This window comes from Gigantopelta aegis, chromosome 6 (assembly GCF_016097555.1).
Source record: "Gigantopelta aegis isolate Gae_Host chromosome 6, Gae_host_genome, whole genome shotgun sequence".
Taxonomy (NCBI): Eukaryota; Metazoa; Mollusca; class Gastropoda; order Neomphalida; family Peltospiridae; genus Gigantopelta; species Gigantopelta aegis.
In genome coordinates this window covers 43,193,420-43,307,303 of record NC_054704.1, presented here as the reverse complement: position 1 = coordinate 43,307,303, position 113,884 = coordinate 43,193,420, and the positions used below count along the sequence as shown (strand labels likewise).

Genomic DNA, 113,884 nt, shown 5'->3' with positions numbered 1-113,884 from the left:
AAATATAATTAAGAAAAAAGATTTTTTTTCAAAATGGTGGTTTTTGTTTTGATTTTTTCAATTGAAAATACCTTGAAATTTTGAGTTCAAAAAGTGGTTTTCGGCAAGTATTTTCGCTTGACAACAATGGCGGCACGTCGCGGTAATTTTCAGGGATCGATAGCTGATTGTAACAGCTAATTTGATAATAAATTTGATCGTTTTACCAACAACGAAAATTACCAAATATTGCAATATGAATCGTAGTTCGGGTTTTAAAAAAAATTCTGGTCAGAAAACCACTGTTATCGGGAATAATGGACATAAATACTGGACAGCTGGCCACAAATGCCCGTAAGTAAACGCAACTTTTTCGATTTTTTGCCTAATTTTAATCACCATTAGCCGATCTAAAATAATAAAAATTACAAAAAAAGACACGAAAATAATACTTACCGATTCATATATGAACTTTATTTCATGTATTTATGAAACATTTAAGTGAATATATGTGAGTAAAAATTATAAACTTGTACCCACTCAACGTGGTTTTTGTTAAAAATTAATCCAGTAGTCTAAAGGTTAATACGTGTCAGAGGAATTTTAAATTTACCCTCTGCTTTAACAGTTTGATACAGTTTACTAGGACCTGCATAACTCCCAGGATGTTTTACATCGTAGTAAATAGACTCTAGGTACCTTTCCCACCGAGACATGGTTCTCAACTGACATACATGTCGCAAAGTCATGCTATTTATAAATAACCGAAGGATACAATTTTTTTTTTTATTACTAAACAACAAAAATGTAGTACATAAAATATATGACAAAACATACAGTTATGACAAAAAACATTCAAGTGTCTCACGCGTGTTTGAAACAGTTAATGTCTGAACACGTTATTCACATAGGGACATCTTGGAGAGAGTCTGTAATGTTCCATCACTGGGTCGTCCATTCTCTGCCATCGGTAGGCGCGTAGTCCACAACAGTAACAGACGACGGCATCGTGATCCCCTGTGTAGTAGAAACCGGCCTTGGCGAGTTCCCTCGGTTTCTGGCGTAACTGTATGGGCCACCACCCAAATGTCTGCATCTGGGCATAGAAATGTCTCATTTCAGGACGATGACAGAACAAGTAACGTCTCGAATAGCAGTCTTCCTCATCCCAGACAGGGTCTGTGTCACAGGCAGCATCCGTCTGATCTGTGGGTTCATCCACGAGTTCGCCATCTTCAGTTCTATCCCCAATTTTGCGTGTAGCATCCGCTTGATCCACACAATGAGTACTCTTCTTCTCATCTTGTTTGCTAGTCACACATTTGATTGTATGTCTTTCTGAACATTTGCAGACCAAGACGTCGTCCTCGTCGCTACTGTTGCTGCTACTACTAAGACTGCTCGAATATCCCGATGCCATCTTCTTCGTTCAAGATAGAGTGCAACAAGCCACAAGAATGTCAGAATCATAAAACACGTCTGTTCTCTAGCACAGTCGCGAAGCAAATGAAGTGTAAACCATAAATCCATTCTTTTATACCTTTGAGTTCATCCAAAACAAAACTCGTTCACCACTGGTGACACTCGTTAGGGTTGCAGAAGTTACACTGAAGAAATCCCATCTGGTTTTGATGGTCGTCTTGCATGGTGCAGGGCACAATCGAGTTCAGCTCTGGTACAAAGTCACACATGACTGTGAAACAGCCTTTCAGTTTCTCCCATTGTTGTAGAGAAAGGAATATTCCCTTCTTCGAAGGTTTCATGGATTTAGTTTCATCACACCACCACCACTGACGCAGGTGCACCCCAGCAAAGTTCTTGTCGATGCTGACTTGGACGTTGGCACCAAGGTGTCTGAACAATTTTTCGTCTTTCCCCTGGTTTAATGCTGAAATTGTTTCGTCAATTTGGCTTTTACATCCACACAGCTCGATCCACTGTTTAAGACTAAGGACAATACCTCACTTGGTGGGGAACGTTTTCCCCTTCTCACTGTCAAATTTCCTTATGTGAATAGCAGTGTCCCCTTTCCATAACTTGGCCACCACGTAGACGTTAGTTCCAAGTTCTAGACGACATCTCGCTTCATCACTTGTGGAACAAGCCATCTCTGGATTGAACGTAGATCTGATAGTTTTCGGCGAGCGAATGACAATTAAACCGAATCTAGCCTTTTTATACTCTTCGTGCCAGTCTAAGTAGGTCAGGGGCCGTTCTAAGTAGGTCAGGGGCCGGGTCAGTAGGTCAGGGCCGGGTCAGTAGGACGTTGCACACGGCACCGTAGGCCAGTCTAAGTAGGTCACGGTCAGTCTAAGTAGGTCAGGGCCGGGTCAGTAGGACGAGGTCACGCGACGTCATCACGGTCACGGTCACGGAAAGTAGGTCATGGTCAGTAGGACGAGGTCACGGCACAAGGCCGTGACGTCATCAAGGTCACGGAACGTAGGTCATCAGGCGCAACAGGCCCTGATACTACTATTAGTTATGTTACATTTCATTTACTTATTCTTAAAAATATGGTTAAAGTTTCAATTTTATCTGTAATTAATATGCATTTTCGTAAAGATGCTAATTATTTTATGCACTATATCAACAACCCTTCAAAATCCAAATATTTCATATGCTACAAGGGTAAAACAATATTTCAGGTAGATAGATAATGTGCTAGTAAATAATTGTATCATTTATGATTCATGCTTGGATTATGTTGATAGTTATATGGTTACTTTAACTTTGGAGTTTGCATTTACGATTATATGGAAATAATACTGAAATGTACGTTATATTTTATAACACTTCATCATTTTGAATTTCTTGTTTGCTAAAATGTTGCAGGTTTGTGGTTTCAATGTTTATGGTTTCTGCAAATAAGAACGTTGTCAATAATATTTTTGTAATGCATGTGGCGTTTCCATAAAAACTTTTCTGGATTTTGCAAGATGTACCGGTTTATGCATGAGGTGTTTTTCATATAAAGTTACTTTTTCCTTTAATTTTTATCTCATAGGAACAACAATATGCAAGACCTTAAAAGGATGTTGAAGAGTTTTTATTGAAAGTTATATTCTTATGTATATTAAAAGATATATACACCTTATATTACCCAATGACTTTTCCATCATTTAGAGTGTGAATAAACATACTGCTGAGGTAACGTACATTTCTTGTTGTTATTTTCTCATAAAATGTTACTCCAGATTCAATAGAATTTCTAAAAAAAACTATCAGAATGATGATGAAACAAATTTGGAATTGTATACTGCAAATAATTTGCTTTTAAAAAACAACAAACTCATTGAATTCAGAACACTTTTATTTTTCAAATATTTTTTTCTGCAATTGCACCCCATTATTGAGTTTGAGTGTAAAGCACGAGAATTTAACATTAAAGGGAGGAGGTAAGAAAACAAGGACTTACCCATTCAACCAGTAGTGTTCGTCTCAAGTAATGATACAGTGAAAAAGCAACCCACATCATACGAGGTATAAAATGTCAAAGTGACTTTTAAATTGAAGAACTACAACCCCAATTAAAAGAAAACCAAGTTAACAAGGTGAGGAAACCCGCACACCAAGTAATGGTGAAAGACATTCGACTGCCCCAGATAGTCAACCATCCACGCCCCACTCTCCAAACAGGAGGTGGAGAACTATCTCCCAGAAAGACTGCCGCTAGCGACTGGACGAAATAAAGGTCGCCCCCCTACTCGTGGTCCTGCGCACCGAAACGACTTGCTGCCCTGCAATGACTGATTCAATCCGCTGAGTTCCGTCCGGACCAACAGCCATATCACGGAAATAAAACCGGTCAAACGTGTGTCGACCTTTCCAAAACCCAGCACTCATGACCTTGAAAATGTCCAAAGAATCATGGAAATTAAGGGAAGCAGAAATCGCCCGAATCTCATGAGGTTGAACGGAGAAATTCCGCAGAACATGATCACCCGCCTTCTCATATGCCAGTTTGATGGTTGCAGCAATCCATCTCGACAAAGCATTCTTCCTAATGTCTCCCGGTTGGCACGTGAAAGAGATAAACAGTCTCTTAGTGTTTTGCCGGAGATTTCTAGTACGCTCCAAATAGAATTTCAAAGCCCGCACCGGACAAAGAAGTCTATCAGAATTATCCGCAGAAAGCGTACGAGATAAACACTGAATGATGGCCGGAGGAAACTCTTTCCCTGGCACCTGGTTCTTAGCCACGAAAACAGGATCAGTACGTAACGTAACTGACCCGTCCGTATTGTAATCCACTAAATCATGCAAAAAAGCATGAATCTCACTAATACGACGGCAAGCCGCTAGTTAGACCAGAAACAAAGTTTTCCACGTCAAATGACGAAGACTGGCGAATTTCAAAGGCTCGTAGGGTTTCCCTTTGAGTGCATGCAGAACCAGAAACACATTCCATTTAGGCAAAATGGAAGGCTTCTCAACCGTGTTTTGCAACGACTTAAGCAAGTCATGCAACACAAGATTCGTTGAGAAATCTTGACGTCCACACTGCCTCAGAGTAGTGAAAATGGACGACCGGTGACTTCTCACTGTTTGAACCTTCAGCTGTCTTTCTTGGACAAGAGCCAGAAAGTACTCGGCTAAGTCATTAACAGTAGGCGACAAGGGATCCACGTCCCTCTCAGTCGCCCAACGAACCCAAGCGCGCCAATGACACTGGTAGACCCTCTCCGTAGACTGGCGCTTCGAAGAGGAGACGAGCTCAGCAACCCGTTTAGAAAAGCCTCGGTTTCGGAGGGAAACCCCGACAACCGCCACGCGTGAAGTCGGAAAACCTCCGGCTTCGGATGCCACTCTGTCCGACGCAGTCTCTGAATGAGCAGATCAGGTATCAACGGCAACCGCACCGGCTCCTGCACTAAAAGTGACAGGAGCGGAGAAAGCCAGGCTTGAGCTGCCCAACTCGGGGCTACGAGCGTGACACGACAAGGTTGCTGTCTGATCTTTGCCAGAACCTTGCCAAGCAGAACCGGAGGGGGAAAGGCGTAAAAATCCAGTCCCGTCCAGTCCATGCTCAACGCATCGTACTCCAGTGCTAGTGGGTCTGGTACCGGCGATACAAACACTGGCAACTGACTGTTCAGGCGAGTGGCAAACATATCGAGTTGAGGACTCCCCCACAGCTGAAGAACTTGATAAGCCACCGTCCGGTGCAACATCCACTCCGTCTGAACCGGGGAACGACGACTCAAAGCGTCCGCCAAGACATTCACGGACGAAGGAATGTGTTTTGGCCGATAACACCACTCCCCAATCGTCGCACCATTCCAGAATCTCCAAAGCCGCAAGACACAATGACAGGGATTTGGTGCCTCCCCACCGATTGAGGTACGCAACAACCGACGTGTTGTCCGACCTCAGGAAAATTTGACGATGTCGAATAACAGTCCTGAAATGGAGACAAGCGCGACGCACCGCTTCCATCTCCAACAGGTTGATGTGACGACTCCTCTCTGAAGGAGTCCACACCCCTGACAAAAGGTGTGCACCGAACCCCTCGAGGGAAGCATCGGTAAACAGGACCAACTCTGGAGAAAGTGGGTGTAAAGGAACGGCCTGGGACATACACTTGTCCACTAGACACTCTTGGATCGGAAGAATGAACCAAGGCCCCAATGGTATCACCAAATCCCAGTTGAAACCATCCCACACTTGGGACAAATGCCATTGAAGCGGTCTCTTAAACCGTCTTAACCGCACATTCAGCGCTGCCAGCGATTCAAGATGGCCTATCAACACATGGAGCATGCGCACTGACGCACTTTGCTCCACCAGAAGACGTTGCGCCAACGTCATGAAATTGTGAAGTCGCGAATCCGTCGGAAGAACGGACGCCTCCACAAGGTTGAAAACCACCCCGAGATAAGTGAAAACCTGCGTTGGCACTAATTCCCGGAGTGCCCAAATCTACCCCCTGGATGGCTTTCTTGTCTAGAAACTCGACAACCATCGGAAGACCCGTGACTGCTTTATTTAATCCAAATAGGAACGTACCTAAATGGTTATTGACTTGAAAAAGAAGTTTAGATAACCTCTCCAAAGTCTCTAAATCCGTGAGTGGCACACTGACATTAGGAGATGGGTGGCAGTCTGCCTTCACCCTAGCGGAAACGACCGCTGGATGTGAAAGGAAGAAAGCTCCCATTGTCTTATACGAAGACGTGGACAAAACCTTCGCCGCAGACAAGTTTCCCGGTAGCTAACGCTGCCGGAAACTCTTCCACCACCGCCCCCAAAATACGATCGCTACCTGCAATCAAAGCATCAATCTCCACAAGAGATTTATGCGCCTCGTGCGCTAACGGCAAGCCGAAATCCTGCCGCGGAGCGTCCGTCGCTAAAGGCCGGTTTCCAAACGAAACACCCTTGTATGACTTAACAGCCTCCTCCGACGGAATTGCATCCGCGCACACCAGTCGGACCTGTTCCTGTACAAAACCAAGAACCGCCTGGTAATCATAATCGCCGTCTGGCGTACCATCGGCAAAAATGGGAATCTCATCGAGCACCGAACCTGGTGCCGACCCTTCCCCCGAACCACACACTGATTCGGGGGGGAAATCCTCTTCCGAAGAAGAAATTTTCTCAAACGACGCGCCATGCGCTGACCGTAACGGAAACAAAACTAGATGGGCAGGATGATGCGGACCAGCCGAATCCGGAAACTGGTCCAACCCCGGTCTCGCTGGAAACTCCGGCGGTGGAGGGACTGGTATAGGCGATTCCCCTAGCCAGGCCATGAAATTCTCAAAAAGAGAAACATAGATGATGACGCTGTACAGGCGCCCCAACAGAAGGGACGCCCACTGGCATCGCACCCGAAACGCCACCCGGCTCCGTGACCGAGACAACGTTGTGAGACTTCGCGATTTCGCCAAGTGGCTCGATCACCGAAGTAGCGCCAAAAGACGCGTTGGCCGAAACAGCGCCCTCGGGACGCCACGACCAACCCTCCACCAGAAGTCTGATGAGACGAACGGCGCCGCGAAGCGGACTTCATTCTAGAGCTAATCGACCCCTCCACAGAAGGATCGATAACTCTGCCCCCATCAGCAAGATGGGAGTCGGAACTGAGAGACAGTCCTTCCTGCCACGATTGCACTCCATCCGACTGACGCCCCCGTTACAACCGTAACAAGCGCCGCCTCCACCGACGGAGGCAAAAGCAAATCCCCAGGTGGAACGGAGCCCGACCTGGAAGAAACCACAACAGCGCCCCCTCCGCGCCAAGCGGCGCTTCGGGTTTTCTGGTATCACCATGAAGATGGCGAACAGACGAGGAGACGCCCTTGCGCCTACCACTTGTCCGCGAGCTCTTTGAACTGGACACCGACTTGCCGACCGACGGCAAATCGGAATGGAGCACGATCCCGGAGGTTGCCACCGCCCGTCCCGTTCACGTCTAATCATCCTCTTACGCTCGGCGTCTTTTGATAGCTTCTTAGCCTTCCCCACGTGGCGGGGGACCAATTTACACAGATATGACACTGGCGTTCAAAACAACAAGAATGACATAACAAATGCTGATCAAACTGGGGCAGTCGTTTAAGACAACCCCCCTCGGCACACACAACCAACCGGTTGGAGCCCAAGGCAGCCGTGTCAGACATTAACCCCATGTAAATCACCCAAAAGACCTCGTATGACAGAGTAAAACAAAATTACAAATTAATAAACAAATTGCCAATTTGACCACAAATTTTATTACAGAACTCGAACACGACTGCAATGGAGGACTCCAGAATCAAAAAACGAGGATATACGGTCTACCCATGCGCGGGTGTAGGTTACACATCCGGCAAGGGGAGATAATTCTGCAGTGGAGGTTATAACTCATGGTCGTATAGCATTGTTGTGCTAGTAGGGCAAGTTAATAAGACTAATCTAATACCACCAATACAGCACACCGATCTATTAATAATCTGCCCTTGGATGTCAAAACATTTGGTAATTCTATCTGCTACATTTTTCCATTAGTAGCAAGATATATTTTATTTGCACCATCCCACAGACATGGTAGCACATACTGGGAACGAGATATATATTGAATGGGCCCACACACTGGTATCGATCCTAGACTGACCACACATCAGGTGAATTCTTTACCACTGGGCTACATCCCACCTCGTTTATATACCAGTTATCTGGACTAGTGTAATGATGAAATTACGATGTCACCTAATTGATTCGAGTGTGAATGGCTGAAAACACACTTGATTATTAGACTAGTATTCACACAATGCATTTTGAAAGGACTATGGGGGGTGGGAAATCAGTTTCAAATCACTTCAGTGTGAATAGGACATACTACTTTAGTCTTCTTGCAGCAGTAATAACGATTAACAAAAAGTGTTTCTGGACTTGTGTTTATTTGAGCAGATAATTATATACAATTGCTAAACATTGTACCGCAGACTATGACAAATATTTATAGACAATATATATATATATATATATATATATATATATATATATATATTTATAGATATAATACACAATTTCTAGGTAAAAATCTATACCTTTCTATTATAGAAAGAAATTACTGTATGGTAATCCATACAAGAACAAATATAATGCATGAATTCCACTTAAAAATCTGAGAGTTTTTTGTCTTTCATTAAGGTAAAGAGAAAATGCCATTTTGATGAGAGTATATATTGAGTGGCAGTTTGTACAGTGCCAGTTTTTGTAAATCTAGATGTGACTTGCGATTTGACTACATTCTATTCATGGAGGTAATTTTTCAGCTTTTTATCAGATTTCATAATTTTGGGTATTTTTTGTGTGTGTAAAATATACATATGTAAAAACATTTACACACGCTCACACACACACACACACACACCCCCCCCCCCCCCCGAAATCTGATAAAAAGCTGTACATGTAGTAGACTGGATTTGATCTGAAAACTAAGAAATGACCTTTATTTAGGTGTAGTATGGAGGTTTCAGGTCTTTTTAAGATCATTTCAGCTTTTACTTTTAAATGGGCATCACATCCCTGTATATTAACATTATCATAAATTAGAAGAAGTATTAAAGCCGCACACCCCTAGTTCCATCCAGCGAAAATAAATTATAATTTGGTTAATCTACAAACCTGTAACACACTTTGATCACGTTTTTATCAAATGGGGTGAAAAAGCAGGTTTTATATCGATAAATACCATGGGAATCCCCATGTCCCAATTGTTTGAAATAATTTTGAAAGTTAGTATTCTGATGTCACCGGTAGATGTCGATCGAAGCACAACAATGCCTACGTCACGACAAATTTCACAGACTTGGGGTGCGTTCGTTTCACCTCTCCTGGACATGTTCCAACTGTTCTGTCCTGGTTGTATCCCCTCTCCAGATATCGTAAGACTTAGTAAAATTATTGGTTTTAAGGGTTTTTAACGTTTTGTATTGAGACACTTACTTGTCTGAACTTTATTGTTACTGAAAATGTTCACGAACTGTGAAGAAAAATCTCACAAATGAACAACAAATCGGATGTTGATTGCGCGAACCGTGAAAACAAACAGAACCAAAATGATAACGGTCACGTGATATACCAACGTCTGTAACACTGAAATGGAAATATCCCCTCTAAAAATAGAGTGAATTTTTTTTTTAAATGCATTTCGTGGTTTTACAAACATCAGGATTACCAAAAAGCACTTCAGGTGAATGGAAATGTGTATTCTAAATAATAAAATGTAAGTAAAGTGCAATTTTATTTGTGAAAAATGGGGTTTAATAGTGAAAAATGGGGTTTAATAGCGAAAAACAACGCCGTAAGGGTTAACAAATAGCCGTAACTAGGGTGTGTCCCTTTAAAGGTACTTCACCTTTAAAAGGTGGGTTTGGGGTTTTTTTCCCCCTGAGAAAACTGACATCATTACTACTTGCCAGTAATATACCAAAATAAAATAAAATATTACAAATGTGTAATAGGAGTCACATATGTTGAAAACCTTTCCAGTTTCCGTAAACAAATGAATGTGCACAGAAACGTGCAAAAAATAGTTCAGTTAAGGAAATTAAAGTATTTTACAGAAATATCGCTGAAATTATTTTTCGAGAGAAGTACCATTAAGTTAATGAATACACTTTCTTTAGGTTTCCTGTCTATCACATAAAATACATGTATACATCAAGTGATAATAAATTGGTGAATTAAGTCAAGACTCTTTGCCATTTATTTTGAACTGCTATGACTTAGTTAAAATTTACACAATAAAGAATTCCCTGAAACTTTACATATTGGCACATTTGAACAATGGCATAAATCGACCACTGTTGAAACAAACATCAACCCTGTTTAAAACACAGAATGACTCAAGTTTACCGTATAATCATGGTTTAATTCACATTTGTCAGTGCTAAGAGGAATTATAAGTCTTTTTAAAAATGATGTACATGATATAAAATTATTTCTTGCATCTTACACAAACAAAAGAACATAGTTTTTCCATTACATTACCCAATTTCTGTTCTTTAGACATTGGGCTCATTACTATAAATAAAAATTTACTTGCCATTTTATAACTATAGAATACTGTATATTGGCATTAACAATAAAATAGGGGAAACATGCAAGTGCTCTACAGGTTAAAACTATCTTGGTACATATCAAACTGATATATCCCAGTAACACCAAGTAGTAACACTTCGACGTCATCGATTGGCACATGACAACCTTACTGGAACGTCAAATAAAAGGATTGATATAAATTAAGATCGATTATGGGTAATAAATAGGATATTAAACTCGCTACCATTTGAAGTTGTTTATGTCCCTCGTGAAATAATTTTCATTGTCACTCGCTCAAGCTTGTGACAATTAAAAATTATTTCACTTGGGACATAAACATGATACGAAATGGAAGCCCGTTTAATATCCTATAAATATCTTGTGGTTAAATGCACACCAAGTCAGTTTTTTAATAGCCGACCAAAATGAGACCTGACCTATCATTCGTGATTTATTTCGAGGGCTTTGTGATAGTTGTAAGCATATAGATTACATTATAATCATTCATAATAAAGTCCTATTCTTAAAATTCATAAGAAGACTGGCAAAACATCACACTAAACGATTCAGCCATAATTAATATAGCGTTTTCACAGGACGGCTTGGTGGACTAGGAAGAATCAAATCTGCAGAAAGATGCCATGATGACAGTACTTTTCTTCTTTTTTTTAAAAGGGACAGTCTTGAGTTTGCTTTCATTGTAACATGTTTTCAACTAACCGAGCATTTTAATTAAACTAAAATGACATATCAAATACATTTTCTTGTTTAAATTGTCATTGTCTGTACATATACTGTGTGTCTTGTTATGCTAATGTTTGTATTAGCCCAAACTGTAATTTACCTCCAAATAATAATTTTAAAAAATTACATTATATTAGGAAGTAAAATAAAATTTGAGCTACTAGAAACAGAAGGACAACTAAAACACATTGGATATACAGACACTGGTATTCTAAACAATAAACAGTATGCAAGAATAAAATTTTAGTTGTTGAAAAGGATTTATCATTTGAAACTGTTACACTGGTTGCAAACTCAGGATATTCCCTTTAAAATAAAAATTGCTACGAGAATACAGAAGGGGGTGAGGGGCGAGAGAAAATATTTTTTTTAATTTCTATATAACTGGCCATGTAAATGAGGTATGTGGTTTTGGCTACATTCAATGTATGTGTGCGTGCATGTGTGAATATGGGTATCTATATTAGACACTGAATATAAAAGGTACAAATGTCGATCCAACAAAAAAGTTCACGTCTCACTCTATAAATGCCCAAGTGCTATGAATTTATAGAGAAGTTAAGTGTGGAAAAACTTTGTCAATTTGTCAAAAGGAAAAAAATAAAAAAGATTTAATTATCTAAAAAAATACAGGATAACGGACAATCTGTGTTTAGAGTAAGCTTACTCCTGCAGAAATTCATTTAACATTAGTATGAAATTTGTTGGGGGTTTTTCATGTTAAATGTTTTGAGGGTTTGTATTTTTTTTTTTTTTTTTTTTTTTTTTTTAAAACACAATTTAAAAATGACTTACCGGTCCCTCCTGTTTTATTTCTGACTATAAAAAGAGTTTAATATGATTTAAGAGCAGATGAGAAGCCGGGGAATTCCTAAGATAAACCAGCTACAAGTTTTGTGATTATAGTGTCATGCTGCATTCATTTGGTGCTCCTGAATATCGTGAATTCACAAGTTAAAAATTGTTAACACGACTTTACCAAGTGGAGAGCATTCAGGCAATTTACAGACAACCTGAACTGTCACTCCAATCTCACCCCTCCCCACCCAACTCATAATTGTGAACACGACTTTACTAAGTGGAGAGCGTTCAGGCGATTTACAGACAACCTGCACTGTCACTCCAATCTCACACACAACTCATAGTTGCACGAATGATTTGTGTCTGTTCTGCCATTTTTTCCACGAGTTGTAAAGATCGAGACAGAAATTCCTACCCCAGTTCACAAGTTGTGATCACAGATTATTTCTCCAACGAACGCTCTTCACAACTTGTAAATTGGGAAATACAATATTCACTTCTAACGAACGCAGCATTAATCATCTTCTGAAACTGCATTCTTTGATCATCATTAAGCAACAAACTAAAGATCCATAGTCCTCTATAAACATCGAATAGTACTTGTTGAACTTTAGTTTTCAGCTTAAAATATTCATTTCTATATATCCAGTTTTCTTGGTTGTCCACTTATCTATCCAAGTTTAACGATGGCTTGATGCAAATTTGCAGGGATAGCTGTAGATGACCAGAAACTTTTGCCAAATTATTTATTCATCTTTAAAAAAAAAAAAAAACTATTTCTCGTTCCATCCAGTGCACCATGACTGGTATATCAAAGGCCGTGGTATGTGCTCTCCTGTCTGTGGGATGGTGCATATAAAAGATCCCTTGCTACTAATGGAAAAATGTAGTGGGTTTCCTAAGACTATATGTAAAAATTACCAAATGTTTGACGTCAAATAGCCGATGATTAATTAATCCCAATGTGCTCTAGTGGTGTTATTAAACAAAACAAACTCCTTTAAAAAAAGAAGCAAAAACACAATTATTTTACAAAATATCAATCACTGCATGAAATTATTTCGTCAAATTAAAATGTACAATTTGGTTTTAAGTTTGCAAATGGCAAATTTTGTGAGTGCCAGAGCTAGCCTTGGTTAGATATACGACAGAATTTTTTCAAGTGGAAACACATTTAATTGAATCCCCACTGTGATAATTTAGAAGTCTTCAACTTATCACTGTTATAAGCATTTGCTCATCTCCAGACAAAGATTTGAAATTTTGGGGTTCTGATGTAATTATATACAAGGTTCATACACAATTCATGTATTTTCAAACCCAAGTTTTGCTTTTTTAAGGACCTCTAACTAGACATTATTACAATGGGCATTAAAAAATTGGTTGAATATGAAAATCAGACATACCTACATACACTCCTCTTGTACATATATTGCCTCAAACCTGTAAGTTGCAACTAAACTTTTGTGTTACATTATTTCAGCGACACTTTTCCATATTTCCAAGACTTTTGAAATATTCTAGCACATCTTGGACAACTTGATTTTCAAGGATATTCAAAGGCCCTTGCAAGTGTTCCAAAATTTAAGGGGTTTCAATATTCTCAAGGAGTATGTGACCCTGTGTACATTTGAAAATAAATTCCATGGTACAAGATGTAAATAAATTACTATTTTAAGCAAGGAATCCAGTTTTAGACAAATACCATATAATGTTGTGATAGGACCAATTACCATTTACTCGTATTATGAAAACAAAACTGCAGTGGTTTGTTACCATTAACTGGCAAAAACACCAACCAAAATGTGTAATGGTATTTTTTATTAAAACATTTACTAGAATGTTTGTTTAGACTACGAACTGTATGTTAAAAAGAATCACCTGTAATGATTGTGTACATACAAAATAATGTGAAATGGTTCAATATACTGAGAATATAACAGAAATGGTTTGATGCAGGCACTTTTAGAACAAAATGTGCATTTTTACTTTTTTAAAGATTTTTTCTTTCTTTTTTGGATACATATCTGAAATTTTAAACACAAATGACCTATTTCTTTAAGGTACTCATGTTATATTTATTTTGATGTAAACTAAAACAAGGCTGGGTAAGCCTAAATTCTGGTATTATTTAATTCTTCCAATTATATGCAAGTACCAACTGTTTTACATATAAATGGGGGTTTTTTTTTACAAGTTTTAAAACTTTAAAAGGCATAGGTCGTTTATTTCACATAACCATAAACAATATGGTAAATAAGGTGGTATTTTAATTACCATAACTGACTAAACTAGTCTGAATGCAAACAAAATCTGTTTTAAAAGTGACTGCAGCTAAACCATGTGTCATGATTTGAAGTGAGAGGCTCTTAACCAACCGTCACGCAAGTGTAACTTAGTCGTATTACGTAAAGAATGTACGCTGTCCAAAGAGTTTTCGTCTGTATCTACACAGTGACTCCTCGTTACTATCCGGGGAGTGCTCTCCCTTGACCGGTGAGACGCGGTGGACCCGTCGGTCTCGGAGGAGAGGGGCGACTGAGATCGGTAACCGCGGCTGTCCGTGACAAGTTCGACATTTTTGAATTCATCGTCGCAGAACTTTGACGACATTTCGTCCAGTCCCGCCTCGGTGAATATGTTCTTCTTGACATCGATGTCGAACACAGCTTCGATCCTGCGCCTCACGCTCCTTGTCTCCGGCGACCCGATGCCTTCTTCCAAGATGATGGCTTTCAAGTCTTTCAGCATGTCTCCCGCTGTCTGCCTGCCCGACTGCGGTGTTCTCTGACCACTGGCAGTCTTTTGGGGTGTACTGAAGCCGTTGTTTTCTTTTGATAAACACTGCTCACCAAACAACTTGTTCTGTTCAAACGCACTCTTTCCTATACCGGACGGGATCTCGTTGAGAATGCGTCCAGACTGATCACCAGACGGGCTCGATCGTACCGGTGAACCATTTTTCTGACTACGTAGCTGGAAGAAACTGTCTATCTTCCTCAGTGACCCGTCGTGCAGGCCATTTAGAAAACGGGACTTTCTGGACTTCAACAGTTTATTCTGTACTCTCTGTTTTATTGCATTTTCCACAATGTACATGGAACTCAAGCTGTTCGACTGGACAGACCGACTCCGCTCAATTTTCACTTTCCCCTCACTTTTAGACGGCAAGGCCTGCCGACTCGACCGACGTTCCTTGCTGGCCTGTTTGTCAGGAGAAGCAGAGTTTGGTGTTCCAGGGTTTGCTATCGTCTTGTCTTTTTGCACGTTGCTAATACTGTGCCTTGGACTACGAACCACAGGTGTAATACTGGGAACAGATCTTGACTCCATTGGGTGGTTTTCATTTCTGTTTTTATCCTTATGGGATCTGCGTAAATTTCTATGCTCTCGGTGAACTAGTTCTTTATGTTTCCGCCTTTTCCTATGCTTTCCTCGGTCCGATTTTTTTAATGGAGAACTAGTTTCTTTTGGAGAACTAGTTTCTATAGGAGAACTAGTTTCTATAGAACTTGCACATTTAGAAGTATCGATCATTTCTTTAGGAGTATCACTTACTTCCTCACAAGGAATACCATCTGCTCCCTTAGGAGTACCACTCATTCCCTTAGAAGGAGTATCACTCATTCCCTTACAAGGAGTACCACTCATTCCCTTAGGAGTACCACTCGTTGCTTTATATGGATTATCACTCGTTCCTTTAGAAGGTGTACCAAATATTTCTTCAGCAGGAGCACTTTCACTAGCACTTTCAGGTTCGCTTTTCACCACAGCACTTTCGGGTTGATATTTCACAATTACTTCCTTTTCAAAGCTCAGAGTTGATTTCTGAATCGCGGATTTTGTCGAGACTTTATTATGTTTCACACCACTGTCACTACCTTCAGACTTCACTACCACATCCGTCCTTTCCGGTGTCGGTATCTTACTGTCGGATGTCCGACTCTGATCGGACACCTCACACTCGGACGATTCGCTACTCTTATCTCCGATTCTCCGCCTTCTCCTCCTGGGCCTCCCCATCTCGACTCGATTATCCATCTCGGGAACCTCGTCACCACTAGGTCCCAGACCCGTGACATCGACGTCCTCCGTCTGAAAGTCGGTTTTCAACGGAACCTCCGGCTCGAGAACGGGAATTTCGTCTTTGGCAGATCTCGACCCACAGCTACTCTTGGACATGGAACGGATGCACCGGCCAGGAACATACGCCGTGTCGCTGTGCTGGCTTTCCGAGTCAGATGTGTACTGGGATTTGCACCGACTCAAGTTCCGTTTGATGTCGGACAGCTTGAGCGGCCGCATGGGCTTCAGAACGGGTGGATCCTGCTGGCCGTAGCCCTCATACAAGCTGTTCGTGTTGTAGCGGTCGGCAATCTTCTCACATTCTCTGGCCGTCAACTTGAGACTGTCGTTTGTCAGTACGTGCACCGCTGCCTTGAAGGCATGCTCCCGGGACTTGTAGTACTGACGCTTCAGTTTTTCACGACGACTGATCATATAGCACAGGTTCCGAACCTACCACGAAAAATAAAAAAAGACAATGTAGTAAGATACAAAATGTTGATCTTTAAAAATATTTCCACTTTGCTTTATCTGTCATCATATTCTGTCAATAGAAACGGTTGTTGCAGGATAAATAACTGTAAATCTGAAAAATTGGCAGCAGTAGTGGCAGTAATAGAAACCAAACATTGCTGCTTGCTGTTAACTAATGAACATACAGATGGCCTGCCTAAAGATTTCCAAAGCTGTTTAAGCTCCACGATATCGTAAAACCATTGTACTTTTTATCAAGTTATGGTCAATGTCGTAGAGGCGAAAAACACTTGTAATAAAGCAGTCCTCATACTGACCCGCTCAAGATCCTGGCGAAGGTGGACGAACATCTTCATCCGGGCCAACAAGCTGTCCTCTTGCTGCCTTTCCAACAAGTCTGCTTCCTCGGTCTTTGGCATCAGCAGCGGCTTGTCGAAGTTAGCCTAAAGATCAATCAAACATAGCTGTTTACACCAAGACACAATTAAAAAAGCCACAAATGAAAAGTAAAGCACTAAAATTTTGTAATCAGGATGAGGATGCCAAAACACTGAATGAATGAAATGTGTTAAAATATCTAAGCTGTCCTCCCACTGCCTTTTACAGCAAGTCTTTTTCAGTCTTTGGAATTAGTAGAGGCTGGTTGAAGTTCACCTAAACATCAATCAAACATATTTGGGTTGTTTTTTTACTTTAAGTGATTTGTCAAAAGTGTTTGTGGCCTATTTTGACAGTGACCATATTACCAATGATGTAATGATTTTAAATTCTAAGAATTCAAAGATCAAGTGGATTTTGCATTTTTATGGCACATGATATCTATTTATGCCAGATTTATTCACTACCGTGATGCCTGAATTATTACTGACATTTGTAGACTGCAAAAATACCAATATGTGCTAAAAAAGCATCGATTCTTTGAAGGTGGATAACAGAAAATCATTTACTACAGATAGTCCAAGTTACAGGAAACAGATAGAGATGTAACTATATTGAGTGGAGCTACCTACTATTCATAAATTATCACACTATATTTTGACATTTTGTACAATATACCCCACCACCCCGCACCCTAAGGCGTTTGTTTATATTTGATTCCTTCGACACTTTTCTCAACGACTCTAAAAAGCTGTAATTGTAAAGCTGACATAACTAAAATTAAAACGCAATTTTTAATAACTCTCACAGATAGGATGTAAAACTTGATTGTAGGCAAATTCAATAAACTTTTGTCCTATTTGCATAAGTTATATCTGTCTGCACATTGGTAACCACAACATACCAATGTTGGGCACAGTAAATATAAAATTTTGTATGTTATACCCCAATTACATGTTAATCTTACGGGAAGAGAACCCAGTTAAAATGGACCTTCGGGTAAATTAATGTAGATCACCCAAATGTAAGTACATGCATGGAAGCTGCTACAGCAAGGCATTCAAGAAGAAATCTGTCTACACTGTCCAATCCACAGAAATTGAAAACTTTTAAGAATCTGATGATACACCATTATTTATAGACAAATTAATGATAACATTTGGTAACATTTTGTTCAATATAGCACTGCGATTTGCTATGCAAGTTTCAGAGATTGCTACACAATTTTACAATATTAAACAGTAGTTGATAATCAATTTTCAATTGACTAGAAATATTGCTAATCAAAATTTTGAAAACAAAATGTTCACTGAAAATGAAAAATGATGATAACACACACACACACACACACCGACAAACCATTAATTTGAGCCAGAAAGGAATTTGCATGTTTAATGAAATCTTTTGGTGTCAAGACACAATTCACTGTCATTGTAGGTTTAGTGTTTACTGTTAGAAAAAACCCCTGTGTAACAGGTTACTTCATTAAATTATCAGTAACCACTTTCATGTAAGTACCTTCCCACTCATAAGAAATGACATACCATGGTCATACAGAGTTATTAGCAACAAAGAAAAAGAAAAAACAAGGCAGAAAAAAAGAAGACAGCACACTGACAGATAATTTATTTTGTTATTACAAACTTAAAAAAATTTTGTTATGTACAATGAGGGATGAAATAAATTAATGATTGGTAATGATAGGAATTATGTGTTTTCTCTTGTGTTTTAGTTTGTCTTATGCCTCAAGTATGATTTCTGTTCCCCATTTATTGGACAGAAGTAGGTCATGCTTCAACACAATATATACATAGATCAGTCCACACAGCTGATAGTGAAGGATAGGTCTGAAAAAATATTAATAAAACATTTTTCACTTTAATCACGAACGTTTTACTAACAGGTTGATTGCTGCTTAGGAGAATACTCATAGTTCCGATTATTACATATTTAAGAACATATTAACAAAGATATTAAACTGTTGGAATGTCGGCAAAATCTATGTAATGGTCATGATGAAATTAGAATTGATTTAGTTAGGATTATTACTATGGTCATCATCTGTTTGCATAATGAGCTTTGCCACAATAAGTATTAATGTGCACAAGTTTAAAGATTAATAAAAGTAGCAATGAAGATAACATGGGATGGTAATTTTGATAAGCAGTCATCAGAGGAAACCCACTACATTTTTCCTAATGCAGCAAGGGATCTTTTATATGCACTTTCCCACAGACATAGCCCACTGGTAAAGCACTCGCTTGATGTGCGGTCGATCCCAGTTGGTGGGCCCATTGGAATATTTTTCGTTCCAGCCAGTGCACCATGACTGGTATATCAAAGGATGTGGTATGTGCTACCCTGTCTGTGGGATGGTGCATATAAAAGATGCTTGCTACTAATTGAATTTTTTTTACTACATATCAAAATTACTAAACGTTTGACATCCAATAGCCGATGATTAATAAATCAATGTGCTCTAGTGGTGTCATTAAACATTCCCACAGACAGGAAAGCACATACCACGGTCTTTGACCAATTGTGGTGCACTGTTTGGAACGAGAAAAAACCCAATCATTGGAATGGATCCAATGCAGTACCTCAAGTGAGCACTCAACCAACTGAGCCAAATCCTGCCACCTATCTGAGACTGATGCCATGGTATTAATTTGTTCACCTAACTTTTCCACCTCACTTTTTGTATTTTGTTTTGCATGCATATTCTTGATAGGAATATTTATTTTAAAATGTACAGCCATGTTCTTTCTCGTTATCAGTTGTAAGGTAATGAAGTGCCTGAAACAAACCTTCCGTTTCAGCTTCCAGTAGAAGAGAACAAGTTCCACCACCTCTTCTTCAACACCCAGCGCCTCAGACACCTTCGCAACATCCACTATTGTATAGAATTCAGCCTCCAGTTCTTTTATCCTGAAGTAAACAGGGATTTTTATTATTATTATTATTATTCTGTCAGACAGTACAGTATGTTTTAGTATATTCAAGTAAAGTCCAATGCCAAAACTAGCATCAATTTTATCCTCGTACATAGCTCAAAATATATATGAAGAAATATTTTTTTATACAACTGTATGTAAGGAATGACCTGATGTACATCAATACTGTTTTCAACATATGTTGTAGATCACTTATGAGCTTTGTGATTGGCTGTTCCAAGGTCATGACCCAAGTAACCATAAACAGATGACATAATTTTAGTGTGTCATTTATGTCTATGACGTCATTAACTTATACACCTTGTACACAACTGGTACTTGTGGATTATTCTCCATTTCTTACAAAATAAAATACTACAGATCTACCTTGGAGAAAAAGACTGTAAGAGATAGGTAATTTTTCATAAACTATTAGCTATCCAACTAATGCTAAAGTTAAAATCAAAACACAACAATGAAATATGTCGCTTTTGAAAAAGTGACATGGCTTTTTAAATTGTAACAGAAATAACTTGCTTTTTCGCTCGTAGATTGGCTAACTCTTCTTTAGTCATATCTTTGCGTGGTGTTCCCAGACCTTCCTTTCTGGGTGAATCGCTGTCCGAATCGGACTGTGAATTGTCCTGTTTCCTAGTATGCTTGGGGCAGAATGCCTGCAAGTAGAAGCCACATTTGTGCACCTTATGTACCCCAAGTTATATAAATGCGTGCAAACTTTACAGCTTACACTTAATAGCATAATATGCACTTTTAATCAACCATAATAATGTGTAATAACTAACAGATTAAACCAAATGTAGTGTTTGATCCTTTCATCCGTAAACTTCTGACTACTGCAGGCGAGATATCTCGCCCGACGTCATGCCAGTTGACAGTGTACACTGTATACAGTGAATTTTCCAATTTATATTTCCCACTGTTTTGCAGACTGCACTCGCCGGAAACCAAAATGTAATACAGAAAACAGATCATTTGACAAGATGGTGTCTTTTTCAATGTAAAATACTTTGGAATTACGAGTTCAAAAAGTGGTTTTTCGCTCGACAAAAATGGCGGCACATTGCGGTAATTTTCAGGGATTGATAGCTGGTTTTGACAGCTAATTTGATAATAAATTTGATCGTTTTACCAACAAGTAAAATCACCAAATATTGGGATATGAATCGTAGTTCATTTTTGTTTTTAAATTTGGTCAGAAAACCATTGTTATCGGGAATAATGGACATAAATACTGGACAGCTGGCCACAACTGTCCATTTTGTTCAGTTGAGAGCACTCTCTAATATTAATAGTCATATGAATCGGTCAATAGTGTTGTATATTTTACAGAATATATACATAGACATTGTATTGAACTGCATGGAGTAATTAATAGTGGTGTGTTACTGTATCATAATTAGTAAAAAAAACGAGAGAAACAAAAACAACATTTTAAAGACTGTAATGGCAGTCTGTATTCAGTGGCCACATGTCTTTAAGCGGTAGCTTTTGACTACTCCCATATGTGACTGCTTAAAACAAGTTTTGAATGTATTTCATAAAAACGCATTTTTATTTAATTTTTCTCAAAATGTTTAACTAACTTTTAGCTTAACCCCATCGGGCTCCTCCGAGTCATCGAGTATGGTCTTCATGCTGAGGTTGTTCTGGAAGCCGCAGGTCACGTGAAATGACGTCTTGCAGGTCTTCACAGAGCACTGAATGCACGCTCCGTATCTCTCCTTGCACAAACAGCAGATCAGTGCCCATCGACTAGCCTGGTGGGGGTGTGGGGAGATAAAAAAAAAATTTGTAAATGAATGACAAAGAAATGATTTTCAAAAAAAAAAAATTGAAATGAAATCACAAAATCCAACTAAAAGAATACTCGGAAAGAAATCCTTACAACAACGTTATAAATGAAAATAATGAAACTGATGTAATTACAAAATGTTTAATGCATCTTAGAGTAACTTGTAAAGTGATTATAAATTAAAGAAGTGCTTGGAAACAATCTGTGTGATATATACAGGGATGTGTTACTAATTGGGGTAATATAAGCACTTTATGAAAATTATTTTATGTTAAAATGTTTTGGGGTTTTTTTTTAAATTAATAAAATCATAGCATTATTTCAGTGTAATATTTACAAAAACAAAGTACAGTACATACAGGAATCATTGATATTTTTGTTATAGGCTCCATTTTCTCTGCACACCCAATGCTCACTTCTGGTATCCAAAGAGCACAACTCACATGGGCCCACTTGGTTCCACTCCTGAAGAGAAAACACAAACATGCAGCCATTAATTCACTTCAGTATACAGTGAAACCCCATTACTGCGACCATCGGCTGGACTTATTAAAAGTGGTCTTAATAGTGGGGTGGTCCCAATACCGAATTACCATTATCATTCAAAATGATGACTGTTAAATACTGATTTTGAATTTTACATCTCGCCCTCCTTTTCAGTTGCTGTCAGTAATGTGTATACTAATAAAATTACTTGTCGACGACGGTGTACTAACATTTACATTGAAATGCAAGAATAATAAAGTGTGAAACCTGCTTTGGTTATTTGTGAGCTTGGATCCATTCATTTTCTTAATTAATTGCACAATACAGATTAACAACTGTCTAGACAAATGACAACCTCCCAACGTTTTAGGATGTCCACTGCCCCAAAGGTAATACAAACGTGAATTCTATCTCACTTGACCGATTTCAGCTAATCGTCGAATTTCTTAATACCAGGGTAGTTTTACTATAAAATAATATGGAAATATTCCTGTCTTAAAAATATTGGTCTTTATAGTGGGGTGGTCGTAGTACCGGGGTGGTCATTAGTTGGGGTTTTACTGTATAACAACAAGGCTTATTTATACTAGAGACAGTCAGGGCTAGCTTTGGGTGATCAGAACATTTCAGCAAAACATCACTTTAAACAAAAAGGTATTTTCTAATAAAATGACAATTATAACCTGAAATTTATTCAGGAATTAAAATAAACTTTGCCAATTGTTTTTAAAATCTGTGACTGGCAAAATTGGTTAGCACGAGCCCTGTACATTCAAATTTCTGTATCCAGACAAATAGTACTTCAGTATTGTTCAGTAGATCTGTGGTACTTCAAAACACTTAGTTCAGCACTGCTTTAGTTTCATTATCTCATCATGATAGAATGTTTCATTTTGGGACCTCAAAATACTTTTATCAGTAAGCTACATGTTTGAAGTCATTAAAAAAAAATTCCCGTAAAAATCTGCTTTCAATTTTTGAAATGGATTTAAGTTTCAAAGTTAAAGGTAAAGTGAACAAGCGACTTAAAAGCCACATTCAGCTTCTACAAAAATTCAAGTGTATTTCAGTTATTGAACTATTCCATTTAGCAACTGCTAGAAAATATTTATTTAATATTCCCAATTTTATATAACAATGCTTGTTTAATGACATCACTACAGCACATTGATTTATTCATCATCGTCTACTGGATATATATAAACAATGCATTCATGCAATAAAACCTTGTAACTGTACTCGTATATAATCCGTACGATTTTGAAATGGGTCTTAAACATGAAACTACAAGTTAAGGAAATGGTAAAGTAACCCAACAAGTGTTTGTCATCAAGTTTAAAAAACAAGCTACTAACTTTGTGCTTTTCATGGCACCTCCACTTTTTGGACAGAGAATACAGCGAGGTTTGAAACCCAGAGCACATGTCCGACACAACCAGTTGCCTTCTGGAATACTCTGAATCCCATAACAAGCCTACAAGGTAACAAATCAAACATTTATTTTAGAAATTCAGTAATAAGCTTTCAAACAGACATCCAGAGGGTACTGATAAAGAAATACATGTCTCCTAGTAGGCTCAACTAATTTTTGTATACCCTAAGTTCAAGGGCCATAACTGTTAAACTGGGTAAATCATCATGAAAGTCAACCGTGATCTGTATTAATACATTGTAAAGCCATACACAAAATTTCAGCTCAGTATCTTGACGCATGGGCGGAATAAAGTCTGGAAAACAAATTTCTGCATCTTCTAAGTTCAAGAGCCATAACTCTGTGAAAAATGGGTAAATCATCATGAATGTTATCTGTAATAGCATATGATAAAGGTATACACAAAATTTGAATATTTCAAGGCATTGTGGAAAAATACATCCAAAAAAATATAGTGGGACAGATGAACGGGCAGACAGAAAGGACGTAGATGAAACCTATAGTCCCCTTCGGTTGGACCAGTAGGGGATTAATAAATAAATCAACCTAATATGTTTATACAGTCAATAACATTTGTGAAATGCTGAAGAATATAATCAAATCTTTACAGTGTTCTTACCTGATGTACGCAAATATCACAGCCATCACAGAACACCATTTCATTTGAGTCTTCACTGTCAGGCTAAAATTACAGAAAAATAATAATTAAAAAATCAGCCAAACCGACATATCACAAGCAGCAATGTTATGGAGAGTGTTGTGGTCTTTTCAATTCCATTCCTATACTTTGATGTGGAACATCTTCAAATGCAATTATTATATATTTATTATACTTCAAAAACAGAAAAAAAGTAAGAAAAAAAAAAAAAAGCATCACAAGAGGTTTAATAATAATAAAAAAGGTAAAATAATAAAATAGTACATTTTCAAACAAAAGCTATCTCATGGACATGATCAATTATTTCTAACAGTTATCTGTGTCCAAATTAAGTGTAATAAAAACAAAAATAGCAAACAAACAAAAGATGCACAACATATTTGTCTATTGAATTCAAGTATTCTATAGACAAGTTTTTAAAATGATACTTAAATACTTACTGATTTGCATACTTCACACACAATATTCTCATCGTATTCAATACCAAGACCTTCCTCTGTTTTTATCATGTTGTGCATACTTTCATGACACTAAAACATCAAAGGTAAACAAATATTAAAATCAACAATTGAGTTGTAAAAAGCCAAAATATAACAAAGACCATTAAAATCAAGCACCAGAAACTTAGAAAATATGATTCACAATAACATATTTCTATTATTATGATTTTGAATATGATTTGTTTATCTTATCAAAAAACACATTTTACAAAAGCAGATTAAACCTATTAACACTTCAACTAACTTTCAACAAAATAATTAAGCATGAAATATATGAAAATGTTGATCTTTACTTCAGCTTAAAATTTAAGATTACTATCTTTACTATAAATCACATGTTCTGTCATTATAAAGTGTGGCTTACCTGATTCTCAAAAGCCTCAATGATCCTCTCCAAGATCCACTCATGAATCAGGGTCTGACCTGAAAAATACATTTGTTGAATTTAACTTTAATTTATAGTTGACATACAATAACTGAGACCCAATTTGGACACAGATATACATACAGTCAGTGTTCAAGCTAGCAATATTCCATAAGCAGTAGGTTTGGGGTTTTTTGTTTTTTTGGGGGGGGGGGGGGGGGGGGGCGCGAGAGATTTTGTAACCAGAATAATACCACCCATGTTTCTAAATTGATAATCAACATCACATTCCCAGACATAAATACATCCATAATGCCTTTCCTTTTGCCTCAATTTTATGTACAAATTCCCAACTTTTTTTCTCTTTTTTTTTTGCTTTGAGACAAAGAATTTATATCTCATGTTATGTTTTGAAGTTCATAATTTTATGTGAAATGAATCTAATCTGCAATTACCTATCTCCTCGCGATCCTCATTTGCCCGCTGTAACCAGCAAACATCCAAATCATCTAGATCGTATCGAACAACTTGTTCCGCCAGCTGGTGCATTCCCGTCAACTCGTGAATACCCTGGCGATATACTTCATCTTGAAAAGCATGGAGCATCTTTTTGGGGCTGAAATAAGTGAGAAGAAAAATAAAAATCTTATTCAAATGACAAAGATTTTTTCTGCATAAATAGTGAATAGAAATTTGGATTAATTTTACAAAATTAAAAAATATATCCATATATGGGTGAATAAAACAAAGTCACATCCTTTTTCTACATGTCACTTCAATGACAACAAAGAATGTTTGGTGTTTGAGTGTACAACATACGTCAATATAATTTTATTCCCCAAATGACCAACAATAAACATTTAAATATTTTATATTTTCCTATGCTATGTTTATGACATAACACTTTTAATACTGTCATGGCACAATAATAAACACTTAAATATTTTATTTTCCTATGCTATGTTTATGGCACGGGACATAACAATTGAATGCTGTCATGGCACACTTTTGTCATCATTTCAAGCTTATGTAAGTTGTCGTTTGTGAAAATGGCATCATTTCATTGATTTCTTTTTATAAATGGGAACTCTTTATTTTATGTGAAATGTAGGGTCTTTGTAACGGACCTTATTGAATGTCATCAACATCAATGTATAGCGAATACCATCATACTAAATGTTTAATATAAATTAGTTTGTGGATAATAAATTATCACATTTAAATCCTGCATTAATTTTTTTTTTAAACTCGTGCAATAATCTATCATCACAGGGTGCAAAGCAGCACTTTATATTTACTCGTCAACTGGCTAGTGAATGAAAAAAAATACTAGCCAACTAGAGATTGTTACTCGCCAGGCAACATATGAAATACATGTATTAGTATGGATAATTATAATAACATAATTAAAGAACTTTAAACACCAACCTCATCCTATTTTGTTTTACTTTCCTTTGTAAACCGTTTTTTAATTGGGTTACGCGATTCCGACAAGTATACCGACGGCTACAGTTACCGAAACTAGGACGTATTCTATTTATTTATTTATTTTTGTTCACGATATGCTATCGTTACCAACAACTTTCTCGAACGTTTTTTAAAAATTTATTTAGCATATTCCCGCCATGTAACATTTAGCTTAACTTTAGGTGCAAACAAATTGGCTGCGAAGCAATTGGAAAACCCCGATGTGTCACGAGGCTTTCCGAACACCTCGATCGTCAAGTCGGCCGGAGAGCTCCGAGTGTGATATCCGCAAACAGGGCAAAATGCGGTAGTGTATGTATACAGTTTCGATTATTAGTATATGTGTCGTCTGACTGATTAGTGAAATAAATGTTCCAGTGACAGCTTCATTCTGAAAAAATAATCTACTCGCCAAAAGGCTAGTGTTTTGCAAACTTAAATCGCCATAACAGAATTTCACTCGCAGTATTGCGCCCTGCATCATATTATTTTTAAAAGTGTATATACATATGCAAATAATAGTACATATACTTACTTTTTGAGCTTGAAATCACCATAAGTAGGCTTATCAAGTTGTTTTCTGAAAAATATTATCAAGCACATATATTTAGAATTCACCTTGAAAATTAACCGTGTGGCAATAATGAAACTCAATTTAAGAGACACTTGTTTCTATTATCTAGAATGTTTTTGCTTTATTTTTAATGAATTCACAAGTAAAATAAAATATTAAATGAATGCGTAAGTAAAATAAAATGTCAACTTTGCCACCTAACTCTATAGGCTTTAACAGTTCTGCCCATACACATAGCTTGTATTTTAAAGATTTACTAAAGTTAAGTTTGTTTTGTTTTGTTTAACAACCCCACTAGAGCACACTGATTTATTAATCATGGGCTATTGAATGTCAAACATTTGGCACTTTTTTTACTTATCGTCTTAAGAGAGGAAACCCACTACATTTTCCCCATTAGCAGCAAGGAATATTTTGTATGCACCATCCCACAGTCAGGATAGCACATACCATAGCCATTGATGCACCAGTCAAGCACTAGCTGGAACACAAAATAGACCGATGGGGCCCACCGACACAGATCGGTCCTAGACAGACTGTGCATCCCTTAAAGATTTCAGGCCATATGATTTCAAATTTCATGGGAAACACCTTTTTTGGTTCCATGCCTTGTGATCATGGGAACAGATTGGAAACTGTTTTTAGGTGCTGTTGAATAGTAGTACTCACTGTAATAATCATGGGAAACAAAATTTCAGTTCTGTGATTTTACCAACACGGTACCGGAAAAAATTGTTTCTGAGAAATCCGAAGGCCTGGATTTACTAAGGCTTTTTTGTGTGTCTGAACTATCGTAAACAAGATCCCAGTAATACAGGAAGAACCACTCACTTGATGACAACATTGGGTATTTCCGACTGATTCACAGGGACTTGTACTCCCTTCTCCCACTCTTGTTTCCACGGGTCCGAGATGAGGATGTAACTGTCCTGCGGCAGCGTTTCAGAGTCAGCCAGCTTCATGGCACTTATCAGATCCTTGCGAAATAGCTGGATAAGGAAGGAAACATTCTTTAATTCCAATCAAAACATCAAACAATTTGTAATGGAGAACATGTCAATTTGATAACAGTATCACATCAACTGTGATATTTTAAAGTCTGAACCACAAAGTTAACAACTATGATTTATTACTCTCCTACCTTTAATTACTGTTAGATTTCCCCCACATTTTGTCCAGATACAAATGGTGAAAAAAAAACATTACAATGAAACAAATTTCACAAACTAGATTACATCCATGTCAACTACATTTACTTCAATGCGACTTTCTAGGACAAAAAGCATACAACTCTTTTTCCGGCTGCCATTTTGCTTTTTATGGAATACTCTTTAAGAAGGGTGGAAAGATGTGCATGATCTAATAACGTCAGGAAAGTTGCCTAGGCAAATCATCATGACGTCAAATTAATTATGTCACATACTTTGGAGGCTTCTTGAAAAGCATTCCATAATATTTTTAAAATGGCAGATGACAACAAATTGTGTTTTTTATTGTAGGAAATCTCAACGAAGTCATTACAGTTGACATAGTTACAATATAGTGTGTGGAATCTGTCAATGTAATGGGGGGTTTTCACCATATGTGCCTGGACAAAATCTAATGGTAATAATTAAAGTTAGGAGAGCAATTTATCATAGTTTTTAACAATGTAGTTCCGACCTTTTATCGTTTCACATTTACCAATAACAGACTTTAATTTGTTTTAATTTGTACAAGTGTGCCCTAAATTGAGTTGTAATACGTTATTTTGTTTTGTATTATCAGAGTAATGGTTCATACATTTTCTATCACAAATTGTGGCACTGTAGTGCAATATTATTAACAGTCTCATTACCATTACAAAATCAGTGGCCAAGAATTTTTCCATTTATGTCCATGTCAAAAATACATATAATAATTAATAGCTAGTATTGAAAGCCCAAAGCATGTGATAACTGCTAATATACAGTGATACATTGTACATGTATTTATTCTTACTTCTGCAGGTTTGTTGTGACTCTGGATCGAGCCAGGACTGCGTAGACCATTGAATCCCAACTTACTGGTACATGCAGGTGTGATGACTTTAAAAAAAAAAAAAGACAAAGAAAAACACTTTTTAACACAAAACTACTACTTAAGAGAATCCACATTAAACAAAAATAATAAATAAATAAAACATCATTGATATATAATTTGCCATGGATCGGGAGCATCACTAATGGCACTTTTGTGTCAACGGATAAAAATTATTGCTGTGGGTAAAACTCCTCAACAACCACAAAATGAACATATCTGAGCCCGTGCTTATAACACAGAATCAATCTCAAATGATGTTACATGCATGCAATTTGTATGGTGTTGCCATGATGTTACTGTCTCAGACTCTTATTAGTCTCGAATCTAAGACTACTAGTTTTATAAGCAAGGGGTTTGATGCACGTTATCAGCCAGTATTTAACATTTGAACATTTAAAATAGGTCTTCATACAGCAAAATAACCTTTCACTCATGTTTATTTGCTGCAAAAGTCATAGTCCATAGGCAGATTTATAAAATTGCCGTCGGTTGGTTCTTTCACCAACTGCAATTTTGTTTTTTTAATTTCGATGGGTGACAAATTGTTATTTTAGAGCCTGAATTCAATATAATGTTAACGGAGAACTCATCGATTGCTGCAAACTGATCATTAATCTAACATTATTTCCCATAATTCCCAGCAGTACCAACAATACCTTTTTTGGATGGCCCAACATCATCGTCATCATCATCAGTACTGACTCGCCGTTTCTTGGATCTACTTGGCATTGGTGTATCTACAACAGCAGCATACAGAGTAAATTAATAATTTCATAAGCTAGATATCAAATACTGTATAACCGGAAATTTTCGAGGATTTTTATCTTCGTGGGTTTCGAGGTAAGTAGTCAGCATCGAAAATATAAATCCTTGACAATATTTGAAAAAATCAACAAATTCTAACTAAAATATTTATTGTGAAAACCATAACACACTGACAATTTGCCGGAACATTTTATTTCCTGTCATGCGCAGTCCACCGGATACGACAAGAGAATAGTATAGTCAAAACAACAAGTTAGAATTTTTTTTAAGTTATTGCATGAATCTCACTGTTTGTAGAATATAATGAAATATTTTTACATTTCGTATATTGTTTTTTGTCAATGTCCGCCCGAACTGCATCAGAGATTCTGGGGTGGATGAATGCAGATTTCAACATTTCCTGGCGTATTTTTAATTCTGCCATAACTTTCATAATCCACCTTGCATGAATTGGTTTTATCGCCGAAGTACGCATTTTGATCTTCATGTCCGTTACAACTTCGCAGTGTTTCATAGCCAGGGTTCACACATACGTCGTAATTGGCTTTACACAAAATCAAAGACTGTGATCAGTTGTCTGTCGAATAGCATACAGGGTATCACAGTGGCCAATTAGCTACAGGTGACTGTTCTATTGTTTAACTTTACACGTCGGTAGTATCGAACAACTGGCAGCCTAAGTGAAACTTTAATCAACAATAGCAAGTATTCTCGCAACTAGACTTGCTAAAAATAAAATCACTTTCAATTTAGATTTGGCAAACAACGAAAATAAGAAACCTTGAAATGTTTTTATACCCCAAACCACGAAAGATTAAGACCACGAAAATTTCCGCTTATACAGTAAGATGAAATATTTTTATCTGCAAAACAACCAATCAGACAATAATTAATAAAATTCCAGCCAAGACTAGACTGGTAATCATCTGGTTTACGCCTACAGTGTTAACAAATCTTTGTGTACCAGTGTCAACAAATTGGCTGGATTCGTTGGAGAGAAAAATAAATTATTCTGTTCAACTTTGATTTCAAAAAAAATAAAACCAGTAGATGGGTAGATAAATATTAAGAGATGGCTGATGATATACTGATGACAACTTGGTAAACAAAACCTGTCACATGTATATATATAAGGTACGGTTTTGAGGGCTTTGTTTGTTAGTTTTTTTGACTAGCCTTCGAACATGGTCAAAGTAGCTATTTATTGCATTTGGTGACCGGCTGTTTCGGGCCCAGCCTGTCAATATAATCAAGTAACGAAAGTAGATGAAATTCCTGTTGGATTTTCGATTTGGCAAGCAACAAAGTCTGCCTGCCTGAATCAAAACCTTCAGGACCAAACATGATTGACTAATGTGTGAATATAAAAATAGAATAATCGTCTGTCTGATGCGACGACATAAAAAAAATCTCCCTGCCTGAGGAGTTCTTGACTAGAAAAAAAATATGGAAGGGACGACAATAATTCAATCCCTGTAGATGATTGCAAGAAAAAAAAGTCAATAACTTACCAGCATCAATTCCTGCATGTGGTTCACAGGCACCAGCTGCCCCCTTCTTAGTTTTATTGGGAGACATTATTGGTCAGCAGTGCACTATGGAACCAGACACTTGAACAAGAATCTGTAAGTTAAAATCATAATTAAATTTTACTGATGATGTTGTCCAACATAGATAAAATGATCATAAATAGAGCAAGAAATATATATGCTCTATAGGCCATGAAAGTGTATCCATGTGCATTGAAGAAAAATGACATGAGTACACCAAATATGGTTGTGATGTAACACGAAGGTCCTGTTGAATTCACATATGAGAGTACCATTGCTTTCGTATGATGTGACACAACTGGAACCAAACTGAACTGTATTATCATTGATCACAGACGCACCAAAAAATACATTTCAACAGAAATGGAATTGAAAATGGTAGGATGTGGAATAGATTGAAAGTGCCTCATAACTAAAGTTGGTATAGTAAGAAATAGATATAACTGTACTCAATATGCATCATTTAGCATCAATGCACATTCATGGCTAGCTCAGAGTGAGCAAACTATTTGCAAAATTATCTATTAAGGTCTCACTACACAGATGTCATCTGCCCTTGAAATCCATGTTAAATTGCCCAACTTCAAATGAAAATTGCCAATAGAACGGGTTTTCGTTGGCACTAACAACATACATCATTGCGAACATATATTATATTTTAGTAATTATTTTCACTTCAAAATTGAGAACATTTTCATCTCAGTTTTTTGCTATATGACCGCATCTGGCTGTTGGCTGTAGTACCGGTCAGAACAGGTGGTTCATTAACCGATTCACTCCGGCTGTCTCTTCCACTATACACACGTCCCAAAAGGTCAATGCACAATATTACAAAATAACACCGTGGCAAAATCCAGCCAGAAGGCTTACCATTAAAAATACAAATTGTTTTAATTCTTCCCCAATTACTAGAAGTGAATATGTGAACCACAACATATGTTACAATTATAAACTATAGTGGACCATGATGAATGAACTCTCACCCGGAAGTCAACTGTGTAGTGAGACTTACACTTCCAAAATTGCAGAAACAAAGAGTTATTTTCTAACAAAATATCACTTAAATTACAGGCTTCAACAAATCCAAAGGTCCTGCCTTGGCCAGTGAATTTTTGGTCTGTGCTAGTGGAAATTATCAGCTGTAATACTATAATACATAGGACATTAATAAGTTTTGCCAAGGGCTAGTAACGGTCTTAAACATTTGTCAAACACGATTATTATATGAAATTGTATTGCCAAATAAAAATTTAATTTACCAGTTGCTTGTAATCGGCAAATTTGGTGAGTGCCAGAGTTATTCCTGCACAATGGGCGTTTTAAAGCCATGAGGCATATCAGTTCCATTATTAGGATATAAAGGAAAAAGTCCTTGGCTTTTAAAAAATCATAGCGAGTGAAAAACTACACACATCAAAATCTTAACGCGAGTGAAAACCAAGAATTATTAATTTACAACCCTTGCAACTGCCCGTGTCAATCTCCACAGCATTGCCAATTTCTGTAGCTTTTTTTTTTTGCCATGGACTACACCGAATTTTTTTTCAAGATGTATTTTTTCCTTATTGTTAAAAATAAAATATACTTTGTGAACTGAAAACAGATTAAAAGTGAATATTAAAACAAAAAATAAATAGTCGGCTATGATAAATGATTACTGTTACTATATTATGTGCATATATACTTATATAAATAACAGATGTACATTCATTAACCTCTGGCTGAAATATTTGTAAATATTTAAATGAGCTTTTATTTAATTTATGTTTAAAGAATAAAAAAAAGAAAAATAATAGACTTGAAAGAATTACTTTTTTGTCAACAAGACCTAAGCCTATTCTTATATACATATTATCATTTCTTTTCCTTCTTTTTATTATTCTGTTTACTTTTGAATTGTCTTTGTCTAACAGGGCTGGCCAAAAGTACCTGTCCTCTCGCCCCAGACAAGTAAAAATTTGCTCGGACAAGTGAAATGTACAAATCAGTCGTCCAGAGGGCAACCAAAATTTCCAAACACAAACTGCCTCTTTATCCCTTTTGTACACTTGTGTAGTCTGCAGCAAGCGGTGTCCATTTCAAAGCTCGACCGAGACCACGAGGCCGTTCACGGACTTCAATTGGTTGTACAAGTAAGAAAACTATAACTGACCCCCCCCCTTTCTCTCTCCATCCATTTCCATGTACAGTGCATGTGTGTGTGGACCCTGGATTTCACGGAAACGACAGTTTTCAGTTGCGTGTCAGTAAAACCATGAAACCAAACTTTTGTTTCTCATGATTATTATATCGAATACCATATTTGACCGGAAGTAGGCCCATGTCCTTCAATAAGCTCCCTCCTATTTGAAGGCATTTAACTTTAAGAAATTAGGCCTTTATTCATAAATCATGGCATTCCATGACGGTGTCCGTGAAGTAAATTGCCAAAACCGTTAAAGAATCAAGAAAAAGCTGTTTAGAACGTTACGATCCAGCACCTTACTAAAATAGATAAGTAGACTATTTGTAAAGTTAGGTTTCGCTTTATTTATCAAATTCGAAATTAGGTTGTCCATTTGCACATTTTCGCATGTTTCCCAATTAAATGTACATATTAAATGTACATGCAAATTAACATTTAATTATTTAATTGGCTAAATGTTAAAGAACAATGAGTAGGCAACAATTTGTAACGGGTTCTAAGCAGTCTCCGACTGAGTCTGTGTCGCGACTCATGAGAGTGCCAAACGCCAGGATTTCTGAGGGTATATTCCCCCTGGAAAATTTTAAAATATAATATCTTGAAATGCAATGTCCTGCATTCTACATATTTTAAAAAAATATATATATCTCTTTGGTACACTCGTCAGTTATGATCCCTCCCCCGAAAACCCCCACCAAACAAACAAAATGTAATTAATGTTTTTCACTGTGAAATCATTAACTCAAAGTAGCACATTTTCTATGATCATTCTAAAGTACTTAAAGGGTTAAAATTAAAAAATAAATAAATCATAAACTCTTATCCAAAATTCCAATGTACCTTCAATTTTTTTTTTAATATTCACAAATTAAGGGAAATAAACATATTTAGTAATACAGGGCTTACAAGTGCTTTGTATGATGTGAAATTGTTTGACACATAGTTTAAATTTTGATTTAAACTGCTTATGTTTTGGGACTGGTTATTTTTTTTTTTAAGCAAGTGAAATTTCAGAGTTACTTGCCCGGCGGGCAATTGAAAATTTTATATGGCCAGCCCTGTCTAAATTTTATTTCTTTTTTAAAGAAAGTAGAAAGTTACACGTTTGCCATTTTCGGAACTCGCGTAAGCTTTATAGGCCAACAGTTATGAACTAATCAAGACAATTTTACCAACTTCGCTGATTTCCATTACGAGTTCATTTGACTACAGATGCCACTATTTAATTCAATTCCATTTTTTTTCATAACTTATGTACAGTATTTAAATGAGTCAGCCTTATCAGACATTGTGATTTATTACCTTAAAAAAGTTACCCGTTTCTAATTAATTATAAATTAAATAGGCAAAGGAGTTTTGATCGAGTTGGCAAGTCTTCAAAGATGTCTATTAAACCAGTGTTTTCCAATTTGTATACCAAAGTGTGCATGGACGCTACAGTTCTTGTCACCTTTTTTTTTCCGGTATTATTAAACAGCTTTTTCTATCAGCTACATTTAGATAAATAGTGGCAATCAATATACAAAATTATTTTACGTGCACTGTTTGTTAAGCGTAAGGTGCGTTATTTTTCACTCGCCAGTTTGAAATTATGTGCACTGTACAAGCGCGACTGCACTCGCACACCTTACAAGACACGGTCTGGTACATCTCGTAATGCTTCTTAGTGTTCCACACTCAGTTCAAATTGTAATATTTTATTATCAAATACTGTTACTTCCTGTAATAAAAATTTCAGCAAAACAATTTAATATCCTCTCTAAAAACACAAGTCTCTGAACTTCCAATGAATGTTCTGGTATTAAATATGTTGAAGTTCCAGTTCCGTCAAATCTAATATATTAATATAAGTTGATTTTGAACATAATAAAGTGAAACTGGGGCGAGTTGGCAACATTTTGGGGGCAAGTTGATTAAACTGCTTGAGGCAAGTTGACCTGTAGCCTTAGGTTCTCCTTTTCAACACATGACATAATAAATAATGGACACTTCAACTTGTCACTAAACTGCTAATAATTTTTTTATTTTAGCTAATTTTCAACAAAAAACCCCACACTATTTCGACTGTAATTGATGCTTTTTAATGATTAAAATAATAGGTCTACAGATTTCACATATGACATAAACAATCATTTCTGGTAGTGATAAGCATGTCAGACATGATCCATTCCTGGCCGTGTATAAAGTAATAGATCAGACATCTTACAACGATTGACAGCAGATAAATCATTTCGTCCATTAAGACCCAGCTATTATCAGCACCTCGACTGTGACCTAAGTCCGCTGAGAATAGGAATTAAAATGTGTTGGTTTACTGAAATTTGCAATTTTGCATTGAAGATGTCAGATCCATAAAAACACCTCATTACGTATTCATCAGGGATGTGTAGATAAACCTATTTACCATTTCATATTATCCATTGCTTAATATTAGTCTTCAATGTCATATATAACTTATTCCGTGATACCTTTTGCGATCAAGGGGACATAAAATGAAGAAACACTGAAATATTACGAGGGTCATTTGGCGCCATCATGGCGGTTTTTCACGTTTAGTTTGATCACATGGCCTTTTGCGAGAACAAGCGAGACTTAAAAGAGTTATCTACCTTTTGAAAATGGAATACAACAAAACGCCAAATGTTTTTTAATGTGTATATTATTCCGAATGGATCCGTAATAAATGTTTTAATTTATTAAATAGCCCTCAATTTAAAAATAATAAATTTACGAACGATTTTCACATTAAACAACTTTTTTTTAATGAATGCTTTAGATACTTTTTAACAAAGATTTAAAATATTTGTTAAATTTAATAATATGTAAACTTACCTTAGAAAATTGAACTTAACATCTATCTTTACAATATATTTGTACACTTCCTACTTAAGACTAATTTACACTGATGTATGTCACTAAATTGAAACAGTATTAGATTTCCGCTAACGAAGTTATGTGGTGCGAGTTAACTCTAGCACATTAAATTTATACTTCGGCTGTTTAGATTAAGCAACGTCATTGACGTCACTGTACAATATACGTCATTATCAACATCACGTGGTACTGATAGGTTTACTTGGATGAAATATCGGGGGTGGGGTAATATAACAATTCTGTTGTAGTATTGAAATTATTAGAGGTTTACTCCCATACCAAATTAAAGCCATCTATTTAAAACATGACTGAAGTGAAACTTCAATCAAGCAATACTAGCTGCATTCTAAATTACTCTGACTCTTGATTCTAGCATGAGGTAAAATTCATGGGTTGAGGGTGTGCACCATGTGGTGAACATTTTCACCAAATTAATGTACATGTAATATTAAAGCCATCCACTTCAGGAAGTGTTAAAGACTTTTGAGAAATTGTTTTTAACAAAACTATATTAACTACATTCTAAATTACCCTTTATCCTGTCATGGGTTCAAATTTATGGCCCAGGGTGTGTGCACTATGACTTGCCAGTGGCGGATAAAAAATTTGCAATAGTTATATATATACACCGGTATATATATATATATATATATATATATATTTTTTTTTTTTTTTTTTTTTTTTTTTCATGGTTTATGTTGCAGAATCCAAGGAATCCCTTCGAGAACGTTTGTGACCTTCAGCAACATGTCACTGGGCCACCCTAAATGGATTTTCTGGATATGCCACTGCTTGATGAACATCCACACCAAATATGAAAACCATTCATTAAAAGAATTTAAAGTGAAATGGAATCAGGGAGACTTTAACAAGATTAAATATAAACCAATTTCTAAACATTCCCAACTTTGTCCTTGATGTCACATTTATATGGTTGTAGGTGTTCATTTGAAAGACTATCATGTGATGAGTCATCCTTGAAGGGTGTATACTACCAAATCAAATCCCATAGACGACAATAGTAACATATGTGGCTAAAACTCCTACCTGCAACGTATCAACCGACATAAACGCCATGGATATAAATACTACCTCCCCTTACACTTAAAGTGAATCAGAAAAAAATGGGGGTCAAGCTGCTCATTTCTGAGATAATGGGTAGCGTCTATGACTACCCTAGTTTCGCACAAAATTCGAGTACTTCTTTTTTACAGGTACCCCATACATGTTTCAAGCACAAGGCTACTTGACACATTGGTACTAGACGAAATAAAATTGCACATTTTTTTTACCCGGATGAAACTATTATTTTTTACAACCAACACACTCACATTTATAACCAATCACAGGACTTGTGGTGTTCACTTCTCTATCAAAAGTTGGGTGCACCTCGAACTTTGACCCAGCCGGAAGTTATTTGGTTTAGTACTACCTGAAAAAATTCAAGAGTTTTAGGCAACTGGAAAAAGTTAACAAACTTTAACCAAATATTACCATGCTTAAATTAAATAAAATTCTGCAAATGCATGAAAGAATATTCCCAACACATATAATACTTGAATGATGTGTATGAACAGAGGCCATAAAACAAGTGGAAATGTGGTCTTACATGAACTTCAACCAAACTTTAATCCGACTTTAACCAATGGAGGGGCAGGATTTAACTGAGTCGGTTGAGTGCTCGCTTGAGGTGCTTACACTGCAGGATCGAACCACCTCGGTGGATCCAATCAACTTACTGTTTTTATTGTTGTTTCAACAGTGCACCACAACTGGTCAAAGGCTGTGGTATGTGTTTTTTTGTTTGTGGGAAAGTGCATGTAAAAGATCCCTTGCTGCATGAAGAAAATTGTAGCAGGTTTCCTCTGATAACTCTGAGTCAGAATTACCAAATGTTTGACATCCAATAGCCGTTGATTAATTAATGTGCTCTAGTGGTGTCGTTAAACAAAACAAAAACAAATAAAATTAACCAAATGCTGACTGCTGGTCAATTGAATGGCCACACACTGAGATAGAAATCACGTTCACTCACAGTGTGCATTGATGTCGGCTAATAATTGTATCTTCTTCCTTTTTACAAGCTACACCAGTAGTCTATAGTCTGTAGGATAAAATAAGCTCTTTTCCAGGGGGTTTTTCTGTCGCCATATTGTTCATGCCAGTGCACCAAAACTGGTATGTACTATCCCAGCTATGGACATTTTTTATTTGTTTAATGACACCACTAGAGCACATTGATTGATTAATCATTGGCTGTTGTATATCAAATATTTGGTAGCTTTCTCACAGTCTTAGAGAGGAAACCTGCTAAATTTTTTCATTAGTAGCCAGGTATCTTTTATATGCACCATCCCACAGATAGGATAGCACATACCACAGCCTTTTGGTATACCAGTCGTGGTGCACTGGCTAGAATAAGAAATAGCCAAATGGGCCCAGCTGTGGAATGCTGCATATAAAAGATCCCTTGTGGCTAATTGGAAAGAGAGCTCATTGCATAGCAACAGCAGGTTTCCTCTCTCGTTATCTGTATGATCATATGTCTGGCACTATATAACATATTCCTTTTCTTCTTTTCTTTCTCTGTCATTAGTCCTTCACACAAGGAAGGAAGGAAATGTTTTATTTAACGACTTACTCAACACATTTTATTTACTTATATATGGCGTCAGACGTATGGTTAAGGACCACACAGATATTGAGAGTGCAAACCCAGTGTCGCCACTTCATGGGTTACCCTTTTTGATTAGCAGCAAGGGATCTTTTATATGCACCATCCCACAGACAGGGAAGTACATACCACAACCTTTGACATGCCAGTTGTGGTGCACTGGCTGGAACGACAAATAGCTCAAAAGGTCCACCAACGGGGATAAATTCCCAGACCGACTGCATCGATCGAACGCTTTACCATTGGACTACATCCTGCCCCTCACTTCACACAAATATATGTATATGTAATATTACATGGTCCATATTATGAGATAGCTTTGTAAATCCATTTGGCTGGAGAGTCTTGAGATGGAACATTAGGATTGGAGTAGGCATAATTCTACCAGATGGGGAGGGGAAGGGGGGAATGCAGCTCAACCCCTCCAGTGCTGTAGCAAATCCTCAAATTCAGGCAAAAACTGTCATGTATACAAACTGCCAGTTTAATCTTGTATTTATGATAAACATTTTTAAACTGGATCATATTTATCAGAGTTTTTAAAAGTGAAACACAAGCAGTATACATGAAATACATAATGTAAAGATGGTTTTTGTGAGTAATTTCAGTTTGGTTTGATGTAAGGAAAACAGTAAAAGTGTTTTGGAAATAACAAAAAAAATAAGATTTTTGTGTGCAATTTGTAAAACAATCGGCTTAGAAATAAATAACTTGTAGTAAATTCCATAGTATGAAAAAAAGCGTTCCCTGTGGGAAGGACTGTAGTAATCACTGGCTACTAGTATTTCTCATGCTTAGTTTTCAGAAGAAACCCACTAAATTTTTCCATTACCAGCAAGGGATGTTTTGCCACAGACAGAACAGTACATACCACAGCTTTTGATACACATCATGGGGTACTGTTTGGAACAGGAAAAGTGCAATGGATCCTATGATTTATATAGATCGCACTCACCTAAGCCGTGATAGGTCAAAGATTGATCACTTTTCCTATCTAACAAATGCCTCACAACTGCTACCTCAAAGACAGTGTAGTATGTGCTGTTTGGAACAGGAAAAGTGCAATGGATCCTATGATTTATATAGATCGCACTCACCTAAGCCGTGATAGGTCAAAGATTGATCACTTTTCCTATCTAACAAATGCCTCACAACTGCTACCTCAAAGACAGTGTAGTATGTGCTGTTATATATATATAAAAAAACTTAATATATATATCTAAGATCTAAGGTTTATATTTAATATCTAAGACTTAAGGCTGGTAGGCACTAGGTTTACAGCCCGGTACCGGCTCCCACACAGAGCAAGCTTCAATGGCTCAATGGGTAGGTGTACGGCCACTAAACTGGCGTCTCTCTCATTAACTTACCCATTGGGCTATTTCTCGTTCCAGCCAATGCTCCACAACTGGTGTAACAAAGGCCATGGTATGTACTATCCTGTCTGTGGGATGGTGCATATAAAAGATCCCTTGCTGCTAATCGAAAAGAGTAGCCCATGACGTGGCGACAGCGGGTTTCCTCTCTTAATATCTGTGGTCCTTAACCATATATCATATAAGCGTAAATAAAATGTGTTGAGTGCGCCATTAAATAAAACATTTCCTTTCTTCATTCCTTCCTCTCACCCCTGCACGTGCTGTAACCTCACCGTGGTGCAGGGGTGTAACATTCTCTTTGAGAATGGCCAATACAGCACACATCCCCTTGTTTTTTTCGATACAATTGAAATTTTGAGTAAAAGTCAGTATCTATCTGTGATATTTGTATTTTTGCACAGTTCTTTGCACTGTTTTTATTTAGATTTTGAATTTTTATATTGATGTTGATCATCACTTTATTTGTTTGCATTACCATAGTTTGTCACCCAATAGCCGATGTATTTTTCGTGCTGGGGTGTCGTTAAACATTCATTCATTCATCCTTCCTCTCACTAACCATTGTCAATTAACCACCAACCCTCTGTCCTGGACAAAGAGCTTAGGTTTTTGCAGAGGCCATGACTTGCACCCAGGATAGGCATGCGCTACAACAGCTTGTTCTGAATGTGCACATAAAACCCTATGACCTGACCTGACATGATCTGCCAAAAGTAGTATAAAAAAGTTTTAAAGTTTTGTTTTGTTTAACAACACCACTACAGCACATTGATTTATTAATCATCGGCTATTATAAATCAAACATTTGGTAATTTCGACATTAAGCCTTAGCGAGGAAACCCGCTACATTTTTCCATTAGTAGTAAAGTATCTTTTATATGCACCATTCCACAGACAGGATAACACATACCATGGCCGTTGATATTCCAGTTGTGGTGGAATGGCTGGAATAAGAAATAGCCCAGACCCTGACCAACCGCACAATAAGTGAGAGCTTTACCACTGGGCTACATCCTGTCGAAATGAGTATAAATGAAATTAAATGAAATAATATTTAGGAGTAGCTTGTATGTTGAAATAATTTGACACCAAATAGCCATAACCAAATGTGCTGAGATATTGTTAAGTAAATATTCCATTCCTTTCTTTATAAGAGTATAACTAGGTGCACCCCACACCCCTGAATTTCAAAATGCCCCCAAAATCCAGTGTATAGGAAATGAATTCATGGAATTTATTTGTGTTTAGTGGGGACACGTAATATTTTCATTGACTTGGTGTTTTGGGGAAATATTGCCAAATACAATGCATGTTATTGTTCTTTTGATTATTATACTGTAGGTGCAATTTTAAATGTTGCACCGCTTCACTGGACAAATCTTGCATCTGTCCCTGATAACATTTACAAAGCTTGTAATAATGAAAATACATGTAGTTAGTTTTAATGTCACCACCTGATTTATTTCATTTCAACTTATTTTTGTGCTTATATCCAATCAAGGTTCAAGCACGCTGTCCTGAGGCACACACCCTCAGCTATCTGTCCAGGACAGTGGGTTAGTTGTTAGTGAAAAAAAAAGAAAGAGGGTGTAGTGGTCTTACACCTACCCATTGAATCGTTAAAACTTGCACAGGGTTGGAGCCGGTACTGGGCTACAAACCCTGTATCTACCAGCCTTATTTTCGATGGCTTAACCATGACACCACCAAGGCCGGTACCACTTGATTAGTACTAATGAATCTTTTTATCTGCACCATCTCACAGACAGAATAGCACTGTAATCGTTGTCACTGGCTGGAACGAGAAATAGCCCAATAGCACAGTGATCAATTCTAGAGTGACTGCACATCAATCAAGCTACAACCCGCCTCAGGAATAATGAAATAGTGACCATATACACTATTAAATGCATGATACCATCTAGGCCTATTATGTGCACAAAGTAAATGCATTTAAAAGTAAATAAATAATAAGAAACGAGAAATGTTAACAATAATTTAATGATTATTACTAATTTCAGTAATTTCTGTACAAAAGACAATAGCCAGAGAAGAGAAATCGTAGTATTTTTAACATGCATACAAACTGCCAGAGTTTAAATACAGTATTCGATATAGAAGGTGTATTAACGTAGCATTCATACCAATATACACAATTTTTAGTTGGAAATGTGATAAAAAAACAAACAAAAAAACTATGAACAAAGGTCATGAAAATGTATATATGTTACAGTTAATCTGTATAATCAGGTAATATGTATATTACCTGATTTTTTCAGCTAATATGTATATTACCTGTTTCACTCAGGTAATATGTATATTAGCTGAAAAAATCAGGTAATATACATATTACCTGAAATATACTTCACTAAGTTATACAGATTACCTGAAACGTGCAGAATGGTATTGACAAGTCTTTAGATCAATGTAGACCAAGTTCTCAGTTCAAAACAAGTCTATTGATCAATGTAGTTCACGTTCTCAGTTCAAAACAAGTCTTTTGATCAATGTAGTCCAAGTTCTCCTTGATTGGTCACAATACCGTTGATGTACATGTTCATTGTTAAATCATTTCATAGACAATGTTACAGTTAATCTGTATAATCCACCACTGCTGTTTTAACTAATCCTGTCTTTAAAGCACAATAAAGTGCACTATAAAGTTGTGCCAGCCTGCTAGGACGCAGATGGGATTAGCTGGAAAAACTGCTTGATTTAGGCTGCTGATTTCCTTTGACTGGCTTCATTTGATTGGTAGGTATAAATATCCTGGTGAATGCTGTTCTCTGTCACTAGCAAAATGGATCTAGAGGAGACTTTCAGGCGTTCGCTGTACACGAGCTATGGAGAGAATAAGTGTATCTTGCTACCTAAGGACGAATACATTAAGACTGTTGGCGAGTTGCTGGAAGCCACCCAGGCACCCAAAAAATCACCGCGTAAGTTTTACTTGCTTAAGAAATATGAACTACTGCAGTGTGGGGACGTTCAAAAGCTCATCAGAAAGAAGCTAAACCAGGAACATCCACTGTACTTCGCTACCATCGATAAGACCTTTGACATCATCAAGTGCGCCCACATCGCTTCTGGTCATGGAGGACAAGACAAGATGATCAAGGAGATCAACAAGAATTACGCCAACATCACCCAGGATGCTATTATCTTGTTCAAGTCCATGTGCATCGAGTGCCAGAGAAAACGGAAACAGACAGCTACCAAGGGAATTGTCGTCAAACCAATCCTGTCTAAGGACTTCAGTTCCAGAGCGCAAGTTGACCTCATCGACATGCAGTCTAAGTGCCAAGGTCAACACAAATGGATCATGGTGTACCAAGACCATCTTACCAAGTTCTGCATCCTGCGTCCTCTCAAGCGTGCATCGGAAGTAGCTTATCAGTTGCTGGACATCTACCTTCTGCTGGGATCCCCTTCAATACTACAAAGTGACAACGGGTCCGAATTCACAGCGCAATTTATCACTGAGTTGAAGCAGATGTGGTCTGAGCTCTTCATCGTTCATGGGAAGCCGAGACACCCCCAGAGACATGGTTCAGTGGAAAGAGCCAACTGCGACATAAAAGACATGTTGATTGCATGGATGAGTGACAATGACACACGGGACTGGACTGTTGGACTCAAGTTTGTGCAATTTCAAAAGAACTCAAGCCATCACACTGGAATCAAGTGTTCTCCCTTTGCTGCTCTGTTTGATGCCGATGCGAAGGTAGGATTGACATCATCCAGCCACCCCCAAGATGTCATTGCAAGGTTGCAAACTGAACACGACCTCCTGTCTGCAGTATTCCATCCAAACCCAGTCGAGCAATCCAGCGAGGAAGCAGAACCTGTACCAGTCTCACCCATCTCTGTACGTCAGGAGGAAATTAGGCTGCAGAGAGAGAGAGTGCCAGAGATGCCCAGTTCCAGCAGGCAGAGAGAACGGTCAAACGAAGTCACATTGTGTTTTCTAGTGTGCAAATCGGAAGCAATGTGACAGTGCCCATTCCTTCAGTTGACAGAGGACGTGCAGATCTTAGGAACATCATCGGAGTTGTGACAGAGTGCAGTGACAACGAGTTGTATACAATTGCTGTAAAAGGAGGAATATTGGATTGAAAGTACTCAGAAACCAATTCAATGAGTGTGCTACGATCTTGTATTCACCCAATGATGTCTGTACAGATAAGGACATTTCCCTGCGTCAAGATGCGGTGGACAAGGTTTCACAAGATGTAACTGTGCTGGAAGTAAGAGGTGTCAGACAAATCGATGTAAATGCTTCAAAGCCAGATTAGTGTGCAATTCCCGCTGCCATTCCAGCCTGCCATGCATAAACAAGAACTGTTGTTGATGAGAACTTTGACTACATTGATCAATAGACTTGTTTTGAACTGAGAACTTGGGACTACATTGATCAATAGACTTGTTTTGAACTGAGAACTTGGACTACATTGATCAAAAGATCTTGTTGTTTGTTCTGCAGTAGTGTGTGTGTGTGTGTGTGGTGTATGTTGCAAATGGTATGTGTTTTGAGCCAATAAAGATTGCCAGCATATTATTGTTTATAGTTATTCATTCAGTCAAATACCAACCTTGTCAATACCATTCTGCACATTTCAGGTAATCTGTATAAATTAGTGAAGTATATTTCAGGTAATATGTATATTACCTGATTTTTTCAGCTAATATACATATTACCTGAGTGAAACAGGTAATATACATATTAGCTGAAAAAATCAGGTAATATACATATTACCTGATTATACAGATTAACTGTAACATATATATATATAACATTATTATTGAATCCCTTCAACCTACATCACAATTTGGTAAAAAGTTTGCATCAAGGTAGATGTTTTCTGTTCCATTAGTGCAATGGTGAACCATGAAACAAATTATTTGTACATAAAACACTAAGAATTACACAGTGCTAAATCAACTTAAAGAGTTCCAAGGCCAAAACTTAGATGTTGTTATATTACTGTCTAAGCTTATATTACTGTCTAAGCTTATATTAATAAACTTAGGAAAATAAGCAAGATTTAAGGGTACTGAATTAACAGAGTTCATTTATTAGAAAGTCAATCACTAACACTCTGAATAAGGTTCACAAACACATGACATACATTCAGGCATTTACAATGCCTGTAACATATGCATTCCGTAGTCATTTCATGCATTCCGTAGTCATTTCATTTAGTGCTGTCATATTTTTAAACACTAATTCAAGTTTTTGACAGTAATATGTCAGATATTACTTGCCATGTTTCTGTGTTTCCGATGTACTAATCATTTACTTGATATGAAACATTTACACAGAGATAAGTGTTTTATCTGGGCTTGTGTCATCTTCTATCATACCAATGAGAAGCCAACTCAATACTAGTAAGTTACAAGCATCAGAATTTTGGAAAACATGTTCAGTTGCAATGTGTTGCCTATTAATTTTCTAGGTGGCTATTTCAAAGTAAATAAATGTCAATATATTTTGAATAGATAACACCCAGTTTGACAGATTCTAACAATTCTTTCTCAAGTTTGTAGGGATTTTATCTTTCATTATTAAAAGACTGAGACATATCCATAAGTTTTACTATTACTTTTGTTTGCAAATTTTTTTAAACCACTGTAGTAGTTGGGGGTGGGTGCAATCCCCTACAATCACACCCCTTTTTTCCCACCACCACCTTTTATATTTGTCTTGTCACCCCATAACTCTACTTATAGACAGTGTGAATAGTCACCCTCCCAAAATTAAATCCTGGCTATGCCAATTATATAAACAATGTAATTGCCTTTGTACACTTAAAAATACTCTTTTAGAGTGGTCAAGTATACGGGATACAATATTTTGATTATTCACACTAACTGATTTCTTCATCTGCTGTATAAAAACGTTCTTGGTTAAACTTTGGAATTGCCATTTAAGATAATACAACAAAAATATTAGTAAAAATGAGATAACAGCATGTTAAAACAGAATTATACTTCACTCCAATTTCATCCTAGCTAACTAGCTGTATATTTCTAGAACACCATTTGGCTGAATGGATAGTCCATGGTAACTGAAATAGATCTTTATCATAACAATTTCCAACATCACACAAAGGAGACAATAACACTAACTCACACATACATAAATAGTTACTACATGCTAGTAATTCTGCTCTTTTTTTTGCAAAAGGAAGACAGATGTGGATTTGACTATCAAAATTTGTTTCATCTTTTTAAAACTTTTTAATCAAATTCTAGACAACTGTAATTTATCTAAATCACCCAGTGACCAGTAACGCAAAACCTAAGATCATATCTTCAAAATATTAGAGATATATCATCAATGCCATAGCCACATTTGTTGGAATACTAGGGGCAAATTTAAATTTAAAAGTAACTGGTTATTTGTGCATTTATTTTCTCTGTAATTTTGCTTTTGTATACGGTGGAGCAGTATAACTTACATGTTTTATGGTAAGTGTTGTCTCTGACAATATTGTCTGCTTACTACAGGTATAGTTCCATCTTATATTCCAAAATCCACTCTTTAAATGAGACAAGATTGTTGTTTAGCACTTGTACAACCATTCTGAATCATATATAAACTGTTATATTAAAATATAGTAATTTAATTTTGAAGATTTCCATTCTATGTTAAGTCTTAATTTGATACATTTGACTTTTTCTGTTAATACTAGTTGCATTCCATTGTTGATTATTTTTGGAGAGGTTTTGAAGCACTTGTACAATTCAGAAATATTATTTTAGTGATCATTATTTATCTTTGTTTGGCACCCCAACAGCTGGTGTTTTTTGTGCTGGGATATCATTAAATATTCATTCAGTTCAATGTTAAAAATTTAAATAAATCATGATGCCATGGAATTGCATATCCAAATCAAAATATATAGGTAACAAAAGCATTTATTTGAGAATTTTAAAAAATCTAATTAACAATTACTGTTTGACCACACATCAAAAGATTGTTAAATAACAATATACTCCGATAGGTATATACAGATATGTACATAATATACAAACATATGTAAACATAGTCACTATGTTATGTCTTATATTTACATATACATGTGACACTGGAATGTAAAAGAAACAAATGTTTAAATGTTTCTTAAATATTGTCATACACACGAAACACATAATAGTAACATTTGTCTTTAGAATATAGTGAATGTAGTGAATGTAGTGAAAGTAAAGTTTGTTTTACTTAACGATGCCACTAGAGCACACTGATTTTTTATCTTATCATCGGCTATTGGACGTCAAACATATGGTCATTCTGACACTGGTTTTTTTTAGAGAAAACCTGCTGTTGCCACATAGGCTACTCTTTTACGACAGGCAGCAAGGGATCTTTATTTGCACAGGCAGGACAGCACAAACCATGGCCTTTGTTGAACCAGTTATGTATCAATGGTCGGTGCAAGTGGTTTACGCCTTGCGGAGCACTCGCTCAGGGTTTGGAGTCGGTATCTGATTAAAAATCCCATGCCTCGACTGGGATCCGAACCCAGTACCTACCAGCCTGTAGACCGATGCCTAACCACGATGCCACCGAGGCCAGTCTGAATATAGTGTTAAAAATTTTAACACTGAATATAGCAGTATATTTATTTGTGATAACTGTTTATATTCTTTCAATTAATGTGACATCTTTAGGCAAGCTAAGATATATTTGAATATTATACTACTTCATACCAACAAAATGTGAATTTATTTAGGTGCAACATTACAGCACTGTGGACCACAATTTTATTGTTTTTAAGTCTTATTAGACCGCATAATGTTAACCAATATTCTAAATTAGTCATCACAGTGTCTGTAATGATTTTAAAGAATGTTTAGATTATTTTTTTGTTAAAAACATAAAGGAGGTGTCATTGTTTACTTATTTCTGTAGCTATTCCCAGTGACCATGTGCTATAAATAGCACTGTGGTTTCTGAGAAAACCAAGGATTCTAAGAGTACTGAAAAAGCAATACATGTCCCCTAACGGGCCCACATTTGTTTTCTATCTCCTAAGTTCAAGGCACATAACTCTGTGAAAAATTAGTAAATTGCCATGAAAAGTCAGACGTCATCTATAACAGTACATGATAAAGTTATATCAAACATTTCAGTTCAGTATCTTGAAGCATTGCAAAAAAGTCCACAAAAAAAAATTTGGTAGATAAGTTCAAGACCCATGACTGTCAAAAATTGATAAATCACCATGAAAGTCAAACTTGATCTGCAACAGTACATAATAAAGATATGCATAAAATGTTCAACTCAATATCTTGAGACATTGTGATAAAAAAAAGAGTCATGAAAACATATGTGATACAGACAAACAGCTAAAAGGAGAGAGAAAAAACCTACAGTCCCCTCCAGTTTGACAGTAGGGGACTGATAGCTTTATACTGAGAGTGATGTATAGAATGATGGATTTTATGTTTGTATTTTAGATTGCAATCACAGGGTAGGATTTCATGGGTACGTAATTGAATACCAATCTGGTTCTCATCAATCAATAATCTATTTATATAAAGTATGTTAGGTGTCTGGCCCACATTATGATTAATATATTATAAACATGTATTTTAAATGTATAGTGCACACATGTACCAAAAATATCTAAGTGTTTCTCATACTACTTAATATACACATACTACCTTTAACAAATCAAACATTCACTACAAATAATATAAGCATGAAAATGATCATGCATGACAAAAAACAACCAAGTCCAAGATGTCTAAGGTTAAGTTCTTCAGGATCTTGCTAGCCATTATATTTCCACACATAGTACACTTAATAATTAGTTTATGGTTCCATAATTATTACCGGTAACGTTTCACCATGCAAACCCATTTTTACAAAACATATACATAATTTGGTACATGGAACCCACAGCAAACCATCACTAAAACAGATGGCTATTTGTGACATATGAAATATAAATTACATAAACATTACTTCATTTAAAAATGAGAGTTCAACTATGCTATTCTTTTCTTTACCCGGTAGTTTATTTAAAGTCCAAAGTCCAGGCTACAGATTTTTAAACTGATCTTAGCACTACGAAATCGTAAAACAGTTGCAAGCTATGGTGTCACTATGACACATCATAGCTTATGATGGTTTTACGATATTGTAGCACTAAGACATTGTCGAAAATCTGGGCCTGGACTAAAAATCTGTAAGATGACTACCTTCGTGTGAAGAGTAGCAACAATCATTCACACAATTCTCACAACGATGTTTGTAAATTCAGTCTTTAAGGTTCTATCACCAAACCTATGCATATTCATAGATAAAACATTTCCATGGGTGACAGTCTATTTCCTCTAAGCAAATTTGCAGTCTGCAGTTAAATGTTTAAGATCAGAAATGCCAACAAGTTGGGTTTTTTTTTTTATAGTAATGGCAACATCTATAACAACTTTTTTCTAAAGCTGACCATATATTTCAGGAATAGAAATAAAGAAAAATGTCTCTCTGGCCAGAGGAGCAAGTAGTCAAGAAAAGTCACAAATCCCAAAGAATAATAAATAGTCCCGACATTATTGTTTTACATCAAACTGTCACTGACATATTACATCACTACAACAACAGCTACATAGTAGTGTTCACAGTTTTTAAAATAAAATTAGTATATATTTTTTTCTGAAAACATTTGACACCGACTTGAGTTTGCAGAAGTGCAGCATTCACATCAAGACAAATAATACAAATACTACTAATTCTATATCATAGTCACAAATTATATAACTTACATATCTGATTTAAAAAATGTCACTGAATAGTTAATTATTTACAAACAATAATACCAAATAGCACTGTCTAATTAATTAATCAAATTGTTTGTTATTCCTAAATAGTGGTAGGTGACTCATGACCAAGTGTTGTTATTCTATAACTAATACAATATACTCTGTTTTAACACCATTAATAGAGTATACAATTTCTATAATCATTATCAGGTCATCTAAAATTATAGTATCAAATGTGTATATTGGTGGTGGGCGAAGGAGGCTATGAGTTGTCTCAGAAATAATCATACAGGATGGGTGCCACTAAACATAATTACAATTTTATGGCTAGTTGGTTTATTGAAATTCTCTCTAATGGGGAAAAAGAAAAAACGCTTTGTTGCTGGTCATGATGGATGTTTAAAAGGAAAAGAAAGGAATATTTAACTTTAATTATTTGCCGTCTAACACAGAGTTTTTATTACACTTGGCCTAGAAAGTAAGAGAAGACATCTGGGGTCTAATACATCAAACTCCTGTAACTGTGATCTCACAATCCAATGCAAATAGATATAAAAGGGAAAGTGATGCTGCTAAAGAGAGCTTCGTGAATTGGGATACTGCTACTACCACCCAGTAGGCTACTGCTACTGTAGCAAGGGATCTTTTTATGTATTTTCTTAGACAGGCAGTACACATCATAGCCTTTGATACAACCAATCATGGAACACAGGCTGTGTTGAGGAAACCCCAATGTGCTACATCACACCCCTTTGGTTACTGAGAATGACTGCATCCCATTTGATGTGATTATTTGCAATTCCAAAATGTTTGGGGGGTTTCTCCTTTTTCTGTTTGGTAGGAATGGGGGGGGGGGGTTGCTACAAGTATCACCGAAAATGCTGGACAAGTAGCTATACTATGTAAGGGAGATTGGAGATCGAGGGATCTTAATATGTTCTGTATGACCATATGAATATTGATTATTATGAACGACCTCTAATCTCTCACAATCATAAATAATAGAAGAAAAATATACAAAACTGTTGTCACATCAGCACAATATATCACATAACTGGGGTTTTGTCTGTAGTTTGGTCTGCAAATAATTATTTACACTTTTGATTTTATTAGTCCTCAAAATTATTTATAGAATTATGAGGAAATTAGGACACAATTTATATATATATATATATATATATATCTTACACTACTGCATTTGGTACTGCAATATAGATAATTTTATTTTGCAATCACTCTTTGCATGATAGAATAATATGATGTTTATTTTGAAATCACTCTTTGCATTGATAGAATATGATGTTATTAGCAAAGTATTTATTATTTCATACAAGCCTGATTCAACTTGTTTCCTTTAGACTATAGAATATTAAAATAAAATTGTATATCTTGGTAAACATAACATATCATTTATTTATGAATTAGGAGTTTTAAAAATAATAATAGATATGACTAATTTAACATCTTAAAAACATGGCATGCTGCAAGACTTGCTTGCTTTTTTAAGATTGTAAAAAAAAAAGGGGTTATCAAAGTTAGAAAACAGTACAATTCCCCCACCTCTGTTTGGGACCAACAAACGATATTTCTATTGTCATAGCAACACATATGACTACAGACCTTGGTACCACAACTAAACTACTGAATAAAATTGTTTTAACATAAAAAATGAAGTTATAACTGATACTTAAGCAATTATAAACAAATGTTTAAACATTTTAACAAATACATCAAACCAATGAGTAAACAAGTTGAACATAGTTCAAGATTGTAAAAATAACTGGTATGGCAATTTCCCCACACACCACCATTGCAATTTATTTGTTATCAAATGTTTAAACATTTTAACAAATACATCAAACCAATGAGTAAACAAGTTGAACATAGTTCAAGATTGTAAAAATAACTGGTATGGCAATTTCCCCATACACCACCATTGCAATTTATTTGTTATCAAAGAAATGCATTATTAAGTATAATATGTGCTACATTGTTAATGTTATATGAACTTCTAAAAAGTTGAATAATGGTAAGTGACCACCAGAAAACAGATATAATAATTATTTTCTCTTAATTGTACCAGCAAGATTTGTAGTTAGGACACTAGCAATATCTAGTGTCAGTCCCAGACACTGCCTACTCATTTCATTGGATTGCAGGATAAAAACTATCTCAGGTTAATGAGGTGGGTTATCAGTTTTAGGTTGCATACCACCATTAATTACTCCATGCAGTTATATACAATTTCTATCATACTATGTCACAATACATTCTGTGAAAAATACAACACTATCGAGAGGTCACGTGAATCACAAATTCATGAGATCTCCTTCAGCTTCAATTCCATGCATAGACACATAAAGCTGGGTAAGTATTGGTATAAGTGATGTGAAAAGATGGTAGCTTATTCTTGGTGGCCATAAGATGCTAAAAACTGATGACGACATTTTTTGGTCTAATAAAAAAAATTAATAATAAACTTATAACAGGTCACTCCACTAAAATAATACAATAATAATAATTTGTCAGTTATGAAAATATGCTATTTTTAACTTGATGGACTAAAATCTTTGTAAAGTAGGTACCATATCTAATGATTAATCTCAGAATTTTCGAAGTAATTTTAATGCAACTAGTGTACATCAATAAAAACAACTGAAATTTTAAAAAATAAAATCAAACACACACATTCAAAAGCTAGCATGCACTTTAAATGTTGCATTTTCAAGTCTGAAAAACAAAAATAATCAATGTACCCTAGCTTTGATATAAACATAAAATGTATATAAAATAAATTCATTAAAAAATTAAAATTGTATTTTACTTTCACAAAATGTATAAATATTATCAGTAAACATTCAGTACTAGCATTTTGTCATCCATACACTGTAACAGGGAACATTATTTTCAGTATCGCAGTGCATTTCGCTATGCATCTTTCAGATATCACTCCACAATTCTAAAACATTAAACTCACACACTCTAGTTTCAAGTCGTGAGAATGGACACTAAGCTTGATTAATTTACAAACCTGTAGCACATTTGGATAAAGTTACAATGGAGTGAAACAAAGAGTCTGTAATGCTGAAATGGGGTAATATCCATAAAAAATAGACGACAGCTTGTCTTCATAAACATTACTTCTCAGAGGTACATGCATTTTAAAAAATATGAAAAATGTATTTTGTAGAGCATCAGAAACACCAGGATGACCATCAATACTTTGCAGAGCTAGCTCTGGGTGAGCAAAACATTTCGCCAAATTGTCTATTAAACTTCAAAAATTGCAGAATTCAACAGTTAATGTCAATTATTATATGAATTGTTTTCGCCAAATTAAAATAAAATTCGCCAACTGCTTTCAAAATTCACAGTTGGTGAATTCGGCGAGTGCCAGAGCTAGCCCTGCTTTGAGGTACAGAAATGAATATTATGAATAATAAAATCTAAAGTAATGTCCGATTTCAAGTATTAAAAAGTGCTTTAATAGTGAAAAATATGTCATAGTGTTGCAAATCAAAATGTTTTAAACAAAATGTTCCCTGCTATTTAATATCTATCTAAAACAAAATGTTCCTGTGACACTGGTTGGCATGGTGGTACTGGGGCAGATTCTTTTCAGTCAATGTTGAACATTAGTGCTGAGAAGGCAAATATTATGAAGACAACACCACCCGTCATTGTTACTGAAAATAAAAAAGAACTTACTGAAGAAATGCATTTTTCAAAACACAAGAAATCAGAGTTTATGGTTTCAAATTACAGAAATATAGCTTTTTCTCAACTATTTATAATTATTTCATACCATATGTATATTCTAACTAAAATGGTCAGTGCTGGTTAGTTCCTTATAGCACTTTAAAGTTCTAACCAGTGCTTCTAAATAGGACACTATGTCATCCAAATAAAATCATGAATTTGACACTACACACCTTTGGAATGTTATTTCGATCACTCTAAACATTTCTGGGCAGAACCCTAAACAGGACTCACACTGGATCGAAGTTTGTTAAAGCCAATTATCAAATACATGTACCGTATTTGACCGGAAATAAGCCCAGGGGGCCAAGACAACTCATTGTGAGCTTAGCATGGGGTGGGCTTATTCCCAGACAAGGGGCCAGTTTTGTTGAAAATTTTTTTAATAATAATAATTAAAATAAATAACAATACTTAAATGAACTAGGAAGAAAACAAAAAACGTTCTGTAGCTCATCTATTAATTAGTGTTCCATTTGTTATTAATAAATAATAATTGTTTATTAATTAAATTGTTTGTTTTTTTACTAGTATCTAATTATCAGAAACACACCTTCTATGTTACAATTACTTACCAGTGCTGTTTATTTACATCCAAAATTTAATGCTGAGAAGACTTAAAACAACAGCAATTAACAACAAACTCAATAACGTATACACACGTTTCTGACACAGGCAGCCAGCTTACACTACAAAGAATTATCAATCTACGGTCATTTTGTTTAGCCAATCAGAATAAGGTATTTGCTTAATTAGCATTAACTGCGGACCCAGTGTGGTGGTAAAAATAGACATTGGTTTTTAGTTCATACTTGGGCTTGGATACTTCAGAGAAATACTGCAGGCATGAAATTGAAAACAATGTTACACACTGTTATTGTTAGAGCTAAATCTCACTGGTGGTAAAATATTGTGTTACATTTGTGTTTAATTATCTGCAGGAGGTATGACCTTTTAAATGAACTTTGAGCAAACTTGCAATTTCATGTTATTTATAAGGTGGCAAAGTTGGGGGTGGGCTTATTTACGAATGAGGGCCTAATTTCTTAAATGCTATCAAAACGGAGGGGGGCTTATTCAAAGACATGGGCTTATTTCCGGTCAAATACGGTATATAAAAAGTATTTGATTGAAAATAATTGAAAAGTGGATAGAATTTTGTTATAGGCAATTATTAAATACATGTATATAAAGAGTGTTTGATTGAAAATAATTGAAAAGTGGATAGAATTTTGTTATAGGCAATTATTAGATACCTGTATATGTAGAGATTTCTTTGAAAATAACTGAAAAGTGGTTAATTTAAAGAACATTTTGTTAGCCACAGACTAAATTTAGTAGCCACTCTGTGTAAAAAATAGCAGCAGGGCTTCTAGAATTTTTATAAATCCAGCTATGGGATCAGTGATTTACATCTAGTAATACTAATAAGTGGATATGTCACCTAAAGAGGGATATAGAGCTTAAAAACATTAAGACTGGGGGTGGGGGTGGGAGAAGGATATTCTATTTACAAAATAGACTTAAATGCAGCAGTTAACAACTTGATTTTCACTAGCCATCGGGCATGGCAATAGTAGTTACTTACTAGCCACAGGAGTAGGGCTACCATAATCTAGAAGTCCTGATAGCAATTGGCTAATCTGGCAAATAATATAATGTTTATAATATAGCATAAAGGCTCGGTTTTTATTCAACTTACCTGTTCTGATAGAGATCCTCTGAGCTATCATTCGCCCACCTACAACAGCAAGTCCAGTGCACAGGGCGTGGCCCAGGGAGCCTCCAATAAGTACACCCCATATATCCTGAAAAACACAAACACAATTCCTTTTGATTTAACATTTAAACTAATATAAACACTAGAGCATATTGATCTTCAGTTACTCATGGGTTGGGACCAGGGTCTGTGAGTTTAATGTTTTAGAACTGTGGAGTGATATCTGAAACATGCATAGCAAAATGCACTGCGATACTGATAATAGATAATTCTGATCTATAGTCTTAAAATCTGCTACAGTTGGTCATTAGCAGCAAGGAGTCCTTTATATGCTCCCCCCCCCCAAAAAAAGAAAAAGGATAGCACATACCACAACTTCTGATATATACCAGTTGTGAAGCACTGGTTAGGCAGGGAAAAAATTAAAAACAGAGAATGGCTCCACTGAGGGAGTTCAACACCCTAGACAAAACTCAATCGACTGAGCTAGATTTTCCCCCAAGATTTAAACTAAACCACATTACATGCTATTTTGAAAGGGCACACCACCAGTCAGTTTTTCAAAACTTTTTCGGCAATATTTTAAAAACATTAGTACAATGGATGAAACGGCCCACTGATGACAATTTTGAGTCTGCCTTTGGCAGGGTTTTTTTCAAAATGATTCTTACTGCAAATCAACATGACTGAAAGTTTTTGTTGTTGTATGTAGACATATTTCAATAGCACAAATGTTAAATACTAGCAGATAATACACACTACAGTTTGCAATTGTTGAGGAGCTTTATAGACGGCAGAAATGTTTAACCAGTGGCAGAAAAGTGCCATTGGTGATGCTCTCAACCTACCGCAATTTATATCTCATTGCTGTTCTTAAGTTTGAGCCCTGTTTTGAAAATTGGGTCTGACTATTGTTATTGATATTTTGTTATAGCTAAAAATCAGAATAAAATATCTGCATTCTTATTTAGCTGAGATAAGCTGTATAAATGTTTACAACTATAATGATTTAGCTGAAGAGGAATTTCTGCCCAGTGTATATTTCAAGTCACATAAAATTGCAAAGGCTATTGATGTATAATTTCTTCTGTTGTAGATAGATTATTGGGAAATTCAATTAGCAATGTTTGGTATTCAGAAATTAATTTTTTTTTTTAAATTTCAGGATCTCATTGGATAGAATCGTAAAAATTATGTAATCTAAATATTTTGGGATTCTATTTCATAATCTTATGCTTCCGACCCAAAATCTGGGATTCATGAAAACATAGATATTTGCTAAATTTGCAGCCTCGTATTGCAAGTACATAAGCGTTAACTATAACATTACCAATGTGGTAAATCAAACATATTACTGGTTATCTCAACTACTTACTTCTCTGGCTGCTAGAGCAATAGTAGCTATCTGTGATCTGTCTCCCCATTCTGCTAAAAAGGTCAATGTGAAGGACTGAAGAAAAACTGTTGATAAAATTCCCGATACAAACTGTCGACCTGGTGTTCGAATAATACCAGTTTCTATATCCTGTACCGGGGCATTCCGCTGTGCTATCTAAAACAAGAGGGTTTTTTTTAAAATTGTTAAAAAAATTAACAATAATAATTTGTGATGTCAGTAACATATTAAAAGTGCACAACCAATTTTCGTGACCAAATATTTTCAATAGTGGCTTTAAATCTGTTTATTTCTTGAGAAATTATAAATGAATAAAACATTACAATTTTCAAAGATTTTTCAATTATCAACATAGTGTTTTATACAAATGATCTATCTTCTTCCGTTATATTAAATGAGAAGTTTAAAGTTTGTTTTTGTCCAAAACATGTATTGACACTGTGTTAGGACTGAAAAAACAAGACAAATATAAATCAATACAAATTAAGAATCTGATCTTAATTTTTGGTTTTCACAAACCTCGTCTTCCTTCTTTTTTAAATCGGCTTGTACTTCATTGAATTCCTCCTGAGCCTCTTCAGCTGACATTACCCAAGCTGAAAATGTTAAAATTTTAACATAATGTGGTTCTGAGAATAATAGATAGCATTTTTTTCTTTTTTTTAAACATTAAAATAATATTCAAAAATAGCCTTCTCACATTAACTTGATTAAGGTAGTACTAAACCAAATAACTTCCGGCTGGGTCAAAGTTTGAGGTGTACCAAACTTTTGATAGAGAGATAACACCACAAGTTTTGTGATTGATGATAAATGTGAGTGTGTTGGTTGTAAAAAAAATTAGTTTCATCTGGTCAAAAAAATGTATGCAATTTTATTTCATCTAGTACTACTGTCAAGTAGCCTTGTGCTTGAAACATGTATGGGGTTCCTGTAAAAAAAAGTACTCAAATTTTGTGTGAAATAGGGGTGTTGTCAAAACATCTGGTTATACCAAAAATTAGCAGTTAATACTTTGAGGTAGGGGTTGTAGCACTGATATTTATGGGTCATAGTTTGATCGACATATTGCATAGTGTTTTTAAACACAAACATTAACATGGTTGCCAATGGGATTTTATTTGGTATAAGTACAACCATAAGTATCTTGACAAAAAACCAACTAGTTATTTACAATTTTTAACTGAAAAAGATGAGTAAATTAATAAAAATGCTTTTTAAATATATAAATAGAAACTTAGAAAGGACGTTTGTTTTACCTTCTCGTAACATCTTCAAACCAAATACACCAAACAGAATCGATGAAGCATAAAGAGTGTATTTTCTTGGAATCACAGTAGTTGCGTAACCTAAAAGAGCTGCAATTAAAAACAAACAAGCATGGAGATTAAATGATTTGAAGAGATCACATCCAAATAATTTATGTTTTAAATGTATACTCTTCAAAAGAAGAAACGCAAAACCACATTGTCGTAACATTTGGAGAATTGATTTAATTATTGAATGGTGAGTCCGATAATTACCAAATGTTGCAGGATTGTTCACAATTCACTCTAGTCCATTGTGAGTAAGTGATAGGACACACCACCAAGGTCAAGGTCATCTGGAGTCAATACCGGGTGTGGCCTCCGCGTGTGTTGACAACTGCCTGGCACCGCCTGCCCATTGAAGCAACCAGAGTACGGATGACGTCCCGGGGGATGGTGGCCCACTCGGCCTGCAAGGCTGCTGCCAGCTCGGGCAGGGTCTGGGGCTGTGGTTGTCGCTGTCGGAGGCGTCGGTCCAACTCGTCCCATAGATGCTCAATTGGGTTCAAATCCGGTGATATCGATGGCCAAGGAAGGACATTAATGTTGTTGTTCTGCAGGAAAGCCGTTGTGAGACGTGCTGTGTGAGGTCTGGCGTTGTCATGCTGGAACACTGCGTTGGCGTTGGCCATAACTGGAACGATGTGTGGCCGGAGGATCTGGTCAATGTAGCCCTGTGCATTCAGGTTGCCCTGCACGTGGACCAGGTCAGTTCTGCCAGTGTGTGAGATGGCTGCCCACACCATGACACTACCCCCGCCGAATCTGTCCACTTCCTGCACGCAGTTTGCCGCATAACGTTCACCACGACGCCTATACACGCGACATCTTCCATCATGACGTCGGAGCAGAAATCGGGACTCGTCACTGAACCACACCTGTCTCCATCGCAGTTGAGGCCATTGTCGATGAATCTGGCACCACTGCAGTCGGAGTCGACGGTGTTGTGGTGTTAAGATGACACCTTGAACTGGACGTCTGGCACGAATTCCTACCTCACGTAGGCGGTTCCGTACGGTCTGGTCGGATATCCTGCGCAAACCTGGTATTGCTGCGGCTGTGGAGGTGGCAGTAGTCAATCGTTCCAGAAGGTGGCGTACCCGGATGTAGTGGTCCTGCCCGGGGGTAGTGACCCGTGGTCGACCGGATCTAGGGAAGTCACGTGTTGATCCATGTTGCTGGTAACGGTCCCACAGTCTGGAGATGGTGCTTGGGGACACATGGAATGCCCTGGCAACGGCCGTTCTGGATTCGCCTGCGTCTAGTCGGCCGATGGCATTGTTTCTCTGCGGTTCACTGAGACGTGGCATGTCCTGGATTGTCAACTGTCGGCCAGATACAGAGGCCAGGCAAGCGAACACCCTGCACTTTTATACTGTCGGTGTTCATGTTGCACGTGCAGACAACGCACGTGCAGTGGTGACATGGTTTGCACGTGGCTGCGTTTTTGCGAATATTCACATTTTGGAACTTTATTGTACAGTAGCTGCGTTTTATCGAATGTAACCGTGGGAATGTGTTTGGGACATGCAATGACCTTATATTCACAAAGCATGAACCGGTAGGAAACATAAAATCGGAGTTATAACCCATTTGTACCCTTTTGCGTTTCTTTTTTTGAAGAGTATATAACTGTAATAGCTAGGATTTTAAGCTTATTTGAGTAATAAACATACATGTATGTGAATGCAATTATCTGTTTTCAGTTTAGTATGACCACAGTACAGAAATACCAGGTACTCATGCAAGGTTGTAAAAGATATTTTATACATGTTAGTGACTCAGACTATAAGCAATGGTTGCTGGCTGTTCATAAGATTCTATCAGGACTCTGAAAATTGCGAGTGCGATAGTTTCGATCACGTGTCGCTCGCGTAAGTATAGTTTGCATAACCCATTTTTAATAAACCTATATACAAAATTATATCTCAATATCTTCAGGCATTTAAAACAAGTCTGGAAAACAAATGTCCATAGCTCCTAAGTTCAAGGACCATAACTCTGTTTAAAAAAAGAGGGTAAATTGCCATTGAAGTTAAACTTGATCTGTAATAATCTGTATGATCTGAACAGCAATTGATACATAAACTTTCAGCTTGATATCTTGAAGCTTTGTGGAAAAAAAGGTCCGGAAAACAATGTTAAAGGGTCGTAACTCTGTCAAAAATAGGTAACAGTAAATGAAGCTATACACAAAATTTGATGTCAATATCTCGAGGCATTGTAAAAAAACAACTATATGTGGGACAAGATGGATGGACAGACAGACAGAGATAGACAGATGAAAGCTAACGTTCCCTCCGTTTAGATCTGTAGAGGACTAATAAAGAACCTACATGATAAAACTGTCATGAGAACAAGAGCACCAAGTGCACCAGCAAGAACAGTCAATCTTGAATGTCTCATCGCCATGATGGCAGCAATAAAAAATGTCTTGTCACCCAGTTCCGACACAATGATCACAGACAAAGATGCAACAAACGCATGGATGAAACCAAGGTTTGAACCCCTTTTCTTTAACATGTGGAAAAACCCATGCTCATCAGAGGTCTCTTCTTTACTAGAGTCCTGAAATATACAATGACAAATTTTAAATTTAAATTCAACAAAGTTATTGTTACCAATATTGAGAACTGATATTTAAATTTATACAAAATATACATGTACTATAGACTGTTTCTTTTTTATATGTCTATATATTGTACACAGAAAAAAGGTTTATGTAAAGACAGTTACGGCGATATGAAGGTCTTGTTAAAATTGGTCTTAATAGTTCATTTTTAGCATTATTATTGTTGATTATAAACTTGTATAAACTTGCATTTTATCCTCCTATAAAATAGGCAGGATTGTCACTCATCCAAAAATATTTAGAGTTCATTGACTCATGACTACAAATATTGAGTCTATCATAAATTTTGAGATCCACAATTGAAGAAGTCATGTGAATTGTATATCAATTGACAACACAAAAATAACTGCAGTCATATATAAAACACTCAAGCATAAAGAATACCTTGGCTACTGGGTATGATACAAAGGTAAGTATATGAATGAATAACCTATTAAACAAATGAATGAAAGAAAGAAATTTTTTATTTAACAACGCACTCAACACATTTTATTTATGGTTATATGACGTCAGACATATGGTTAAGGACCACACAGATTTTGAGAGGAAACCCGCTGTCGCCACTACATGGGCTACTCTTTCCGATTAGAAGCAAGGGATCTTTTATTTGCGCTTCCCACAGGCAGGATAGCACAAACCATGGACTCTGTTGAACCAGTTATGGATCACTGGTCGGTGCAAGTGGTTTACCTCACAATTATTTGTGCTAGGATAGAAAAGTGTATACACACACAGAGCTCTACATATAGCCCATGAAAGTACTATGGCATTCAAGAGCTAGATAAATATATGGCAGGCCCCAATCTAGCCAGTAAAATGAGCTCTTTTTTCGCTGAAAGTCAGCTTAAGTTGTCGAGTTATTAGCAGTAGTGAGAAGTCGAAGTCGCCGTAATATTCTGGCCCTAATCCGATTTCAAAAACAGACAACAGATGTCAAGACTCCAACTTCTTTAGTGTCATACTCACTTGGCACCATGCTGACATATGTCAACAGGGCTAGCTCTGGGTGAACACAAAGTTTCACCAAATAATTGATTAAACTTCAAAAATGGCAGAAAATCGGTTGTTTTATAATAAAATGTAGTAAAATTATTTTGCCAACTCAAAATAAAATTCACCAGTTGTTTTCAAAATTCGCAACTGGCGAATTTGGTGACTGTCAAAGCTAGCCCTGATTCGGACAGTGTCTTTTACTTTGGCGCCAGACTGTATCCTCAAATAATCATGAACTGGCCAATCGGGAAATGGTTTCTGCTCATGCACACTGTTATGTACAAGTGATTTGATAAAATAATGTTTTACCTTGTTGAATTTATTGTCAAAATCAACCAATAAATGTTAATACTCAAGCCAGTTTCTGTTGTGAAGAGATTAAATACATAGATTAAATAAATAGATACACACGTAAACCTGGCTATTGTATTTCAAAGTGACACATTGTGTGCTGTGACCAGTCAAGCATTGTTAATCCTTGGCCACATTCATTTTAAAATATATTTATAAATGTTCACTTCGCCCATTTTTATTAAACTTCTCCCCTTTCTTCTGGGACGGGAAAAGCCACTTCTCCTACTTTTTCAATTCTAGATTAGCACCTGATATATGGACTTTATAATCAGTCTCTGCTGTAAGAGATAACTCAACAAAAACACAAGATTTTTGCTAGTACCACCGAGCAGATTCAGTACCTAGGCAAAGATTCCCACTCTAATAATATAGTAATATGTAACAAATAATTTAATCTTATGTTTGATGTTAAATACCTTTAGATTGATAATGTTCAGTTTGCAGAAATAAATATTTCACTATAGAAAGAAACCCGACACACACACTACTTCAATGTTTAATGTTTCGGTTACATATGAAGGTGCTAATGGATTTTTGTCTGTAGTGTGTGTATTAGTGTGAAATATTTATCATAGACAAACTCAAAATTATCACTGTAATATTATTTAACATCAAACATACATTTGTTGGATTGTTATTGTATTAATTAATTAAAAATTTTGCTTAGTTTAACAACACCACTAGAGCACACATTGGCTATTGGCATGTGGATGTTAAACATTTGATAGTTCTGACATTAGTAGCATGGGATCTTTTATATGCATTATTCCACAGACAGAATAACACATACCATGGCCTTTGATATACCAGTTGTGGTGCACTGGCTGGGATGAGAATAGCTCAATGGTCCCACCGGTAACCAGTCAATTCGTACGATAGTCATTTCGTACCCAATTTTACCATTTCATACCCAAGTCATTTCGTACCATAGTTATTTGGTCATTTCATACCATAGTCATTTCGTACCATCAGGCTGCAAAATGACCGGGTTCGCATCGCAAAAAGCGATGCAAAATCTTGCGATCGCAATGCAATATTGTAACAATGACTAGCAGTTTGCGATGCATGTTTTTTGTAACCAAATTGATCTTTGAATTGAGATCGCGGGAGAAGAACGCACTTAGGGGTGTCGATTTTCCGTGATCGCAGCCAAGGTAACTGATTCGCCAATGATAAATATTTTTAAAATTTATCTCAGTGTACAACCTTCTCGCGTGTGTTAGTATTTCAAATAGAAAATACTGTCGGAATACGCGGAGGATGTTTGACGTTTTAACAAGAACAGTGACGTAACGTACTAGTTGCAACGTAATCGTGGTAACCTAATTTGCAAGCAGCTATGACCTTGTACACTGAACTTGTAGCCTACCGTGCACGCAAATATATTATGTTCACGAATTAAATATACCGCGAAAATTGCGAACATGCCGATAGCTCCGCGAATTTAATTACGCGTTAAACTTATTTCCGATTTAGCTTTGAATAATGCCTATAGATACAAAACACATGGCGCATCGAAAGCACTTTATATTTATCGTCAAATTACCTGCCACGTGGTTTTATACTACAAGTGACACTCGGTGCTATGCATGATCTGCGTTCAGCGATAGCCAGTAGTCAAAATGTCTGATAATTATTTTGACCGGTTGTCGAAGTGGTCGTTCGGTTTAACTTGTTACGTAAAAAAAATTCTGGCAAACATTAGCAACAAACGGCTGGCTGAATTCACGTCTGGTATCTTGTGACTATGAGATTTCAGTTTGTTGTTTTTACACTGATTATTCTTATATTCGATACATACTTGTGGCTTTCATTATTTGTAAACCTGAATGCAACCTATGAATATTACTAATAAATAGTATTTGGTCTAGTTTGTGATTTTTCAAGTTTTCTGCATCATGTATTATCAGACATACGTGCAGACAAGACTAACGGCATGCGGACCGCATGGCGAGAATGTCTCGAGTATAATTATATCGTACGTAAAACTGTCATTGAAAGGAGTTCAGTTGATATTGGTCGTTTTTATTTTATTATTGGCAAAAACTATCGTGAAAATGTAAAATGAAAGCTTGATCGCGAATTATTTTAGCCGCGAAAATGTTTGCGTATACATACGGTATTATCGACTAATTAACAGCTTGGCGTTTTTAATTTTGAATTGCCTCGGCAAATAATGTTCCGGTAAAATACGTATATATATTGTTTAAGAATTGTCAATTTTCATAACAAAAATGAACACCGAATACGTTGGAATGATCAGCAAAATGAGGATTTTTTCTCGGGCTTCAATCGCACTTTGGATCAGACATACAAATTAACTCAGGAAAGACTAAAAAATCACTTTGAACAAGTTAGATGACCAAGCTGCTTAGCATAACCATTGACAAATATTATTCAGAAATATGTTGTACTATAAAAATTAAACCCTAACATTTCTATGCTATTTTCTATATAGCAAAAAAAAACCAAAGTGAGATTCTCTGGGTGTGTGTGTGGAGGGGGAGGGGGGAGGCAACTGCCCCCCTTGACCTCCGGAGAATACGGCCTTGTAAACAAGTGACAGTGCTGACCCTTCACAGCCCACAATACAGATACATGTATAAGAAATATGCAATTTTATTTAAAAGAATGTGTTTTATTCGTGTTTACTCATTTTATTAAAGTGCTAATCAAATTCCAATAGTTGCTAATCAATTCTCCATCCAGTAGGAAAAACTGCTAATCAAAATTTTAAAAACAAATTGCACCCTGACCATAGTCATTTCGTACCATGTCTGTTTGGTCATTTCGTACCTCAATCATTTATTGTGCAGCTTAGTTGACTGATACTAGTGATAGATAGTAAAATGTCAAATTACTTATTTAAAAATAAACATTAGGCTAATGCAGCTATATTGAAGCCCCACCCTTAAGAAAGAAACAAACAAATAATAAGAAAAAGATGATATATTACTTTTATTACTTTTATCTTCAAACATTTCCGTTCATCATTATAAGATGGGGGGGGGGTCTTGTATCATATGAAATGATCATCAGTGGCAATATACATATGTTAATTTAAACCGTTGCTCACTTTACAAGGTATATTTACACGTCAACGTTTATTCATCAACAATAAAAATAAGAAGTGGCATACCATGACAAAAATAAGATACCGAGTACAAAACCACTATGGTACGAAATGACCAAACATTATGGTACGAGATGGTAAAAAGTAGGTACGAAATGGCCATGGTACGTAATGACCAAAGCACTATGGTACAAAACGACTATGATACGAAATGACCATAAACTATGGTACGAAATGACTTTGGTACCAAATAACTAGTAACCGTCCCACCGACAGTGATCCATCCCAAACCGACCGTGGTTATTATATTAGATAGGCAATCTTTTGTCTACTCTGTGGTAGGCAAAAATCTTGAGTTTTCATTATAGAGTTATTTCTGACGTCCAAATGTTCATATACCTCTCAAATGGCAAAGAACTTGGGCTAACATAACAAGTACACTCCCCCCCCCCACCCCCACAAAAAAACAACCACCAACACTACACTTCCGACATGCTTACTTTGTGTTTGTGCAAGTCGCTGTCCTTAAGTAAATGTCTACCAAGTCCATCAACACTGTTGACATCAGAATTAGAAGACACCTCATACAAAGATATTACATGAAGAAACAATACAAAAATCAAAATTATTTTTGATATTTTGCAACATCCTGAAGTCGACAAAAACATTTGTAGATTCATATTTTCAGAACAAGGGATACACGGCAATTTTAAGTATAAATAAATATATGTTACCAAACATAAAAACAAACAAAACGTTAATAACAAAATTACTAAACGTTAAATTTCAATTTCGTTTAGATTTTTAAGTTTTTTGAGAAAATTTAATGACGGTAAAACTCCACGTTGTATAATATCAGTTGCTTCCCTTTAGTTTTGTTACATGTTTCCTTCATCCCTGTAAGAGCACCTATCATTTCAGGCTTGTACATGCTCCCCACCCCCGACCCACTCATCTTTATTAAGTTCGGAGTAGCCCTCATCTCAGTATGTCTGCATATATGTTGGTAGATCCCAGCAACTGGACGGGTCACTAATATGCTAAAGTCGATCATTTTCATTTAATTCGTTTGGGATTGCACAATTGTCACATTTGGCAAATGATTTGTTGAGGGAACAGTGCCCGAGTAGCCAGAAGGCAACCCCCTTCCCGCTCCGTATGCTGAATGTTATTATTAATTGTTTTCAAAGTTAATATTATACTTTCGAATTTGTTAATTTTGTTTTTTAAATAACAGTGGCTGGATTTAGCGTACCGTACTCTACTAAATAAAAATTACAGGTATCAAAAATAGCAGCAGTCTAGGCTACTACAAGTTTCAAATAATTGTTATTACATAAATAGTGTTGTACAATAAAACATTATGATGTATTTATTACTGTTTTGAGACAACTTAGTACATACGCATATATTTTGATATTGATAAAATGGTCTTCTCTTGAAATTCGCGAGATAACGTGCATAAGGTTTATAGAAGGCAGAATACACAATATATCGATTATTTTAAGAATTGTTATATAGTGATCAAGAATTACGCCATTCGTCTGACTACAGGCATATTCTAAGATTATATGTAGACAAGTACATCCACCATGTATTAAATTTATTATAATATAATGTCCAAGCACAAATGGCCAGAGCTTGTGGGCAAGGTAAATATAGAATTGTTCACTGCTAAATAATTTTTCGAAATTAATTAGACGAATGTAGCTGAATGAACCATGTGTATGTTGTGGTATACTGAATATTAATACTATCAATAGTATTAATAATAGTTTTGTGCTTACCGTGCGTGAACATAGTAAATTTGGTCTATAACTGATTTAATTTGTTAACACATTATTTCTTTATACATGTGTATTTCATTAGATGCGACATACTGGCTTAAGTTGCATAAATTACAGTATGGTACTGAGGGGCGATCATTACAACTCATTTATTATCTATGGAACTTTTGTACGTGTGTGTGTGTGTGTGTGTGTGTGTGTGTGTGTGTGTGTGCGTGCGTGTGCGCGCGTGTATCTGTGATGGGTTTATATATATATATATATATATATATATATATATATATATATATATATATATATATATATATATATATATATACATACACACACGTTTATAGATATATAATTAAAAAATTTTAAAATGACAACCTCAGAGTATTTCATCATTTGATGTGTAAAACGCGCGTCTGTGTATATATAGCCAATTTTGTAATGGTAGGACAAGCTGATTTCGAAATGATAGAATACTACTGTGTTTGGCAATTTTCATGTATAACGAATCACCAATTATAATATGTCCACTGGCCACTAAAACGACTGTGATTTGCTCTGTACATTGTCAAGTTTTATATTTTATATTTTTATTCTCAGCCATGGAAAGAAGCTGAAGAGGCCCTGAGACGGGACTACCAAAACTTATGTGTAAGCTGGTGACAGTAAATATTTTGATTACTTCAAATACCAACAATATATTAGGAAAGAAATCCGACTTATTTTTTCTTTTTTCCTTTTTTCCCAAATAAAAATTAGAGAGCCTTTTTTTTTCTCTCTTTTTTTTAATATAGAGCTCATTATTTCTTTAAATAGCAATCTTTATGTTAGTTTGAATTACTTCTTCTTCTTTTTTTAATAATTATTCTTTTTTTAATAACCCATCAATTCCCCCAACAATTTCATAATTTGCGCCATGTTGTTGCTGTTAATTTCAGGAAAGCAATCCGACTTAAGCCTAAACATTAGCTTAAACCTGGCTTATGAAAACGGTCACGTGTTTTGGTTAAGACCAGAAAGTGGTCTGTATATTGTGTCGGTCTCACAATGTTGTGTCACATCCCTTGTTATAAAGTATATTAACTAAAGTTTATTAATCTATTCCGTGTACGTTCGAAAACAATATCCATCACACTAACTATTAAAAGGAAAAGGGCATCTGTTTAATGACTCAACAATATGGTGTTAAATCAGTTTACTACGTACTAAACATAGCTATGGGCATGGGTGTATGGGGACTCTTTGATTTAGGGGGGCTGGAGGGGTTGATTTGCCCGAAATTTTACTCAGATAAAAACTGCCCGAATTTTCCCCACTGTTTTGCCCGAATTTGGGGGGGGGGGGCAATCCCCCCCCCCCTGGTCGTACGCCCATGGCTATGGGGTCAAATTAACGAAGCACATTTATTAAACGCACGTATTAATTGTAAATATATGAATCTACATACGTACGTGTAATATAAACGAAAACATTGTAAATCCAGCCCATGGTAAAATTATTATGCAACTCATTAGCATCAGTAAATATTATTACCATACTTTCTGAAATAAGAGTGTAGACAGACGTCTTTAATATTCCCATTTATAATTTTTTTTTTAAATGAAACATGAGGCAACAGGTCTACTGAAACAAACAGTGAATGCTTATTTAGTTTAAATTTGACTAAATCCACACTTATTAGGTGTCAGTGTCAAAATATGAAGAATAATGTTTAAAACTTGTTCTGTTTTTAGGTACAAATTCTACCAGTGGGAAGCATGGTGACTAAAGATTACAACACAGATAGAGTCCGGGTCTTCATACATGCGGATGGTACCGTGGCTATTATTCCAAAAATAGGCTGAAAAGAGAACAATGACATCATTGGTGCTATTAAATGAAGATAATACTAGGGACAGTGTTATTACAAGACACTAATGCCTTTTCAGCATTATTCGTAACCATGCAGATGGTTTTCTTTGTATGCCAGTTGACAGTTGGTTAAAGGCTCATTTGCAGGTTTCAGAAGCCTAGGAATGTAATTTTTCCTGTGTCCAGTTTCATGAAGCAATCCTAGCACTTTAATTGTCATCACTTTAATTGCATAAGGTAGTTATGCACTTAAGGTGATTTTAGTGCTAAAATCGTTTCTGGGAATGGTGCCCTAGTATACCAAATGAAGGCATTTATGTACGATATGTTCCAGGTGTTTGAAAATAAAATTATATTTTCATCAACCCTTATTCAAAGTTTAAAGGTTTCCTTTCATATTCAACAGTATTAACTGATACCATATAAAATATAAATAAACCTTTCTCCGAACTGTATAGCATTATAGCATTGTAAATTGTAAAGATCATTTATAGAACACACAAAAAGAGGAAGGTATTTCTATTTTATACGTGTCCTTGGCCATTTTGTAAGGAATGTTTATTTAACAACACAACGAAACACTGTTTAATCAATGGCTATAAAGTGCACGTTTAAAGAATCATAGATGTAAACTGCTGATTCAACAGGCTAGACCTACTAAGTGCAAAACAGCTATACCATGGCTTTTGATATAGTAGCAGTGGTATATAGGATGAAATGGGAAATACCCCAACAGGTCCATCGACTGCAAAATATCCTGTGACCCATTACACCTCTGCAAAAAGCACAGAGCTGGATCTTAGTGCAATAATTATTAGATGTGAAATGTTAAACAGCAGAAAGACCCATGTGCTGCAGCACTTTGCCGACAAGACATAAAGTGTGCAGCTAACTATACATACCACTCATACATTTATTTGGTAACTGACTTGTACCTAGCCACCAAGTGGCAAATGAGGACTTGTATTCCTTTCTCACTAACAACACATAATATTCTTTGATATAAAAGTGTGATGCACTGGCAGGAATAAAAATACAAATAACAGAATAAAGTAGCATATCATACCTTTTATTGACATAAATACAATCAATTTATTCACAGAGATTAAAGAACAATCTCAAAGGAATGAATTCTTAGTGTACTAATTAAATTGGTAGTTCGTCTTCGAACATGTGCAATTCAGCTTTATTAGTATGGAGAGAATTACTGTTTCCCCATTATCTATTGAATGTCCATGTGGCAAATACCCATATACTAGCCAATTCCAAGACCAAATCACTTATCAAACTTTTATGAAGTTTACGGTATGAAACAGCCATTAGTTGTGCATGGGACATCCTCTCTTTTACACTGATCTTAATTCCAGAAAAACAAGCACCTAAGACACAGTTCATTATACCTTTGATCTCCTTATTACTTCTAATACATATTAATAATCTGCTTGCTCTAAAGGGTCATTCTGTGTCAAATCCCAATGGGTTTAACTCCACCCCCTCTGATTTGGTTGAAATTTGGTTTCTAGAGAGATTTTGGCTAAAAAAAATCTTAATTTTCAAAGATGAGCTCAATAGGACCAGCGGTTTGAGTGCTACGGCCTACCCATTTTGGCAAAAATCACCAAAAATGGGCGGGGGGGGGGCCCTATATTTGACCGTCCATAAATAAATAATAGCATATCTGGAATGGAAATTGATTTATTAAAACACTGGATATTGAATGTCAAGCATTTGGTAATTTTGACGTATATTTTTCCATAGTAGCAAGGGAACTTTTATAATATGCACCATCCCACAGACAGGATAGCACATACAATGGCCTTTGATTACCAGTCATCGTGCACTGGCTGGAAAGAGAAATAGCCCGATGGGCCCGCTGATGGGGATTGATCCTATACTGACCATGCATCATGTGAGCGTTTACCACTGGGATATGTCTCGACCCACTCCCACTTTCTTCTATCACAAAGATGAATGTCCATGAGGAATTGTCAGATGAATGTAACCTCACTTGGTACTTGTGTCATTATGGATGTGGATATCATGGCTTGTCACACGATTGCGTATGCTGAACCATGGGTTATCATGAACAACAATGTTGCTAGTAACAAGAAATATCACACAGTGTCAAGATACAGTCTCAAACTGGTTCCATGCACGACAGTAAAGTGATGTTAAAACCAAAGAGAAAAAGAACTCCTGCAGTCTACAGCCTTTTGTATCTTTTAATTCTGTTGCTGCCACTTGACTTTTGCTTCTTATTCTCAACCTTGGTTTAGCATGGATGACAGAATTTCAAACTAAAAAAATAGAAAAGCAAAACACAAAATTATTAGCTATTTTGAAAATCAGCAGATATATATCAGAAAACTAGGTCTTAATTAATACTTTCTTCTACATGGAAAACAATTTAATTGTTAATACACACCCTATTAATGGTAATATATAATTGCTGTTAACAGATATTATTTTGTGTAATATATATATATATAAATAATGCAATGTAATTAAAGTTTACATTACTGTTAGCAAAACATGAATAACCAATAATAAAGACTTTGTTTGCAGAAAAAAAAACCCACCCCAACTAATCAAGTCTGTACCAAATTGCCTCATTAACCATTCGGATAAGATGGTCATATTTCAGCTTGTCTGAGACAATCAAACAATAAAGGCCAATGTAATGCAAATGTACCTTAATAAATATTCAATGATTTTGGCATTGAATAATTTCATCTAAGAAGATGGTTATATGTTGAAATATTTGTTATAGCAATCTAACTGACCACAATGATCCACATAATAACCAATTACCTCTTTAGCTTTTTCATTCTCTGCCTGAACCAAATGATCAAGTTCCATCTGCAGTCCCTCCTACAAAATAAAACCCCAACACATTGATGAAAAACATTCCAATATTAAACACAAGGTACCTTTTTTTTTTTAAATCAAAGAACTGAACTTTTATTTTATGGTTTTTGTATATGTTAGTCTTGAAATATCTCTGTGAGACTAGGAAAATAAAACTTTACAGGATACTTATATATCTATTTGTACAAACTGGGAAAAAGGAGTACCAACTGAAGTGAAGTTACTTCAGTCGGATTATCCACTGGTATCGCATTTCAACCCTTCATTATTATCCTCATAAAAATTAGTCAATATCACATTAATTGTTAGCAGTTGAATTTGGTCATTTGTCTAAACCAGCACAAAAAGTTGATAGACAATGTAAAACAAGTACAAGTTCTTTATTTGTATAAAACACAATCATTGTCTTTACTTCCACAGTGGTAAAAGTGTACTGTAAGAGTGACCTATTCGAAAGGCCAGCACATACATACTAGATACACCACAGTGACAAACCAGTTAACAGGCAACGTTATTATATCAGTGTTGATGTAATTTATCAAAGGTTCTCTTGCACACACATGCAAAAACACTTCCACAAAGTTGTGTTCTGTTTGGCTGCAACAGCACTATGTGTCACAAGATAGTACAAATTTTATTCCATTCCACACAAGCTATATGTGACTGCACCACAGTAAAGCAACATTTTGTAACATGACTTTGGTCTTGCATAAAATCTTGTTGCTTTGTTGTTGTGTGGCCTGTCCCTTTGACATGCCGCCTATGTGTGCATTGGGCTTAAGCATACAAATACATTTTCAAGTTTTCTGGAACCAGTACTTAAATAACAGCATAAAGATTAGTGAAATTAATTAAGCATTTAAACCATTCCATCTACTAGTTCAACGTATATGTCTATGAACTTACCAGAAGGCTATTATCATCGAGGGTTGCTATTTGCTGTTCATGTTCATCACGCTTAGCCCTGATTTCAACCAACTGATTACTTAGTTCCACAAGTCGGCTTTGTAACTCGGCTATAAAAAATAATAAAATGTCATAAAACTCTAATTCTAGATTTCATGTATGCGCAGGAACCAAGCAATGTTAATTTCACTTTCGGCTGTTTTATTCATAAAATTATTACTTTTTACTACTTCTAATAAACTAATTCATGGTGAACAGTGACTAAAGGTGTCTACATTTTGAACTGACAATTACAGACCCATTTTCTTCTTGCTTTCTAATTTAGTGTTTAGTGCCCTTTAAGAGGTCTATCTCTGGAAAAACGTACATCTTTAACCATCAATCAGTGAAATACAGGAACACATGATTGGCTATTTCCAAGTGAAATACATTCTGGTTTAAAACACATCCATGTTGCTTTACTTGAAAAATGTTTTTAAAATGTTAATACCTATCCATAAATATTAAAGAAACAAATCTACTGCTGCAATACAGGTTAAGCTTTCCAAACTGAAGCTCCTTTATATGCACTTTTCAAAACAGGACAATATATATACTCTGGTTTTTGATACACCAGTCATGGAACAAAATTAACGTACAAAGTTTTGAGTCGCTTACCTGTATCGGTGTCTGCCATCATATCCTGACTTTCACTGGCTGCACGTTCAATGCTATTGGGGTAGACCATCCGAGGTGTTGAAGGGTCACGTGATGCATCTTCATCCCCAGAGTCCATAATGTTGATATCTTTGTCATCCTCATCCTCTGAACTGCTCACCTCACCAAAATAAGAAGCTAAAAAAGAATGTAGATTAAATAATTAATGATCATTAAGTATGTATATTCCATAAAAAGATAATGTAAATACAAGTATAAGAAGACGATGATAACAAAGATATAGTAGCCTGAGTATGTATGAAATGCCATATAAAAATAAATTAAAAAATAACCACCTATTATCATAATCATGAAATAATTTATTAATATTATATGTTAATTATTTCAAAATACAGACCATCTTTTCTTTACTTCTACATCTAAATTTAAATGCTGGAAAAGGCAAATAATAATTGAACCACTTCCTCATAAGCTTTTAAGCACTACAAATTTTATCTACTGAAGTTTCAGTTATTTTAAAGTGTTCAGCGACTAAAACAAAACATTGTTTTATGAGGTTAGCTTAAGATTTTGACATATGTAGCAAGTATTGTGTACAATAATGTTAATTCCCCCATACTCATTACAGTGTTACTGGTTTTCCTGTCACATACTAACCTACATCCATTAGAGAACTGTCGTTCCGAGACATGTGACCTTCTCGCTTGTGAATAGAACCACTGGCTTCAACGACTGAACTTGATTGATTGTTTTGTGAGGTAGTCTTGTCTTCCTCCATTATAACTTCCCACTTCACATCAATTGCTTCCGCATCGTAACGGAACAACCGCTTTACTTCTTTTTCAATGTCTGGCTGGTCCATGTACTGATGAACAAAACAATCAATTGGAAATCATTATATTCCATCAATTTATGTAATTCAATATGTTTACACTGGACATATATTTAATCAGCTTTCAGAGTACGATGGTGTGTGAAATTACACAATGTTCTGTCAAAATACTACCAATAATATGTTCAAGTCTAAAACCAGCTGTATATAACACAAATATTTTCTCTGCTTACACCTCATACACCACATCATACACTTTGCTATCAAACAAATTGCGGAACTTTTAATCACCTTTTAAAAGCATGACACAAAATTTTCGACTGGTAAAAAACACCCTATGCAAATGTACCTTTTTCTTCAAGGTTTTTCTGAATCTCCTTTTTTTCACATTCTTCAGTGGTGGTGTAACTACAAATAGAACAATAATTTTGCATGATGCAACAATGATATTTGAACAATTGTTTCAAATGGGAATCACAACAATAGCATATGATGGGAATTAAAACAATGTTATCTTAATTCTGCAATGCTGTCAAAAATAATTTCACTGCAGTTGCTAAACTATTTTTCTCTTTTAACATATAGCTTCTTGACGCCAAACAGTATATGTTTGCACTATGAAATTTCAATTTTAATGCATGCGTTAAAAACCCCACAATACTAACTCTGAATTACATTATAAATTGTATAAAATAATAATACATTAATTTAATGCTCTATTTAAATACTTTTTGATTTAGTGTCAAACGGCTCAATAAAAAAATTGCTGTAAAACAATTAGCGATACACTCTTATAGTAAGTTACAACTAATGTAATAGATAAATAAAATTCTAACAAGTAAAAGTCCACCTAACTACTTACAGTATGAGCACTTTATGCCAACACCATTACACTTACAAAAAGGATCCATGTGGCTTACCTCCATGATTCCATGAGAACTTCTTATCTTTTTCCTTTTTCTTAGGACTGTCGTTTTCATCTGGACCAAAGTCATCATCAGCAGAACAGACGAGCATCTATGAAAACAAAACAATTCATGACAGAATATTTGTTAAGAAATTTTTAATACTATTTTTAATAATTATAAACCTAAACAATAAAAAAAACCCTCCCACCCCACCCACCCCAAAAAAACATTCCCTTTACTTTTTCGTCTATTAAACTTCAACAATTTCTTCTTGACAGTTTTCAAACATGGCTCCTATGTGAACAATATTAAATTCATAAACAGAATAATCACGAATCGCAGTTTTATCAATGATTTTCTACACTATTGTATTCTTCTCTGAATCGTTACTTTAGTATTCCTCTTCTCTCGCAATTAAATCAATACCATCTTTCCAGTGATAGAAATTAGCAGAAATTTTCACTCGTCTGGTACATCTACAAATCTATTTGTCTGCCAATTTTTCACTTTTATTCAAGTACAAGGACAATGACAATGTTTTTGATTGCTCAAAATGAAACTATGAACATTTTCACTAATCCATGAAACTGAGGTACATTTTGCTTGTCCGAGCACATTTTTACTTGTCAGCCTCAGGATAAAATGGACAAGTACTTATTTCGAACATTGCTTTCAACTTTGGTAACTGGAAGAAGTGTAAACAGTTTACACAGTCTATTTTTCTTGTCACATGTTACATGTCTTTGAATGTCTTTATCGACTTTGGAAATACTCAGCACTTGCTTGCATTAACTTGGATCTAAAAGTGACATCTAAGATTTCATGTAGGTGCGGGAACCAGGTTACGGAACTTTTACTTTCAGCTGTTTTAATCATGAAATTATTACTTGTTACTACTTCTAATAGACTAATTCATGGTGAATAATACATAACACATAAATAACAAATACAATGTTTATGATTTTTCTGTTGACCGATATCAGAATTCATTATCTATTTCTTTTCGGATTTAGATGATTCACAAGATTGACCATAAGCAACACAAAATTAAATAGAAAAAAAAAAAAATAGGGGAAAAAACAAACCGGAAAACCAGGCACAAACTATTTACTTATATCACAGAAGCAAACAACATTAAAGCATAAACAGTTCACACCTGAGAAATGTCAGCTGTTTTGTAGAATGTTTTCTTGTCCACCGTCTTGAGACACTCCACGACACATGGCAGATCAACAAGCTGTCAAATGATAAAACACATGGCAGATCAACAAGTTGTAAAATGATAAAATGCATGGTAGATCAACAAGCTGTAAAATGATAAAACACATTGTAGATCAACAAGCTGTAAAATGATAAATGCATGGTAGATCAACAAGCTGTAAAATGATAAAATACATGGCAGATCAACAAGCTGTAAAATGATAAAACACATTGTAGATCAACAAGCTGTAAAATGATAAAATGCATGGTAGATCAACAAGCTGTAAAATGATAAAACACATGTACATTATTACAACTGTGCTGTATGTATTGAAATTTTTAGATACATTGGCAAAACCTGCAACAAATAGTTTTAATAATACTTAACACATTTTACAAAGGGAAAAACATACATGATGGTGATACATCAAAATGCAGTGGACACATGTAAATGTATTAAGAGGAAAGTGTTCCGCAATTTTAGTAAAAGATATTGAACACAGGTTTAGCTCTGGGTGAGCAAAACAATTTGCCAAATTGTCTATTAAACTTAAAAAATTGCAGAAATTGTCAGTTATTTTCTAAAAAATGTCAATCATTACATGAAATTATTTCAGCAAATTAAAATAAAATTTGCCAACTGCTTTCAAAAATTTGCAATTGCCGAATTTGGCAAGTGCCAGAGCTAGCCCTGATACAATTTTGGTGGATTTAAGTATTTTTAATTGATTGGTGTATATTTAACATAAATTCATACGATGTTATATACATAATATAAAGTTAAACTGTGAGCAAAATGAAGTTTAATTTCTTCAAGTACTAGTCTAATACTGATGTTTACCTGTTTAACCTGGAATACAGCAGGGAATAAGTAGTTAAAAGAACTGAAAATTATGATACTTTATTTACTACATTCACAGATTCACAGAGTTGAAAATTAACATGAAAACAATGGTCGCCAGCAGGACCAGTTAAAGAAACATCTTACTGGCCCTTCTCAAATTCAACTAGCCCTCCAATTATCATATTGAAATTTAACAGCACAGCCAAAATAAAAACTAGAATGTTCTTTGTTGATTATTAAGCATGTACTCACTGTATAGAGTACGTTTGCCTAAAGAGAAAACCGATGAATTGGTATGTAACTTCATAATGAATAAAGTTAAATTTCATATAAAAATTTGTTAAGTTTTAAACCCATACCAACTCACAAAAAAATTTGAAAAAGAAATCCAGTATAAATAAAAAAAATTCTTTTCAAATTACCATTAAATTATACACAGTGATTTTTAATACATGATTGAAGACAAAAAGCTAGAAGTTAGAACAGCCAAGGTATGCAGCTTGATTTGCATTGTCTCTGATGTAAAAGATAATGCAGTACAAAAAGACTAAAGGTAAATTGCGTGCTTTAGTAAAGTAGTCTGAGAGTGGCAGTCCTCTTTGTGGCAATACAAGAGGGATGAAATAAACTTTGGAGTGATGCAATCTCCAGTAAAGGATTTCTCAGAAGTGGCTGTCCTCCTATAGACGAGGCACTAGATGGAACTCACTGGAATCGTCCACTGTTTAGCCAAATGCCCATTCGACTCTTCATTGGAGAGATACGGCCCTGATCATGTATCTATGGTTCTGTCATTCAGATTACTTTGGATGTTCCATCAATTGTCGTTAAACCTAAAGATTTAACCTCTGCATTTTGGTGATAATTTGTAAATTTGTTTTTTAAAACTTATTTACACTGAACCCCCCCCCCCCCCCCACACACACACACACCAAAAAAAGAAAGAAAAGAAAGGTTATTTGAGATGGTATGGGTTTAAAACTTAATAAATTAATTTTTTTATATGAATTTCAGGGCTTCTAGATTATGGTAGCCCCACTCCCACGGCCAGTGATATTCAATGTTGGGCTAGTAAATAACTACTATTGCCATGCCCGATGGCTAGTCAACAAAATTAGTCAAATGCTACAGTTAAGTCTATTTTATAAATATGAATATTCTGCCCCCACCCCCACCCCCACTGTTAGTTTTTTTAAAGCTCCATCTCCCTCTTTAGGTGACATATCCAATTATTACTATTATTTAGGAAAATTGTATTAACTTAAAGCAAAGTAGGGCTAGTGAATTTTAATTGTGGCTAGTAAATATTAAAAATCACTGATCCCATGGCTAGTGGATTTTATAAAAATTCGAGAAGCCCTGTGAATTTTATCTTTATTCATTAAAAATGCCAATTCATTCATTAAAGATGCCAATTCATCAGTTCTCTTTTGAAGCAAACGGACAATAGCCTCAAAATTAATATTTTCTGCCTCAGTAAAATGTAATACCGGTAATGCTTGCGTGCGTGTATATGTGTGTGTTTAAGATGGATATTGTAAATGCTACAGTAGTAGACCACTAATAAAATAAATATCGAAAGAAAAATAAATCTGTGCAAAAAAACAAAAAACAAAAAAAAGTTCACCACAAAATACGATGTATTCTGTTATCATATTACAAATCATAAAAGTGTCGCCCAACGGCCTACCTTTATAAATTGTTTAGTCGCCCTTAGCCAATAAAGGTCACCACGGGCGACTGGGCGACCACTAATTTTCAACCCTGGATTCAGGTCAGTTGTGCTTAACTTTCAGCATTTTACAGATAATACAGCAGTGACACATGCATTTGCCATTTTTGTCCATATGTATATAGGTAAAATATATGTAGCAGTGTCATATAAATGTGTATGTAATTTGCCAAACTAGAAGAAAAAAAACAATAGAGTATTTATTCTTACAGTTCAATACAACAGATCTATAACATATTTTCAAAATACACAGTCTGGAGAATTTTGAGGATATACGGGACCTGGAGTATACGAAATAAGCAGTTTTTCTAACCAGCCTAGATACTGTTTTGCATGCAGTCTATGTAAAATGAATGAATGTTTAACGACACCCGAGCACGAAAAATACATTGGCTATTGGGTGTCAAACTATGGTAATGCAAACAAACAAAGTGATGATCAACATCAATATAAAAATTCAAGATTTAAATAAAAACACAGTGTAAAGAACGGTGCAAAAGTACAAATATCACAGATAGATACTGACTTTTATTCAAAATTTTAATTGTATCCCGAAGAAAACAAGGGGATTTGTGCTGTATTGGCCATTCTCAAAGAGAATGTTACACCCCTGCACCACGGTGAGGTTACAGCATGCGCAGTCTATGTAAGCCGAGCTGTAATTTTTGTCAATATTAACTGGCCTGTGATTGCAAAATATCTGTGTGAATAAAAAAGGTATCTTAACCAGGGCTTCTAGAATTAATTATTTTTTTAATAATTCACTAGCCATGGGATCAGTGATTTTAAAAATGTACCAACCATGATTAAAAATTCACTAGCCCTACTTTAAATATATACAATTTTACTAATAGTAATAATCAGATATGTCACCTAAAGAGGGAGATTGAGCTTAGATTGGGGTGGAAAGAGGGGGCAGGATATTCACATTTATGAAATATGTAAATGCAGCATTTCATAAGGTTTTGTTTCTACTAGCCGTCGGGCTAGTTGTAGTAATTATTTACTATCCCAACACTGAATATCACTAGCCATAGGAGTGGGGCTATGATAATCTAGAAGCTCTGTTAACAAATTACAATCAAACTGTAGAGGTTTGATTTGCTTTTTTTTTTGCTGTTGGGATGATGACAACCGGTGGAACAACCATGGTAAAGCAATTTTAGTCTGTGTACTGCATTATTGATTATTAGTAACAATTCAGGTGAAACGGTCTACCTTGGCTGTTGCAGAATTTTGTTTTCACCCCTGTATTAAAAATTACATTTAATCTATAAACGTTTATGGTAATTTGCTAACAATCTTTTTAACTTAACTACATTTTTGGGGTAAAAAATTTTTTATGAGAATTGGTATAGGTTTAAAACTTAAATAATATGCTTTTATATGAGTTTTAGCATTATTTAGTATACAGTTATAAACCAATTCATCTGTTCCCTTTAATGCAAACAGACTTTAACATGGATTAGCTTTCCCATATTAAATTAATACCCTAGTGAGGTACTGAAATAAACACTGTAGCTGTGTATGGCTGTAATAATGTTCGACTGAATAAAAATAAAAATAATAAATATAAATTATAAAAATAATATTGCAGTAATTAGTTTAATAATAAAATAAATTACAGACCTTGGCGTTCAATACTTCTCCACCCCATCGAACTCGTGCATGTCGCATATCATGCTGAATCTCAATACTCAGTTTATCCCTCAGATTCATAGCACCAGACTGCACATCACGTCTTAAAGCAATAGCAGGACCCTGAAAAAGCCAAATACATATTTAACATAATACCAACACATGAAGGTGAATCAGTCATGGACAGAAGATTTGGCGCAAATCAGAACTTGTGCCCAGGATGGACGTGCCTGAACCTTCAGTGGATATGGGAACATTAATAAGAGTTTTTCCACTTTCCAAGAAGGTGAACTACTGTGTGAAGTGGTCCAAAACAAATACATTCTATATTTCTAAGGTCCATGACAGGCCATTCACGCACCATCTTATTTGCTTCATTGACAATAACGATAACATCTTACCTTAATTGCACTTCATATTCATATTTGATAACTAGAAAAAACTAATTTAATGATATTTTCTTCAAATACAATCCGGTCATTAGCAATGTCGAAACAAAAAATGTCCAATTATAATTTTGCATTGAATGTTTCCCAGCATTTTGAAAAGGGAAATGTCATGCACCAGTTTACTGCTACTGCAGGGAGATTAAAGATGACATTCCATTAGTTTTTGTTTGTTTTTTACGTTAGATTCATACCTACTAAAATAATGGTTAGTTCCACATTCAGCAGAGAACATTATTTTCACATGTGTAAAGAAAATATTAGAAAAAATTGTATCATTCATCAAATATAAGTCATATATACTGTTACCGTAGATATAATTATGTATCAATACTATTACATACATGTATGTATGAAGCCAAAACAATGGTCCAGGACTGTACTATTGTCAACCTTACATCGAATATCATTGAATATCACAAATATTTTCTTTCTTTTTTTTTCTTCTCTTTTCTTCCACATACAATGACAGTCATTGATTCAACCAAACTACCTGCGTGTATATATATATTTTTTTTTTTTTTTTTTTTTTTTTTGGTTAAACTATTTTTCATGGGGGTTGTATAAATTTATGTAGAACTAAAAAACTTAAAAAATTTATATAATTTCATTCTCAGTGAAGCAGATGACATTTTTCACTATGGGTAACTATTGCTGTTTGTTTTACATTTAACATTTTTAGTGGAGACTAGAATGAATGGTGATCAACTCACTCCAAAACAGATTCACGCAATCCAATCAACCGAGATACATGTCACTCCAGTATGTGTAGTCAAATTGCCTCCTAAAAATTACCAAGTTGCCCCAGTAATTGGTCACTTTACTGTTGGTAAACTATAAATGTGCAAATATGTATCAATTACCGTATTTATGAAAAATAAAGATTCAACCGATGCAACACATTTGTGCTTATGGTGTCTATTTTACACACCATTTAATGCACCTCACAATGAAAACAATTGAGGGAAGTGATTAACTGCTCCCCTAACTTAAATAATGGAGAACTATTTAAGATATTACCATTTTACAATTCATGTTTTGATTCAAGCAATACTAGCATTTGAATGTGCTAACATAAAACAATTTGCATGTGGGCAAAAAACTGCTTGCCTTATCATATGCTGATGTCGCCAATTTATTTGACTCAAAATTACTAAGAATTTGACACCGAAAGAATTGCTCTACCAAAACTTGTTACAAGATTGTCAAAAAAAGAGAGAATGCGTCCTATTGTCACTTAATGTACAATTTTATAAGAAAAATAAATGAGTGGAGTATTTAAAATTTTATCCTTTGCACCTTAGTAAAGTAAAAGGAGAATGTCAAACAGACCAAAGTAAAACTATATTGTGGCAACTTGAACAAATACTGCAGCGAACTGGCAAATTCTTGGAGGCGATAGTTGTGTCAGCATAAATAAGTAATAAGGTGTGCTTATGCTTGTTGACCAATCCCTACCACAATGTAAAAGAATGAATATTATTTAAAACAAAGATGCTACAATTGCATCTAATCTTCAGTTTTCCCCCAAATAGACAGTCGTGTTGGCTGATGTGTTCAGGTGCACATTTTCAGACTAATCATTTAAAGGGACATTCCTGAGTTCGCTCCATTGTAAGATGTTTCCGACTAATAAAATATTTCTATGAATAAACTTACATATTAAATATAGTTTCTTGTTTAGAATATCAGTGTCTGTATATTCAATGTGTTCCTGGTCATCTTAATATTTATAAGAAGCCCAAACTGGGTTTTGTCTTCAAATAATTTCGTACGTACGAAAAATTTTTATTTTAGGAAATAAAATGAAATTTAACCTATTGTCCGAACCAAATTGTTAACAACTACGAAAAATTACTCTCCTACCTTTAATTGCCATTAAATTTCCTCCAAAGTTTGTCCAGACAGAAATCTTGAAAAAACCATTACAATGACACAGGTTCGACATACCAGATGATAACTATGTCACCTATATCGACTTCGCTGAGAGTACATAGGGCAAAAAGCATGTAATTTTGTGCCAGCTGCCATTTTGACTTTTTATGGAATATTCTTCAAGAGGGGTGAAAGGATAGGACTTAATCTAACAACATCATAACATGTTATGATATAAAAGGAAACATGATGACGTCATATTATTTATTATTATTTTGTATTATTATTATTTATTTTTTTAATGATACCACTAGAGATCATTGGTTTCATATTAATTGTGTCACATACTTAGGAGGCTTTCACCCCTCTTGAAGAGTATTCCATAAACAAGCAACATGGCAGACGGCAGAAAACTGCATGTATTTTTCCCTATATGCAATCTCAGCAAAGACGATATTGGCGACATCGTTGCAGTCTCGTGTGTGGAATCTGTATATTTGTAGTGGGTTTTTTGTGATTTGTGTCTGGACAAACTTTGGAGGAAATCTAACGGCAATTAATGGTAGGAGAGTAATTTTTTGTAGTTGTTAACAATTTGGTTGGACATTACTGTCATTAGTACAAATATTAGAACGATCCGAAACACGTTTAACATACAGCCACTAATATTTTATGCAGAAAAATATGTTTGATATGTAATTACAATGGTTAAAAAGTCTCTCTTAGTCGATAACATCTTAAAAATTGCAGAAAACTCAGGAATGTCCCTTTAAATGCCAACGCGACAGTCGAGTCAGCATTAATCGGTGTGTGTGCGCCAAGCATTTCAGTCACAGCCACAGTCACCGTCACACTCATAGTGTCAGAAGAAAATTAACCATCAACACCTAAAATTACTAACTGGTGGTAATCTCATTATAAACGCTTGTTCAAGATCAAATGGTGCTTCAGAACCGCCTTCCTTTTTCTTTGGAGCATTCATTATTAATTTATTTATATAAAGAGACGAAACAAAACGATAATAGTACAGAAATGTATTAAAAAATCAACATGTGTTCTACGTAACGACTATTTTGTTAAATACATTTATCTAAACTGCTGTTTGTATTACTGGTTGAAATGATTATTAAATTTTTTATTCAGATTCAACATTATATTCAGTAGTATAAATAATCGAATAAATATAACTAAATGCAATCAAAACAAAACTTGAGACTAAAATTATAACATTTTTTTTCAATAGCAGTAAAAACTGCGTAAACATGTTTTTGGAATGTATTATAAAGACGTCATCAGTTTATGCGCGATTACTACACCAATTTCTAGATTACAATACCGCGTACTCTTCTAACGTGTTGTACTAGTCTAACGTTATTGACCAAAAAAAAAAATACAAGTGCTCTGTTAAGTATTGTTTGATCCATGTTACTATATTTCGTAACGTCTAATATTTCCCCATTCATTAACAGCACAAATTTGAAAGCGAATATACGTTCATGTTTAGTCAATGATTATTATAAAGTTTAAACCCACACTTACTTGGCAATGCTTGAATGCTGGCCAGGTGAAACTGAACTGAAGTTTGAACTTTGACAATTCACTAGTTTTCCCTAAATAAGGAATCTTGGGTAAGTTGACTTTACGTAAATAATTGCATTGAAGCAGCTTAGCTATTTTGAGCATCAAGGTTTTACTACATCTAGTACATGAATTGTAAGGTTGATGACAGGACTTTATATAGTACCAACGCACTGGCGTAGGAAATGGGGGGAGGGGGAGGGCGAGGGTAAGAGGGGATGTGTCCCCCCCCCACACTTTTAAGATATTTTGCTTTATATTTGCTATATAATAGTGTAAAAGTGTGTAAATATAAAAGTGTGCCCCCACCACTTTTTTGCACCTTCCGTCGCAACTGCATCATTTTGCCTTTGTACACAATAAATAGCCTGAGTAATCTGACTGTAAGAGACCTATAGTCCGTCCAATGGGCCCTGGGGATCGCATTTTAAAAGATTTTTTTCATACTATATAATTTACTACAAGTTATTTATTGCCTAGCCAATTGATTTGTAAATAGCACACACAAATTGTATTTCTTTGTTATTTCCAAAACACTTTTACTTTTCTTCAAAGGTCAAACCAAACTGAAATTATTTACAAAAAACATTTTAATAGAATGATGGGATGGACTATAGATGGACATTTGGACAGTTATTAGCCCTTACAGTCAGAGACCAAACTATGTACTTTTTTCGCAGTTGCTGCCTACCAAACGGTAATCAAAGATTCCTGCACTAATACCACAACAATCCTATGTTTGGAGTCAAATACCTTTACATCGATCATTTTTCGAGTTCCTTGATTTAAAAATATCCACACATTAATCACTAATGCAAATACTCAACCAACGTGGCTTTTTTAGGAATAATTTATTATTATTTTTTTTAATGACACCACTAAAGCACATTGATTAATTAATCATTAGCTATTGGATGTCAAAATTATATTTATTTAGGTCAGTGCCACTTCATCCGTTTTAAATTTGATCTGATGCATCTGATTGTATTTTAAAAAAGAAGTACTTTAAATAATTGTACATCTATTTAAAATGGTTATGAAGTGTAACTACAATAAAATATCTAAAACTGATTCAGTACAAAGCTAAATAATGATGACACAATGTCATGTCGGTTACTAGTCATTTCGTACCAAAGTCATTTTGTACCATAGTCGTTTTGTACTTGTGCTTTGGTCATTTTGTACCACTGTTATTTCATACCATAGCCATTTCGTACCTACTTATTACCATCTCATAGTCAGTTCATACTCGGTATCTTATTTTTGTCACTGTATGCTACTTCTTATTTTTATTGTTGACAAATAAACATATCTTGTAATGTGAGCAAATTAAGGTTTAAATGAATAAAAAAAAGTGAATAAGAGAAGTAAATTAATGATAAAATGTGTTTCAGTGACCATTAACCCTATTGAAATCACTTTTGTGAACATATGTATATTGCCACATGAAGGTGATAGTTTATTTTTAAGATGAACTGACAAGTAGCCCATGGCACTGATGATCATTTCATATGGTACGAGAACCCCCCCCCCCCCCCCCATCTTAGCCCACTGTCGACAGATTCTCTGCCTATGCCTGCCTTATTGCTGTTGGATAATCAACAGTGACATCAGTATCTATCATTCAACTAAGCTGCACAATAAATGATTGAGGTACGAAATGACCAAATAACTATGGCACGAAATGACCAGGGTACAAGTGTACAAGTTTAATTTGCAGTTTGATTCATGTCTTGTTTTTGTGGGGGTTTTTTGTAAGATCGCTTTGTCAGGTATGTTTGCACAGCAATATTATTAAATAATTGTTAGTTTAATAATTAAATAAAGATAATTTTTATTCATATGTCTATTAAAAACTCCATGGTCATGTACATTTTATGGTAATATCCCAGTGGAACAAATACATCATGGCGTTACGTGTTTTCGATAGAATAAGCAAAATATATTAACAATTTAGCAAAAGATCTTGTCAAAATTAGTATATATGGTAAATAAGACCATTTCATGGTGTGGTTTTTTTAAATACAAGTTTTATGTCAACTTGTGATCTCAAATTGCTTCACAATTCGTGAAAATATGTTTTTCACATCACTTGTTGACATAAAAATCATATTCGAAAAAAAACCTCCATGAAATAGCCTCTATCTATAACAGTTGGTTGCATTAAAAATCTTCAAATGTAAACATTCCAATAGCTGTTTTGCACTGAACATTTTCTAGCTTTCTAAAAACTGAAGTGTTATGCACTGATTTTATTGTTATTGTAGGAAGGTGCAACGTGACATTATTCCTATAACAGGCAGGACGTAGCCCATTGATAAAGCCCTCGCTTGATGCACGGTCAGTCTGGGATCGATCCCCATTGGTGGGCCCATTGGGCTATTTCCCACTCTAGCCAATGTACCATGGCTGGCTATCAAAGACTGTGGTTTGTGCTATCCTGTCTATGGGATGGTGCATATAAAATATCCCTTGCTACTAATTGAAAAATGTAGCAGGTTTCCTTTCTTAGACTTTTTGTCAGAATTACCAAATGTTTGACATCCAATAGCTGATGATTAATAAATTAATGTGCTCTAGTGGTGACCATGTTGTTAAACATTTTAAAAATAAATTATTCCTGAAAAAGCCACTTTGACGTCATTGAGCTACATGTATGGTTAGCTTCACACTTATGAAAATAATTATCAGCTCTATATTGAGCAGACAACGTCATATACATATGGGTATGTTTTAATTTTTTGTGCAATCGTAGAAGAAAAAGTTAAAAAGATCAAAGAGAAAATGTACTATTTATCAAATATAAAATATTAAAAGATTACCATGTATATATGTTTAATTTATTACATATATGGGGCATGATTTAGCTCAGTTGGTTGAGCGTTCACTTGAGATGCTTGAGTCGCAAGATCAAACCACCTCAGTGGATCCATTCAACTGATTGTATTTTTCTCGTTCAAACCAGTGCACCACAGTTGGTCAAAGGTTGTGGTCTGTAGGAAAGTGCATGTAAAAGATCCCTTGCTGCATTAAGAAAAATGTAGCGGGTTTCCTCTGATAACTATGAGTCGGAAATACCAAATGTTTGACATCCAATAGCCGATGTTTAATTAATCAATGTGTACAATGGTGTGGTACAGTTCTGTCATCAACCTTGGTCATACCTAGCTAGAATTTCTGATTAAATGTGGTTAAATGTGGTTAAAATTAAAGGGTTGAAATTACACATGGGTAATTGCAAGGATATCCAGCCATTTACATGTATTGTAAAAACAGATCTATTAAGCTTTATTCATGAATGATATACTTATCAGATACACAACATCAAGTTTTGCAGTAAACAGTAGTTGTAGACACAAACACAAAGCACACAAATAAACATATTTTGAAAATATCAGTAAGTTTTAGCCCTACACTGACTTATTTTATGTCAATCTGACAATAACTTTTTTAAAAGACTCATGAATAGCATGTTTTTTATTAACAGCCTTTAATTTTAACATTGAAACATATATAAAAGGTGTTTTTGGTCATTGTAATGGTTGTAGTGACTGATTGATTGAAACTAGCTTTTACAATCCAGCAAATTCTACCATATATAATATATATGAAAAATAAATACATTGGGTATTGAGAAATAAAAGGACATTAGAGCCACATCAGAATGACCAGAAACACGTATATATATTCCAAACTGTGTTCTGGTGTCGGGGACATCTTCCTAATTGTTTTGAAGAGGAAAGAATGTGTTCATGTACAGGCTCCTGTTCTCAAATTCTACACTACCGTGCCTGGTGGTGTGACGAGAACACATTCTCAGCCTTTCATGGACGCAATTTCAGGGATTAACAACAACACCAACAGCAATTGCCCTCATTGAGATATAAATTGCAGTAGGTAGAGATCATCACCAAAGCTCCTCGACAATGGCAAAAATGTTTATACCTGGTGTACATAATGTGTCAATATTTAATATTTACACATTTGAAATATGTCTACATACAGCAAAATAACCTTTAAGACAAATTGCCATAGACAGGCTCAAAATTGCCGTCAGTGGGCAGTTTCACCCATAGCAATTCATTTAAAAGTTGCCGTGGGAAACAAATTCTTAAGTTCGAGCCCTGAATTTTAAATACAAAGGTTAAATACTGTATTGAGATCTATACCGATATTGTAAACTAGAAAATGTACTCATTTAATGTGTGATTGTAGTCATTAAAAAGGCTGTGTTATTAGCTGGCAGCATTGTATAGTGCCAGCACATTCAGGACAGTTTCCATATCATTTGTAGTTATATTCAGATTATGTCTAAAATATATGCATGTAAAGCACATAATTATTTTTTACTTGGTCAAGTAGGTGTGACCAGTTAAATAAAGGGCTTTTACTGTAGTTATATCCAATTTATCGCATTTGAAGTTCAAGCATGCTATCCTGTATGCACCCTTCAGGAAAGACAACAATAAACTTTAATGCTTGTAATGACACCTGTAACTGGTAAATCATCTCTGAATCTAACGAGGTCAATCACATACAGTGTTTAATCACTGTCGCACTCCCTGACGCCGGTAATGCTAATTAAGCAGGTATGGTGTAGGTACATGTATACTAGGCAGATAAACCAGGGGAACTAATTAACTGATATATTTTATTTTATGTTCTATTTTAATTGTGATAAGGGGCCATTCACAATTATTGTTGGGGTTTTTTAATGTACAAACTACAACATACTACATGAGGGGGGAGATAGGGGGGGGGGTCATGGCATTGTTTAATTTTAGAAATCTGCAGCTAGTATCCTGAAGGTTTTACCACTAGAGATCAGTAGAATATTCATTTTGTTAAGTACATAATTATTTCTTTTAAAGTCATTAGATTTAAAAAGTTGTAGCCTGGGGTTTGTTGGAGACACGTCAAGTCTTATTTTTATGGAGTTAGGTCCCTTGGCATGTCAGAATAATGTTTCATATTTATATGATAATTGTTTATGAAATTTATTTCCATTTCTGTATTCAAATCTGTCTTAATTTATGCATGAATGTAGCCCGAGTTTGTTGTCCACATGTGTCACTAATCTAGATGCTTGTATATTTATATGTATTCATCTAGAAAGAAGGGGCAGGATGTAGCCCAGTGGTAAAGCGCATGCCTGATGCACAGTCGGTCTAGGATCGATCCCCGTCGGTGGGCCCATTGAGCTATTTCTTGTTCCAGCCAGTGCACCACGACTGGTATATCAAAGGCTGTGGTATGTGCTGTCCTGTCTGTGGGATGGTGTATATAAAAGATCCCTTCCTACTAATGGAAAAATGTAGCAGGTTTCCTCTATGACTGTCAAATATGACCATATGTTTAACATCCAGTAACCGATGATTAATAAATCAATGTTCTAGTGGTGTCGTTAAACAAAACAAACTTCTTCTTTTTTCATCTAAAAAGAAACAACTGAAAACTATATTTAGTTACACAGGGTGTGATTTTTTTTTACTTGCCATTCAGGTGAGTCATGGCAGCATTTTGACTTGCCCATGTAATTTTTGACTCGCCTGAATTGTATTTTTTTAAAGTATTGTACTTGGCATAGGCGATCAGTGTCAATGGGCATACACAATTTGGTTCTAATGTGTATCAATGTTTATAAAGAGACAGTTGTTATGCAAATAGCTATCTTTTTATTACCATTTGTACCCTTCTCATGAGCATCCATAACTGTTGCATCAGCCATAAATATTATCAGTAAAGTCACCAATTTCGGTAGCTGAAACATTTAGTGGATTCGATTACAGACAGAACATTTCAAAATAAACCTGTTCAGTGTTTTATCAAAACATGTTTTTATGTTTGCTAGTTGTGCTTATTTATAAAAATGCTAAAAATTATTTAAGGCAATTTACAACATTTCTGTAACGTGAATATATATATAACAATTTTGATGTCTTATTAGTTGGCTTGTACATCATTGGTTATAATAGACATGGTAAAATTGTTTGGTTAAAAAATATACCATGCAGTCATACTTTTAATGAATATATGTACATAATCCAAGAAAGGTTTTTATGTTAAAACATATGACTATATAATTTTGGCAAGTATGTGTGAAGACTGTTTTGCCAGAAGGTGTAACAATCATGTAACTTCAATAACCAGATAATAGTACAGCTGACGGCATAAAAACTAAAACAAATTAAAATGAAGTTTACTTTCAATTTATAGTCTTTCAGAATCATAGAAAAAAAAGGTATAATTAACAAATAATTTGTGTTTGTGAGTCAATGGTGTAGGGGGAGTTGTGTTATGGGGCGACAGGCAAATATAAAAGGTGATGGGGAAAAGAGGTGTGATCGGAGGTGGTTCCATGTCCCCTCCTGGTTAACTGCATCCAACTGAATTAAATAAAAAACTGAAATAATTTTTTTCCCGTATAAAAAACAACAACTTTCTTTACAAATTACTGTCAAATTGCATAGGTTAAATCTTATTTTTGATACAGCTATGAAGACAACTGATGGAACAGCCACATGGTAAAACATGCACAGTTCTAACTTTAGTCTCTGAGTATTGCATTATCAATTACTTTGGCTGTTCTAGCATTTTGTCTTCACTCCTGTATTAAAAATGAGATTAAACGTTTTTAATTGCATAGAAAGTTTTAGTAACAAATGTTATTTGACTTGGTATGGGTTTTAAACTCAATATGTTTTAATATAAATTTTGACATTATTCATTATAGAGTTATATGCCAATTCATTGGTTCCTTTTGATGCAAATGAGCTATGCATTGGTGTTCCAAAGGTATTTTGTATTATCCTCATATAATGAAACCATTAGCTGTACCCCATTTGTTAATAAGTCAGTTTTGTATCTCATCACTCATATTGTAGTTAAACTAAGCATTCAGTTACATATATATATATATATTCCTTTAAAACATTTTTAGCTGTATATTAAAAAAACCCCAGGTCTATGAACTGTTCACTGACTTGAACCGAAACCATACAATACCCATACAATACCTGTTCGTTTATACAATGAGAATTGTTCGTTTATACAATGAGAAATCAATCTCATGTTTTGAAATTCACCGAACGTTGTCTGTGTACATTGGTTAATTAATCTTAACTGCATGGTCACATGACATCTCTGTGAAGTCCAGTCCTACTATATAAAGGTTTATTTTGGAGTGATCATGATCATGAATAAACTATCAATATTGCTGATCTAAGACCTTTGTTAAAAAGCTATATATATGTTTACATCTATTGCATGATCACTTGATGTGCGGCAAACATGCTAGAGTGTAGTTTTGAAAATTCTAATATGTCTATATACTAGTAGTTATATCTTATGTGTCATACAGGCTCTTTCATATCTAGATATTAATAATAAATTATGCAGTGTGTGTGTTTTGGCATGTACACTGATTAAATTGGATGGGATATATATTACAAAGAACTAAATCCAAAATCATCTATATGTGAACAACATTTGCTTACCTCTTTATAAGTTTGATGTCTCGATCTTTATGCTTTGACAATCGATGATGAGCAATATAGACAAGCAATTGCTCCGTTTCAAATTCACAGTAATTTTTAGTACGATAAAATAAATTATTGATACCAGTGTGAGATGAGGTTGCAGTTTTTCACGCATGTGGAAATCATTTTGTGTGAGCAAGAGTAATTGCTTGTGTTAAAGCATGATTGATGTCCTTCTGATATCATGGACATTTTGTTATAAAAATATTATTAATTAGCCATTTATGGTATTGAATTTTATATGCAATATGTATGTAATACACTTATAAACTGAATGTGATAATTTTTTACGTTCATGCATGTATGACGCACAGAACTGCTTTACACACTGGCTGGACAGCATAGTGTGTTCGCATGAATCCATTTATACCTAATAATACATTAGGCCCCTGATTTTGTGAGTACATGTATAAATAAACAAATAATACCACTGCTGCATCATACTAAATAAAAGGTGCCAGCAACAGGAATAACTTACTTAGAAAGCTTGTAAGCAATGAAATTTAATAATATATACTCTTCAAAAGAAGAAACGCAAAACCACATTGTCGTAACATTTGGAGAATTGAATTAATTATTGAATGGTGAGTCCGATAATTACCAAATGTTGCAGGATTGTTCACAATTCACTCTAGTCCATTGTGAGTAAGTGATAGGACACACCACCAAGGTCAAGGTCATCTGGAGCACCACCAAGGTCAAGGTCATCTGGAGTCAATATCGGGTGTGGCCTCCGCGTGTGTTGACAACTGCCTGGCACCGCCTGCCCATTGAAGCAACCAGAGTACGGATGACGTCCCGGGGGATGGTGGCCCACTCGGCCTGCAAGGCTGCTGCCAGCTCGGGCAGGGTCTGGGGCTGTGGTTGTCACTGTCGGAGGCGTCGGTCCAACTCGTCCCATAGATGCTCAATTGGGTTCAAATCCGGTGATATCGATGGCCAAGGAAGGACATTAATGTTGTTGTTCTGTAGGAAAGCCGTTGTGAGACGTGCTGTGTGAGGCCTGGCGTTGTCATGTTGGAACACTGCGTTGGCGTTGGCGTTGGCCATAACTGGAACGATGTGTGGCCGGAGGATCTGGTCAATGTAGCCCTGTGCATTCAGGTTGCCCTGCACGTGGACCAGGTCAGTTCTGCCAGTGTGTGAGATGGCTGCCCACACCATGACACTACCCCCGCCGAATCTGTCCACTTCCTGCACGCAGTTTGCCGCATAACGTTCACCACGACGCCTATACACGCGACATCTTCCATCATGACGTCGGAGCAGAAATCGGGACTCGTCACTGAACCACACCTGTCTCCATCGCAGTTGAGGCCATTGTCGATGAATCTGGCACCACTGCAGTCGGAGTCGACGGTGTTGTGGTGTTAAGATGACACCTCGAACTGGACGTCTGGCACGAATTCCTACCTCACGTAGGCGGTTCCGTACGGTCTGGTCGGATATCCTGCGCAAACCTGGTATTGCTGCGGCTGTGGAGGTGGCAGTAGTCAATCGTTCCCGAAGGTGGTGTACCCGGATGTAGCGGTCCTGCCCGGGGGTAGTGACCCGTGGTCGACCGGATCTAGGGAGGTCACGTGTTGATCCATGTTGCTGGTAACGGTCCCACAGTCTGGAGATGGTGCTTGGGGACACATGGAATGCCCTGGCAACGGCCGTTCTGGATTCGCCTGCGTCTAGTCGGCCGATGGCATTGTTTCTCTGCGGTTCACTGAGACGTGGCATGTCCTGGATTGTCAACTGTCGGCCAGATACAGAGGCCAGGCAAGTGAACACCCTGCACTTTTATACTGTCGGTGTTCATGTTGCACGTGCAGACAACGCACGTGCAGTGGTGACATGGTTTGCACGTGGCTGCGTTTTTGTGAATATTCACATTTTGGAACTTTATTGTACAGTAGCTGCGTTTTATCGAATGTAACCGTTGGAATGTGTTTGGGACATGCAATGACCTTATATTCACAAAGCAGGAACCGGTAGGAAACATAAAATCGGAGTTATAACCCATTTGTACCCTTTTGCGTTTCTTTTTTTGAAGAGTATATGTAGTAATAATTCCAAAAAAGTTATTGACTTTTTTTTTATCAAATTCTTGGTGAAAAATTTGGAAACATAATGAAATATAAGTCTGACTAAATCATATATATATACCAGCTTCATGGTAGGCCATCGGTCTACAGGCTGGTAGGTACTGGGTTCGGATCCCAGTCGGGGCATGGGATTTTTAATCCAGATACGGACTCGAAATCCTGAGTGAGTGCTCCGCAAGGCTCAATGAGTAGGTGTAAACCACTTGCACCGACCAGTGATCCATAACTGGTTCAACAAAGGCCATGGTTTGTGCTATCCTGCCTGTGGATCCTAAATCAATGAAACTTGGTTTATACATATAGTTGCACTTACGTGTATAGATGTTCATCATAATGCATGTGAAAAAATAATTAAATAAAAATGTTAAATCATTTTTTAAATTGAATTTTCGTTTTAATATGCATTGAGATAAACATCTTATGGATGCAACTACTAGTAACACTACATCAGGCAAGACATTTAATTCTGGAGAATTCTTGTAATGCATTTAGGCATGAGAATAAATTTATGTCTTTGGAGTATTACATAAATTTGTGTTGGTGGTTATTATTCTTTTATTTTGGCATGTGGTAAATTTTCAATGATTTGTTTACACAGAGAGCTATCTTTTCTGGGCAGACATTACAGATGTACATGTAGCATGATTCTCATCTTGTACAAACCTTGGTGCACACTTGACAAGGTCTGTGTTCACCAGTAATATATCCATTTGCCATTTTGGAATTTACTGATCTGAAAATGATGATGCAATAAACCAGTCAAGACTGAACAAAGACAATCTTAACTAAGACATCGTCACAAGGAGACAAACTATGTTCAGACATACTCATTGACATTCAGAATATCATGTATTATTTATGGTACCACATGGGAATATGTGTGTTATTGATTTAAAGATACATGTATAATTGGATGCTCCCGGGTGATGACCCCAGCATCACAGCCATACCGTCTAATGAAATAAAGTTTGTTTTGTTTAATGACACTACTAGAGCATCTTGATTTATTAATCATCGGCTATTGAATGTCAAACAGATGGTAATTTTGACTTGTAGTCTTCAGAGGAAACCCACCATATTTTGTTATTAGCAGCAAGGAACCTTTTATATGCACTTTTCCCACAGACAAGAAAGTACATACCACGGCCTTAGATATACCAGTCGTAGAGCACTGGTTGGGATGGAAAAAACCCAGTCAGAGAATGGGTCCACCAAGGAGAAACAATCCTGTGACCGAAGCATCTCAGGCAAGTGTTCTACCACCTGAGTTAGTCCCCCTACCCTGCCCCCTCAATGAAATAAGCACAATCAAAATTGACTGCTCTGTGATGTACAAGTTAATCTGAAATAGATTTACAGTATAGTTTTATTTATGAACACATGAAATACAAGTATATGTATCAACATATTATCAATACTTGATGCATTGTGAAGGACTGACAACCCAGCATACATTTGTTACACTCCATATAATTTATATAATTTATACAAATTGGGCATATTTGTAAACAAAAACACATTTATCATGCTCCAGGTCTTTGAAGCAAGTAGGTGTGACTATATATACAACATTATTTAATGAATTGATGTTTCCTTCAATATCAACTCTTAGTATTGTTGTTTCATTTCATAGATTGATTGATGTTGTTTCAACTGTTTCCTTGTTGTAGTTTATTAAGTACAAGTTTTCTTATTATGTTAGAAAACATTTGATAATTAACCATTGGGACAAGCAACATTTTATGATGACCAGTAACATTGGGAAGTGGTGCAGTAACTTAAATTCTACTGGCCCTCTGTGCCACTGGGTAAAACATTTTATGTCGACCCCTAAAGACTAGCTTAGGCTGATCTTGCAATTTATACAGACTTTTTTGCAATTGAACTGTTTTATTTAACGACACACTCAACACATTTTATTTACGGTTATGTGGCGTCAGACATATGGTTAAGGACCACACAGATATTGAGAGAGGAAACCCGCTGTCGCCACTTCATGAACTATTCTTTTTGATTAGCAGCAAGGGATCTTTTATATGCACCATCCCACAGTCAGAGTAGTACATACCATGACCGTTGATATACCAGTCCTGGTGCACTGGCTGGAACGAAAAATAGCCCAATGGGTCCACCGACAGGGATCGATCCCAGATCGACCGTGCATCGAGCGAGCGTTTTACCACTGGGCTATTGTGCCATGATCGTGTGTAATGGATTTGTCACTGATCCGGTGTGACCCGAGTATTCTTGCAATGGTGTTAATGATGATCAGTGGTAGTTGGCGATCCAAGATTTCAACATGTTAACTTCTGTGATGCGATGAAACAGGTTCCTGACCATCGGACATGGATCGCAGTCGACCTGAGCATGCTTATGATTTTCTGTGTGCTAATTTTACACATCACTTGATGATCATGTGATTTCCTTATTTGTGACCTGATTGTAATTTCATTCTGATTGTAACCTTCTGAAGCTGATCTTTGTTATCGCATGGTCGACCTGAGATGGCATCGAAGGTTGTATTTTAGGTTCACAAAATTGTAATGGATATATTACAGTTAATATGTTTGAAAGTATTTCTGTTGGCGTGACATATTGATTTTTCTTTTCGTTTTTTGAAACTGCATGTTTGTGTTGATGTTTTAGTGACAGTTGCATCTGCATACTCAGTCATTAGATTGCTGACTAAATACTTTGCAGAACAATGAAATCCACCATTGTAAACAACATCACCCAGGTAAGAAGGATGGCAGTTTGCTTACTTATATCCACCAAAGTTCAGGTCTACAGTTGCTCGCTATTTCTTTTCTGTTTCATAGTATCTTCAGCTTGTACTAAGTGGGCTAATTATGTAATGTTGTTTGTAAATACAGATTGTACACCCAATCTGCATTCTCTTATTATTTTTGTCATTGTTTGAGTGTCTTTTGTGTGTTTTTACACTTGTACCACTCTATAAAGGATGTACGCTTTGTGTATGTTGTGTAGATTATAACAAACACGCCAGTGTATAATTACAGGGCTTCTAGATTATAGTAGCCATAGTCCCAAGGTTAGTGATATTCAATGTTAAGCTAGTAAATAACTACTATCGCCATGCCCGATGGCTAGTGATAAAAAGGTAAAATGCTACAGTTAAGTCTATTTTGTAAATGAGAATATCTTGCCCCTTCTTCCCCTCAAATCTAAGGGTTTTAAGCTCTATCTCCTTTAGATGACATATCCAATTATTCCCATTATTAAAATTGTATTTATGTAAAGTAGGGCTAGTGAATTTTTAATCATGGCTAGTACATTTTTTAGATCACTGAACCCATGGCTAGTGGATTTTTAATCATGGCTAGTAAATGTTTTAAATCACTGAACCCATGGCTAGTGGATTGTATAACAATTCTAGAAGCCCTGAATTAGTGTGTTAGATCCATACCAATACTAGGAATGATTATATAATTATTTACTGCTTTAGAAAGTATTTATATGGTTGAGTAAAAAATAGAAAGATAGCTATTGTTTGGACTTCTTTAAAAAAAGGCATAGGAATGTCCTTGAGATTTATTATTTATTATTATTATTTTCGTAAGATGGTGACCATGTCCAGATATATAATGACATTACCAAAGCAAAAATAGGCAGGGATGAGAACTATTTTTCTGTTATTAATTGGCCTAATAAAATATTTTGCTTATAAAATATCTTGAGAGTCCAGACTCAATGTTTAATGATGTCATATGCATGTACAATTTGTATGGCATTGTCATAACATTAGTCTTAAGTCTGGACTCTAAAATTTTATAAGCAGTGTTAGCCAGTATGAATGCCTTGAGTTGATATGGGCACATTTTATTTAGTTCCAAACCCATGCAACAGTAAAAGCTTTCCTTTTTGCATAAACCCACATTCTAAACAGATAACCAACGAAGCTGATTTGCATACATGTCTAATGCCGTATTTACATCATTCTACATTTTAAAAAAAGTAGTGCTAAACTGGTTTCAAAGTAGTTTCGGTTCAGATTGCATGTTCACACCTATCTTCAGTTCATGTTCAATTAGTCATCACCAATTCACGTTCGCACCCATGATTAAGGTAGTGTCACACCAAATTGAATGGAGGCAAGTTGGGCATTCTGTGTTAGGGTGTAAACAGGCAATTCCCATTCACATCAACTTCGGTTTTAATGTACCTTTTTGGCACAGTGCATGCTGAAAAGATAAGATGACATCCAACATAAAAATGGTGACATTAGTCTTGATTTTTCATTGGCCATTTTGTAATTCAGAAAATGTCGGACACTATAAAAGTGTAATAAGTGCACAAAAGGAACAGTGTGCGCTACAACAGCTTGCTCTGAATGTGCACGTTAAACCCTATGACCATGACAAAAAGAACATGCATTGGAGCCTTTGTTCACCATCCTACAGACAGGGAAGCACATACCACGACTTTTGAAGTACCAGTCGTGGTGCACTGGCGGGAATGAGAAATAGCTCAGTGGGCCCACAGATGGGGATCGATCCTAGACTGACCACGCATCAAGCGAGTGCTTTACAACAGGGCTACGTCCTGCCCCAGGAGCCTTCGATTAGAGACAAGATCTTCAGGTTTGATTTTACAACTGATAACAAAGCCCAAAACAACTCACGATGTCTGGATAAGACTAAATATTACCGACTTATAGAATATAATATGCCTGACAATTTATACATACTTTCGAATTATATCGGACCACCATTTTGTGCATTGAGTAGCTAGTAAAAAACAATTGTCTGTCCACACTACAATGTCATGAAATGCACTTGGAGAGCTTGCTTTTCTCTAGTGTTAACACATGATTCAATGTGAAATCAATGCAAAACCATTTTTATTCCAAATTGACAAAGCAAATTAGATGTAAACAGGGCTTAATAGTTAGATATTATTATTAAGGCACAAAAATATATTGTATCAACATTATCATGTGGCAATTTATGGTTTATGCTTTTATAATTTTCTTTATCTTTGCATCTCTAGTGTTGCATTTATATACATGAGATTGTATACGTAACATTTAACAGGATAGTAACATTACTACATAAATTGTTGTATATGATATCATTGTTAAACAATATCATTTATTTGATCTATTCTATACTCTTGTTTTTTTAACATTTGCCAAATAACACCCCAAAAATTGAAGTGCATTTTGTTAAACATATTTCATAACAGATTTACCAAAGAGCTACTTAAAAAATTAATATGGTTAATGAGTTATTTTTTGTGTTTTGTTTTGCTGTGGACGGGGGAGTGAATTTGGCTATGCATTAATAAACAGAAGTCACCAAATTGCTAACTATAAGTAGCTTATGCGAGTGATATATAAATAATTAAATATATTAATCATTACTTTGATATGTCATTTTGTATTTAGCTAATCAAGCTAGTAGAAAGTTAAGCTTCAGTGATTTGTACAGTTTTGGGTCATTAACTTTGTATAATGTTGCCTGTATGTATTCATGAATATTTATCAGGTGGTTTATCATCAAGCACCATTCCCATATCGTTCTTTACTTAATTGTTACAAATACACATGTATATTGCCTGAATATTTAAATTTAACCTTGAAACTCTTTAATTTTACAGGTGAACCATTTAATTAAATTGAGAAGAATTAAATGTGTTTAAATATTATTCTGTTTTGTTCTCTGCCACTTTTTGTTTTCTTTTTCTTTCTATCCCTCTTCCTCTCTCTTTTTGTTGTAAAAAAAAAGAAAGAAGATAAAATCCCTTACATGGTGAGACATAGATTTGCTTGGTGAATGTGTAAACTGCAGTGTTGTCCCATGTCAGTTTATATCCAATCTGTAAATATATAATGTATAATACCTTGCTAAGGGATGGGCAGTAAATATAAGAATCCTAAGCTTAATTTACCAGCTTAAGTCACAAAGGGTGCATTATGCTGGTCACTATTTTAAATAGTTTACAGCACGGTCTACACAAATCTATATTTGGATCTTTGGTAATGACCACATTGGTGGTGGGTATTTATGTGTTTGATATCAGCCAGCTCCACTCTTGGTCAGAATTTCTTTTAAAAAGGAACCGTTAATGTAGTGTATCCCTTTAAACTATGGAGACTGTGTATGTGTGTTTATTAAGAGAAGTAGATAGCCACGTTCACTATGGGATAACCGTAACCTACTTAGGACCTTTTGTGTGACGTACTTTGTGAAAAGTAGAGGTTTAACCTGAAATCCGCCATGCAGGTAAGTTGTTTTGTCCACACAGATGCTGATTCTCATCAGCGTGTGACTGGTCATGTGTCACCATCGATGACTCCTGTTAAAAACACATGGCTGATACATACGTGTAAACAAAACAGTCTGCATCTCTATTATGAAAATAGGTATTTTTAAATCCTATCCATTTCAATATGTAAATAGGGAAAGGTATTTGGAACACGTTTACATACTATATATATATACGTGAATAATTTACAAGTAACCAAGTCGTGAACAAATGTTTTTCTGTGTGTATACTGTATGTGTAATGTGCACATAATGTAACTTAGGGATGACTAAGTTAACTATAAATATGTCCCACATAAATTTAGCACCGATAATAATATGAGTATAATAAGTACTTATAAATATGAAAGATATATATATATATTGTGTCTGTGTGTGTGTGTGTGTGTGTGTGTGTGTAAATATGAAATTTGTATATAGATACATTGTATATAGGGCTGAATTTACGGGGCCTTTTACAAAAAAACCCCACAAAAAACCCACAGGTGCTTTAGCATTGTGTGTGTGTGTTGTTACACATGTGTAAGACAAATAGGCTTTGTAAATTTGACCCATTGTGTGTGTGTAAGTGAATAAGCAGTGTTAGCATTTCTAAAACAAAATGTGGTTCTTTATGTATTACATGCAACAATCTGGACGTTGTTTCAAAGGTTTTAATTAATACCATCTCTGTGTTTGTTTGACATGTGTACACATGGAATTATGATCAAAAGTCAGCTAGCTTGGATTTTGCACCTAATATTAAATGAATGGAACAGGATGGGAACCAGTCAAATTGTTAGCAGTTGCTATGTATAATAATTGCATTAAACATATGTCGCACAATATTTACATCCACATTGATCATGCGAAGAGAGTGTTACTCTGTATAGCACATGTAGTGACCCTCAACTTGTCAACAACCTGTGTAACAGCAGTGGGAATCAGAAGACTCTTTATTACAGATTGTATGTGTTTTATTTCCATAGTTACGAGTAGTGCCTACATGTATAATTAATTTAACATTTTAAATTAGAAAATTAAATGCTGTATGTAAATCCTCCAATTTTTTTGTTAAAAATGTGTTAAAAATCTTTGAATGTATTATTATTATTATATTTGGTTTTTAATGAAACAAAATATTGTTCTAGTATATGAGTATTTTCTGCGTAAACAATACCCTCCATAAACTTGCCATGTTGATTGTGTTAATGAATAAAAATTGCCTACAGGTTTATGACATCACAAAAGATGGATGAAAGCTATATAATATATACTTGATATGGTATTAACCTTCTTATATTGAAACATATGGCATAAAATATAAAGGTTATACCAGCTGTGTATATATTCATTCATTCCAACTTATTTTCATGCTTATGTCCAAGTTAGGTTCAAGTACACTGTCCTGGACACACACCTCAGCTGTCTGGGCTGTCTGTCCAGGACAGAGGGTTAGAGGTTTTTGAGAGACAAGTCGGTGTAGTGGTTTCACACCTACCCATTGAGTCATTAAAATTTGCTCTGGGTGGGAGCTGCTACTGAGCAGCGAACCCACCACCTACCAGCCTTATTCGATGGCACCACTGAGGCCGGTTCTTTGTGTAAGTGAAAATTATTAACACCCTTTAATTAGTTGTATTAGCAAGGCGGTCTTAGTACTGATGCTTATTAACAGGGAGTAATTTCGGAGCTGGGTTCTTCAGCAGTGTAATATTTACACAGTTGGTTTTGTAGTTTGATGACAGCTAACAAGATGGTCCAGACCCTATCATCTGAAGTTGTGTGTGTGTGTGTGAGTGAGTGTGTGGTGTGTGGTATGTGGTCTGTGTGTGTTTTCTTTTGATGCTTATCTTGGTATTGTTATCTTTTTTACTTATATTGATGGAATTTTGTTACAGTGCAGTTAATGCAGTTAATCTTACAAAATAATAATAATAACAATAACAAATATGAAAAAAGGAACACCAAATTAAAAATTAATAACATTTTTAATTGTATTTGGCTAATTATAGGTTTTGCAAAACTGTATTTTGAACAGAATTAGATTTTTTGTTTTTAAATCCTAGCATTAAAGATATCCAAATTGCTTTTTGATATATCCATTTAACAATATTGGTATCTATTCTGTACATATATATTTGTGTGTTAGATAGTCTGTGGTACATTTCAACTTGGGAAAAACTACCATCTTGACAGGTGATCTCTTAATAACATTATTTATTCAAACATTATTGATCCATTAGTCAAGGCTTCAAATAAATAAAATAGGTCATTAATTGGGTGCATACAAGGTCAGTGTTCAGTGTTGGCTGCTCAAAGCTGATCCTGTATTGTAGACATTGCTTTGTAGGTTGAATTTTTATTATTTCAGGAAGTAGGATGTTTCTTAAAGGTATACATTAAAAAGAAAATCTAAAAAAATCCATCGATATGTACAATATTCAGTTGGCACAGTTTTTGTTAGTCAACCAGATAAGCGCAAACAAGGGTGTTTTGGGTTTTTTCTTCTTTCTTTCTGTTTTTCCCAGATGTGCCTGGGTTGGGTTTTTTTTAGTTTCAGTACAATGTTTATTTTTGTATATGGATTTGTTTTCGTTTAGTAATAATGAAATTTCTGTTACATTCATTACCACGTAACGTCATCCCATTGGTCCAGACGTAGCAACAGGAGTTTGTTAATTTTTCGATGAACGTAAAAATTACGTCGTCAGGGAACATCATATCTGATGACGTCATTTTATATGGGCAAGTTGTTTTATTGAGCGTTATTGTTTATGGATAAAAAATAATTCAAAATAAAGCATGACGTTTTAGTGTTATTATTAGCCTGTATTATTCAAATTTAATTATAAGTATTGTCTGTTATTTCTTTTTTGTTCATCGGATATAAAACGTTTTTATCCGCAAACTTATGTAAACAGTTTACGGATGATTTTTTGTTTTGTTCATACCCCGATGAACGTAAAAGAAATAACAGACAATATCCTTAAATGCATCAATAATTTGTGTGATATATCCAGATTAAAAGAAACGAAACAACACATATGTGGTAGAGTAGGAATTGACCGGTCCTCTTTTTATCTATATTATAAACCCACTCTTATTGCACTTGTGTAGGAGTTAAACCAGGGCGGGATATAGCCCAGAGTTAAAGCACTGTCTTGATGCACAGTTGGTCTGGGATCGATCACCATTGGTGGGCCCATTGGGCTATTTCTTATTCCAGCCAGTGTACCACAACTGGTATATCAAAGAGTATGTGCTATCCTGTCTGTGGGATGGTGCATATGAAAGATCCTTTGCTAGTAATGTAAAAATGTAGTGGGTTTCCTCTCTAAGCCTATATGTCATAATTACCAAATCCAATAGCCGATTATTAATAAATTAATGTGCTCTAGTGGTTTCGTTAAACAAAACAAACTTAGAATCAATCAGTGCTCTTATGATTGGTGCGTCACAGGTTATGGTTTATGATGGGAAAGTGTGTAATAAAAATGTTGGTGTGAGTAGTAGTGTGATGGCAGCAGGTTCCCTTTTCCGTCTTACCGGAAACTAAACAACAAATGGTTTTCATCTAATGACACCACTAAAGAACGTCGATTAATTAATCATCAGCTACATGTATTATTTCAAACATTTGATAACTCCTGACTACACTGACCAAATGTTGAAATGAGTATAACTGTGACCTGGTTGTCCAAAACCTGTGTTAACGCAAAACCTGAGTAACTGTCAGCTAACCCAGATTTAGTGAAAACAGAGTTGAAAAAAAAATAAAAAAAATTAACCATTGATTAGCAAACCCTGGGTTAAGAAATTCAACTTACAGTTAATCTTAATCAGAGTTTACGTTAATTCAGGATTCAAACAACCAGACCCCAGATAGATGGGGTTTTTTTCCCCACCTTCCCTTTCCTTTCACTAACCATTGTAATGGGGGGAGGGGGCGTGTGTTGGGTGGTGTTGGATGAAGGCTAGTCATAGAGTGCTTACCTAATAGGTCTGGTCAATTTAGGATTGATCACTGTTGGTGGGCCCATTGGGCTATTTCTCATTTCATTGCTTCACAACTGGTGTAACAAAGGCCATGGTACATGAGTTTCGTTAAATCAATACGACTCACACACGGGTGTAATAATTTCTTTATTATCCATATTATTATTATTGTTTTTATGAATAACAAGACCCAACTCAAAATGTTTTAGCCACAACTAGAAGGAGACAACGAAATGACGTCCTATTTCAAATGCAGTCTGAGCTAGGACTGGCGAAGCAATGTCATGGTATGATGTCGCTTCCCAAAATTACGTCATTACACTTGTTATTACACGTGTGCTTCGTATGATTATTACAAAGCTCTCAAGTTGGAACTTTTGCAAGGAGTGAGATTTTGTCTGGTCGGAGTCCGACATTATGAATCCGAATAAATCAGCGCGGGAAATAAGCGCGCTGATAATTGGTCATGGTTCGAGATTCTGACCAGTAAACAACATGGACACCTATTATATGATTTTAATGCCTTATGATGCTTAACCGGGCCAGCGGACAGTCGCAGGCTTGTTTGTCAGTCGTCGAGATTGAATGAACAACAAAAAATATATATGTATAATTTTTTTTTTGCTGTAATGTTTAAAATGCGTGAGAAAATCATGTACCGGCATGAGAGCGTGACATAACATTCAAATGTGTGAGTCTCACTCCGAATTCGTGAGACTTGACAGCACTGTTATTATTAACTCGGTTATGTTGAACCGTATGGGTAATAAAATGTATTTACTTTTCTTTATCCAGGGTGGTAATGAGTCAGGCACTGAGATACCTGTGAATCTGACAGCAAGCGGCAACATGACGAGACAGGAATCGGAGCAGGACCTAAAAGACTTCTACATCGGTCTCTTCCTGGCTATTATGTCGAGCCTTTTCATTGGCACAAGCTTTATTTTCAAGAAGCTGGGATTAATGCGTCTTGCCAAACAGACGTCAAACAGAGCTGGTGAGATTGACTTGTGTTTAGTATGTTCAAATTTCATGTGCCTTGAAAAATTAATAATGCCATGTATTTAGATATATAAATTGTATAAGTTATTAAATGAAAAACAAATTTGAAGTACCTTTTGTTTTCGTCAACGTGTAGCCTTTGAAAATGCACAAAGAAATGTGTTTGAATGCCCTTTATATACTGGTTACTGTACAACATGGCATTTAAGATCAGATAAATATATATTTAGTAGGGCTTTTTTCAGATGTATAGTAATTTATATTTAAAGTGATCGGGTGGTATATTTTGGTGTGGCTTTAATAAAGTAAAACATGGTTTTATAAACTGGATTTTATTTGAATATCTTAAATTCAAATACATAATATAACCATGATTGTTTTGTTTTTTTAAATCCTATTTCAGTTTAGATAATGGACATTTTAAAGTTTTATTTTGAATCAACTAGCCCAGAACTTACATACATGTATCTATATATTAGTACTGAGGTTGCCAGACTATCAAATGGTACCATTAAAGCCACAACTTGTCTTAACGAGGCCTCATCCACTGTCTTTAGTGTAATACAATGGACATGTTTTTTAAGCAGCCAATTGTCTGAAATAACACTATTGTCCACCCTGTAAAGTCTCTGTCTCATGTATTATGTAGTACTTATATTAGTGTGTTAAATCTTAACCTGGTATTTTAGGTGCTGGTGGTTATGGTTACCTCAAAGAATGGATGTGGTGGGCTGGAATGATCTTAAGTAAGTACATGTTGTAACAATAATGCTTTATAAACTGTGAATTGGACAAGCTATCTTTCTAATAGTCTAAAATCATGAGTTTGTTAACTTTAAAAAAAAAAAAAATCCAAATAAAAAATTACTTTCTTTTTAATTAAACTGTTTTCCAGAAATACCAATAATAGAAAAGATGTATTTTGTTTTGTTGCAACTAAAAAGACCATTACTTGTAATTAAATCAAATGCCAGTGATATAAAAGACATAGTTTGTTTTGTTGTCAGAGGTGTTGCATAGTTGTCTCCCCATTTTATTTTACAAACAGAAGTCTGCATTATTTATATAACATCTAAAAGCTACATTGAATACATCATCCACCTCTTTAGTGCTGCCAGTATATTGGTCTTACATCGGTTATTATTTTTTAAACTTTATTAACGTGCCTATATCCAAAAAAGGTTCAGGCATGGTTATTATTGGTATGAGCAGTATGAGGTTGAGTAGTTGTCTCCTCTTTGATTTTCTGACACCATATAACCGTAAATAAAATGAGTTGAGTGCGTCGTTAAATAAAACATTTCCATCCTCTTTGATTTTCTACACAAAAGTATAGGTTATCTGTATTGCTTTTTATCTGTATTTAATATATCTTCCACCCTCCCCTTGTACTAGTATGTTTGTCTACCAGTGTTACATTAGTAGTTTGCAGTTGTGAATAATATTGTTTATGTAATATTATGTGTGTTTTTCAGTGACTGTTGGAGAGTTTTCTAATTTTGCTGCCTATGCATTTGCCCCAGCCACATTAGTTACTCCCCTTGGAGCCCTCAGTGTTCTTGTTAGGTGAGATCATTAGTTCAATTTTTTGTTTTATTTTTTAAATGTTTAATTTCTTTTCAGTTTACAGTTTGCAAAAAACTGATTCATCTCTATTAGTCTAAATTCTTGTAACTCTGTACTTTTACTACCAGACATTGATACATAGTTATGATTTAGTTTTGTAAAAGTTTGTTTTTGTTTTTGTTTCACTGGATGCGCGGTAGGTCTAGGATTGATCTGGATAAAAGTTACTGCCAGCAGTAAAACTCATCAATGACAGCAAAATGAGTATATCTGGTGTATATTATCTGTCAATTTTTAACATCTGTACATCTGAAATATGTCTAAATGCAACAAAATAACATTTCACTCATATTTATTTGAGCACTGCACAGGTCACTTTAAAAAATTGCCATAGGCAGGCTCAAAATTGCTGTTGGTGGGCCGTTTCACCCATCACAATTTAAAAAAAAAAAAATTCTGTGACAAATTCTTAAGTTTGAACCCTGTTACTGATTTACCCATTCATTTACAACTATATACTAGATAATAGTTTGTGTTTTTTTACATTAAAAGTGCTATGCTGGCATCACGAATACTGAAGGAGCACCTGAACCTGCTGGGTAAGACTGGCTGTCTCCTGTGTATTCTCGGCTCCACGGTCATGGTCATCTCCTCGCCCAAGGAAGTCGAAGTGGCCAACATGAAGGAACTCAAATCCATGCTTGTCGCACCAGGTATGGCCAATTCTCTAGTTTGTTGTAGCTTATTCTCTCCATACTTGGAGCAGGACACAGCCCAATGGTAAAGCACTCGCTTGATGCGCGGTCGGTTTGTGATCGATCCCCGTCGGTGGGCCCATTGGGTTATTTCTCATTCCAGCCAGTGCACTAAGACTGGTATATCAAAGGCCGTGGTATGTGCTATCCTGTCTGTGGGATGGTGCATATAAAAGATGCCTTGCTACTAATGGGAAAAATGTAGCGGGTTTCCTCTCAAAGCTTATGTCAAAATTACCAAATGTTTGACATCCAATAGCCGATGATTAATAAATCAATGTTCTCTAGTGGTATCGTTAAACAAAACAAACTAACGTTCTCCATTTTTAGTCAAGACAGAGCAACAAAATGACATTGTACATGTAGCTGTGGATAATCATTTGGTTGCAGCTACATTTCTTAATTCTGTTGAGGCGAGGTGTATTACAGTGGATGAGCACCTGTCTGAGATGCGATAGGTTGTAGGATCAGTTGCCTTCAATAGACTGGGGTTTTTGGGGGGGGGGGTCATCCTAACCAGTGCACAGTGACTAGTACATCAAAGGCTGCTGTGATGTCTTGATGATGGTGACAGTGCATGTAAAAGATCCCTTGCAGCTTATTTTGAAGGAATAGCATTTATCCTATAACATACCCATGTCATAACCCATGTGATAATTTAGTGTATTAACTCAGTTAATAATGGTATGCAAATTTCAAGGTATATGCATATTTTCAAGGTCTCTAGGTAATAATGTGTTGCTGTGAATGGGTCATTTGTTTACAAGCCATCAAGACCTGTATACCTGAGCATAACGTTTTCATAAGATTTAGTTAAAGTGCGTGACGTCAAAGTAATTTGTGCTAATCGTGATGACATCATGTTATCGATAGAGGCAACTTTAGTACTGTAATTTACTAAATATCGAATAAAAATGTTATAGGATAAACAGAATTAACTACTTGTATTTATTAATGTGTAAAATATCAACCGTGTCTAATTAATGGTATTTGTCTTGGCAGAGTATCGACAAATACCGATTAACATAGACTCGGTTGATATTTTCCATATTAAAAAAAACTTGTGGTGAATCATCTGTTTATTATGGTGTATACTTTCCTCTCTTTTGACCAATGTCAAAACAACAAATATTGGACACTGAATAGCCGTAGTTTAAATTATGCTGAGGTGTTGTTGAGCAAATATTCCTTTCCTTTCTTCATCCTTAAAGTTTATTAATTGTCTATGATCATGAAGTTACTGGGCCCAGATTTTTAAAGCTATCTTAGTGCTACGATATCATAAAACAGTCATCAGCTATGGCATATGTTGTAGTGACGCCATAGCCCTTGACAGTTTTACAATATCATAGCACTATGATACTCACCTTCGAAAGTCTTTAGTCTCTGCCATATTTACTTTTATGTTGAAAAGAATCACTTGCTTTCTCTGAAAGGGGGTGGGACGTAGCTTAGTGGTACAGCGCTCGCTTGCTGCGCGGTCGGACTGGGATCGATCCCCGTTGGTGGGCCCATTGGGCTATTTTGCGTTATAGCCAGTGCACTACGACTGGTTTATCTAAGGCCATGGTATGTTACTATGTACTACCCTGTCTGCGGGATGGTGCATATAAAAGATCCCTTGCTGTTAATCGAAAAGAGAAGCCCATGAAGTGGCGACAGCGGGTTTCCTCTCAATATCTGTGTGGTCCTTAACCATATGTCTGACACCATATATCCGCATATATAAAATGTGTTGAGTGTGTCATTAAATAAAACATTTCCTTCGTTTCTTCTCTGACAGATTCAAATGTCACCGAATACTAGTAGGTAGTGTTGAGAATTGCTTTAAGCATTCACTGACCCCATTAATTTATAAATAGTCAGATTCATTAAAATGATTTTTTTCTTCATTTTTCAGTGTTTATAGGGTTTGCTGTATTAGTGGTCATTATTGCACTTGTGGCAATATTCTACTTTGTTCCTCGCTATGGCAACAAGAACGTCCTGGTTTACATTACTATTTGTTCTGTCCTCGGCTCCTTCACGGTGATGGGCTGCAAGGGATTTGGAGTTGCCATCAAAGAGACATTCCGTGGCAGGAACGAATTCAATAATGAGCTGACGTACCTGCTTCTGTTGGTTATCATCATATGTATTTTAATTCAGCTCAATTATTTAAACCGTGCTCTGGACATTTTTAACACGGCAGTGGTGACACCGATATACTATGTGTTTTTCACCTCCTCTGTGATAGCAGCTTCGTTGATTTTGTTTAAAGAGTGGGGAAACATGACCGGCGACAAAATACTCGGTGATATATGTGGCTTCGCTGTGATCATTGTGGGGATATTTTTACTAAATGCTTTCAAGGACATGAGCGTAACTCTTGCAAACCTACCCAGTGTCAGAAAGGACAGTGTGCCAAATGGTGATCTGTCACACAACAACAGAGACCGAGAACTGCTGTTGAAAAATGAAGAAACCATAAACATGGATAGTGTAACAGTAACCGAGTATCGTGATGATTCCACTAGGTATGATTTGAACTGAGTGATATGATGATTCCACTTGGTATGACTTGAACTGACTGATATCATGATGATTCCACTAGGTATGACTTGAACTGAGTGATATCGTGATGATTCCACTAGGTATGATTTGAGCTGAGTGATATCATGATGATTCCACTAGGTATGACTTGAACTGAGTGATATGATGATTCCACTAAGTATGACTTGAACTGAGTGATATCGTGATGATTCCACTAGGTATGACTTGAACTGAGTGATATCGTGATGATTCCACTAGGTATGTTTTGAGCTGAGTGATATGATGATTCCACTAGGTATGACTTGAACTGAGTGATATCATGATGATTCCACTAGGTATGACTGGAACTGAGTGATATGATGATTCCACTAGGTATGACTTGAACTGAATGATATCATGATGATTCCACTAGGTATGACTTGAACTGACTGATATCATGATGATTCCACTAGGTATGACTTGAACTGAGTGATATCATGATGATTCCACTAGGTATGACTTGAACTGAGTGATATCATGATGATTCCACTAGGTATGACTTGAACTGAGTCTGAAATTGTTATTTTACGTTGGTCACCAATTATGCAAATTGATTTATTATGACTTGTTGACATTGTTGTTGAGCAGCATTTGTACAGCAGAACAGTACTAAAAAAAAAAAAAAAAAAAAAAAAGGATCAATCTTAATTTTTTAGATTCTGCAATCACTGTTTGTATTGGAAGAACATGAACTATGATAATGTAAGCAACTGAAAATGATGTGTCAGTAATGGCATAGTGCCTATCGCATTACATTCTTTAAAACGTATATATAGAATGTATTGCTTTTAATGCAATATAAAGTTAACTGAATATAAAGTTGTGTTTTGTTATAAACACAACATAATTTCCTTAATTATTTTTGAGTTACGGGTTTATAAAAGGTTGTTTGATGATGTGACAATGAACTTTCATATATGACATTATTTTTACATTCATATATGACATTATTTTTACAAACAGCTTTTTCACTAAATATCCTCAACAAAATTGATTAAGGTGTCATATTTATGTTAGCAAATTTTGATCACAGATGCACAGTGAGTCTTTTAACACATTTTTATTACCACATTTAAAGAAAAATCCCAAAATATCTAATGGTCCTTAATTAATTTTGTTGAGTATATATTGATCATCATTTCAAATAAAAGAGAAAAATAAACATAAATATAATTCCCCCCCCCCCCCTCCCCCCAATATTGTATTGTAGAATAAAAACAATAACTGATTAATGATATTGGCTTTTATCCTGTTCAGCCAAATATTGAACTTTGGTTGAAGGTCCATGTAGAGTTCATATTTGTAAAGTGCACAGGGTAAACTGATGTCATACACTTTTTATCGGTTATTCTGTCATTAACACAAATGTTAAATGTCAGGTCAGGTCAGGTCATAGAGTTTAATGTGCACATTCAGAACAAGCTGTTGTAACGCATCCCTGTCATGGGTGCACGTGTCTGCCTAGGCCACCACCTCCGTCCAGGTAGGGGAGAAGGGACTGCCGGTGCAGAGGATAATTCCTGATTTGTTTTATTCGTTGGTAATTGTAATAATTTGTTTACTGTTGTGTATTTGAGATACACTCACCATGAAAGTAGGGCTTTTGTGTTTGGTTAAAATTTGAACTTACAAACATATAAGTATAGTGTTTTCCCTAGGAATTTGGCAAGGTATGGTAGACTAAACACTTTTGGGGCATTTTCACCATTTTCAGAGCACTTTTTTTTTTTTCATTAAAAATAAAACAAAATAAATTGAAATAAAAATAAATATAATTAATATGCTTGCTTTAAAATTATTAATTGTAAATTTTGTTGGTGTTTTATAAAGGCACTTTTAGAATGATTAAAAATGGCTTGTTTAATCTCAAGGCAGCATGGTGCTGATTAAGGCAAGATGGCTCTAGACTACTGAGGCATGCTAAAATATACTAGGGAAAACAATAAAGTATCATTATTTAGTGGGGATCTTTCATGCTAAAGCTTTGCAAGGAGAATGTTAATTCAAAGTTCATTTGTCCATCTTCAGTAGACATCCTGGCCTGGTGCTTATAAAACTTTTAGAGTCCAGACTCGAGACTCTAATAAAGAGTCTGAGACACTATTGTCATGACAACGCCATACAAATTGTATGCATGTGATGTCATTTGAGATTGATTCTGGACTCTAAAAGTTTTATAAGCATGGGCCCAGGTTTGCAATTCAGTTTTTGTCAAACTAAAGTAATAAGTTTATTTCTGTAGTAAACCAGTATTGGATAAAAAGTCAAGAGATTATACAAGAGACAGTGAAAGTAGCTGGTGGTCCTCAAAGCTTGCTAAGGTGTGTGTACATTACATGTACATGTGCATATACTGTTATCCATGCATTGTATATAACAAAAATATATGTAACAGTTGCCAATTAATGTGCAAGTTATTAAAGGTTCATTTTTAAAGTTGCAATTGAAGTGACATATTTTAGTATTTTTATATTTAGTTGTAATAAATAACTACAAATTAATTGATCCCACATATAATGTTTGCATATTATTAATTAACTCGAGAATATAAACAATTGTATCATGCTGACACTCAACATAATCAGTAGTTGCCTGGAGAATACTTGGTGAAAAATATAAAGTACTTTACATAGAAAATATTCACCACCTGTCCATTAAAATAGCACCCATTTGTTTGTTAATATGGAGATGCAATTCCAATTTAGACTATGACATTACCTATCGGTCACTCTACTATTGGATTTTACAAGAATATATTGGGAATAACTGGTTACTGTCTTAAGATATCAGCTTTACCCTGCGAAGGTTAGAATGGCAAATGCAGCAAGGCTCTACCGAGCTGCATTCACCATTCGACCTGAGGAGGATAAAGCTGATATCTTAAGACAGTAACCAGTTATTTCTTTTATCCTGCAGTCCTACAGGAATAGTCAGAAATTCATTATTTATTCCATTTTTGGTTATGCAAATCGATTATCTTCAACATAGCAAGGCTTTTGCCATATGACATCATACATAATACATTATGTCATTCTTTGTAAGATGCTAGCTACATTCTGTCACATTCAAAAAGCATTTCTAAACTCATAATTCATAAATAAATATACAACTTTTGTATTGTTATCACAAAACTAAACGTTATTTGTATTTACCGTACAAAACAAATGATTTAAAGAGTGTTTATTGCAAATCTAGACTGAAATACTTGAGTTGAGTCGGGCTTATGTGACCAAAAATATAGACTTTTATCTAGTTATCATATCTTGCCAATGAATACAGTGATTGCA

The 113,884-nt window shown here is 35.6% G+C and overlaps 5 protein-coding genes and 1 long non-coding RNA gene across 11 annotated transcripts; 3 read left to right on the top strand and 3 right to left on the bottom strand.

The window, feature by feature from the left end:
* Positions 1-13,863: 13,863 nt before the first annotated feature.
* On the bottom strand, positions 13,864-36,767 carry LOC121375129 (protein Jade-1-like). Of its 4 annotated transcripts, none has more exons than XM_041502380.1 (17): positions 36,595-36,767; positions 31,539-31,650; positions 29,919-29,999; positions 29,182-29,267; positions 28,033-28,190; positions 27,163-27,207; positions 25,616-25,776; positions 25,161-25,219; positions 24,737-24,826; positions 24,258-24,320; positions 23,562-23,680; positions 22,080-22,185; positions 21,512-21,685; positions 20,445-20,581; positions 19,782-19,902; positions 16,914-17,039; positions 13,864-16,575 (listed from the first exon to the last, which is right to left on the bottom strand). In XM_041502380.1, exons 2-17 carry the CDS (start codon positions 31,603-31,605, stop codon positions 14,404-14,406), a joined length of 3,765 nt encoding a protein of 1,254 aa, XP_041358314.1. In that variant the 5' UTR covers positions 31,606-31,650; positions 36,595-36,767; the 3' UTR covers positions 13,864-14,403. The 4 variants fall into 4 exon arrangements, with proteins under 4 accessions (XP_041358314.1, XP_041358316.1, XP_041358315.1 ...); XM_041502382.1 differs by having other exon boundaries at positions 29,182-29,271; positions 29,922-29,999; XM_041502381.1 differs by lacking the exon at positions 36,595-36,767 and adding an exon at positions 36,167-36,321.
* A 6,722-nt stretch (positions 36,768-43,489) lies between these two features.
* Positions 43,490-44,683, top strand: LOC121374563 (KRAB-A domain-containing protein 2-like). The gene has a single exon (XM_041501668.1). It carries the CDS (start codon positions 43,490-43,492, stop codon positions 44,681-44,683), a length of 1,194 nt encoding a protein of 397 aa, XP_041357602.1.
* Positions 44,684-48,146: 3,463 nt separating this feature from the next.
* On the bottom strand, positions 48,147-66,536 carry LOC121376016 (transmembrane protein 165-like). Its single transcript, XM_041503777.1, has 7 exons — positions 66,195-66,536; positions 60,979-61,210; positions 58,595-58,693; positions 57,855-57,931; positions 57,315-57,491; positions 55,922-56,027; positions 48,147-54,146 (listed from the first exon to the last, which is right to left on the bottom strand). The coding sequence occupies exons 1-7, from the start codon at positions 66,372-66,374 to the stop codon at positions 54,079-54,081; spliced, it is 939 nt and encodes a 312-aa protein (XP_041359711.1). The 5' UTR covers positions 66,375-66,536; the 3' UTR covers positions 48,147-54,078.
* A 676-nt stretch (positions 66,537-67,212) lies between these two features.
* LOC121376209 lies at positions 67,213-69,694 on the top strand. Its single transcript, XR_005958415.1, has 3 exons — positions 67,213-67,346; positions 68,073-68,123; positions 69,206-69,694. It is a non-coding gene; the product is annotated as an uncharacterized LOC121376209 (long non-coding RNA).
* A 684-nt stretch (positions 69,695-70,378) lies between these two features.
* On the bottom strand, positions 70,379-84,284 carry LOC121375582 (transcription initiation factor TFIID subunit 7-like). Its single transcript, XM_041503106.1, has 10 exons — positions 84,131-84,284; positions 80,900-81,031; positions 76,651-76,731; positions 75,507-75,603; positions 74,936-74,994; positions 74,412-74,619; positions 73,755-73,931; positions 73,098-73,207; positions 72,135-72,194; positions 70,379-71,620 (listed from the first exon to the last, which is right to left on the bottom strand). Exons 1-10 carry the CDS (start codon positions 84,209-84,211, stop codon positions 71,585-71,587), a joined length of 1,041 nt encoding a protein of 346 aa, XP_041359040.1. The 5' UTR covers positions 84,212-84,284; the 3' UTR covers positions 70,379-71,584.
* Positions 84,285-84,616: 332 nt separating this feature from the next.
* Positions 84,617-113,033, top strand: LOC121374195 (magnesium transporter NIPA2-like). 3 transcript variants are annotated; one of them, XM_041501177.1, is made up of 7 exons: positions 84,617-84,857; positions 97,085-97,175; positions 105,499-105,700; positions 106,395-106,451; positions 107,181-107,271; positions 107,824-107,984; positions 109,927-113,033. In XM_041501177.1, the coding sequence occupies exons 2-7, from the start codon at positions 97,143-97,145 to the stop codon at positions 110,556-110,558; spliced, it is 1,176 nt and encodes a 391-aa protein (XP_041357111.1). In that variant the 5' UTR covers positions 84,617-84,857; positions 97,085-97,142; the 3' UTR covers positions 110,559-113,033. The 3 variants fall into 3 exon arrangements, with proteins under 3 accessions (XP_041357111.1, XP_041357113.1, XP_041357112.1); XM_041501179.1 differs by lacking the exon at positions 97,085-97,175; XM_041501178.1 differs by lacking the exons at positions 84,617-84,857; positions 97,085-97,175 and adding an exon at positions 100,484-100,683.
* Positions 113,034-113,884: the final 851 nt, after the last annotated feature.

Excerpts from the sequence above, each read along its gene's own strand:
- LOC121375129 (XM_041502380.1), bottom strand. The coding sequence starts at position 31,605 with ATGTCTCCCAATAAAACTAAGAAGGGGGCAGCTGGTGCCTGTGAACCA. Across the intron at positions 25,220-25,615 it reads TGAGGATCGCGAGGAGATAG|GTCAGACCCTGATTCATGAG; the intron begins GTAATTGCAGAT and ends TGTATTTTTCAG. Across the intron at positions 17,040-19,781 it reads ACTGGAAGCTGAAACGGAAG|GCTAACTTCGACAAGCCGCT; the intron begins GTTTGTTTCAGG and ends ATTGATCTTTAG.
- LOC121374563 (XM_041501668.1), top strand. The coding sequence starts at position 43,490 with ATGGATCTAGAGGAGACTTTCAGGCGTTCGCTGTACACGAGCTATGGA.
- LOC121376016 (XM_041503777.1), bottom strand. The coding sequence starts at position 66,374 with ATGAATCTACAAATGTTTTTGTCGACTTCAGGATGTTGCAAAATATCA. Across the intron at positions 57,932-58,594 it reads TTTGAAGATGTTACGAGAAG|CTTGGGTAATGTCAGCTGAA; the intron begins GTAAAACAAACG and ends TAACATTTTCAG. Across the intron at positions 54,147-55,921 it reads GAGGATCTCTATCAGAACAG|TAACAATGACGGGTGGTGTT; the intron begins GTAAGTTGAATA and ends TTTTATTTTCAG.
- LOC121375582 (XM_041503106.1), bottom strand. The coding sequence starts at position 84,211 with ATGAATGCTCCAAAGAAAAAGGAAGGCGGTTCTGAAGCACCATTTGAT. Across the intron at positions 75,604-76,650 it reads AAACAGCTGACATTTCTCAG|ATGCTCGTCTGTTCTGCTGA; the intron begins GTGTGAACTGTT and ends TTGTTTTCATAG. Across the intron at positions 74,620-74,935 it reads GAAAAACCTTGAAGAAAAAG|TACATGGACCAGCCAGACAT; the intron begins GTACATTTGCAT and ends TTTGTTCATCAG.
- LOC121374195 (XM_041501177.1), top strand. The coding sequence starts at position 97,143 with ATGAAATCCACCATTGTAAACAACATCACCCAG. Across the intron at positions 105,701-106,394 it reads ACAGACGTCAAACAGAGCTG|GTGCTGGTGGTTATGGTTAC; the intron begins GTGAGATTGACT and ends CTGGTATTTTAG. Across the intron at positions 107,985-109,926 it reads ATCCATGCTTGTCGCACCAG|TGTTTATAGGGTTTGCTGTA; the intron begins GTATGGCCAATT and ends TTCATTTTTCAG.